The sequence below is a fragment of the Pleuronectes platessa genome, chromosome 17 (genome assembly GCF_947347685.1).
Source record: "Pleuronectes platessa chromosome 17, fPlePla1.1, whole genome shotgun sequence".
In the NCBI taxonomy this organism is placed as follows: domain Eukaryota; kingdom Metazoa; phylum Chordata; class Actinopteri; order Pleuronectiformes; family Pleuronectidae; genus Pleuronectes; species Pleuronectes platessa.
This window is the reverse complement of record NC_070642.1, coordinates 16,638,623-16,782,801: the sequence shown is the minus strand read 5'-3', so window position 1 is coordinate 16,782,801 and position 144,179 is coordinate 16,638,623. Positions and strand designations below refer to the sequence as shown.

Below are 144,179 nucleotides of genomic sequence, written 5' to 3'. Positions count from 1 at the left end.
GACCACCAACTGAGAGACGAGCAAGCAGGATTTAGAAAGAATAGGTCCTGTGTCGACCAGATTGCCACTCTTCGCATTATCATAGAGCAGTCACTAGAGTGGAACTCCCCACTCTATGTCAACTTTGTCGACTACGAGAAGGCATTCGACAGTGTACATAGAGAGACCGCATGGAAGTTATTGAGACACCATGGAGTGCCCACTAAGCTAGTGAACATCATTGAAAACAGCTATTCTGGAATGACCTGTAGAGTGATACATGATGGACAGCTCACGGAACAGTTCCAGATCAAGACTGGGGTCAGACAGGGTTGTCTTCTATCCCCATTCCTGTTTTTACTAGCCATTGACTGGATCATGAGAACAACAACAGAACAAAGGAAGAACGGAATCCGATGGACATTATGGACCCAACTGGATGACTTAGATTTCGCAGATGACCTGGCACTACTGTCACATAGCTACCACCAGATGCAAGACAAGATCAATACACTCGTAGAGACTTCCTCACAAGTAGGACTTAACATCCATGAGGGAAAAACTAAAAACATAAGGATAAATACAACTAGTACGGAACCGATCACCCTTGGTGACACCATGTTAGAAGAGGTAGAGTCCTTCACCTACTTGGGGAGTATCATCAGCAGTCAGGGTGGTACAGATGCAGATGTAAAAGCTAGGATAGGTAAGGCAAGGACATCATTTCTACTTCTCAAGAACATCTGGAACTCTAGAGAGATACGGGAAACGACTAAAATCAGAATCTTTAACTCCAACGTAAAATCCGTCCTGCTCTATGGGGCAGAGACATGGAGAATCAATAAGATCACAATAAATAAAGTGCAAACCTTCATAAACAAATGTCTCAGAAGAATCCTGAAAATCTACTGGCCAAACAAGGTCAGCAACAACGATCTGTGGACAAGAACAAAACAACCCCCAGCAGCAGACGAAATTGGACGAAGAAGATGGAGATGGATCGGGCACACATTACGCAAACCAGAGTCAAACACCACCAGACAGGCTCTGACCTGGAACCCTCAAGGAAAGAGAAGCAGAGGACGTCCTAAAAACACCTGGCGCCGGGACCTTCAGGCAGACACAAAGAGACTGGGAGGCACCTGGTCGCAGATAGAAAAGAACGCCAGCGACCGTGAACTCTGGAGGTCCCTTGTCGACGGCCTATACCCCAGCAGGGGTGCTACAGGCACTAACTAACTAACTAACCCCCTTAAATTAATTAATTGAATCTTGAAAGCCTTAAGAATGTTTCCTGTTTAGCAAAAGACCATCGTTGTTCTGTTGTTGTCACAGAACTGGATTTTCAAAGCTGTCAAGATAAAGGAGCAGATGAAGCTTCTTCCTCTCTCCGCTCAGTCGGGAGATTTGGAGCCTTGTTCATCAATCGCAGCGTCTACAATGGACTCGATTGGAGCTGTAAAAACAACACGGCCACGCCCTCTCACTGCCTCATCATCAGATCTGTATGAGCCAACAGTGTAAGATAAGAAGTCATAGTGGTTCGGTCAGCCAACAGTCCAACGCCACGGAAACAATTACCCATAATTCTAAATCCCATTTTTTTGTGGTATTTGGACATAATAGAACTGGTATTTACTTTTTTACACCTGACTCAAAAACAAGTTGGTAATATTCCCTGAGCAGCAGGAGCTTGAGTTTAAAGACTTCATGACATCAATATGAATCAAATTTCTAAAGCTCCCTGTCCCCGTATTGTGTCTGAATCCCCCCCCCCCCTTCTTCTCTAATAATACTGGAGGGTCATATTTCACATTGCAAACTTTGTACGTCCTCCGTTGTAACCCCAGCACTTAAATGGAGATAACAAAAGTCTCAGCACAATAAAGGAGATGAGTTTTGACTCCTTCACAGTGGCCTCTCACCTCCCCGCTGGACTCTCTTGGTTTATGCGGGACCCATTCATGTGCCAGAAGAATTATATAATAGCAAACCTCAGTGGGCCAAGGTTTTTCAGACTGAGTTCGGACTTGTTAACAACAACAAAACCCCAAAAAAGAGCCCCTGTTCTCTCGTCCAGATGCCATTAAAAGAACAGTGAGCTGAGAGCAAAACAGCAAGGTCTCAATCACTGCAGCCTGCCGGTTATGTCATCTTGGAGTTCAGTAAATATTATGTCTCTGGGCAAATGAGAATGCCCAGATCTGTTTGTTTTTTTTCGTCTTCATGGCGTTTGTGTTTGTTTGTGAAAAACTTGTTCAGGGGGATAGGCCATTTTCTCCATCTCTGCTGTTTACGACTCCTGTTTGTGAAGCCTTAAGTCATTCAAACTAATTCTAGGATATATCAAACTCCCACATTCAACCCTTCTCCGGCCAATAAGACTTCTCCTCAAATACGAATAATGTTTCTCATACACCTCTACAGAGCCGAAACCTTAGAATCGAATAATCTGAGAACCTTATAACCTCCTGCTCCATCGTGTTAAAATCAAGCAAACAGCTGAAGTTTGTTTTTCGCCGAGAAATATTTCTTAAAGAAATTGAACTGGTCCTTGTTTCTTCCAGATAGTTAAAAGAAAATATACAATAGAGAAAGAATATGAGCTTTGGAATGAACGCTATGGTTTGGTAATTTGCACTGACATTGTTATTACTTATTACCACATAAATTAAGTGTATCTTTAATTGACCATGGATGATTTTTTGTATATTTTTGGAGTCCATTCGTTAGAAGTGGAGCATCTCCAGTTGGCCTGCACAGACACGGCACCTGTGAACAACTCAACAGAAAGTAGAGTCAAATAAGGGGTCTTGAACAAATAAACACTAATTTCTCTTTTTGAATAAGCTGTGTGTGCCCCTTTAGATCATTTTAATACCAGCTAGTATTTCAAAAGCTTCTCTTATAAATATTTTTATTTGTACTGCTTTCATTGGCGAGATAAAAAGTTGAAATATATAAGGAAGAGAGCTAAAGGGATTTGTTTGCTGGATGTGTAGATGGGAAACATTCGCCATATTCATACAAACTTTATAAGATAATAACTTGGATTTATTGGGATTGAACAATATTTTAAGTTTACGACTTCCTGCAATGCCCCAGGTGGACAAAAAACAACCAATGCACCTTTAAGAAATGATTATATGATTATTGAACTTTATGTTTAAGTGTCAGACAAAACCTATTTTGCTACGATGTTCAGCATCATAACAGTGAAACAGGTAGAGGTAGATTCTTAGCTTTATTCTGAAGTGTGTGTGAGATTTTTGATGAAAGGCACTAAAGGAATTCACAGTCTTTAAAGTATTGTCTACCTAATATTCTCAATTTTGTTTCCTCTTTACTTTCACCGAAAACAAAAGAAGAATCACCCAATGAGTCAGTTGATTCATTGGGTGATTCACCTCTGCAGAATGAAGTCCTAACGTTTTCCAGCCCATTTCTATCAGGGAGAAACAAAAAAAGGCAGCTCGTGGAAAACCGTTACAGGACTGCATTCTTTCACAACCACCAGTGTCTTTTCTCCAAAGAGATCTTAATGTTCCTAAAATCAAGCAATTTTGTTCTAAATATACAAAATAGTAAATATAGAGAGATGAGCTCTTTCTTAATCAATTTGATAGGAGCAGCCTACTGGCACCGAGAGGCTAGTTTGAGAAGAAACTGAATTTATAATGTAGGATCCACGTGTGGAAAGTCAGCTGGGCCTGGGCTCAATCAAGAGAGTGTGGCCTTCTGCCCTTTTTTATAGCAAGGATCTGGAGTTTGCTCTGTGCACAGACCTTGACTGAAATCTACAAAGGACCTGACACACGCTGGAAAAGCGCTGACGTGCGGAGGTCTCAGTTCGGTGTCATGTCATGGATGGAAGTCACAGCGTTGGCTGAAAATAAGATTCATTTCAACGTCTTTGGACCAAATATAAAAAAAAGCTGTTGATATCGATTGCAGTCACTGTTTGCATCCTCCTGTCATCTGATGTCAACTGTTGGCGGCACTTCTTCATCAAAGCAGATGCAGCGAATCACAATCCAGTGCTACTTCCAGAATGAAAAATTAAAAAATGACAAATTTAGATTTGAATGGGAAGAGAAAACCATCAGTGATTTCGGCCTCATTCCATTCGTGTAGTATTCGCGAATATTTTACCTCCAGTGGCAAACCAAGGCCGACGTGTGTAGATCAACACAAACTCCTAAATGCCGATATAATGTGAATCTTATGGTAAATACCTTTTAAACTGACTAGCAAATAGGGTTTGTCAGTATCGACTTCCCTGGGATAACATAGTCATATTATTGTTATTTGCAGCAATCGGCTGGAGCCTTTATTCGAGGTGGAATGTGCTTCTCCGAGCTGCGTGCAGGAAAACGTTTGCAGGGATGACTTTGTTTTCTTTTTCACTTGTACAGATTTCAAGTATAACATTCATGTTTCTTCTGTCCTGGTTCCCGAAAGAAGTTGGATCAGTAAATCAGTTTGATTGACGCTCTGATCAAGAATTGGCAACTCTCAAAACCTCCGTGGTTACCCACAACACCCGGCTCACAGTCGATCTTCTGCAGAAACCCTCTTACAACACGGCATCAACATGTTCCTTCGGGGGAATGCACACTGTGGTTTAACTGGTGGAAGGTTGTTCAACTTCACTGGCACTGAGTTCAGAAGACAATGACAATACTGGGATGTGGTAAAAACTTGTTTTTCTCTCTGAATTGGGGTATATTGCATGTTTTGGGGTTGTGGAGAAGTTTTCAATTGTGGCCTAAAATCTTGACACTTTAAGTTGAATTTGAATTTAGCGCATTTTCATAAATCCTAAAACTCATCGAAATCTGATCAGGACACACACACACAATTACTTTCTCCTTTAACGTCTGCAGCAGATGTGCCAGCGTTCATGTGTTTCAACGTGTTAGTTTGTCCTCCTTTCTCTTCTGTTCACTTTTTCCTCTCTTTATTGTTACATTACATTAACCAGTTTCTATCTTTAGAACGTGTTCCCCGTGAATATCGTTACTCCGGGCTCGGGTCAACAGGCACCGCAGCCCCGCGGCCAAGGAAAATATTTTGGGGCAAAGGGAGGCTCATCACTCACTGAGCACACGAGGTCGGAGAAGCTTTCATCCGCACACAGCACACCTGGAAAACATGTCCGGTATATCTGACAATCTTCCACAAGGGTGTTGACAAATTGGTCTGCCATCGTTCCAAAAACAACCTCCTTCCCCCCCCCCCCCCCGCCTTGCATTTAATGTTTTTTAAATCTTGACAGCCACAGCACGTCGCAGCCAACCTCAACAAACTGTGCAAACTGTCTGTGCTCCTCAGATAAGGGCTCTGGAAGTCTGGCCTTTGATAATGAGCAGAGTTAAAGGAAGAAGTGCATCAGCTTTGCATGATGTTGTGGAATAAATGGAATACTTTCCCTCACTTGTACCCATAAAGTATCGCACTGATTTAAGAAAACTTTGAATTACAAACAAAGGTGGAACATCAGAAAAGTAGCCTGGATTGGATTTGAGATTCCATCTGATGGAAGGATGGATTAATGACAGTTTCTTGAATCTCTTGGGTCATAAAGCTTCTGTTCCTTTCTCTAAACAATGATGGTGTTAAAAAGATTAAGACTTTATGGTTTGCATGTGTTGGAAAGTTCTGGTTCTGCTGTTGGGCTTAAGGGAAAGACTTCTCAATTTCAAAATCTTAAAAATGATCAACAATAAGCTAACTAAACCTTTCCATTCACTCCATCGTATCCAAGAAATAATTTCCTACTGGTTTACTTTAGTGTTGACCCACTTTTGATTAAACTTTCTTTTCCTTTTCCTTTTGCAGATGGACCATAATTCATTTCCCAACACTATGAAATCTGAAAACCACAATTGGCTTTGAGAGTGAAAATTAAAATAAAAGGTCAAGTCCCTGTGAAAGATTTTATGGGACAACATAACAGCAAATTCTAACGAATCCCCCAGGATATTACATTTATATTTTGTTTCAAATTATCCAGAACAATTTTCATTGTAGACGTTTCCAAATTGAACACAATACCACTTTTACTTGGGTGTCAATAGTCAAACTAATGTAGCACTGTCAAAATAGTAAAAGTATTCATCATGAAGCTTAGGTGAAAGAAGATGAACAAAGATCAATGGTGAACTAAGTATAAATATTTAAGTATGGAACTGAAGTACCAAATTTGAGTTATTGAGTATTCTAACCACTATTTATACACTTTTGACTCCAAAGTATTATACCAAGTATACATGTCACTAATTCCTTTTACAAAATGTATGATTTCATAAAATAAAAACTCTTTGTTTCAAGTTAAATTACCTTATCATTCAAATTGCCTCAAATCAACCACCTACAAGAGTTAAAGCTGTTGGTAAACTAGAGTTTAAGAGGTATAAAGTTGGAAAACAAATAAATACTCAGGTAAATTACAAACATATTCCCAGCTTTCATAATTTGAGGTAAACCTTTATTACTTTATAGAGTACTTTGTTACTTTCAACCATTGATTTTAGATTAAAACCAATTATGGTATAAAAACCAAGCATTACAAATCCAGTTTGGATAATTATGGAGCAGGGTGTTAGCACTCTACACATGACTGATGGTTCTCTTTATATTTGCTAACATGCCTATTGCAAATGAACTCGTATCTTCTTGTTTTTTCCCCCTCTATTCTTCTCTTTCCACAATATTCCGTTTCTCATGCTTCATCAGATTCTAACAGTTGCTTTCCAACTGGCTCCAGCAAACTCTCTGATCCTCACATCTTCCATTAGGCTGATGAAGTAGGTCTGGATCTCGAGTGGAAGGGTTTAGCCGTAAAAAAAGAATGTATTCGAGAGAGAAGATGTTATGATTCATGTTTTGGGATTGTCGTGGTTTCCTTAGCACCTTTATTCAATCTCCCACAGTTCCTGAGCAAATATTTGGTCTTTTATTCTTTTGTACGTATACACAGAAAACTTACACAGTAACTCTTAATGAAATCTGGTGAATAACCCCCAAAAATCTGTATGCAGATTTAAGGACACATATAAACAAATCAAAAGTAGCTGTCAGAAGCCGTTACACTATGAAAGACAAATCTCATGATAGAAAATAAACAGACCTATACACACCTCAAGTGCCCAATCTTACAGTTTTCTTCGCAGCCTGTGCTTTGGTCCAATGTCCCTGCTTTGACCGTGTGTGCTTTACTGATGAGATAAATAACACTGGAGAAGGGCCTGTCTCTGGCAGAGTTGGGAATAGTACAAGGACACTTTAAGACAAGAGTTAAACTAAGCGAGAGCACACATGCTTCTTTTCCCCTCATATACAGACTGCTTTATATAAAAAAGTGCATTGTAACGATATACATTGAGTTGTTTAAAAAGTACTATATCCTCTTTCTGTGAAGCTGTAATAAACTTGTAGTGGTGTCTTTTTCGCGTGGCAGGCAAAAGTCTGTGTTTCCCGGGCAGGACCAGTGAAGGTGTGAGCCTGCAGCGGGATGCAGACCAGTTGCCCTTGATAGAAATGTCACCTCCTCCTCTTCCTCCTCCTGTGTTACCACTTCCCAGGGATGGGCACACCGCATTCATACCAACCCACGAACGGATGAGATGTACGTCTGCCAACGACCCCGAATGTGACGGGTTCCTGTCGGTACGCTCGATAAAAACCTAGAACGGAAAAAGAATAACGAATGTTGTTCATAGCCATGACACTGGTTTCCATCCAAATTTATATATTCAAATATTCTCCTTATGCACAGATATGCCCTGGGACCAATAATAGCCAGGAAGTAGCTGAATTATCATGAACATTTAGAAGTTACGGTATAATCAGAAAAATGTTGAGCACTAATGAGAAGCATGTGAGATTTAGACTAAAACATTCAGAAGCCAGGTTGATCCTTTTGCAAGAATTAATCTAATCATTATTCTGCATTGATACGATCGATCCAGCTGCTCCGCTACCGAGCCAGAGTCAGATCGAGGGGGATAAATAATAATATGAACAGATCAGGGCTGAGTATCAAAGCCACAAAAGGAGCCTCGTGTGTACGACCTGATGTTGTTTACCTTGTGCTGAGGGCAGATTATTTGAAAGGTAGGCCGGGCCTGTCCTTCCATCCCTGTAGGAGTCCACAAACTGGCAGTGGTCCTCTCCCTGTCCAAATGTGTCTCCTATACTGTAGAAAGGCTCTGCAGAGGGAGGAGAATGTGATTTTAAATCTCCACAAAAACAACCAATGCTCAGATGGAGGGAGACTGACAAACACGTTGTTACCTCGAAGACCGTCTCCCATGAAAATCTTGTATCTCAGTGAGTTACACAGAACCACGCCCACAAACTTCCTGTACCACGTCCGCTTGACGTACTGGCTGCCCTTACAGCTGCTGTGGGCCGAGTTGTATTTGAAGGTGAAGGGGATCCAGATTGGTTCTCCACCTGAGGAGCAGAATGCATCATCCACGTATGAATATCACCTTTACTTGTACGTTATGAGTTTTGACCTGGTGGTGAGTTCTGAGATGGTCTCGCCTGGGGGTCGCCAGCAGGCATGTGTTTCAGTTTATATCCGTAACCTTGATGTTATGATGATTTACACTGTTATAGGTTTATAGAGAACTGAATGTTTTAGGACCAAATCTCATTTTCGATTTGCAGATACTAAATGACTCGTCCAGACATTTTAACATCTGGAACCAGTCTGCTTACTGTTTCCAGAGTCTAAATAAAAACAGGCTCTTGTGTCCTACATATCTGAATAACTGGATTGAAATCCACATTTTTATTATAGTTATAGGTCAGTTTTTCCTCATTTCTATCTTCTCTCTCATTTTAATAGTTTCAAATTAGTTTTTTATATCATCTGATGTGTTTTTTTTATTTACAGTATTATGAAAGCATAATAATATATTACATTTTGTTTAGCGCTTCTATCAAAGTCTAAAAGAAACTTTACATATGATTTAAAAAACTGAATGCAGATGAAAGTGAACAACTATAAATATACAATACACATCATAATCACAAGTTGACATATAAGATACATGTCACTTTGAATGGCCTCTCAGTACAAAGACGCTGCAGGAAAGGAAGTTTGGATAAGTTTTGATTGCTCGATGGAGCCTTTCTGGTTGGAGTTTGCATCTTCTTCCCATATCTGAAGGTGCAAATGCAAAACCAATATCAGCTCAGGTCCAGCTCACCCATGACCCTCAAAGTAATAAGCGGTATGAACAACGGATGGATGGATATTACTTATTGATTAATATCCTCTGAATGTGTTTGTTAAGAATTAGAACCAAGCAATGTGCTGAGGGAGTAAACAAACTATGGAACCGTTTTACAATTTGAAGCATTTCTACGGCTACAGTGCAAACTTCATTCCTTAAAGTGAGTCTTCTGCCTTCTCCACAGCGTGTGTGGACAACATTTCTTTGGCCTTTCTGCGCAGTTATTTTTGTTTTTTTCAAAAGAGGAAAACCTACACTGGATGAAACGTCTCCATTACACTGACATTGGCACAAACATCGTCCTGGCCGAATCATCGGTCGAACTCTGTCTCAGTTATTGAGAGTGACGTCTAAATCCTTTCTGAGGAGTGTTACTGGGGGGGGGGGGGGGGGGGGGGGGGGGGGGGGGTGATAGAGAAGGAACATCCATACTGAATCAGATCCAGACGGGTTGTTTAACAGGATGATGTCTCTCTCCTTAAAACCCCGAGGGCAGCTTCACTCTGACTTACCAGGTGGCCTTTCGATGAGAAGAGGATCGTCTGAAAGAAAGAATGGGATCATTTCATCAGGGAGGACAAGCACACAGACAGCACTGTAACTTTAATGCATTCCCCTGATTATAGGACTGCGAAAACCATAACACACATAACGAATGCAGCGCACATCTGGAAGCATACTCCTACCTTGAGGATTTTCAGCATGGATATGTTGCATTGCAATAAAATAAATGTCACAGTGATATTTGCGTTTAAGCCTTTTCTTTGCAGGTGCTGATGGGATACACACCTGATTCAGTCACATAGGTGAGTGTTTCGCTGACTGGTCCCAAACCGAACACATTCTTGGCTTGCACTTTGAAGTAGTACCTGCATGGAAGCAAACCACAAAGGACTCAATGAGAGGTTCAGCAGTTCAGTTTTGTTGCAACTGGGCGAAGGTGAGGAAAAAGTTAATGGCTGTAGCAGATGAGCGGGCACGATCCAGTCAGGCTGATTTAAGAGTCGTCTATTTCATGTCTGCACAAATCCAGAGTGAGTGCAGCACAATGAAAAGGCTGTTTGGCTTTGGAGAGGGTGGTGAGTGGAGAAAGAGACAGTAGACGAGTGAAGAATAACAGATAGGAGAGGAAGGAAGGAAGGAAGGTAGGGGGAAAAAACGACGAAGAAAGAAAGAAAGAAAGAAAGAAAGGAGGAAACAGACAGACAAAGAGACAGATGTATTGATTTTACTGATTCCAAACTGGGAAAAAGGAAATTGAAAAGATTCAGACGAAGTAAATCACAGGAATTGATGCTGAAAGAGAGAAGATGGACAGATGAGAATGGAGGAGGTTGAAATATGCCGAGTTTTCCTATGGCTTGCAGTGAGCTCACTTTGTCTTCAGGTGGTGGATCGTTAAAAATCCTATCAGATGAAAACCCAACCCACCAGTGACAACTCTGAGAGGCCGCACACTTCTTTCCACTGATGACTGTTTCTGCGAGTGTGTGTCCACTCACGCTGCTTTGTGTGTGTGCTGTGTTTTCTTTCATTCTGCAAGGTCGCGCACAGTGAGTTCACGGCCTGTCGGTGAAAAACTTCCTCCACGTACGGCCACGAGGCCTGGAACCAATCACCACGGCCACGTGACAACAGCGACCAAAATATACATCAACAGAGCGAGCGAGGGAGAGAGAGAGAGAGGAGTGAGAGGAGTGAGAGCACAGCAGCTGCAGAGAGATGATGTAATGAAAGTTGAAATTGGAGAAGGTAGAAAAAGGGAAATTTGAGCCAGAATATGAAAGCAGTGGATAGACTTCATGAAGCCATGCTATAGGTATTTGAAACCCCTAATACAGAGATCTGTCAGCTTCATTCAGAGCATCGCTGCCGGGGCTTCTCATCACGTCAGAATCTGGATGTGGTAATCACACATCACGTAAGTCATATTCAGTCTGGCCACATTACTTTCTCCTCAGTCAGTATATGTGATAGTGGTGAACTTGTCGAGAGTCAATTATGGATAGTTTTGAAATTCATAAATCTGTTTTCTGAAATTATGTCTTGAAACGTCTAAATGATGTCAACACATGTTTTTGTCAAATGAAATCCCAAGAGAACGACTTCAAAATAAAGTAAGGTAACTCTCAACTGCTCACATTTAGAAGCCAGAACCATCAAGTGATTGGCATTTTCCCACTGAAAATAACTTAACAATTAATTGACTATCAACTAGAATTGTTCCCACTCAGATATCAGTTCCCTAAACATGCCTGATTTCTTTCATCAAGATCCATGAATTATTTTGTACCTAGATTACATGAACATTTCTCTAACGAATCAAAGACACTTTTGAAAATCGTGTTGTTCAAATGTTAAAGGAAATAAATAATTTTCATCCCTGAGCTTAACTTTATCATTCCATCAAGTTTCATGGAAAACCATACATTTGTTTTTTGTGATGCTACTAACAAACAAATAATAATGAAATGTTTAAAATCATGCACTGAGATAGACAGAGACTTTTTATATGGAGAGAGAGAGAGAGTGGGGAAGGCATGCACCAAAGTTCCCGGTCAGACCTTTGGGGTGACCTCTCCACCAGGTGAGGCACCTGAAAGCTAATCCTTCTCAGTTCAGGATCCAATTGTGGGATTTCTACTTTTGGGATCTGTCTTAACAGTAGATTTAAAGCAGGAAAACCTTTGGAGCTACATTTGATATTTATCCACGATCTGTAAATGTCCATACGTGTGTGTTTAGTGCGGTAGCTCAGTATTTCTGGCAGCCGGGAGGAGCCTGCAGCCCCATGGGAAATACCAACACTCGCCCATAAACCATCCTGGGATCAACATAACCACTGGAGACACACGATCCTGAATACAAGCTGGTTGTCAAGGAGGGAAGCCCTTGTTGCAGCCTTTTGGAAAACTTTACTCCTACTCCTACACACACACACACACCTGCTGCTGTTTGTGTTCAGCAGCAGGTGTGTGCTTGTGCGGCCACAGATGAGTCACCTGTCATAACACCTCGACAGATTCACACTTCCACCAGGTGAGAGGACACGTTCTGCTGCTGATGTTCTCTCACATCTGAGCCACTGGTTCTCCGTGTAAATCGAAAAGCTCTAGTTGGATCATTTGCGAAACAGAATAGATTTTTTAAAGACACATCTGGACTTGACAGACCTGTTGTTTGAAGCTGTGAAGGTTTCTATCTGGGACCTGACACAAACAATATGAAAATCGTGTTCTCAAAGACAACAGATTTTAAGTCTCCAGTGAGAACTTTGAGTGACTCTGTCAGTGAGTTTCAAAAACTGGAATAACATCTGCTAACAGCATCTTTCACACAAAAACACTAAATGCTCAGGGATCCCTTCTCTCGGGGCCCAAATACTAAGAGCTGTTTCCATGCATTTATTTTAAAAACCATCACCCGTGTCTCATAAGACATAGTTGTGAAAACACGCTCTAATATTGTTACTGTATTTATTATGAAGGGTCCGATAATGTGTGTAGCGTTTATGGTCCTCGGAATTTTCCAAGTCCCAGGAGTGCTTTTCAACATTCTGGTGCAGATTTAACTGTTTTTATTAACCTGTGTTTTGTTTGCTTAAACTGATTTACATCCCACAGAGTTTTTTTTTACTGATCTCACATTCAACAGTTGTTGTTTCACTGCCCATGATCTGATTAGTGTCCGTCTGGTTTGACGTCACATATTCGTGCACAATCATGGCACAGCACCAACAGACTTACGTGAACTTTGCTTATAAATACATTAAATTAAACACAAACATGTAGACAAGCTGTATATTATGTGGATTATTTGATGACAGGATAATGATATAAACACTCATTAGTAGAAATAAACAGTCGAAAAAGCCACAGCCAAGAATCTGCACCCGAGGCAGAAACCTGATAATAAATATTACGCACAGATCGGGGTAAAGAGATTCTTTGTTTGTAAAATAATTGTCTTTACTCCTGAAAGGATTGTGCGTGAGCATCATAGAATGTACATAAAGATGGACGACACGTTTACACTTCCTCCCACATTCTAGAAATTAGGCCAAGATATCCTGGATATAAACGCTGCCATCTTGCACTGATGACGTCTTTGGAGCAAGAGTCTTTGAAGTACTGATCAAAGCCAAAGCATTGAGGTCAATACAGCCGCTCAATGAATCGCGACTAAGTCTCCTCTGTCATCCGACATTTCCCCTTGATTTTATCAAATAACTAATTCAAATGAAACTTACGAGAAAAGTTTGGTAAGAATGACCTAAAATGACAAAAACTTACTCCAAGGAAAACGTATTTGACGTGTACTTTTTACTTTGGCCCATGTCCCATCCACTAATAAGGAGGTTTATTAATTATACTGCAGGTAGCCAACAGGTGGAGAGCAAGACGATTTGGTCTCACTTTTAGGGAGCAGTCATGTCCTCCATCTTTATAAACAGTCCGTGACATACAAACACAACAGCTGTTTGTCTTACCTTGAGTTGGGTTTGAGATTCTCCACAGGCAGGTGAGTCCCGCTGGAGGATCTAGAAGACCATCTATTGTTGAGCACATCATCATATGACGCACTGTGAACCATGTAGCCTGCAGGGAATGAAGAAGAAAGATATGAGCTCAGCACAGCAATGCCCGGAAGTTTTCAAGAAATGCAATTCAGTCAGACAACTCACGTTCGATCATGTAATATATTTATTACAACAGATTTAGTGTTTGGCGTCTAGGCTCCAACTTAATCACTCCCCCATATGATTACACAGGAATGATGGGAGTGATGAGCAAATACTTGTAACCCCCCGTTGGAGCCTACAGGTGGATGCTGGGGTGGTGGAGGGTTTGAAGCAACAGGTAGCAATACTGCAGCAGCAGTGCGAGCAAGAGGGGTTGATGGGAAATGTCTCTCTGGTTAAATAGACCACCTGATAAGGTGGGTGTGTATTATAGATGGTTGTGGAGATTTAGGTATGTCACATGATGTATGTCACATGATGTATGTAATATGATTGGCGCAGCGCAGCTCGAGTTGTCTGCCAGAACTAGCTCGCAGGCGTCGCCATATTTATTCCCTTTCTTGCACCCCTCCCATGTCTGTACAGTAAATATGAAGGTGCCGCTAGCAGCCAGTTAGCTTGGCAGGAACCTGGACATCAGCTGCCTTGATTGGCCCAACAGTCACCTTACCCTCCTATAATGCTCACAAGAGACACACTTGTGTATTTTGCTCTGTTTAATGAGTCAAAAAAACTAAGTTGAAGTGTAAAAACAACATGTTGTGGTTACGAAAATGATTTTGTGAGAGTTAGTGATTTCCCTGACAGATTTAACTCTGAGTAAGATATGCAGTTCTGGCTTCTTCTTCTCTGCAGCTCATGGCTCGGTTCCACCTGTCTGTCTGTTTTCTTCTTTTCCTCAGCCACTCAGACTAATCATCAGAATCAGGCGAGTAACCCTGAGGTCACGTAGCCCACGATCATTCACTATAAAACTTTAAAGACCAGCTCTGCTGCTCATCAAGCTACCAGCCCTTTCTACTGGACTCTCAACTTTGAGTTTCTATTTTTACTGGAGCCGCACCAAGACAGCTGGCTGCCGACAGGAGGAAAGGGAAATACTGGAAATTCTCGCTTCTTTTTCTTCTTATGTTTTTTTTATTTTTATTCCAGCTCTCATTTTACTCCATTAGATTGAGGTTTGATAGAGTGGTAGTGCCTTTGCCCTCTACATCTGTGCTCCCTCTTCCCCTTTAGGTAGAAATTCATTACATAACTCGCATAGAAGTTGGTCTTTTGAGCCAAAAGCAGCACTTACAATATATGAATAACTGGCCTTTTTTGCCCAAACACTTCAAGCTAAAGGTCCTGAATGCATTAAATAAAATGGAACCAGAGGTTTGTTTCCAGTAAAAAGAAAAAAAAATCACAAAAACCTTCCACATGCTAACAGCTGTTTCCATGAACTTGTTTTCAAAGCCGTGACCCATAACTTGTAAGACATGGTTGTGCAAATATTCCCTAATAACTTAAACAGTTCCTCGTGATTGGATATGCATGTGTGAACTGTACCTGCATGTGTGTGTGTGTGTCAGAAAAAACTTTATTTACACTACGTCTTGGCTGGATACACTGGATCCAGTCTTCTATCAAATCCCCAACACCACAACAACACTTAAAAATAAGTGGATTGTGATGTGTCGGATACAATATGGGAGAAAATAGGGATCAGGTGCCAAATGTCCAGACTTATTTGCTACATAACACAGAAAGTGTCATGATACTGTGCGAGCAGAGAGGAAACGCTGAGGGGAGCAAATGGAAAGAAACAGTGGAAGAAATCACCAGTGACAGTAGAGACCATCTATCTGTTTTACACATCAGAGGACGGACCGGCCCACAGCATGAACAGAAGCTTGTGATTTCCTGCCAATGAAAACATTCTGGGTCTGTAGCTGGCCAGACTTCTGCCCCGGTAGTCCATCATGTCTTATGCAGCGGGCTGATATCTTCAGTCTCTTCTCTGAGCCACTTTCAATGTCGGAGGGATTTGGGTTTTAACCGAGAAACAGTCTGACTCCATGTGTTCAGTACAGTCTGGTTTTTCACCCTTTTATCAACAATCCCCTGCTGGAGTCAGTTCTGACCAATATCTAAAATCAATAATCAACTAAAATGGAATTCACACATTTGACAAAGTGGAAGCAGAGAGTATTCCACATTCAAAACAGTTACAAATAATGGTTAAGTTGACTTTCGGGTTCGATGAAATATGGTGCATTGCATTATGGGATTGTTTGCAGAAAGCTTTGTTCATAACATGGACACTGCTATTTTCATTTCATTGGGAAAGTTGGCAGGGAATACATACTACTAGTACAACAACTATTATATATTTTTTAGATAATGTATCAATAACAATCGTGTGGAGTCACTGTTAAACGTAGATAGAGCTCAATATGGGACAAAGCCTTGGCTCCACAACAGCCCCACAGCTGGTTACCTCACAGTTTGGCCATCAGAGTTGACATGATGTTACAAAGTGCCTGACCTCACAGATATCGCCCTAATAAAACACCCAAAGTCTGAGTCGAAACCAAAAACTCAAACCTCTTGGGGATGTACAGAGGACCTCCTGCTGCAGACAAATAACAGCCTTCAATTCTTACCTGACACCATATCATTTTTCAGTGGGCGGGCCCAGTCCAGGATGATAAACGAATGGCAGCCCTCCATGGCGACCACGGTGAAGTTCTGGGGCTTGTTTTTGGGAGGCTGGTTCTGATTGGCTTGGACCCTGTCCCTCTTCATCAGGTCTTCCAGGACGTCCACCTGTAGAAACTCCAGAGCCTCCGTCAGGGAGCAGGGGGACGCTTGGTCCTTCCGGATGTAGTTCACATAGGGAGCTGATGGCAGGAGAAAGTCATTGAATTATTTTGGCGACATGATTTTCTGATGCATCCAATTTCAGATGTGCTCAAATAATTTTTTGGAAAAGGACAAACCTTGGTATGTCACAAAGAATTAAAGCAATACCGCTATCTGTTATACTTCCGGTCCTGTCAAGTCATTTTTAGATTATTTGTAGTTCCCGGGGAGTTATTTTTTTTAAAGCAGTCAAATATAAGGCTGGTCTCTCCTCCCTGTCTTTCCTTTGCCACCCCCCCCCCCCCCCCCCACTCCCCTCCGGCCCTTTTCCCTCATTTGTTTTCGGTGAGTCTTCACTAACACCAGCTGGACCTACAGCTGCGAAATACTTCAGATATCCCACAATTCCTTCACTCACTGGGATTTGGAAGGACCCGCTGGAGCCTGGATTTGCTCCCACCTCCCCAGATGATTGGCCCTCCACGCAGGCCAAGAGTCTAACGCGTGTCACGATCTACACATCGACACACAGTCTGCAAGGCTGTGCGGGTCACAGAATCCTATTATATGCAAATACGCGGCCATATGGATTATGTGTTACACAGTCATTGGATGAAATACAGGATCTGTCATAGTGGTGAGCAGATTTATACACAGGGCGCATGTAAGGATGTATTTCTGTACTGCATCCACAGTTCCAGGGTCTGTGCAGCCTCGTGCACGTGGAAGATCCAGATGTATCGCTTGGTTTGTGTGTTCATTTAGAAATGCTCAGAGCGCCTCCCCAAAGAGACACACTCTGTTCTTTCTGCTTGTTGACAGACACCTGGCTTGGTGAGCCTGACATGGATGAAATGTCACTTGGAAGCAGCATCAGGACAGTTTGCCTCATGTCGGCTCTAATAGCTGTCTTGTCAGGCATAAATAAGCATTTCCATTGGTCCAAATATCTTGGTAGACAGTTCATTATTTATTCAATGTGGCAAAGTCCATCCCTCTTGATCTTAATGTGAAGAAAATTCACACAACTGCTAATAATTATTAGATAATACAACTGGATTCATCCAAACCAAACAGATAAAGAGGCAAAAATATGCCGCTGCTAGACAGTTTATGCGGAGAATGTAGTTGGACTGAAGTGGACCTAAAATAGAATAAACTAATCCATAGGAAAGAGGATGTCTCCACATGAAGCCAGCAGTCTCCTCTGAACTTTTTATGATTTCCACTGCGTCTCGGCTCTTGTCTGTTTTTGTCTTGGAGCTTCGGGGAGAGTAATAGCTTTCAGATGTGCGTTTGAGAGGTGTGCAATGACGAGGAGGCCGCAGTTCATCAAGACGGATGTGTCCAGAGTAAGCCGTGATATTGTTCCACAGTTGCTCCTGGAGCAGATCACACCGATAGTTCTGACACTGTAGTGATAAAAGACCCAGCCATAAATATTATCTTCCCTTTTTACAAACGGTTTCTAGCCAAGATCAGTTTAAGTGATATTGACACGTTGAACTTAATCTTAAAATAAGTGATTGCTGAGCCATGACTCAAGTCACATTGTTAGGTTGGCAGCCGGCAACAGGGAACACACTGAAGCTAATGGCCCTTGATTCTGACAGGTGTTGTTTTACGATGATCCGTGCGGCTCTGAAGTAGATGCCTCGCTGCTATTCTAAATTAAAGGGGCTCTCCAACAATTTTATGTGTCAAAGGCAATTTACTCATCACAAGGAGTAATATACTTCCTGTGAAAACAATCGTGCAATTTCTTCTTTCTCTGGAGGAACTTTGAGAAAATTACTCAGGGGACATATTGGGCTTGACACCTTGGCTTGAGTATATACAATTTACAAATGGAGAGAGATGAGAGGGTCTAACCAAAGATGCTGCAATGATTTGCATTCTGGGAATTGTAGGATCAGGTGTTTTTGAGGCCAAAGATCAGAATGCCTGTGATTTCATGTCTTTGGGGATGGATATAAGTGCAATACTAAAGCACTACTTTAAAACACATTTATGAACTCTACAAAATTCAGTTGTAACAAGCCAATGTCCTCTCGCCTACTGCTGATGGATACACAGTGTCTTACTTACTGAGAGCACTGAAATGTCTATAATAATAAATGAATGTAACAAGCAACAATTTGTTATCGAAGCCATTTGCAGCAGTTACTATTTTTTATTATTGTTTTACTATTTTTAGGACTTAAATCATCGCCATTAAAAACAGAATTATTTAAAGGACCTTTGACTTTGTGTAGTTTTTTGAAGATGTTTGAGAGTCCCACAGATTCTGTTTTTATTCTGTCACGGAAATATTTTGGTCTGTTTGTGCAACCAGATGAGGGGATAAAGTATGAGAGGCCAAAGTAAACTTACAGGAACAGTAAAAATAAAGGAGGGGGCAGCTTGTCCTTAGTGAACTATATTCCTATACCCTTAATTGTATTTACAGCCATTAACCAAAAATTAATATATGGTTCTGTCATATATTTAAACAGAGTGATAGAAAACTAGCTTTCGAATGTTCTGCTGTTTGATAGTTTCCGATATGATAAGATGTAAAAGCGGCAAATAGCGAAAACGAAACATGCAGGAAAATGATTGTAGTTTTTTTTTTACTTGGCCGATTGTTTCTACAGCGTCTGACAGGGTCTTTTATTGTGAGGTATTGCCGAGAGAGCCAAGATAACCGCACAAATTTATCACCCCTCTACAAAACAAAACAGAACTTCCACTGACCTACCATTATTTACTGCACTGAGGCACCACATGCACACAAATGGGGAACCAGAAATAAATATGATACTCAGAAGTCACAGATGCATGTTCAATCAAGCTTCTTTCCTTTCTGATGCTATTTAAGACATACAGTATGCTGTTCATCTGGTCAGCAGCTTAAGATAATGTCTCTTTTCTTGTTAGTCTCTCTGACATCCGCAGCAGAGAAATGTTGGGTGAAGGATGTTTTTTCATGCGTATGGTGAAAGTAAAACTTATTGTATCCCTGAGGAGGGTAGGATAATTTATAAATAGATTCATCATGCACTATGGTAAGGGATATTAAAATAATCTGCTACTTCTCCGGAGAAATTAAAATCATTGCTTTTTATGTTTGTTGGGATTATCATTAAGAAGAGGTGCATCTAGCATAATGTGATTGTGATATTAAAGGAGACATACGAGTCTCATATTCAGGTTAATAATCTTGATTTGGGTTATTACTTGATTATTTGATGGGCTTTTTAACTTTACAGACTTTTAACTTACACATAAAAACTAGTTCACACTAGATCTAAGAGAAGAACTTATAAAAAAAATATAATATGTCTCCTTTAAATCCGAAATCTAAGGTAAGAGCTGCTTAGGAAACAAAGGTAAATTGCGGAAGAGATAATTTGAAGTTAGATGTGCGTAGACTCTCTGCATACCTGTGAATCGTTTCTTTCCACTAAGGTCGAACTCAGATGAAGGTCCATGGTTGGAGGGTCTGGTTTGAGGCTCGGCAGTCGACATCTCTGTGGTGGTGGTGGGATCGGTGGTGGTGGGCGGCGGCTGGGTGGTCTGCTCAAAAAACTCATCTAACAACAATACATGTATCAGTGAGATTTTGAGAAAAATGTATTTGTGTTATTTGTATCCTGAATCCATGAAATGCTGCTGTGTGTCTTGTTAATCCTTTGTGATCACTGTAATAAAAGCGTTAAACAAGATTATATTAAGTGTGGTCAGACATGTGAGCTCACTCTGGAAAGACCCAACACCCAAGGCTGTATTCTTATGTAATGGTCTGTTACCCATATTTTCCATGCGAGGGGGCCTTGAAGACAACGGCCATTTCACAAGTCTCCAAGGCTGACAAATGGGAAAGGATTCAGTGGGTGCAATTCAATTAGCTCCTTCCTCTTTCATCACTGTTTTTTTCCGTTCGTGCTCAATCGGACCTTGGCGTTACATCATGATCCACAAACATGCAACCAGCTCTGAGCCGTGGCAGGGAAATGCTAAGAAAAATATTGTGATGCTCAATGTGTATTTTCCAGCAGAACCCCCCAAAAAGAAAAAACATCACATGCACATGCAACACATTGAAATTGCAGTTTTCTATTCAGCTAGTATTTGAGCTCGGGTTCATCTATTACAGTACAAATGACTGTTAATAACAGAAAATACATTACATCAAATCGTAAGCCAGGGCATTCTCTTACACTTAGTAATGCAGTTCACATGCAGCTCGAGTCCACTTTTTTTGGGAATAAGACTGATTAAAAACAGCCAGAATGGAAAATATCCAAAATCCCAGCGATGAACCAGGACCAAACCCAAACAAAAACACAAGAGGAGGAACAACCACAGGCAGGGCAAAGAGGAAGAGACGAGAAGACCTGGCAAACAGATCCACTGAGGAATAAACAAGACGAAGACCAACAAACAATGAGCACACACAGAGGAGTTTAGTACATCCAGCTCAGTGGCGGTAGGTCGGTCCGAAGCCAAACTCAGCCAATACCTTTCTTAAGAGCTAAAGCATCAGGCATCACTGTAACCATGTAGTCCATTTCCAATCCTGAGGATTCCTCTGTCAGAGAAGCAGAACAAGCTGCAGCATCAATCTCACAAGGCTTTGTACACATTTCTGACATGTCAACATACATCCGCACATCCACAGACAAACCTGCTCAGACATATAGGTACAACCACTGATACATTTTTCAATTTTCAATGAAGCGTGGCTATATTTCAACTTCTTTCCAGTTTTACTTTCTAGTTTATACATGGTACTGTTACTAATAATGGATACTGGGTGCTATTCTTTTTAACTGTGTGCTGTGTGTCATCATGAAGAAAATATTGACATTATAATGAGAAGTATTTTGTGGGGCTTCATCCATCATTGTAAAGAGAATGATATCTCAGCAGCTGCATTAAGTTGGCTCTGTCTCCACAGTCTCCACAGAATTTTCATTTTTTAATAAGTAGGGGGCTTCATTACTGTATTAAAAATGTATATTTATATTCATCTTTTATGATTATATCTATAGCGTGTTGTGAATTTCAAGGGAAAGACTCACCTTCTGGATAACAGTCTAATATTCCTTCTTGGTCCATCAGTGGATACCCATTTTCATCCGTCTTAGCGAAGGTTCCTGGTGGACAGGTTGGGAATTTCACTGCGGTGGTAGACTCCTCTGTGGTCCATTCAGGGGTGGTGGGTTCAGGTGTGGTGGTAGGAGCCACGGTGGTGGTGGTGGTTTGGGGTTTGATCGGAGCCCTAGAGCGGGGTAGGTCCAAGCCAAGTAAAGGTTTCCCTCCGACCATGAGGAGCTTCTCCTTGGGGTTGATCACTGGCTGACTATCTCTGCCATGGCCGAACAGAGCCATGCCTTCATTGTTTAGCAGGGGACTGCCCATGTGGTCTGGTGGGCGGTGGACAGAAACAGAATATACATGACATTGTCTTAAACAGCAAGATAATATTGAGAATGGAAAAAAGGTTTACATTTTCACATTCAGTCTGTATACAGTATGTTTAAATATAGTGTAAGATTTAATGTATATTACCAAAAATTGTGCGTCCATCTTCGCCAAGGATGACTCTCTTAGGTTTGCCATCGGAGTTCTGGAGAACTCGTCCATCCTGGTTCATCAGAATCCCTCTCTCCAAGTCTACCACCTAGATAGAAAGAAAAATGTACCAAAACAATACAAAGAAAATGTGGACATGCCAGGGTATGTCCAAAGGTAAAGAAATGGCACCTCCAAAGGTTCGATAATCAACATGCTATAGAAGATGTATTTAAACAATAAAGCTTGAAACTAGCTATTTTGGTGCCAGATCATTTCTTGGCCAGGTGCACTTAATTCCTCTTTTCATCTAGCATCTTTCCAAAATGTACAGTATTTCATGCTGAAGCAAATTACGTAAAAAGAAGTTTAAAGATCATTATACACAGTTACCCATTTGCTTCCATCAGGTCCAGTGATAAACCTTTGACCAACGGCCTTACTGGTTCCATGAGATGAGGAGGAGGAATCTTTACTGTTAGTTGCTGTCAGGTTGGGTCGACCATTTTTACCTAAACAATTGTATGATTGAAGAAAAGTGAAATGCAGTATCTGAGTTACAGACCATCATTTTATATTCTTGCTCATAAAAAACATTGCATCATCTGTATAATGTAGTAGCTGGCAGCAATTCTCAATATCATGCACTGAAGCTATTGACTTTACCATTTCCATTGACAGCTCCTCCATTGATTGGTTTCCCTCTGATGATGGGATATCGAGACCTACCCCCTTGTCCCCTAAAGCTGTCCCTAGAGGAAGATGAAGATGATGAAGACGGCAGTGTGGACTGGGAGTTTCCTCCATTTATTCCCCCTGTGTTTGTCACAGCAGTACCAGTGCCAGCTTCACGATCTGAGGTCAACACTGGTGAATTTGATGAAGAAGATTTTGATGCTGAAGTATCCACCCTTGAGTTCTGTGCTGGTTGTGGTCTGAAGGGAAGTCTAGATCCACCAAACTGCCTGTTAGCCAACAGAGGGGAGCGTCCCCTCCCATTCATTCCTACACCAAGACGACGGTGAGTTGAAGTGGCTCCTAAAGACGTGCCTGTCCTGGACCTGGAAGAAGTGTCCGTTGTATCCACACTCTCATTGTCCTCTGTGTTTCTTTGAGGGTCTGCTGATGTTATAGCAGGAATCTTCTCGGCAGCTGTGGGGTCTGCAACTTCCTCATTTCTCCCACTGACTTCTCTACTTCCCTCATCCACATAGTCCTTATTATTATTGTCATAAGATGTTCCACTAAGTATAGGCTCAATTGTGTCTCCGTGTCCATCTAAAGAATGACGGGAATTTGAAGAAGAGGATGCTGAGGAAGAGGAGGATGAGGTAGTTGGGTTTTTCGTTTCACTAGCTCCAATATTTTTATCTGTCAGAGACGGCTTAGTCGAGCCCGCCACAACCCCATATTTAACTGAGTCATGAGTGAGAGGAGTCTTCAGATCTTCACTGGTCTCTTGAATTGTGGACACTCCTGCAGCACCCGAAGCAGCTGCTACCCGAGTGGGAGCCCCCCTCAAGATGGGTCTGCCAGCCCCTACAGAGGCTGAAGTCCGAGTCCAAGGGGTCCTACCATCCTGCCTCGAAGATGACACCCTTGTTCCTGAATTGAATCTTTCTGGATAACGACTTGCTAGCCAAGGGAATTTTTCGACCAAGGAGGAACTAATTCGGGTCCGAGAAACCACAGGTTTTTTATCAGTTCTCTCCTCCTCTGTTGGCTCCTCGTCTTTGGCTACTTCTGCATCTGTGTTTTCATTTCCCTCGCTGTATGTGTGTGAAGTCTGTGAATTGTGCGGGCTCTGAGAAGTTGCAGAGCTGTGAGATCCTCTGTGTGATGTTGACGGAGAAGAGCCTGATGTGGCTGCAGTCGACGGGTGCTGTGAGCTGCCATGTGTCCTGGACTGTGAGCTGCTCTGCGATTTGTCAGAGTGATTTGTTTCAGATGTTGTGTGACCGTTGGACGCCCTTCCTGAAGTTGGCTTCGATGTTGTTGGATTGAAAGTATGTAATGTTTCATGATTTTCAGTCTTTTCTTGTGTTGTTGCTGAAGTGCGTGTGTTTGATGTTGCTTGGGTTAGAGTTCTGCTTGGCAAATTTGACTGTGAGGTGATGGCAGGTTTGTAACCATTGGAAATTCGACTTGAATTCCCTCTAAACAAAATTCCAGGTTGTCTTCGTCCAAACCCAAAACTAGACCCACTGTGACGCCCTCTTCCTAAAGCTGTGGCCTCTGACTGCTGTGAACTATCCTCCTTTACAACCGGAGTGGAAGGTTTGTTATATGTCATACTGGTCTTATCGTAGGTGTCTTTACTCTTAGGGTACGTAGAAGCTACATAGTCCTTTCTACTGGCCGCTGACTCTTGATTATGTGAGGAAGAAGATGATGATGAGGTTGAGGGAAACGAAGATGAGGAGGCATCTGAGGAGGAGGAAGTTGAAGATGATGAAGAAGTAGATGAGGAGGAGGCCCCCTTGGATACTGGTCTGTCATGGACCCTTATCTTTATGGGCCTTCTGGGTTGTGTTTTGGGACGAGCAGTGGCCGATTTAGTTGGTGAGGGTCTAATAACTTTGAGGATGGGGGTCTCAGTAGTTGGCGGATCCTCATCATAGTCCACGTCAAACTCAGGCTCATAGGAAACATTGTTATCTGGCTCTTTTGTCTCCATGGTTGTCGTCTCCTCTACTGGAGATGGTGTTGTGGGTATTATCTCTTCTTCCTCCTCCCTATCTTGAGCCCTTCTATTGGAGGAACCTCTGTTTCCTGTGTTTCTCCTCGAGCCCCTCCCAGTGGACAAGATGCTGTGATAGGGGCGTGACTGGGAGAGCGGGTTTTTACGCCTGTTGACAGGTACAGCAGGTCGTGGTGGAGGAGTTGTTGTTGGTTCCTCTGGTGGAGATGTTGTTGTGGGTATTGTCTCTTCTTCCTCCTCTTCCTCCTCCCTATCTTGAGCCCTTTTTTTGGAGGAATCTCTGTTTCCTGTGTTCCTCACCGAGCCCCTCACAGTGGACAAGATGCTGTGATAAGAGCGTGACTGGGAGAGCGGGTGTTTACGCCTGTTGACAGGTGCAGCAGGTCGTGGTGGAGGGGTTGTTGTTGGCTCCTCTGGTGCCTCTGTTGACAAGAGGTCAGTTTCGTCATTGTCAGTATCCTGTTTGGAAGGAGTGTGGCTTGTTCTGGGGGTTTCTTTGGTTTTAGAGGATGATGAGGCCGTGCTGCTGGCTGACAGGGGACATAATTTAGAATGAATGAAGGATTAAACATTTTTTTAATGAAAACATGCTAGAAAAAAACTGAAAGAAAGGTGCTTACATCCTGGCATGGCAACACTGAAGGCCTTGCTCTGTGGTCCCTGCCCCCTCCTGTTGGTGGCCTTAATCTTGAAGATGTACCGGTCTCCCGGTTTGAGGCCATCAACGGTGGCTGTGCTGATGCTGCCGCGTAACGTCACACTCTTCATTCCAAATGGCTTCATAGCAGGTGCATACGACAGGATGTACTCTGTTGGGAGGCAAAGCAAAGAAAAGTTAAAAAACCTCAACAGCCCTTATTTTTCAAGAAGACCAGACAGCAAAAATAAAACATCAGTCCTTTCACAACATTCAACATTTGGGAGGACCAGGAGTCCACTTAAGTTTGTACTTCCATCAGTCATCATTCAGATTTCTAAAGGACTGTGCTGTGTGTTTGTACCACACATAAATAGATAGCATGCGTTCGCACTAGTGTTAGCGGCCTCTCATTCATCGGTCAAGTAGTACTGATGATAATTAACAGTCAAACCACAACAGAAAGTGAATGAAATGCTTAAATAAGACCACAAGTCAACCACCGGGGATCTTTATCTACTGATTTCTAAGAAAAAAAGACACTCATTTTAATTTGACTTTGATCCTCCTGGTCTCACCTCTTATCCTGCCATTGGATTCCTCAGGTGGATCCCATGTTGCTACGACAGCTGTTCCTTTCCCTCGTAGTGGCTTGACTTCAAAGTTCTCTGGTGGTCCAGATGGTGCTGGTGAGCGAGGAGAACACGAGTGAGTGGAAAGACACCAGTGAGGGGAGGAGCAGTGGGACAGAAACCAGAGGCAGCACAGAGGGAGCAGCGTGAGGAAATTGCTGCTTAAAGAATATAAAAACAGCAAGGCGATTTGTGTGCCAGGAGGCTTCAGCTGAGGAAAGTACTGCTGCCATACATTGCCAGGGATGCCCCCCCCCCCCCCCCTGAGATCATGTATAGAAATGCAGGAGCAGGGCCGAGCTGCAGAGACGGGCAGTAAAGTCAGAATTTCCAATGAACCACAGCTCAGGAGCTGCCTATGACACCGGCAGGCAAAGCTATGTGAAAATGGGATTATTAAAAGGTATTGAATGTGATGAATTGTCATAGGGAGAAATAAGTGGAAAACAGTGAACAGACACAGCTATGCAAAAATAAATCCTGTTCTGCAAGTATAATTGCTCGTTTCAAAGTCTATGGAAAAAGCAGGGATTTGGCTCTGTATAGCTGCGTCTATAAAAAGAAAGTCACTTTCCATCATCTGCATTTCTGTATAAGCATTTCTCATGTGGCAGCACCCACCTGACTCAGGAGTCCTCTGAAAGACTGAGACGCTCCACTTGCTATGATTTTCTCCTTGAGAGATTCTGACGGAGAACTCGTACATGCCGTCGGCGGACAGGGTTTCGACCATCATTCTCCTCTGGGTGCTCTCCTTGTACTCCCAGCGTGCCGACTCACCCTTCTCCCTGTATCTAATTGTGTAGGATCTGAGTTAAGACAGAAGGACAGGACGAGGGGTTAGGGTTCTCTCTTTGTCTTTGATGGTCTTTCTTTTTCTCTCTGTGCACTTGAACAGATCCCACCTGGATGCCCCGGGGGCGACTTTCCCCATCTCCACTGCAGGGTCAACCCAGGAGATGAGGACGGACTGAGGGGACATGACCCTGACACTTATGTCCCGGGCCTCGTACTCTGGTGGCTCTGTTCAACACACACACACAGAGACAAAACATTTTGAGCTTGGTTTTCTTAAAATACACCTCCTAAATGTTAGTTGTTATTTATTTTTTTAACAGACAGATGGATAGAAAAAAGCAAACATTCAATAATAATCTGCGAGTACCTGGTGTGGTTGTTTTGGTTGCGACTGCTCTGCCGGCGGATGCGCTTTGACCCAGGGCTTTCTGTGCCTGCATTGACACCACATGAACGGACTCAGATGCTATGAATGAAAAGGGATACCAGGCACGGCCAGGGTTTACACTATGGACACTAGAGATTATTTTTATTCTAAACACTATTTAGACATTTAGCTCAAAGTCATTTAAACATTTGACTGCAACCTAAAACCTAGTCCTTTAAATCTGAAAATAAGAGTGTGTGATGTGGTTCCGCTTACTTAGTTTGTGTGCGTTACGGTTCCTCTGATCCGACTGAGGCTTGGTGTGGTGTGGATATCTCCTCTGCAGCAGCGGGGTTCCTGGCACAGCTCTCTCAGGCTGCCTGGGACCCGAGGAGGACTGAGGTGCCCTCCTCTGTGTCCGGGTATTAGACAGGCCCGATGGATGAGCCGTCCTGTTCACCCTGGGGGCTCGCCTCACAGACGGCTGCTTTCTGGCTGGAGTGTGTGGAAACCTGAGTGGACCTGTCGGAGGATGATAACGGAGAGGGGAAATTCAAAGTGCAATTAAGTTCATAACCTGTCGCCTGTGTTGGATTTGCCTTTGGGGCCTCACTGAGACGTTTAAACTGCCATTGAGAATGAAATATTTTAACATCTCCACTCAAGACACATCTGCTTCATTTAACCATAAACACATATTTTTGTCATGGAACCGCACCACGTCTCCTGTGATCTAATCTAACTACTGGTGTCCTGCTTCCCATCTGAATCCCACCCTGGTGGTCACTCCGTCCTGGTTAACATCTCAGACACTGGCTCAGGCAGCCACAACAATCATCTGGTTGCAGTTCTGCTCAGTGATAGCACTGGCAATATAACAAAACCCCAAAAAAATCTCTTTCTTTCCTCTCCTCCCTCCATCCCTTCTTTCTCATAATCACTGTCAGATGAAAAAGAAATTGCCCTGTTTCCCATCAGGAGAGTTTCATGCAAAGCCGGGTCAGTTAGCTGATGTAACAAAATGGATTTGACAAAAAGCAACATTGTTATGTAGGGATTCTCCTTCGACAGGTAGACGAAGGCTAACTGATAATAGTTTTCCATGATAATTGACTTTAGACAAAATATCTGCCTAAGCAATAAATTAAAAAAGGAGATTTTTAGCCCTGAGAGGTCTCTATTATGAAACAATATTTATATAAAACAAAGGTTTGTGAAATATGAAATGGAGAAAAAAGCTCCCAGGAAGACAGAGTTGGTTTGTTTCTGAGACACTTAGAATGCTTTATTCATGTTTTTACAACTCACTCTTTATCCCCTGCTCTGTCCTGCCAGCACAGCTGGATCTTTATGATCATGAAAGCATTGACTGTTTGTTTGGTGATTCACCAACTCCCCTGTGAAACTTTCTTCTCCTCTCACCTTATTCTGTGTTCAAATCTTTATCTCTGCTTTGTGTCTGCACTCGTAGCATTTTGTGATTCTCAGGATTGAGAGGATTATTTTTCCATTCTGGTTGTTCCACTCCTGCCTTCATCCGTCTGCCAGCGTGATAACAGATACTTCAATGTGTATTTTAAAGGTGTAAAGAGTGGAAATTCAATATTAAGTTAATCAGAGTACTATAAATAAAGACTTGAGTCACTGTGCTGTGTTTTATCCATTCATCCTTCATCTACAACTGGATCCACTTAACCTGAAGACAAAAACAAATCTGATAACCTCTGTGAATAAATCATGTTTCTATGTGTATATATGTGGTAATGTAGCTGAAAGCACCGTTTTTGGGGAATTACCACACAATAAACACATGCTTTTGTCATGAGGGCACATTGTGTAATTATTTAGCAGCTTTCTGTGTCACAGCTTTTGTGTAATGTTTTGGTTACTGATTACTGGTAACTGTTAAAGATCTGATCCAATGATGTGTCATTCCACACCTGTTGGACCGTCTCTCCTCGTTCTAGCTCTAATCTCGAACAGAAACCGATCCATTTGGTTTGAATCTGCTGACTTCTCCTTTTCCCCCTATTTTCTGCTTCCTCTCTTTCTCTCTCTGGAAAACTGTCACAGTGCATAGTTTGGCCCCAGGTCATCTCGCCGCCCGCGGACCACTAAACCATTGACTGCACAGAGCTCTCACTGCCAGATCCTGTCTGTCTTTTCCTGGAAGCTCAATAGTCTGCAGTGCTGCGAGGCAGGTCTCCAGACAGAGGGACATACCACTGCTGCAGCAGGAGACCACCTCAGTGTATCAGGCTGATCCTCATACCCATACCTGAAGAATGTCAGGTATCACCAACCTCCAATCTAAACTCACGGATATGATTCGGTGAGCTCGGGCGTCACGGTGGATTACGTTGCTCAGTTTAGCCACAGTTTCCTTTAACAGCTACACAAACAGTGCTCAGTGTCTGAGCTTTCCTGGAGGCAGAAATAATGAAACAATTCCAAACTGGCAGAGACGTTTCGTTAACTCATGTCTAAGAAACAGCTCCAAGGAACACTAATGGAAATATCTTTGTCATTTGCTCAGTAGATTATCAACAAGTAGAGTATAACAAAATAACTTAAAATGTTTGGCAAATGAGCTAATGTTAGCTAAACAGGATAAATGTATCGGCTAATTTCCAAATAAACAGATAATGATGAAGGTAATTGAGTAGGGTATTTCCTTTCTTGTGTGCCTCTCTGCCTTAAAAAAGAACATAACAAATGTCATTTGAAGAGCTTCAATAAAGGTTATATGAATTTTACAGCTGTATTTTCAGTATTGATTGATGAGTTAAAAATGTAGTCCTCATAATGCATTAAAGATTAAGTCCGTAAATGTCCCAAAAGACGCATCACAAGTTCAGAGACCAAGCTGTTAGTTGTGTACGTCCATCTGTCTCCTACACAGGACAGGTTTATCCCTGAGGGCCTTGAGGTAACCGGAGTCCATCATAGTTGAGATGTGGGTACACCCTGGACGGGCCAGCAGTCAACCGCAGGGCTGACATGTGAGAACATACTGTTCATGCTCACATTCACACCTACAGGCAATTCAAAGTCGCCAATGATCCTAACCAGCATGGACTGAGGTGAATGAAGCATCTGGAGGAAACCCACTCAGAAACGGGGAGAGAACATAAAAACTCAACCCAGAAAGACCTCAACCGGGCGACAGGTTCAAACCCTGGAAAATTACTGATGACTCCACCGCTGTGCCGTAATATTATATCTATCCAGCAGGCTAAAATCCACATGTCTTAAATCTGACGTTGCAATGATTATTAAACATTAATCTCAATACTTGCACATCTGAAAATTTGAAAGATATCTAATGTTTAACATTTTGCTTGAGAATAACTGATTATTCATTATAATAAATATAAAAGTACAGAGTTAAGTTAAGACTAAGGTATGGATGGTGATGCAATCATGTTGTAATCAATTCTATACATCTGTCTACAAAGTAATTTCCTTTAATTTTACAGTCTGCTGAAAATGGTGACAGGCTAATAAGTGATAATTAATGGCGTGGACACCACTGAAGCAGATAACTTTAAAATAGACGTTAAATTTGGATCAACTGTGAGAAAAACATACCTGGTTAAACAGATGGAAAACTATGAGTCACATAAAAGTGAGTGTTCTGTTCCCTTCTTATCTATAGGGACAAAACAAGTGAGGGAATGATGCAAAAGGAGACTGTCGCCCCGAGACACTGCACCGTTAATCATCACCGCGTCAGATCCAGCGGCTTCTTTAATATCCACAATGACGGTAGATCATTTCAACGAAACAGCTTTTCATGGATTTAACCAGGTGGGTTTTTACATGAATGGATGTGAACTGAGACCACTCCCATGTACTGTTGGTGAAGGTGTTTTTGGCTTCAGGTTTACCTGCTGATGAGTTGTTGACAGGTGCACCGCCCAACACAGCAAAGCCATCCAGGTTAACCCATTCAGGGTCTGAAAAAAGACACAGAATTTCTTGTGAAATGGTGGAAACGATAATAAGCAGAAAATAAATTATTTGAATTTATTTCGAATGTTCGAGGGTGAAGTTCATATTCCAACTATAACGACCTGCTCAAATTTAAAACATACAGCCTAGAAGTGCATCAGTGTGTTTGAAAGTAGCTTGAATCGGGATCCAGCAGGGGGCACTCACTATCAGCTCTAACCTCTGTGTGCCCTCTTGACCGATCAGTAAAGTAAGAGTAGAATTCAGGCAATTTCAGCGTTAATGTGTCCAGCGGTCCGCTGAGGTCCACTATAATCCGTGGGGACGTAAATGTCCCCATCCACCAATCTGCAGGCTCAACTGTCCCCTCAAGTGAGGCAGCAGAGGGGGGGCCACAGACGAGTGGATCAACTGCGTCTCACTGGGAGGGCCTAATGTCAAATTAGTTCAAACTCGATTTTAGGAACGAAACATCAGCCCTAGAAGAAGGTTGACCTCTTCCCTCAGCTCCCCTCTCTCCATCTCACTCCCCGTTGCTCCATACGAGTCCTCTCTCCGTCTCTGCTGCTCCAACAGCGGCTGGCCAGTCACTTTAATGATGTGGAGGCAAACAGCGCTGTGTTATTTATGACGACTGACGCTGCTCTCATGCTGCTGAGGGAACAACAAACGATCTGCAAGGAATTTCTGGAGCGGCAACACTGGAGATGCAAGTCGGTGGGGCCAGAGATTTATGGCAAAGTGAACCAGAGCTGGAGAGACCACAAGGGCCACCGCTACGAACTATGGGCAGCACACAGAGAGCCCCACACTCACATAAAACTGTATTTTTGAACACAATACAAGACAGTGCATGACTTCATCACTTGGCACCACCCTGTCCTTTGCCACAACCACCACCAAACACACACACATGCACACGCACACACAAATATGTCAAGTGACCACAACACAGGAAGCTAGGTTATAGGAGCTGGGCTGGGTTCAGATGTGGAAAAGAAGGGTTGGCTGCAGACTCCGAGCTGCTGATGAAGATGCCAAGTTCAGAGGAAAAGGGAATAATGACAAAAGCAGGCCTCACTGTGTCATGTGTAGAGAAACATAAGAACCTGTTAAGTTTTTACAAGGCGGGATTAGAAATGACCATAGACGCTGTTAAGATCTAAAAATAATATTCTCCTCTGACGCCTAAAACAACCTCTGGTCACATACACACCACAACCCCCAGTGCTTTCTGCCTTTCTCTCTTGGCTGCTGGCAAACTTGGATGACAAAACATTCGATGATGAGAACAAACCTATTGATGATAATCTTGCACATGTGTGTCAATAGACTTCATCTCCTGGCATCTTTGCTGTGGAATCCGCTTTGCTCATCCGCTCTTGATCTATGGCACTTGTTTTGAGAAAGTTCAGAACTCCAGAATAGGAGAACTCACCCTTGCAAGTTAAGCCAAAACTCTTTATCTCGCTCTTGGACCATGTATTTTCTTAAGGTCCAACTTTACTTCGATTTGTTTGTCACATCAGAGTTTCACACCATCTCATATCACTTTTACACCAAGTATATCCAGGTTTTTTAAATGCCAGAAAAACCTGATAAGAAAGGCGATTGACTCCTTACCGATGCCAGTAGGGATTTTCCGTGTTTCTGTTTTACCCGCCGTTGCGTCATGAACAGGAAAACTGAGGCATATCCTCACCTCTCTGTCTTGCCAAATGAACCCATTCACCAGTGTGTATTTTTGTTTCCATCACTGCCCATTGGAGCAGCTGATAAAAACCTGCAGAGCCATTTGACCCGGGAGTGAAAGACGTTTGAATCCATTCCCATCGAAGACAAAAGCCAGATGTAAGCAGGTGTTAGTTGGGTTTTTTGACCAGTGGAAAAAGGCTCTTCACATCCCCGTGTTGCTCTGTTGAACCTTTTCTCTCTTTCTGTCTTACCTACATCCTCCAGTAGATGAGAGCGACTGTCCTTGCCCGCTTTAGCGAAGCGGTGAGACCTCGTGGGTTTGTTGGAGCTGATCACGAAGCGGTCTACAGGTCTTCCGTCCAGATGGATAGAAGGTTCCCAGCTTTCCCTCAGGACCTTGTCCACAGAGGTCTGTTTCCCATTCTGTGTACGCAGGGGCTTCTCTGCTGCAAAACAAAGGACATCTGGATTAATTTAGTCTTTATTAAGTTGATCTAAACAGTCATCATTTTGCACTGTTCCTCACAGTAAATAATAAGGTTGTGCCAGTAAGTAGTCCCACTGTTTGAGCTCTGGACGTGCTGTTAATACCTCTATTTCAGCGCCACCATGACAATTTCCTATGTGTTTGATATACATTGCATTTAAAGAAACTTGGATTCTGACAAAGCACAAAAACCAATGTGTAACGCGGCCCTGAAAAATAGAAACTAATTTGATAAATTTGATAAATAAATTAAGATTTGGTTGTCCTCTGAAACCTCAGGAAAATGATGAAATGATAAAAAGATGTACTCAAAATAGCAACAACAAAAAAAGAAAAAAGTACCACTGTCTTTTGGAAAGCAACCTTATCTTTGTCCTTCTTTCTTTGCATGCAAGCACAATGCATCAGAGCCAATTTTCCAACAGGCCGACATTACGACCAGATAATAAAAAGAAGCATTGAGGGTGATATTAACACATCGACATAAAATATGAATTTGGCTTGAATGAATGGAAAATATCCAAAAAGGCCCCAGTGCACATGTGGGAAATAATAAACAAGCACTTGATATATTCGCCTTCGCAGATTTGATTCGTCATGAACAAAATAATGGCTTTGTATCAGAGAGCTTGATCAGATGCTGATGCTGTACTACAATCCTCAGTTACCATAAAGAAAAATAAACTTGTACCATAATCTGAGCCTTGTAATGTGGGACCCGCCGTGACGTCACCCCCTGACTTGTGAGATGCTGTTTTTAAGCATCTAGTGATAATTTACAAGATGAACATCGTGCTGAATTGAAAAGGTCTCGAAAATTTGAGATTTAGACCATAAACTGCTATTTTCCTTCTTAAACCTGACCGAGCCAAAGAGGGAATGAACCCAGGCCTTTCCAAATATGATTTTTGTGTCCAAATTAACCCCAATTACAGGCAGGCACAGCGTAAAAAGTCAAAGACGTAGCCCCGGTTTTTCTTTGGTATTATTTAAACCGGCTTTAACAACACTTTTTCAAGAAAGACTGAGTGAGAGAAAAAAAACATCTCAAATGTTTGTAACCTTTGGCTAATTAGAGACAACATCCAGCACTTAAACAAATGTAGTTTAAGGTTTATTATCATGTTAATCATTCATTGCTGTCACATAACTGTCAGCATCATCTGTCCATCTCATAAACAGCTGCTTTTCTTGTTGCTCTGTGCTCCCCGAAGGTTTACAGCGGCAGTTTTGCTTTTGCATTCGGCACAAAATCACTTTATCACTCTGAATTCTTGGGGTCTCCAGGTGTACTCCCAGCTGTTCCTGCACTTTCATTTTCTCACATTTGCAAACAACTCCTGACACTCGGGTTCCTCGTGGCTGCAGTGCACGGATGGTAACAGCTCATCTGAAGCCCGAAGTGTTGCCTCTGCTTCTCTTAAAGTTTTTGGTATGTGCTGAGAGACTGTCTCCTCCTTGTTTCTGCTGACTGTTGAGAGCACCACTCTGGCTGCAGGCCTCATATCACACCGGGCCTGGCTCCACAAGGGAGTGTTTTCTCAGTTTTATAGAAATAATAATTCCTTTTCTTTTATTTCCTCATTAACTCGGGGTTCCCGTGGAGCCCGTTTTATCAGCTGTCCGTGGCCGACTCCATTGAACCAAGTCTGGAAACACTTCAATCACTCGCACCCTGTTTCCAATAAGCCCGTGTATTACGTAGCAAGGGATCCAGATATCACTCTGTAATTTGGCCCCTTTGGAAAATGTATGATCCAAAAAAGCAGAGCAGATATTTCTGATTAAACCGAGCCTCCTTTGAGTCACAACAGATGCGTGATTACCATCCAAGAATAAACAGTTTGGGAAGCAGTTAAGCAACTGAGTGGATGTAACATCCTAATCCTAAAGAGGGAGGCTTGGTTTCAGGGCGTCACCAGGGGAGACCGGAGCAACACTTTCTGTGCTGTGTTCGTGAATCTAAAACACAGACAGTATGTGATTGAGTTAGACAGTGGAAAGTATTAAGTATGTGAAGAATGAAAGCAAGGCCTGAGGTTCCCTGAATTCAAAGACATAATGACGGCATAATGATTGTCAACAATGAAGCTAGTTTTGTGCGTCATATATCCTCTTTGAAAGATATCCAGCCCATATGCTCACTGAAAGGCCGACCGACAGACACACACGTGTATGTGCATGTGTATATGTGTTTGGTATAAAAAGCATATGCAGGTGAGCCCCGAGGTCAAAGGAACTCCTGTAAAAGTGTTTGAGAAAACACACGTGCACCTGCAATGTGCTCCTCTTTTACAAGCGCACCCTATTCACAGACGCTGACCCTCCGTTCACCCGTGAGGAGTTTGCCTTTAACCCCTAATAACTGTCATTTTCAAAGTCCCATCAATAACCAGATCACTGTGTGTGTGTGTGTGTGTGTGTGTGTGTGTGTGTGTGTGTGTGTGTGTGTAGGGAGAGGAGCTTCTTCAGATGTGAGACGATGCAGTGTTGAGCTTAGATCATCAGATCTGTGAAACCAGATCAAAGCGTCTTTTCCTTCCAACTGCAAGTGACACAAAAGTTTCCCCTTTGCAATTTTTTACATATTTTTTACATATTTTTTACTTGCTGCAGCCAAAACAAGGATAAGGTATCAGAGATGTCTGTGCAGGGCTTCATTGCTTGGCCTTCTAGAACTGTCTAACTATTTATCACCATGTCCATGGTCTCTTAAAACTCAAAGTTCAGTCTGTATGTGGTGAGACTGAGCTGTATTTTCAGATTTTAGAATTCAAACCATCATTAAAAATGTTCCCCGTCACCACAGGTCAGCAATGCGGAGAGTTTTGGTTTTGTTTGTCCGGTGGCTGAGTCACCAGTCTGCAATTCCCTCTGCCAAAATAACATGTGGAATAGAAGATGTGCCACGGTCCTCACAGCGCTAAAAGAATTACAGCAACAGCAAAGTGTGCGTGTCCAGATACAATCTTCCTGTTAGTCTGGATAATCCACAGAACACACTGTCAAAAATGTTTGTCATCATTTGAGTAAATAGCCCATGTATAAATTGTTGACAGTCATGAGTATCTGGAAAACTTATTTTTGAAATTAAATTTATTGAGATGAGAGTTTAGTGTTGTTATGAGCTCCACAAACAATTTTCCATTCTGCAACATTAGTTTGGGTGGAGGCAAAAACCGAACAGACGCAATAAACCAGGGCAAATAAATCTTCCTGTATCTGCATGGCAGGATAACTCAAGTTAGATGAGCAGATCAATATCACTCTTACATTTTTTCCATTTTCATCAAATATAAAAACTCACCCCAGGAGATATTTAGCTTTGCGATAACAGGACACAGGGGGACATTCCTCCGGTTATCACAGTGTATCTTGTTTGTTTTGCATTATTGAACTTTGGAGGTGGAGGTCCTCAGATGTGTTTGCAGTCTTTATGCTAAGCTAAGCTAACCATCTCCTGGTTGTAGCTTTGGTAAACAGACATGAGAGTTTTCCCATCTAATTAAGTGTGTGTGTGTGTGTGTGTGTGTGTGTGTGTGTGTGTGTGTGTGTGTGCGTGTGTTTGTGTATGTGTGTGTGTGTGTGTGTAGGCTACAACATTCTTTGTCATACCTGTGTCTTAAACTCCTCTCCCCTCTGACCTTCAGTAACCTCTGCCCTGATCCACTCTGTCATAGAGACCAGACTGGGGCCATGAGCATACCTCGCTGTTACCCTCCTCACACCAGCACGTCAATCACCAGGCTGTCTGATTACATGTTGCTCTCATTGCATTAATGATACTGCTACAAACACGCATGGGTTTCCAGTGGTGGTGGCCACCAGCTCACGTGCCCCATGATTCTAACATCCTCACACGCCGACTTCTCCTGTGCTGCTGTGACAAGTGCGTTCACAGCCCAGGCGCTGCTTGTTTAAACAACTGGAACAGCATCAAGAAATGACATCATGACACGAGACATGCCATCGCCGTCAGGTCTGACAGGCAGCCAAGTTGCAGGTGGGTGGAGGAACTGGGTCAAGCTCTGCCGGGTGATGAAGCACACCTGGCGTTGTGGAATATATTAGAAATATCACACACAAGCTGCCTGTGCATCTCTGTAACTCCTGTGTTTCCCAAGGCAAAAAGAAAATGCGAAAGAAGATATGAAATTCCTGATTCTGAGAACTTTCTCCGAGGTCTGCCTTGAGTTGTTCTTGCAGAATTCCAGCTTGTTAAGTGGGGCAGGAAAAATTAAATTCCACTGGCCTGCAAGGACATGATTCCCTCTTTCCCCCCCCAACTCTCTAACCCAATTACTACCTCACTTTCCAGGAGCTGACGGACTGTGGCTGCACGGCAGACGTTGGCATTGTGTACGTTGCCAACACACAGTGGGTTTCTGTTTTCATTTAGTGTCCAGATCCTCCCACGAGCCCAATTTCACCCCCGGTTCTGAAATATTTGAGAGTGACAAGCTGATGGCATGTGAGCGGAGAAAGTTAATGAGTAACACTCTCCCCTCTCTAAACTGCTGCTGTCAGAATGCCTGAGAGGATGCCGTTCACTTCCAAATGGCTCAGCAGCGCGGCAGCAGTGAAATGCAGCCGTGGAAAGCAGCTCCCAGGTGAGAATGTAAAGACTTTCAAGACAAAAAAAAATGTCAGGGGCTGCTCTGTAAATACTTCCTAAAATGAGGAGGAAAAAGAATCCCAGAGGAAAGGACCCAAAACAAATAGCAGCTGCCTAAATTCAGAGAAAGCAATGACCTCATACACTAAGTGCTTGCAGTTGAGTCATATAGAAACTTATAGCTCAACAGACACAATAAGTGGAGTGAGCAAGTCCCTCCCAACCCTAAAAAAGAGAAAGGCATTTCAACTGAGCCTGAAGGCTTTCGTTTACTCCCCCCCGAGACTCCACAGGCTTTACCGCACTTTTGTTATTTGGGATATTTTTTGCTGTCTGGAGTTTGTGGACGTCTCTCCCCTGAAAATTGATTTTACAAACATTACTTGAGAATCTTTAAAACATGTGTGCAGCTGTGGTTTGCAAGAACTCTCTGCTTGTCCAAAACTAAAAAAATGCTATTTGACTAATCCCTGGTTCTGACATGCAGAATTCTCTGATGAGCTGAGACCAGCAGGTTGCATTTTTGTGTGGGTTTAAAGTATTTTAGAGTCACTTTGATTAATTTATGAGGCAGAATTCACCCATTCCTGACTGTACTACCTGGCGGCTGATCTGGCATTCAAAGCATGCAGCAGAAAAACAGCCCAGAGGAAGTTTGACAGACAGAAAAACTTGAAACTCCTCCACTTCTATTCTCCCATGAAACTGAACTCTAGACGCAGATCATTTATCAGACCCTGATTAGTCACCAATTGGCAAGAAAGCCCTCAACGAAGATTTTTCTTTTTGCACAATATCTCCTGATGTTGCCTGAAGATTATCACCATTAGTAACTGTAGGATTACTCTACTGGATGTGGTGAGGACTCCCTAAACAAACCAGCATCATATTTTCAACCAACACACGCACATCACTGTCAAAAGTCCATAATTCTGTGTAATGGATCACTTAAACCATACATTTGCAAATAATGAAGCAAACACTCTAATTCTAATGCAATCTAAATGGCACAAGTGATCTACCAATCTGCAATTGGAGGATTTGAACATTTCTTACTCTCACACGAAATGAAATCGGTGCTCACGTGCGCACATAGCCAGTCATTGAGTCTTCTTTCCTTACCTAGAATAACAGTTGTGGCATTCTGCAAAATCACATTTACCATTTCACGCAGATATAAATACACAGTCTACAGCAATATACTGATCACAGCGTGCAGCTGTCTCGTCAATCTAACCGGCTCCAAGAGGTGAAAGCAAACAATGGCCCAGCAGTTCTTGAAAGAAAAAAAAAGTGCAAACCGACCATGCACCTGCTCATGCAAACACTCAAATAAGTGGTTAATACCTGTCCATCCGCATCCCGGTGCGCAAAACGTGACGAATAGAGTCAAGAGCGTCCTGCTTGCGCCTAAAGCCATAGTGAGTGTGGCGCGCCTGTGCTGCGGAGCGACGCACCAGCTGGATGCAGAGGGCTGGGACGCACCGGCCCTGCCCTGCCTCCCCTCCCCTCTGCCTCCGATGGGACAGCCGATCGCACTGCATGCAACTGTCTGGATGGAAAAACTTGAAAACAAAACACCAAACACAACACAGATCAAAACTGAATGCGGAGTTGGACAGAGAACAAACTTTAAACTGCCAAACAAAGTGTGTATGTGATAAGAATCAGAGGTTGACGTGATTTTATCTTGTTGAAATGTTTATTTTTTTATTGCAATATCTATATAAATGTGTTTGTTTATTTCTTAACAACAGCTTACTTAGACTGTTAATCGTGCTTGGAGGTTTCCACATTCATTTTGGATTTAGAAAATTAGTAAAAACCACAAAAAGAATAACAACCCTGACACAATGTCTCCCTCTTCAGGAAGGGGCACTGACCTCATGAGACCTGACAGCAGGTGGAGGCTGAGAAATACGACTGGAGATCACTGACAGATTCATTCAGGTATACCGTGTTGTCTTTGAATGCTCCTCCTTTGTATATTAAATTCATATTATATCAATTCCTGCATGTAATTTTTTTTTTTATTCTAGACATCCCCCTCTGTGAAAGCATTTATGACCCGACTGTCTGTCCAGTCTTATCCTTGCAGACCTTATTAAACATTTCCATGACACCATCCCTGCAGCAGGTGTGAGAGAGCAGCGCTGTGGGCCAAGACTCCAACAAATGATCTAATCTGCAGAGATACAAGTTCACATTTTCCAAATAAGCCATTTGACCACTAGATGGAGCAACAAGCCACCGATTTAAATATTCCATACAGTTTTTTGTATAGTGTATATGTTGTATACAATAAATCAAGCTGTGGTTTTCAGTAGAAAAAACAAGATACTTTGTTAAATATTTATGTGAAAAGGGTTGGTATTAAATTATGTAGTTCATCGGTCTTCTGGCTATTATTCTTATGATACAGTATGTTTTTTAATTGCTTGTGTTCGAGGAGGGCTGGAAGAAAATAAACATGATGTATGATGTACAATCACACACAGACTCACATTGGACAACTTTACAGCACTTTTTTCAAATGTGAACTCATAAGTTTTTACTGTTTTCTCCTTGTATTTTCCCGTTAAATCTCTTGACCCTCAAAAAAATCCCATAATACCAGCAGCAATGTGACATAGCTGTTGCATTCCTTTAGCCGAGAGTCTTCAAAGCTCACGGGTTATGAATAATCTTCTCATTCAAGCTGGCAGAATTGGATCATATATACAGCATGCGGGTGATAAACAAGATATGATGTACAATGTGAAAAAGGTTTGAGAATGTTTATAATTCTGGACATATTGGCTGAACATATTGATGGATTATCTAATGTATATATCGATTTGTGCCTGAATGGGCTCCAGAAGAGACAAGTTTGTCTGAAGGTGATTTTACTACAGATCAACATCGCCCTCTGTTGGTTTGGCCCTGTACCTGCAGTGGGAAAGGATTTCAGTCCGCACCTGTTCACGACTGAACTTATGAATGACTGAGGCAAGAAAGAAATAGTGAAATGGTAAATTCAGGGTTTGATATAGTGACCAGGTTTTCAAACACAGGGACTGCACTTTGTTATAAGTACTTACATTCTCAGCACAAGACAATCATAATGTAAATCATTGATCCTGTCCTGGCTCGCTCCCCAATGACATCAGGACAGAAGACAGTCTATACATCTTCCGCCGCAAACTAAGAACACACCTCTTCCGACTATACCTTGAATAACATTTTAAACTAACAATTAAGGAGCACTTAAATGGCACTTACTTTTGGTACTTTGTAGTTTGGCTTTTTTGAAGAAATTGTATTTTCCTGATTCTTGTTGTTCTGGGTTTGTACCCTCATGGTTGAAGGCACTTATCGTAAGTCGCTGGATAAAAGCATCAGCTAATTGAGATGTAATGTAATTGATAGAGATCGAATTCCATGATAACCTGTAATGTTTGTCTTGCCCTTTGTGGAAATCATTATCTGTACCAAGTCAATACACGTTTCCTTGGCCATCTTCATTGCCCCCAGGGGCCCATAAAGTGACAGGGGGTTGTTTTTATATGGTCTCTGTCCATAAAACCTCAACTCCATAAACTCCTTACTGATGCTGATTGAGCCTCCAACAGCCTCTCACTCCCTCCTCCTCTATTAAACAGATGCACAAGCACATGGAGGCATGGACAAAGACACAAGTGCACGCACACACACACACACACACACACACAGACACACACTGCAGCATCTTCCTGAGAGTGTATGAGTCAGCAAAAAGTGTTTCAAACTAAAAGAAAATTTGCCAAGCAGATGGTTGTCTCTTTCACCGCCTGCAGACCTGCCACTCACACACACACACCGAAAACACACACTGAACACACACACAAACAAAAACACACACACACACACACACACACACACACACACACACACACACACACACACACACACACACACACACACACACACACACACAATTTATAGGCTTAATTTCTTATGTCAGTTGAGGCTTCCCCGGCAGCTTTCATATTCGAAGCTGACAATTTCTCTGGGCGAGTGGAGGAACAGAAACAAAGTAATTACTAGTCAAAAACAGAACATGGAATATTCCAGTCAACAAAAGAATAGAGTTGCCCTAGATCTTCTATACGGTTGAATTTGAACTCAGTGCATCCAATTACATTTTTCCATAGACTGTAACCGCCTCTGCCTTAACTCCAGTGACACAGTTGCTGAATACGCATGTCAAAGTGTCAGGCTGATGTTCTATACGTGGTCACACAGTGAGTGGACACTTTTTGGAGCAGATGATCAAGCTCCTTCCTGACAGTCAGTGAACGTGTGTTAGCAGATCTGCACAGTAAGCTGTGCTAATTGTCTGACTGTGTCACTGCTGGTAAGCGCTGAGGACCGGAAGCATCGCAGAGCTGTCAAGAGGGAAGAGGGAGTCCTGGAAATACACAAAAACATCTGATTATGATTCAAGTCATTGTCATTGGAGATGACAGGTACATGGACTCTGTTGTTGGCCAGTTAACAGGTAAAATATGCTGTGGTTTTTGCTGTTTGTTACCAGAGCAGAAAGAAGGATCAGCACCTGACGTGTACCACATCTGACCTCAGCCATCCTCACCAATAACAATCCATCCATCCAGTATCCTCGGAGAGCTGCTGGAGGCTGGAGGCCTGGTGAGCCCACAGTTCACCTGCATATTACATGTCCCAGCGAAAACCCACACATGAGGAGAACATGCAAACTCCACACAGAAAGACCCCAGCTTGGGGGATTCAAACCACAAATCGTCTTGCAATGAGGCAACAGTGGTACCCATTCACTGAGCTGTCATCACCAATAACTACCTAAAAATAATAAAATCCAATCTAATAGCCTGTTAAAAACAAGTCATCATTTAGCAATTCTAGAGGAGACTTCAAATTGGACAGGAAAAAAAATCGGTATTTAGTAATTAACTGAATTTTTTAATTTTTGCCTGTTTTTATTCTACTTCCTACTTTTTGACTATCCGCTGCTGTAAAAGTAAACCTAAAAAAAAGAGACAGTTATCTGACCTTATCTAAGTTATTAATATGTAAATCTCTGTTCTTTAATTTACTCAAGTAAACTGTATATATTTTACACATTAATTGAATAAGAGGCTTCTTGCAATTAAGATAAAGGACATGCATGAAGCTGGAAACGAGCACATGGCTGTATAGTGCATAATTGAGCTGGGGGGGGGGGGGGGGGGGGGGGGAGAGCAGTCAGCGAGTTCCCCTCATATCAGATATGTAGTGAAAATTAGAGCATCCCCCCCCGCCCTTCCTGCACAACCAGCAGAGTAAACCCAGTGCCAGCGAGGAGATGCGCGACAGACCCATGAGCAGGACGCGCTGAGCAGGAGGAAACGTGAAGCCCGCAGATGAATCCTCGCTGATGAACTGTATTACTGTAAGGTAACACGTGAGCCGTGTTTTACATGCTGTCCGCACGGAAAAAGGATTATTTGGCTCCAGCGAATCCAGACACGAGGAGAGGCTGACCTGAACAGAACCACTGGGCACAGATTGCGCGTCTCAAGTTTGATCTGCGCGAAGGGGAGTCGCTCTCCTGCCACTGTGGACTAATGATGGCGCTAATGGTTCACCTGAGAACGGTCGATCACCTGCGGGGAAAAGGGGACCGGGTCGCCAAAGTTACGTTCAGAGGTAGGACATCACACTGAAGCCCTGATTTGAATCATGTGACGGCAGGATGAGGGGAGATCATCAGCGGACCTGGCTGCGTAAAAAGTTCGGGGGAACCCCTCTTCAATCCCCGGAGACGCGTTTAAAGCTGCGTTTACTTTTTTACTCATAAAGCGATAAGGGCAAGAGGCCAAAATGTTACAGTGGACAATAAGCTGATAGCAATGATTATTGAAGAGTACGTTAGAGGTAGGGATTTGTGTGTGTGTGTGTGTGTGTGTGTGTGTGTGTGTGTGTGTGTGTGTGGAGGGTGTGTGTGTGTGTGTGTATTTTCTTTGTTACACCCTAAGGGTAACTGCCCGTCCGTTACTTCTTTAGCGTTGTACAGATCCTACAGGGTCATCATTAGAACTCCTGTCCTGCTCCTCAGAGGAAACAGGAATCACCGTGGGACTGCAGGGACCAGTTGAAACGAATGCAGAACATTCATTCATTGACAGCCTTTATTTCATTGTGTGTGTGTATGTGTGTGTGTGTGTGTGTGTGTGTGTGTGTGTGTGAGAGAGAGAAAGAGAGAGAGAGAGAGAGAGAGAGAGAGAGAGAGAGAGAGAGAGAGGAAGGGAGGTGTGTGTGTTTCAGCACCTTGGAGAGCGATGACAGGTGCTTCATCCCGACTGATCTCGGATCAGACTCCTGTTCTCAGACAGCAGCATTATGTAGGATGTTACAAGACCACTATCACCTCCCCCCCTTCTTCCTCTGCTCTACGGGTGTGAGTGTCTAAGAGCTCTCTGGGTAAACGATGGCTTTCACTGGTGTGCTCTGTGCTGCAGTGATCTCACCAGGGTCTTGATCTTACAAGAAGCAAGTCGAGGATTCCACCGTCTCCCCACGGTCCGACTGTCAGGAGCCTCGCTGTAGTTCACCTGCTAATAAATTCAAAAAGCTTCTGTGAGAATTCATGTTCATGCGCGCCCTTTCTTCTTACCCCAATGTCTGCACTGCACAATCCAGATTCAGTTTCTGCACAGTTTAACACACAAGTGCATTTCCCTGGTGTGCACTCATGCCATGTTCATTCGATTTTCTTTCAAAAAGAAAAGACAGTAGCGTTAATTAGATTTCAGAAAAACCAAAGAAGAACATTTGCCAAGATGTAGTTATGAGAGAAATTGTGAAGGAATTAAGTTTCTTCTGGAGATTGTCGATGTCTTAAGCTAAAGTATTTTTTTTAATTAGTATCAGCGAGACGAGGCTGGCGAGCCGTAAAGAAAGTTAACAGTTGTATTGCCATCATCGAATCGGAACTTTTATAATCCCCCCACGTCGCAGTGGTCACATACCATTAGTCTTCACTTTGCTCTTTTACAGAGAGATTCTGCACCTTCCTCATGTTGTTGCCTATTTGGCTTCCTAACTCATCCTTGGATCCCATGCACTGCAATAGAGAAAATTAGTTTCAGTATTATAACATAAACTGTTGTGGATTTAGATGATGATCTGACTTTAATCCATGTGCTGTCATCCTGGGTTACAGGGGCCTAAAAATAACACAATGCATACTGCGGGGAAAATGTAGAAATCAAGGAAATGGACTTAAATTATATAAAAAATGCCAAACTACTAATTACCATAAAAGATCTGTTAACATATTTTAGATGCAGTTTAAAAACCTAACGAAGACCTATTGTCACAGTAAAGGATTCATATTTCTGTTAATAATGACAATACTAAACAAACACAGCACCTCCAGACAGGGCCTCACATTTAGACAGCACACAACCATTGTTTGTTTATTCAGGCATCAGCTGCAGAGACACCAACCTCAGTGTTAATGGTTCCTCATTAACCGGGTCACAGGATCTGAAGGGGATCACACAATCTGCTGTAACACCGGCCACTCGGGGGACAGGGGGCTGTGAACCAGGCATCGATCATCCCTCTTAAATTATTAATATGGGGAAGTTGTAAGCAAGCCGCGGCTAATAGCTGCTAATTCACACATCCAGCAGGGAGGGAGGAACATTAAGATTCACGTGGAGTAAGTAAATACAACATTTACTGTGTGTGTTTGTGTGAAGTTTTTTAACTGCTACGTTCACCCTGTTAGCTTGATGATGCTAGGCTAGTAGCAGGTGGAGCTAATCATCCACATTCTCACAAAGCTTCACAGATAATTTACCATATTAGCAAAAAAAACACTTACCGGGGTTCCTTACATCCAATACTGGATAAAAAAACGATATTTAACCTTATTCCCTAATTGCACCTCCCTGTCATTTCCAGCAGTTGGTGTTGTAGTGTTTTATGTTACCTTTCATAGTTTGTTACCCTCAAAGGAATCACAGCAAGGTTTTCATCGTTCAACTTATTTGTTTGTTTAGTTGTTCACATTTTCCCATACATACTTTATCACAAGTTTGATTTAAAAAAGTAAAGCATTGATAAGTTTAATTTAGTCAGAGTTGGGGGGGGTTACAAACTGTGTAGCACCCGTGTAGAAATACACCCACAGCAATGGAGCGTGCGTTTAATCTCTTCCAGGGTTTAACATGGTCAGTTAATGGAGATGATATTTCCCTGTAGGTCACCATCACTATGAGCCTCCACCTTCACACAGTCATGTAATACGCCCTCTTTGAATTTAACCTTGTTGTAGAGATTTTGATCCATTTCCTTGTGTTCTTGTTTCCTCCAGTTGTTTCCCTCCCTCAGGCCAAACCACATTTCATGAAGTTTTTTCGTTGTCTGGAAAGTAACAGCTTCTTTTTCTTGTCTTCCAGACTCCAAACTTTAATGTGTAGGTTACCTCCAATAAAACAATATTATCAAAGTGCTTCTTTAGTTACTGGAGATTTTAAGTAAGGTTAAATACAAAAAAAGAGACCACTTTTTCCGAGTGCTTAGATGTAAAGTGTGCGTTTTGTTTTGATATTTGTGTCTCGTTAGATAACAGCTATAACAGAGAGTAACAGGAAAGGTGGGCGTATGAGGACATTTGAACTGCGATTAACCCTATCGTATATCGATTTACCGGAACGCCCACTTTACTACATAAATGAAAATATATAATTTTCCATGTAAGTGGTTGGAGTAGAGTGATGACCTAATCCAGATCCATGATGGATCCTCTTGCATCTGATGCATGAGAGAAACTTAATTTTGTTTTTCTTTCCACATCCTTTTCTATTCCTTTACATATTTTTTCCATTTTTTCTCATTTAGTATTCAATATATGTCATAATAATTTTAAATAGATTGTTAGGAAGGTCCTCTATTCACTGTAGTTCATCAGTTTTTGTGATCCCTGCAGTGAGTGGAGCTTCCTGAGTGCTTTCAGCTTAAATAACTTCCTGTCTGAAGAGGAAGAGGTCTGCCAGGAAGCCCCCCCCCCCCATCCTCCCACCACCAGCACCACCTCCACTGCCACCACTGGCATGTCAAATCTAAAATGACCTGTAGAAGGACGGGTGGGAGATGTTATTTAAGACTGACTCCGTATGTTATTATGTTTGACAGGAAATGAGACATAACGGTGTCTAACGTTGCTCGTAATCCAAAATCAAACGATTAATGTCAAAGCCATAAATCAGTGCGTTGACTGCGTTCCAGATGTAATATAAAGAAAAAGCAATAAAGGCAGAAGTTTTTGCCCCCTCAACCCAGTTGGTTATTATCTGATACTGGAGAAGCTGGATAACGCAGGTCATGTTCAAATGTGAGGAGTCAGAACATTGATTACATGACAAGTCTTTGATGAATCCTCGCTGTCATCTGTAGCTCTCTCCAGCTCCTGGTGTTCAAAGGCGGCTGTGGCCTGCGGGATTTAATCAGTCACACTGTATGTTAGAATTAAATGAGAAATTAAGGGATAATTTCCACTTTGGTGCCTGTGTCAGAATCACTTTTTAAGATATTCAACTGCAGCTGGCCAGATTAGCCATCCCTCTCTCTGCCACTTATCAGCCCTCTTCACTCTCTTGACATCCACACTGCTGGACAGTTTGTTGGTTATCTTTTAAACTCTGTATCCCACATTTTTTTTGTTTTAGCGGGAAATAGAGCTTTTCACAATCTATTGTATTCTGCAGACATATTTTTTTAATTTTCTCCCCTTTCCCGAGGTGCTTTTGTCTCTGTTCTTGTGCTGGAACACACATTGACTGTGGCGTTCACTTAAATCGTGGTATGGAAGAGCCATAACGAGGCAGAAAGAGTGACTCTGATTATCGCCTGAACATTAATGCAGATTAAAATAATGCAATCCACCCTTATGCTTCTTCCTAGCTCCGGGTAAGGCTGGAGAAAAGCTGCGGAAGGCCACTCTGTGTTAGTTTGAGTCCTTTGTAGTGTTCAAGGTTTTCTTCTCCTTTCATCTTTTCCTTTGAATCCTTTAGTTTCTTCCACCACAGGTTGGTTCTTTCTCTTCGCGCTCTTTCACTTTGGTCCTCACTGATTCCAGCAAGGACAAAAGCTAACCTGATTAGCAGGATGATGTTGTTTTACTTTGGCGTGGAGCATCTTACATAAGCTTCACATGATCTACTTTCTGAGCCCACATCTCTTGTTAGATGAAAACACTGCTTTGACGGCGATGCCTCTGTTTTGAATAATGTAGGAGGAACTTTTCACTCCCTCCCTCTCCGACATTTAAGTGGTGCTTATTTAAAAATGAATATTCCAAAGGATGTGGGTTTTATACTGTTGCAGAGGGTGGGACAGAGATTACAACCTAGAGTCACAATAGGCACAATTGTAAGAAGAGAATTAAACTGATTCGGTTGCACGAAGCTTTACGTATTTTCAGTAAAGCCCGAACCGATATGGATTTTTGGGGGCTGATGCCGATTGCAATATTAGGGAGTAAAATATTTCCCTGAACAGATTTATTGATAGTTTATGTATAATTTACAGACCAGCCAATATATTGTTATGGCTCAGATTTTCAGTTTTAACCTTTGTGTGTTTGTGTGCCTTTTTCTTTATTTGCTATGTCAATGAGAGATAACATTCAGCACAGCTACTAATTAAAATATGAATAATAATAGCCAGGCACAAGCTATTTATTCCCATTCAAACACATTACATCCCAACTGACAGCGGCTGCAATTAACTCTGTATGGCTCTGTGTTTGTGTGTGTATTTAATGTGTGTATGTACTATATGTGTGTGTGTGTAAACGATAGTCCGTAACACATCAGCTGTCCACATGCATACAAACAGACATTAACACCCACACGAAGCCTCGCCGCAGATACACAAGGCAAATACACAAAGCAGTATGGCACCATTCATGAGCATCACAAAGCCACCAGGTGAGGACAGGCTGCAGCACACGAGTGCTCAGGTTACTGGGCAGTGAATGGCGCTGTGTATAACCTTGAATACACACTGCACACACACATGATTTTATTTCGCAGATGTCAAAAGAGATAATCGGGAATAAGTCCAGTTTCTTTTCTGTTTCTTTGACTCTGCTGAAGTCTCCTCTCTCCGTTTGTTGCTCGGTTTCTGCTCCGTCGCGTTGTGAGTCATATCGTAGCCATTTACTGTAACTGTGTGCATTTCTTCTCTGTCTCCTGTGGCTCCACACAGCCGCTCGCGTTTGTGTGTCTCCCAGGTGTTTAAGTCATTAATCTGTCGATCCACTTGGCTCTATGTGACAAATGTACTCAACATAAGTTTCATTTTAAGCTTTGTCTCTCAGAGAATTGACACAAAGGTCCGACGTTCACAATCCTAACTTTTTACTATGTTTTAAAGATTTCATTTCAATAGAAAACACAAGTGTTCAAAGGAGACAAGAACAGAAACAATCAAATATGAAATAAAAAATGATTGATATTATGTCCCTCCAAAGTTTTTTTATGTGAAAATTTACCCTGATTATTATTAAAGTCTCCATATTGGTCAAATAAATGTACTAAAGTAAAAAGTGGGGGAATAAACAACACAACAATTATAAAATCAAGTTAAGAAAATTGTAATTGAGTACTGCACTTAAGTAAATGTACGGCACTTTGTTACTTTCTCCAAATGGGTGTTGTCTCATGCTACATGTTCACCCTGTAAACTTGAAATCACAATCATCACAACACCATCATTGAACCATTTAACTGTTTTTAACCTCCTGTTACTCTAGGTCTGCCCTTCTACAGTCGCGTGGCAGAGAACTGTGAGGAGGTGGCCCACTTCAATGAGGTTAGTATCTTTATTTCCTGTCCTTCACCAACCCAACCGGATAATGACCAATCACAAATGATCTCTTAACTCGATAGAAGCGACAACATTCCCGGCCTAGCTGCAATTTACTGGCACTGATTCGACAGGCTGCAGGTTTTGTTCGTGAGCGGAGGCAGAAAGTTAGTTATTACTGGACGTGCTGTAGATATCAAAGTCATGTTTTGACTTTGATCATACAGTAATAGCGCACTTACATGTGATCACATATTGAAACATACAGAAGACGATTTAATTTAAGAGATTCTGAGATGAGTGATCTAGATTTAAAATATGCATTCACTCACGTTCAAATCCTCTGTAGGAGCACATTGAGAAACCCCATGAAGAGAATAACTCAGCCTGATTGTAAGACCACAGTGCTGACCGGCCCAACTCTCTCACCTTATCTCCTCATTACTTCTCTTATCCAAATCCTGTGCTTCTTGCCTGCAAGTGCCTGATGTCCTGCCAAGTGTCTCCTAATGGCTCTCTGCAGTTCACTGAGGTCCTATCAGGGTGTGAGAGGCGAGGCGGAGGTAGTCACCCGTGCATGACCCTGAACACTTGCTCTGGGCGTAAATAAACGAGACACTCTACTACTGCTGCAGTGAGAACGAGCTGAGTCCTCATTCATAACTGTAGCCTAAGTGCAAAACGTGGCCTGCAATGGATGTGTAGAGAAGGATTTATAATTCAAATATGTACCTGCACGGAAATCCTGACCTTATTTCTATGAACACTTTCGAGAGAAGGGTGATGCAGGTGAGGAAAATAAACCTCTGCCTCGCCTCTCAGACCCTGATAGGACACCAGTGAACAGATGTGAGCCAATAGGAGGCACTTGGCCGAATAATAGTCATTTGCAAGTGACCATTATATGAAAAGTATGAGGAGATGAAACGTGCTTTATGACACTATTAAGCATGTATAATATACTGTATTTGGATAAAAATATAATATACCAGGGTTAGGGTTAGGGTTAATCCAAGCTATAGAATAGAATAGCCTATCTTTGGATTTAGTCAATATGTGGAGTTAGAAACTTTGACGTCCTCATTCATCAAGTACAATGATAGTTTATATATAGTTTTTGTCTGTAGAGCCTGCTGCAGTGAACACGATTGTGCTGTCGGCTGGAGACTCCCCAGTGGCTGCCTCACACTCTTGTTGGATGAGGTGAATGGAGAAGGGAATCTTCAGCACCTGCATGTGGATCGTGCCCATGAGCAAAGTGCAGAAACCTTGATTTAGCCTTTGAGACCGAAAAATGTATTAGTTCTTAGTTGTTGCGATGATTAATCACAGTCGGTCTGCAGCCGCATTTCAGTGCGTCAGTATTCAGGAGGTGCTCTTTATTGACCATTTACAGTTGAGCTTGTACAGGGCAGGATACGTGTCTGATTTCAAGGTAAACAGTGATTTATGAAGGGAACATTGTCTATAGGAGTGTGCGTGTGTGTGCACATTTTTTTTTTTTTTTTAATCTGATTATTTTTCTGTGCAGGCCGTTGTGTATGTGTGTACAGTTTTCATATATGGATTTATGCATTGTTTTATAAATCAGGCCCCTGGTCCCCTCAATAGCTCTTCTGCACCAGAGCTCATTTTAACTTGAAAAAGAAAGTTTTGTGCATATTGAACTCTTTAGCATTTCAATTTAATTGAATATTCTGAGCCACAGCACAGACCTGAGTATTCTTTTCTAAACCTGAAAGGAATGCGGTCGAGCCGCTGGCTGGTCAGACTCTTTTCACTGTGGCTTGCAGCAAGAGGCTGGGAAATGTTCCCAATGGGATTCCAGCAGGCTCCTGTCACACTGAGAAACCAGCATTATGTTGGATTCAAAGGCAAAGAGTCGTCTGAGGGAACAGAGAGAGGGGAGGAACAAGACAGAGATGAGGGCTGAGGGATCAAGAGAGAGGTGCCACAAGAAATCCTCACAGGGCGGAAGCAAAAGAAAGAGAACAGAGGTAGAGGAGAATGAAATGAAATGAGGAAAAAACAAAAGAGAAAGCGCCTCAAACACACGTTACCTTCCTCGGGGGAAGTTTTCTTTTTGTTCTTTTAGCAGCTTGCTTTTTTGCAGGGAAAACATTTTTCCCTTTGATGGATTCACGGGCAGAGAGCTGCTTCCTTTACTGATAACAAGGGCTTTTGTTTTCAGTCTAATCAGTCTAAATGACGGTACACTATAGCCCCCCCAATACACACACGCACACACACACACACACACACACACACACACACACACACTTGCATGCTCACTTGAGTTTGGTGGAATGTAAGACAGAAAAGTCGACAAAAGGGATACATTTGTCACAAATATTTACAATGGTGGATCATATTATCCCTGCGGCCCGGCTACAGTAACTGGTAAAGAAGTGAGTTGTGGGCACTGATGTGTGATCTCCTCCGACAGCCTCACCCGATGCTCCTGTAGTGCCGGGGAGGTCATTAGCATCACTCAGCCTCAATAAACTGTCCGGGCTTCCCCCGGGACGACTTGTGCTTCCACTTGTCCCTCAGTCCGTGTGTGGGTGTGCTGCTTTCAGCCGTTGCCAAAGCGTACATGCATGCCCTGTTTTCCTAGCCGCTCCCCCCACCACCCCATACACTGGAGCAATTCCTCATCACATCCTCCTCATCTGACAGCTTCATCCTCAGCCCTGGAACTTCTGCACGGCTCAGTAAGCGCGGTCTAGCCCCTGGATTCGAGCGCCATTAGCATAGAGTTGTGTGTCTTGTTGCTTTATGCATGGACTGGCAGGACGCCTTTGAACTAGTCTGCGGATAGACTGGATGGAGAATCTGTATTCATTATTCATCCCGTGGTGCGACTTGGCTTTTAGCTGCAGTACACCAGGGCTTCCCCCTCACTAGTTAGACACAACTGGAGCAAAGAGCAGGAAGCTCTGTGGCCACAGGGTTCACTGAGTAAGGGCCTGCGGATATGGCAATGATACATGTTTGTGTGTCCACATCAAAATGTGTGGTTAGCAGAGTTAGATTGTGAATGTGTGATTGTTTGCTTTACAAAACAGGGTATCAAGAGATTTGAACTATGCAGCACGAGGCAAAGGGAATTACTATTCAAACATAATGAGCACAGGAATATTCCTTCTCCAGCTGCTACAGGGGGGAGTCGTGTGATTATGCAACACTCTGGAGGTCCCATAACTTTTTCATGTCGTTGTGTACACACTGCGATGGTGCGACAAATGGTGGCAGTGTTATGTTTAATGGATGAATGCTGCCCCAAGACATTCCAGACACTGTATATCGTGCTCCGATTGCTTTAAGCTTTTCTTTCCACTAGGACTTGAAACAAACAGCTACTTTATTCCTGATATCTCTTTATATTATTATAGTTTTACGATTTAATTTAATAATTTCATGTTGTGGTACATATTATATCATTTTATGAAGATGTTTATAGCTGTGTGGAGCGCCATAAAGTCTATCTTGTCCCGCAGGGTTGCGGTATGTGCATGTTTTTTTATTAGCTAATTATGATAACATGACTGCTATGGACTGATCTCATGCTAACACTGGCAGCTTGCACGCTGCAGATTTGGTGAAATGCATCCCTGATTAGTTTTAGTAGTCATGTAGCGGATTCTATGAGTCCTCCATACAATTTTAGAATATAGGACAAGATGCTCAATGTCCCTTGTGCCTTTTAAGGTCCTCTGAACAATTTAAGTTACCATCTACCAGTAGTGACATGTCTTCAGTTGTGTAGATAATCTGTGCGTGCTCTCCCTGAATCAGATTTGTTTTCTAAAAAGATGCAACAAAAAACCTTCCACTGTTTGAATGTGTCACACCTGAGTTCAGTGATCTGGCTTTTTGTTGTGTATTGATAATCTCTGAGCGCAACACTCTCCTCTGTCAGTTCTGTTAACTCACATGATGTTCTTTGTGTTTCCGTAAGCCATATTTAATATTTTCATTAACTCCACCTACACCTGTCTTTGCTTCCTTGGCTGTAATGGGTCCAATATTTATGAACCTATACCATATAGCCTGGAGTTTACATCCTCATCCTGTCTGTGGTTTGGGAAACCAAAGCCTGAAATCACTGAACTTTTCTGTCCATGACCTTAACCAAGTGCTGTTAGTAAGTAAACAAGCAGTTGTTGTTATACTGCAAAACTGAAAACAATCATTAAATACATCACCAGTGAACATTTCAATGACACCTTCAGTATCATAGTTTTAGCTGCTTGTTAAATATGCTAGTGTCCATGCAGGGTTTCTTCCACAGAACTTCCCAGAATTCCTCAGTAATCAGATATGGGAAGTTCGTGTGCTTGAATAAAGGCGTATCTGTTTAAATGTGCGTCTCAGCCAGTAGCTGGATTCCTGTAATCCACCTGAGAATAAAAGACTTGTATTGCATCATAGGCTGATCAGCTTCTGGAGGTTATATTTCAGCCACTACTTCACTGATCACCTGACAAGCAGTAGGTAGAAGAGGACCAGCGGGCGCCTCAGGACTCAAACATGGTGCTGGTGCTTAAAACTTTATGAACTTCACCAGTTGTTAAGTCTCAGTGCTGCTCCAGGGAGGTGCTTTACCCTTTCTGAGCACACTGAATAAAAGATGATCAGAGCAGTTTGTTCTTCTCTTCGAGTCGGAGGGACACAGAGAGCAAAAACTTGGGCAAACAGGAATTACAGTATCCAAACTTACTGGATAGAATCTAAGATTGTGGCCTTTGATTTCCGTGCTGTTTACAGATTCATCGTGTGGATTTAGAAAAAAACACAGTGGATTTGTACAAGCATGCTTAAGCACAACAAAAATATCCTGTTGTACTTTTTAAACTTTGAAATTGAGAGCTCGTAGGAAAATAACATAGATAAGTTCCCATTTCTCCTTGGCTGTGTCTGTGTGCCCATGTGCATCAGCTTGTATCTCCTCTGCTTTACTGCACCCCCCTCAGGAGTGACAAGATGCCTCAGTGAACACAAGAAATTGAAAAAATCTATGCCCCAAAAAAAGAATAGGGCACTAGAAATAGGACAGTTGAGAAATAATACATTAATTTAGCTACACTTTCTACATCTGAGCGTTTTCAAATTCCCAGCTACGCCTGAATGAATTTCTGTCTCAGAGCTTCCAACCTAGAAACTAGCAAGGATAAAACCAAATAGAGAAAAGAGAATGGTCCCTATAGATGGGACCAGTGGATGTTTGATTTGCATATAATTGCATGATTCCAGAGAGCAGCAGGTGAAATACGTTTAGCTGTTGTCTTTCGGGTAAACTATCCTGTGGAGCTTTGATAGGAATGCAGTGCTGTTAACTATTTGGAGCTACAGTACATTTCCAGCTTTCTGTTGCAGCAGCTCTGCTCTAACCATCACCGTACATTTTAGTAGTTTTTATTTTAACGCTACAAATGTATTTTTAATTAAAAACAATTCATTTCAACTCAGGGCTATTGTTTCACCTCCTGAAGCACAACATATTTGGATAAATAGCCACCAGGTTAACAGAAGCTTGAGTCTAATACGGGGAAGAAACAAGAAGAAGAAAGTGCCGAAGAATCTCAGCAGGTTTTTAATTGAAGGGTGAGGCCCCTAAACCTGATCAGCATGTTGTTCATTATCTCTGCACCATCTGGACTTCCACAGAAGGACCTGGGGAGCTAATTGCCGTTTTCGTAGAGTCCAGCTTGTAACAAAATGACGTTTGTTTGAATTGAGTGGATAAAGATTGTCCTCCCTGCACTATACCACTCAAGTTCAAGAGAAATGGCCGCTCGTCCTACAAATTCAATTACCCACTTTGGTGTAACAGACTTTTGGAGAATCGTAATTTTGTAATCGTAATCACTGTTAACAATAGTTGTTTGTAATGGCATTAATGCAGCAATAATACCTGTCACAGCAAGTTTGTAGCACGCAAAGTATTGTGAAATATTCTGATTGGATTCGTGCCGCTGTGTCGACATCCGTGACATTTAATCTGACACTGAACCTAAATCAGATTGAGGTGAATGGGGAAACCGGAGAGAGAGTGTCATATGAGAAACAGAGCGGGGGAGGAAAATAGGGATTGACGGTCAAATAGGAAAAATTGTATTGAGGCTTGGTCAGTAGTGGTGGTGGTGGTGTGTGTGTGTGTGTGGGGGGGGGGGGGGGGTATTCGTTGGCAGCATTGTCAGCAAATTTGACAAGATTGAGTTTCTTCTCCAGAGACGCCGTTTCATCTCGACCGGCTGATGACACGTTCAGTTTCAAAATGAGGTGATCTTTGACCTGATCACGTGATTTCAATTAATCTCAAAGGGAACACGAATGCCTGCAGGATTTCACAGCAGTCCATCCTATGTATTGCTAAGAAATCTAACACCTAATACAGCTAAAGTCACATGGTCACAGGATCACCGAAGTCATTAGCATTATCTACCCTCTGGGGACCATGAATGTCTGGATACAACTGTGCAATTTCAGCAACGTATTTGATCAATTTACAGATTCAAATGGTCCCTTGAGGTACAAACTGGGATTAGACTGGAACAACATGGTTTTATGTTGAATACTGTAGATTCAAGGATGATTATGAATTACAAAGTGATCTAAAGGAAGGCATAACGCAGACAGCATATGATATTCAAAAGGACAGCTTGTGCTCAGCATAAGTGTGCATGCAAACGTTAGGCCATGGAGTGGTGATAGATATTAAAACACAGTGTATAGATGTTCAGATTCGCCTAAAGGTTCCTCCTCAAGCTTCAGAGGTATGGCGAGAACTGTAATGTAAAATAAGATGTGGAAGCGAATCACAATGACATGACAGTTGCGTAACTTGAAAGACATTCATAGCAAGACATTCTTTCTTTTAAAGAAACACATTGATAAAAAGTAAAGTCTGGTAACTGTACGTAGGCGAGTCAAGTTCCATCATTAAATAATTTAGCGTTGAGGGGGTGGAGTGCCTCTTGTGTTGCAAATGACAGAAAAAACTCCTTTTATACAGTCTTGAATATGTGGAGTTGACTGGCAGAGCCTGCTACTGGAAAGGTTGCTCCTGCTGCCTCTCTTTCTCCGGTCTACCCATCTCTCTTTAATCTGTGCAGAATGCATCTCAACCTCCAGAGTCCAGAGGTGCAAAGGGCTGCAGAGTCACAAGATCACAGAAAGCCTGGAAACTCACAGCACACAGGACTTACTTCAAATATAGGATAGGTTGCTCACAAGCCTTGGAACATATTCTTCATAATTAACGATAGAAGTGATTTCATCCTCTGTGTCCATGGCAACAGTTATGAGATATGAAAAAAGGGAGCGCGGGGGGGGGGGGGGGGGGGGTGATGGTTAGGGGGGGAGGGATGAGGGCTGACCGGTCATGCATCTGCTCACCACAATGCTACAGCGTGGGATCACAGCAGTAAGAGCTGCTTTTGAGTCGAGCATTTAGCCCGTCTGATTGGCCGCCGTGGCCTCAGAGCTTCAGGTCAGCAGGATTATACCTGTCACTTTTAATGAGAGGCCTCACTCCGCCAATTAGGCTGTGTATCATCCAGTACAGAGGGTTATCAGGGGGATCTGGAAGTAATAATGGGTCTTCTTCAGATAAGCTCAGAAATAGAGAGGAGGATATAAAAAAAGGACCAGCAGTGTTATCTGCAGCAGTGATTGCCTTTCAGATTGCCTTCACACACTCTGTGATACAGTTTCATAAACAGAGTTAGACTTAATGTTGGAGAGGGCACATTGCAGAAGTTTTACATCAGTCCATGTTCTAAGCTCAGTGGCGGCTCGACATCTTCAAGCCCGAGCTGCACAGTACAGAAGAGAAAAGGAACATGGCGTGACTTCAGAGGGAAGAAACAACAGCGACATTCACTGAAGGGCTGAAAAACTGTGTTAAGTGTCAAAATAAGCAGAGCTGAGTTTGCTCTTAGCAGGCAAACAGCATGACAACATAATTTTTTTAATGCAAAGGCTTTGAGTTAAACCCCCGCACTGTCAGTTGATATCTTTTGACACGCAAAGGTCATGTGTCTCTGACTGTGGAGCGAACTTTGTGATTAGACTCCTGAAGAATTATCACAGCTACAAACTGCTGCTTCGTACTGTAGTGTGAGCAAAACGTGAGCAATCCACTCTGTGCGCCACATTGTCAATTATATAATTAAAGGCAAAGCAACAAACAGATCCAACTCTTAAATGACTTCATAATTGATTTAAAACGTTTTGGGGAATTTATACCTGCCCCCCCCTGGTGAATACACACCCAGTAAAGTTTATATACAAGAAACCTGTCCATCACATGCGCGATGACCTTTGTGATGAAAAGTGTATTTCATCTGTTGTTTAAAGGTCATAGCAGAGTCTAGAAAATGGTCAACCACCTCTGGGTTTTTCATTCTATTGGCAGCTCAGTTCATCTCAACAGAAAAAAAAGTTATTATCATTCGTCACGAGCAGCCTCGGAGCCTCCTGGAAAATATATCTGTCCGTCCATGATGCTCAACTGACAGGAAATATAGTCATCCCATAAAGGTTCTTATTAAGGTCAACATGAAAGCACCACAAACACAATGAATCCCAGTAAATGTGCGTGCGTCTGTTCAGCAAGCCGACAAAGCATCGCTCTGTGCATCTGAGTAAAATGTTAACGTTGTGCTGCTCAGAGACGACAGATTAAAAATACATACTTGGTTAAATTACAGTCATCACCTCATTGTGTAATCTATCTTTTATGTCTGTACCTGAAATAAATAAACAGCTGAGTAAAAGAAAATTGGGGATGAGTGAGCAGGCAAACTATCAAAATGAAAAGAAAAGTCAACCTGTTCTGTGCAAATTTGCAGCCTAATGTTGCATCACCCCATCTGAAAATGCTTTCTGCTGAGAAATATGGCTCCTTTTTTAAAATGCAGTGGTCGATAATGCAATCTTATCAAATCTTTGTACCTATTAAAGGTTTTGCAGCTCATGCACACAACACCTTTTCCACCTGAATGGATTTTCTGCTCTCGTTTTATTTTCGGCCCTGTGTGGGAATTTTTAACCACTGTAATACTCGTGTGTCCGTCCTGCTGGCTGAGAACGTGTGAGGGGAAATTACCCGCTCACTCCTTCATGTTTGGTATTCCTGTTTGTGTGTAACACTAGAGATAAGAAGTCTGGACATAAAAGCTGAGAATGAAGCTTAACAAAGCCCTGAGACATAAAGGGATTAACATGGCTACTAGTAGAAGTTATAATTAAGTATTAAAGTGTGTGTAGAAAAGAGAAACGAGGACACACTGCAGTGGTTTCATTACTCTGGGGAAGTCGATGCGGTCGCCCAGCGTCCCTGGTGTTAGATCAACAAAACATAATCACGTTTGCCGTTTGGGGTCTTTACCCATTAAGCTCCAGTGTATGTCATTCACTTGCTTGTGTTTATATTAGCCGTAATTTCCTCCTTTAGCCGTTTGTGTGCGCCGACATCCGCGGAACATTAATGCCACGCTGGGGCCTTTCCTCTCTCTCGGCTCCTCAAACTCACTGGAGGACATTAAGTCCTAAATGAGAAGCGGAGCTGCTGTCGGAGACATAATCTCAGACACCAAAGATCACTCTGAGGACGTGTGCATGCTCAATGTTGTGGGAAAAATAGCTAAGAAGGAGGTAGCTGCATTGGTCAGGCCTGGATGAAGATTGGGAATAGAAACCACAGCTTGCAGGGCCTTGGGGCAAAAAGCACAAACTGATAGGTGAATGCAACACACACACACACACACACACACACACACACACACACACACACACACACACACACACACACACACACACGTCCACAGATCTCTGACAGCAGCTCTACCAGTAGCAGGTGGGAACCCCGGGATTCGGTAATGGGAAGGTAGTGATGGATCATTTGCTTGACAGCTGGCAGTATTTTCCAGGAGGAGAGGCCCATGTCAGCAGGGAGTGAATGAGTTTTAAATTACCTGCGCTGCCTCTATCCCTCATGTATCCCCTGCATCTTCATATGGTCATTTAACACTGAGGGGAACATCGCCTAACACATTCATCACAACATTTGCAATGAAATGTTTTTGCTTCTTTACTTCGGTTTTCAGCCTTGTCATAGTTAATCCTCATGAGAGATCTGAATCATAATTTAGTTTCGGATTTTACAAGGAAACTTGTAAATATGATGTGCTGTTATGGTTTTAACACATCTATCGTAACTTAATTTTCTCATAGATATTAACTACATCATGTTTTTTCTGATTTGAATACATCTCAGTCATATTCCTGAGGCAGCCCTTAAAGGCAGAGCTATTAATTTAAATTACATTCATTCATGTTATGAATAATTCTGTCGACCAACGCTAAGTCAGCAGAAACAAACCTAAAGGGAGGTCCTTGCAAACTTGAGTTTTATTTCAACTTTTTAAGAGGGTGAAGAGGGTGGTTTATGCTTGTCTCCATTTAAATGTATAATATTCATATTGGAATAATATACTTTGAATTCAGTTTGGTCTATAAATAATAGCACAAACAACTTGGGATGAATCCAAAGAAACGGTGCAGGCTGATGCTTTAAATCAAATCCTGTTTGCTGTTTAAAAGTAATCAATGTCAATGAAGAGCAAAATGTAAATGAATGATTCATATTTTATATCAGATTTGACCTTTAATTTAGACTGGCAATATGGTTCACATTTTAATATGGACATTTCTATTTGTATTCCCCGTATCAGAAATGCTAATATTTGTTCCTTTCTCCCGATCCTTTATTTCAATTACATTGATATCCTTTTATTTGGCCACATTATTTGTGTGTTTTTTTTTTTTTTTAATCTACTGTACTGTGAATTTCACTCAAGGACGAAATCACTGAAGGTTTACAATTCTGCAATCTATGTTTCACAATTCATTTCTTGAAATCGTTCAAATGTAAAGCCACTTCATAGCTTCAGATCAACAAGTCGGATCCTGTCGTTTGTTACTGAATGTAGATTTAAAAAAGGAAACTTTGAAACTACCTCTTTGATTTAGTTTTTCTAAATTAGAATCGTTTATGACTCTATTGCCTTGTTTGTTGTTATTAGCTGTGTGTTTCATTCTTCATGTCCTTTCTATTCTCACGCCAGTTTTTTAGTTTGATGCATAAAGACAAATCTCAATGAATGATGTAGTGTTATGTGGTAATAATGTCAGCTAAAAATACAAATTCTTATCATTTGAATTTACGTGGTCGCAGCTCATCTACTTAATCTGCAGATTTAATATCTGGAAGTGACTGGAGGGTTCATATAATTTATAGTTGACAGACCCACTATGCACTTAGCATTGTTGGAAGAAAACATGAAAGCACCATACTGTGTGTCTGATGTGCCTGATAAAGTCAATTAGTCATTAGACATCACTGATGTTTTTTTTTGCTGAAAATGAATTGGCAAAAACTAATTAAAACAACGCGTTCATAGTTTTTTGACTTTTCCAGTCAAAGCTACGTGAAATCTATTAATATTTCAGAACTAATTAAAATGAAAATGCCAAAGGAGAGTCTTCCCTCTGAGCTTCTTCCATATTCCACCATTACCATAAAATGTTGCATAGCAAGCTGTTCCTCCTTGTTTCACCCAGTAGCAAATAAGCTGATCCTTATTCTAAGTCAGTGATATTCAGCCTGCAGGTGTTAAGGGTAATAAATAAAAGGCAGTAGGGGGGTAGGGTTGGTTTTGAACTCAGTGGCAAGTCAGGGGAGCAGATGTTTGCTGACAGGAGGACTTGAATCTAGTCCTGGGGTCAGGAATGGGATGATACTCTGTAAATACCCTTATATCCCTTTAAATTGAGAATTAGAGAGTCAGGACATATTGGCTCAGTGCATATTAGTTTGGAGCAAAGGCCTCACATGTTAGAAGTGTAGCGGTAGCTCCAATTCTCCCCTGTGAGGATTGATTTCTGTTGTGCTGTGTGCAGGGACTGTGGCTAATGTTAAGCCCGCTGTAGGTGGTCATGGTGAATATCACTGAGCTCCAGGCTGAGTTATCTGTTAAACCACAAATTCTCGAAATACAGAAAGCGTGGTGTAAAGTTATGTCTTTGCAGTTGTTTAAAGGTGACAGAGTTCTGAGAGAAGTGTGAATCCTGTGGCTTTTTGCAATGAGTGAGATGCACTGTATTGAGTAATCTACAAAGTGTTTCAAGCAACCTGCATGACCAGATTTATTTTTAACAAACTGATATGAAAGTGGTCAATGTTCACATCTCATCGTCTCTATTCATATTTTTTATTCAACATTAAATATGTTTTGGTTTTAGACATGTTGCTGGACTATAGAAACACGTATGCTCATTAATGTTATAGCTTCCGCCTACTTCCTATATGTTCTTAAGCCTTTCGTCTTTTTCCAGACATTTCGATGGCCCATTGCCAGCAAGCTGGATGGAAACGAGATGCTGGAGATCCAAGTGTACAACTACAGCAAAGTCTTCTCCAACAGGTGAGGCGTCCACCCGTCCCCAGCCCGTGTTCAGACCACATTTAGCACACCAGACAGGATTTCATGGTAAACTGTTTGTGGATTCACTAACCTTCCTGTCACAGCCTCTGACCAATTCAGTCAGAATGACACACAGCATGTGTTTCTTACTGAAAGCAGAATAAGCCTCATATTCCCTGACAGCGTGTTCTAAATCGACTCAATTGTGTGTGTAACAGACTGCAAACCGCAGAGCTACGGTCACCAATGAGTTTCACATCAGGGAGGGGGTGGAGGTAATGTAACAGCTTTAGATCCTCAGTAATGGTGCACATTCATCACTCCACACTCTGCAAGCCATCCCATCATGAAAACACAGCTTGTTGTCGTGGATGAGGCAACTGGGATCTCTTGTTAAACATGTCTCTTGCTTCAATTATCTTCAACGTGTGTGAGAGTGTGATTGTACTGTATGTGTGTTTGATATAATCCTGGCTTGAAAATAATTTACACAATTCACCTAAAATAATGAATATTTAGCTTTTTACCTTTAATAGTGTATATAATGTACTGTTTATAAAGAAGGATGACACGTCTTCACTTCCTCCAATTAAATGAAGCTAAAATAAAGTAGCGAGTCAGTCTTAGCTGTAAGTAATGGCGATTAACCTATTCTTTAATTGCATTAAACAACTAAACCAAACTTATCGGAAAAAATATCACTCAAACTACCTAAAGCAATAGAAACATATATCTGAGAAACATTTATTTGATGTGAACTTTTGACTTTTGAAGTTTGGTGCCGTTCCCCTCCCCTTTTCATGAACGATACTGCAGCCAGCCACCAGGGGGCCACCAAGATGATTTGGCTTCACTTTTGGGGGGGTTGTCATATCATCAATCTTTATATTCAACTCTATGGTTTTTAATGAGGGTGAATTTCACTCATGAGCCATGATCTGTTCTCTTGAGCGATGCTCTGACTCTGCTCTCAAACCTAATCCAGTGATCCTACTACTTCAAAGACATAATTTGTGTCAAGGCATTATATGGAAACTTTCTAGTTAATAAGTTTCCATCGCTTCCTCCTCCACCACTTTCTTGTTATCCTTCATCTCCGTTTCCCCTTGAGGTGCATTCTGCAGCGCAGCTCCTCTGGCTGATGTTTCCAGATCAGAAGAGACATCGGTTGATTGGGCCGGGAATTGTGTCTGTCTCCTGTGTCCGACACAAATCCAATTAGGTCGTCGACATGACCAGACTGAGGACAAATTAAAAATCCCACGCAGTCATTAGAACTTGCTTTGCCTATGTGTGTATGTACGTGGTAATTTATGAGTGCGCAACACTGTCGTCGTATTTTATCCTACACCTTATCAAGTCTGCCTCATGTGTTCGTAGTTGTTGTGTGTGGGTACTGTAGGGGGGGATGCCCCGTTTCTCATCCACTTGCAGTGAGAACTCAGAGCTAACAGTGTGTGGCAGGTGTGCAGGCAGATGTTGTATCAGCTCTACATCTTGGCAGCCTCTGAACTGTCACCGTGATTTATCCGGAGCCACTGTGTGGGAGTGGGAAACAGAAGCAGCATGAGAATTCCTACCAGGGGCAGAAAGTTCAAGAAGAGAAATTCTCAGTTTGATCAACCTGACAATGAGACCGAGCTGGCACTTCTCTTTGTGAACCTTTGCCTTAGATGGAATATTTGCATTCACATTTTGAATCAAGCCTACAAAGCTCGGGTTGGCCTGGTAGTTAACCAGTCATCATAAAATGCATCAATAGGCAAACAGCGACCTATTAATACACGATTTAAACATCTATAAAATATGTTTTTTAATGTGTTATAATATGTTTAATGTTCCAATTTATATCATCTGCGATTAGGAAACTTTTTCATCCACCCGCTGCTTTTTATAAATGTGTATTCTAACGTGTGCAGACACACACCAACTCTTGCATGCATGGACACTCTAACACAATCCAACACACATATAAGTGGTTAAATAATTCAAGGTGAGTCATAGCTGGTGTTGTTCTCACACCTGCTCCATATCTCCACCGGCTGCATCTTTACCAGGGGTAAGTTATCTGCTTCATCACTTTAGGGAGAACACACAGTGAGGTCAGTGTGTCACTCCCTCCAACCACAAGCGCGATCACATTACCACAAATCAAAGAGAAGCAGCGATGCGTGATGGTATCTTGAGCTGCAGCGGTATATACATCATGTTTTATGATTCGTTTTCCTCCGTGGCTTCGAGGTCATTCAGACCTAGTCCTCAGGGGTCAGGGACTCCGGGCGAGGAGGAGGAGGAATAGTACAAACTGTATTATGAATAGTAAGGATGTTGTGTTTTCATCTCAGTCTGCTTGTATAGTTGGTTGGTCATCTGTATTACCCAAAAAACAGATTACCATGAAACTTGGTGGAAGGATGGAACAATGGGGTGGATCCAGGGATTTTTTGTTGTTGTTGTGTTTGAAAGAGAGAAAATAAACACAAGTGCTGATTGTGGCTGCTTGGCAGAGGTTTCTCCCCTGCTAATCAAAGGCCAAACACACACACACATGTTAGCTGTAACATTTCCATTTCACACTGTCCGTCCAGCTGAGTCACCGGCAGCTGAGCTGGATTAATGCGACCTCGACAACAACTCTGTTTGACTTTTATGTTTCCGCCGCGCTCACCTTCTCTCCAGTTCGGCTCTGCCAGCGATTTCATCAGTCACATCTCGATTGTCAAAAGATACCCGGGGCCTCGCAAATAACACAAATTGAAAGGGAAGGGATCTCTGAATAATGGAGCAGATGAAAGTAAATTGTTTGCAGAACTACAATCAATAATGAATGCCACCTTTTGAAGTGCTAAAAAGTGAGCCAGAACATGATAGGCTCTGCTCAGCTCAATTATTCAACACTTGTACACAGGTTACAATGGCTGAAAGGAAATGACCGCCCCTTTGGTTCTCTTGGCAGCGCTTGACCTAATGATCACCACAGTGTGGTGGAGGAAAGAGAGAGGATTCTGCTGTGGTTTTGTAACGTCAGGGCAAAAGTCTTTGCTCATCTTCAAAGAAAAAGGTTCTCTGCACAGAAACATTTATAACCTTGCCGACTTTCTTCTCTAATCACGTTAACGCCTTCAAAGTTGAGTGTGGAGATATTCAGCGGCGAACTCGGCAGATATGCACCTACACAGAGAAAGAGCTTTTCATATTCTTGAAGTCTGAATTCATCTCATTATAAAGTTTTGAAGCTCTACTGGCAAATGTAGCCTCACTTCCTACTGTAGCTTGAATAGTAGTTTAGGCGAGGACAGGTATAAAGACGGAGATTAATCACGCAAGAGAGGAAGAATAATAGCAGCTGATAAACGGGGACCACTCTTTATTTGCTCAGTGATAAGATGCCACGTGCTTCATTTTTTTGTATTCTTTAATAAGACAGTATGGTATGTTTTTGTTATCCTGAGGTGTGTGTGTGTGTCTGTGTGTGTGTGCGTGTGCGTGTGTGTGTGTGTGTGTTTGTTTACTGTGCTCATTCACTCATGATGTCAACTTCTATAGTCCTGCTGGGACGCTCACATCATTAGCCACGATCGCTGTGTATTTTCTTTGTGTGTGTGTGTGTGTGTGTGTGCGTCCGCCTGTGTTAAAGCTATTGATCGTATGCCCATATTTCATGATATTATCTCTCCCTGCGGACTCATATCCAGCCTGGTGATTGTGTGTCTGCTCTATCTAATGACTCTCTTGTTGTGCCACATGTGTTTTAATGCACCTTGTGTTACATATACGCTGACATCTAAAACACAGCTGTATTTACAGTGTTTGTTAACGTGTGTGTGACCCTCCCAGTATTAATTACATATGATGGAGGCTGGCCTACATGTTCTTTGTGTGTGACAGATTGCTCTGAGAACAACAAACTGTTTTGGGGGAAACTCTTTCAATTATTCACCAGCTCTAATTGCCTGGCTGAATGGGGATTGTACTGGGTTTCTTCCCACCGCTAAGCTCCTATGAGGGATCCCTGGGCAGCATAGCAGCATAGCAATGAACCCTGTGTTTTGTATTTATGATTTGGGTATTTTTCTGTTGTGTTTGGTCAAGCCTATTTTTTTTGTATTTTTTTCAAAAGTATTAAAGAAAGGGACTAGATTTAATTTTCTTCTTCACACATTCTTAGTGGAGATTGTTTCTGGCCTTGTCCACTTCTTTTGACGTTGCAAAGGATTCTGCCGTTGCTGCCAGTTTTACCTCCGTCAAGGACGTTATTTTTTCAATGCCGTTTGTTTGCCTTTAAGCAGGATTACACAAAAAGAACTGAACTGATTTTCGTTCTTTTTACTTAGATTGTTTGGACAATTTGGTCTTTATGGGCAGAACAGAGTTAAGCGTGGGCGAGGCACACAGCTAATTGGGTTGGAGCTGAAACTATTGCCACTGCAGGACTCAAACCTCTGAATGCTGGGATTTTATTGGATCTTGGTGGAAGGGGTGGAGCTGAGGAAGAATCCATTGACTATTGTACCTTTATTTTATTTTTTTATGAATTTCCCCAACAAATAATGCAGAGAATGAGAATAAACAAAATCTTTTGGATTTCTAATATCTATGATCTGGTGAAATTTGGTACAGATACGGATAATAAGCTCGGTGTATCTAGTCTCAATGCCTGTATATGCAATATCATGATAAAGTGCCAGTCAGCCTTGGCAGAGGTTTGCCCTGTGCCCATGTGCTTTCTGTTCCTAATACCATGTTCATGTAATATGTTATTTTGTGTAGAGATTGGAAAGATGTTCATGGCTTGCTTAGTTCACATAATACTACATGCTGAAGTTTGCTTGAAGGTCAACACTGAGCCTCTGCAGCCTTCGGATTAACTTTTAAATGAGGACAAACTGAGTAAACTTTACTTTTTCTTTGCAAATTCCAAGTAACTGCCAACTTTGCCAAAACAAAAGCAAGGACTGATTCTTCACTAAGTGTTCTGGGTGGATGAATGGTGCATTTGTCTTCATTTAATTAGTAACTTGTCCTTAAGGGCTTTGATAAGAGCTTAAGATAAGTGGCTGGAAGTTTCGATCTAGTGCTGCAATGTATTGAAAGCTTTTGCTGTGTCACAGTAGAAGTTATTTAGTCCTTGATATTTTGTGGGTATGCCAGATATTTTAAATGTATTTTTAATGGTGCTACTTGTGTTACCTACTGAGACACGGCAGATTACAACTACAGACAGGGCAGGAAGATCATTATCAGTGGGATCAATGTTGGGAGCGGTTGCCTCTGTTCTTATCGAGCAGTAATATAGAGCTCCCCTTGTCTTTTTACTGTGGAGGACGTCAGCATTTCTAGCCATGCAGCACAAGGTCTGCAAAACAAATTCAACAACTAGTAGAAGCTCATTGGGCATATATAACAAACCAGTAGAGGCAGGCATCTGCATCATCCCCCAGAAATCCATAGTGGTCGGGCTCTAGTCTTAAATGTTTCATGAGGATTCCTCACTTCTATAAATGAATGGATGGGGGTTCTCTTTGCTGAAGTAGGGGATTGATGGAGGTGAGGTGTGAAATACAGTAGTGAGAGTATAGCGACGATGGCAGTTTGGCACTCTCTCAGTAGTTTCATGTCCATCAGCACCCACTCTCCTGGACTCTTATCTCTGACACACACTCAGCTACTCACCGTGAAGCACAGAGAGCAGACGCTATTGGGGAATGCAAAAAAAAGTTCTGTTTGTCAGTTTTCAGTAGCGTAACAAGAGAAACACTATATTCAATACCAGTGTGATAATTTAGACTTTAGATTTTTGCAGGTAAACAGATGATCAACAGAGGAGGAACAAAGAACAAAAAAAACATAACGCCACACAGTGATTGATTTATTTTAACGAAGTGTGTTTTTTCCCTCTCGATGTTTTCCCACAGACTGGTGGGGACTTTCTGCATGGTGCTTCAGAAGGTGGCTGAAGAGGGACACCTGGAGCTGACTGACACACTCATCGATGATAACAACACATCCATAAAGGTGAGGCTCAACACTGTGGGTGCCATCCGGATATTAATAAAGCTTATGGGGAGTGTTGTGCAATAGTAGTAGTAGATTTGACGTTGGCTAATTATTAATAATCATGAGAAATGATTATTAAAGTAGAAATTATTTGTTAAAAATAATTAAAAATTATAAAGCTGGTAATTAAGAATAGTAAAATAATTAATTAGAAATGATACGGTTATCAATTAATAATGGTTAAATAATTAATGAAAACAATAAAATTATCAATTAAGAATGAAACAATCTGTAATTAATGCTTATCGTAGCGGGGCACCACCCTGGTTACAGGGACCAACTAGTCAAACTATAGTTATCAGTCTCAAGTGATAAATGTTATATTAATAATCTCAATATTTAATATTAATGATTATATAATAAACAATGAAGGGTTTTAAGTTCGAGCACAGGCTATAGTAATCCAGCTGTATTCACATACACATGTACAAATAATCACAGAAATACAAATACTTTAATTACAAAAGTATTTATTAAAAAGGGGAAATAAAGTTAATGTTATTTCAATGATTCTTCATTTAACAAAACCAATATTTCAAAGATGGCAACAGCAGCAGCAGCACTTATCACAATGGTCACACAGGTAATACTGGGTATCTACTGGTGTGTGTGTGTGGTCGTGTGTGTCTGCCTGTCTGTGTCTCTATGTGTGTGTGTGTGGGTGTGTGTGTCTAAAGAGAAAGGGGAGTGGCTATGGCGTAATGACGAGATCACGTGGTGACGAAGTCTGGCCAGGATCAAGATGTTACGTTCACGTACTTTCAAGATGGAGGTTTATGAATGAAGCCACGTTGCGAAAAGCAAAATGGCTGCCGGTCACTGAACTTAACAAAGGGGGTCTTTAGACAAAGGGATTTCTTATCTCCTGGTTCTGGCGCCGAATGGCGTCGAGATGTATTAAGGCTCCTTAAATCTAGAATTTTCTATGCCACATGAAATATGTAAGTGTAGGTCGGGACGTGTGTAAAAACAGGTTTAGGAGAAAAGAGAGAGAGAGGGAGAGATAGAGAGATCAGGAAAGCTCACAAAACATCGTCAGAGACAAACTTCCGGCGAAGCGGGCAGTCCAGTTACATGAGATGTATCTTTTAACAGATGTGAATCTCCGCACAATATCTCTGACGGTAACACTTTAAAAAGGGAAGTGCCGGCTTATTACGCGCGCTTCTCAGAACATAGTAAACAAAGGAACCGGATGTGACGTCTCCAGTTCGCCACGCGTTACACGGCTAAAAACAGATCAGCGATCTACAAACAAACACACTCAAATAAACATGACACGCTAAGTATTTAAACTAGTCTCTGCCCAGACAATAAAGCCTCTTACTGTGACCTTCGCGGTGTTGCTTGCGCGTAGCCCGGATTTTCCAGAAGTCCAGTGAATCTCGTGGTTAACCTCAGGATGCATGCTCGAACGGCGAATTCCTGGAAAACAAATGAGTGAAGTCCTGGCCTCTTAAGCGGGGCTCCGCTGGGTCTCGTGGTTGCAACGGAGGTCAGCGCTGGGCCGAATAGAGCGAACTTCTCTTGCTCTTGGAACGGAATTCTGCCTCGTCTCTTCTGCAGGGATGATCAGCTGTGGCGCAGCTGTTGTGGGGATCGTGAAAAAGAAAGTCTGTGATCTCGGCCGGCGAGTGGACTTCCTTTGGCGATCTCTTTCAAGTTAAAATAACAAAAAGTCCTATCAAAATAAAACGTCGACTGAATAAAGAAATAAAAGAAAATGGAATTAAAACAAACGTCTGTAATTGCTCCCTAAAATTACCTCCAGATCAACTAACTGGAAAGGTCAGCTCTATCTCCAGGGAATCGGGAATGGGCAGCGATTATTGATGAGCAGCCCCTCTTATTAACCTGTGGAGGCCCAGCCTCCTTGAGGTGTGGTCCTGGGATGATGCTGGCTTTAAGCCAATTGAGTTTCAGAGGTCAGATCAGAGTGGGAACGGCCAGGAGCAGAGCAGGGGTTTCTGGGGAAACCCCAGGAATGAAGTTACTACCAGAGGAGATGCTATCTCCATGCTTGATCTTAGCTGGAAACTTTAGAGCTGGTTTCATCTTGGCTCACAGGCCTTACTTTTACGACTCATTGTGTGGGTCCCACCACATGGCCAGTTCAGCAGGGACTCTTGCCCAACAGGAGCTTGCTCATATCACTGCATCCCTCAGTGGAAATTGTGTACAGAGGAATTGCCACCATGGATTTTTTCTGTTGAATCGATGTAAATACTATCAGGTGTCAAATAAAGTAAGCCCAAGCTTGATATGTAGGACTGTACTGGTACAAAGAGTTCCCTACATGATCATTGTGGCCAAAGGAATTCACTAGAACAAAATAATCATGATAGCTATTTACATTTTGAAAAAAACATTAGGCCATAAGTCAGATTCAACATTACATTTGTTAGGTTTTTATCTCTTCAAGTGTAAACAAGATGGTTACTGTGTCCCGGTTGAACAAAACTTAAATCTTTTCCGAGGATCTGGATTATTTACACGATTCATTAACATCATCATTTTACTTTGGGATTTAGTGTTCAGGTACTTTATAAAGCGTGTTGTTCTAGCCCCAAGTGGCCATGTGAATAATTGGGTCAGGTTTGATAAACCCGTCAGTAAAAACTAAATCTCTGTAAAATTTTAATGGAGATATCCACATTTTTCAAGGATTCCCAACATGTCAAGATGTATTTGGTGAAACTATCTATAAATTATTCACACTTTGAATACTGGTTGGAAAAGGGCCCCAAGAAACACGTGGAATATGGAGTGTTTGCAATGTTTCACTCAGTGTAAATGTCAAATAGTTTCAATGATAAAGGTAAAGCAAGCTGCCACAGACAGGAAGGAATAAGAGGAGGGTTTTCCTTCAAACCGTAACACAACTTAAAAGAGGTTAGTCTAAACAACAGTGTGTTGACTTAAAATTAAACAACTTACATAAGTGGGGCTAAACTGATCTTTTTTTGACAGTACAATGCATTCACAAGAAAACAGGAGACATTGACAGAAGAGATCAATCTTTCATTACACCTGCAGTAGTGGCAATAGAGAGAGAAGTAGCAGCCGCCATCAGGGCTATAAAAGCACCACCATTAAAGACAAGGACCTGATGGAAATACAACATCAGCATATTGAGATACTCCCCATGAACATTACTCCACAAATTCTCTATTAATTGTATATTGTGTTTAGAACAGCTGAAGATGAGTGCGAGGATGATTTTGCTGGTGAATTAATAATGTGAGAGTGAATATGGATGTGGAAATGAGACGATAGGATGTGTGCAGGACAAATTAACCACGTTGGAGAGATGTGTTAGTGGAGCTGGTAGTGCTGATGTGATGTTTCTGATATGATGCCACGCAGCATGGGAGTGCTCAAACACACACACACACACACACACTGGAACATACACTGTCATAGTGCTTTTGCATGAGGACACATCAAAGCAAACACAAAAGCGAATTTCAGTACTGTACAGCCCTGCAGCAAGAAACTCGGAGAAAGACTTTTACTTACAACTCTGCACTGGTATGGTTGCCATAACAACACATCTAGCTCCTGGCGGATTACTGGGATTGTCTTGCGAGGGTGAAAAGAGAGCGGGGACAAGGAGACAGACGGAGGAGGAGAGGGGGAGCAGGAGCCCCGGGTATATTAACTCACATCCGTCTTAGTCAGTGGAATAAATTGGCCTTTTCATAATAAAGATCAGGCCGTTGTCAGGAGGATAGTACGAGTCCAGGCTCTCCTCAAGGCACCGAAGACCAACTCCATTGTCACCAATGTCTCTGGCCAACATTTAACAAACAGTTACTGTCAATCCAAAATCCCCAAAGTAAATACCAGGCAGAGGAGATGATAAACAGGCCTGTTAAAGTTTGTTATTGAGAGTTTTCCAAACACAATTAAATAGACTGGTATAGACGTGCCACTCAAGCCTGAGGGTGTTGGCTGGTCTGTAATCTCACCGGACTCTTGCAGCATAAATTTGGTTTGGCAGCAGGTGCAGAGTTATACTATAAGTAAAAGGTAAAAAACAAAAATAAATAATAAATATAAAAATGTGAATATTCACAGTAATGCACAGTAATGTAGCATGATGTCTTTTTTATAGCGTATTAATAATAAATGGGACAGTTTTTTCATGTAGCACTTTAAGTGAGTCTGTAGCAGCTGTCGTGGTACTGTACTGAGATGTCCATTAACCAGAAAGTGCCTACATGCCTTTGGGCTAGATACTAAAACGAATTGCATTGATGACATGTGCATGATGTGTAATAAGAAGAGCATTTAGTAGAGCTCTATAAACGTGTGTGTGAATTGATGACTTGTAACGTGAGGCACTAGCGCTCGATAGATAGGGTCCACCAATCACAATGGTGCTTGGACTTAAACGCCATCATCCGCACAACGTTGTTTGCATTTCCTAATCAGCGCTAAACATGGCTGAGGTCGATGGGAGTTTCATTGGTTTGGCAAGAATTTTATCATAAACCAAATAACGAATTAATTAATCAAGTTACTTTGAATTATCAATTTTGCCCTGCAGATGGCGCTTCATGAAAATATGTAAGAACTGCAAGTTATGCTGAGGGAAACATGAATGCACTGAATTTGAATTCAAAATCCATCCAAGAATCACAAGGTCAAAGTCCTCGTGGCACCGGAGCAGAAGTTGGCAAATCACATAAATCAATCTAGATAATTTTCTACACTCCATAAACTTGCTGATTAAAATCGAATGCCAATCCATCAAATAGTCGTTTCAACAGACTTGTGGTGTGGTAATAAGAAGATAATATTTAAAATATGAACAGGCGATTTTAATGAATATATTTGTAGAATATATTCTGAGTTGCTCATCCTGTATTATAACAGGTCATAGATTTGCTAGTTGTAGATACTGACACTGATAACACTGTCATACAAACAAACAAGCCTTTTAATTTAGTGTCAGGATCGTTTCTTGTGGCGCCTGCGAAAGTGAAAGTGTGTTGTCGACTGATAATATCAACTAAAGCTGTTCCTCCCTCTTCACTTCAGACCAGTGTTACTATAGAGATCAGATACCAGTCGATGGACGGCACAGTGGGAATGTGGAGCGACGGGGAGTTCCTGGATGTGCCGGACGACCGGGAGGGGATGTTTACATTTGAAACCGACAGCTTGCTATCCGGACGGAGCCACGGGTCAGGGACGTCCCCTGGTCGGACCTTACAGGGATCCATACCGACCTTCAGAAAGTGAGTCAAACACGGAAATAACCTCCCAGTGAATCAGGCTGTGAAATGTTTTATCTTTTGCTGGTTTACGTTCATTTTATGCTATCATGATTTTTAAAAATTTAGTTTTCATAAAGACGTCATAAAGAGTACTTAGGCAGACTTGGGTGAGAAAACCACTTGACGAGGTGGGGGGTTGACAGATGGATTCAATGTTCGTACATTGATGAGGCCTCATGCTGATGTAACATCTGTTATTGTTATAAAGGGGCAAAGCACAGACCCAACAATAAACCCACTTGTCAGACAATAGTGTGATGCATATAGCAGCACAGAGAAGAGCTGATATTGACTTGTAAATTCATTGGCCGTACAGGACGCGATCATGACGGTGCACAGAGCTCATAGCAAATAAACATTTTAATCTACGAGTCTATGATGAGGATATGGTCAATGGTGCAAACATGTAATGAAATTATAGTTTGGAGAATGGCGAGCCTTAGATCTAAATTTCTATTTGTTCTCATAATTTTCTCAAAAGGCAGATTATGAGCTAAACTGAACAGGGGAACAGAAATGATCCACGTGTTTGAGCTGAGCTGATTCTCATTTTCATCATTCATGTCATGGCAACTGCGAAAGAGACAATAATGTAGTGAATTGAGCTCCAGCCTCTTTTCCACTTGAGCTTAATCAGCTTTTAAATGAGGAAAATTAAAATCCTGGTGACTAAGGTTGCATGTTGTGATTCGCACAGTATAGAGAATATTAATACAGTTGGTAGTTCATGGAAATAGACGAGCAGACCCAGGCTGAACTAGGTTATAGATTTAGTATTAATACTGTGAGACTGTCTGCCCTGCAGGATGCTCTGTTCCTCCTCTCTGCGTCGGCACTTGCTCTTTCTCTGTGGTTGCTTGTGGTGCTTTTGTTGAATAGTGTGTGAAATAATCTGTGGGTTGTATCGATTTCCACTGAGACTATCTGCACGGCCAGAGCTCTAAACCCATCATTGCACTGCATGTTGAATAGCAGAGCGAACAACTCTGTGTGTGTGCAGCTGTGTTGTGTTGTGTTCATGTTTTTTCTTTTTGCTCGTCGACTCTGAAAGCCAAATTTCACCGTCTTACTCGGCATGAAGCTGTTCAGGGTCGGCTGATAAGAGACTCAAAGCTGCCGGAGGAAATCAAAAAGTTGACTCACTCTAGTTTCAGAACATCCCTCTGGTGTTGTATAACACGCACAGTATTCGGGTTGGTCGAAAAAGAAAAGGAAAGTTTTGCCGTCAAAAGAAACTGTGTTCAACGTGCAACAGATTAGATTGTTAATTTTCCTAATCATCCTTTTCCAGGTGAATGAGTTTCTCTCCTTGCTGCATGATGAGGGCATCTCTCGTCTAGTTACCTTGGAAGCACAAAGGTGTCAGTCAGACTTTGTAAGGAGAACCCCAGGGCTTTTGTCTAAGCGGGGGGGGGGGGGGTACAAATGAGCTGTGAAAAAAAGGGCCAACAATTTAAAGCCAAGCCAGCAAATCCAGCTCTAATCCACCTCTCACCGGTCGTCGTTCTCCAGACTGACAGGCCGCTGGAAGGATTCTTATTGGCCTCGCCACTTTTCATCCAAACCTTTTATATCCTGAAATTACCAGCGTCTCAGTTTATCTCTGGTTGAGAGGTTTCCAGAATGAAACACTAACCGTTTTTCATTACCACCGGAATTCTGCTGCTTTCGATCATTGTCCTCCGGTAATGAAGCAAGAATGTACAGGAGATAAAAACCTGGCATGACTTCTCTTTTTCCTCTCGGGAAGATGAGGAGGAGGAGAATGTGATTTGCAGTTTCCATTGCCTTTTACTTTACTAAAGAAAGTGATTTCTAGAAGCTTTAGCCAGAGCTCGCTAAAGTGTGTCAAGAAGATATCAAGGAATACCTACAAGTAGAATGTTAACTTGTACATATGCAAGACTTTAGTTTTAAAGAATGGTACTACGTAAAAATCTTTTAATTTAACTGTGACTGCACATTAACGGCTATTTAAAGCTATGTTCTATCTGTATTTGTATTCGTTGTAGTTATGACAAGTCAAGTTCTAGGGCTTTCATCACTTCCAGTTATATAACAGCTAGACTATGTTATATAAGTTGGTCTTTTTTGAATCCACGGGTATGAGATTGGAACTTGGTTTTGACAGTTCAGCAAAGTCCAGGCATCGGTCTCGGGAAAGAAAGATTTGTGTAGTAACATTGCTAATTACAGCCTCACTGTCAAATTAGAAAAATCGAATGTATGCCTAGAGTCCCTGTCACTTAGCATTATAATCATAGACCTTCAAAAATGTCGCCATCAGGGGCTGGAAGTCTTTAAACTTCATTCTAAGATACTTCAGAAGCAGCAAACTCTAACTGCTTCATTAATAATACACATTGTTGTGAGTCTACACATGAGCACAGAGGGGAAGAACAAACAGGAGAACCGTGTCTACTCGGCTCTGCTTAGCTCCACCGCCTTTTTGTCTATTTCTGTTGTGTCAGCTGAAGCACAAAGGTCATGTGTGCTGCTTACAGAAGAGTCTGTACATCCAATTTAATTATAACAGCACAATATGACTACGGTGGAGTGTAGGTGGCTTGTTGGGGCGTAGCGGTTCCTCCTCGTCCACTTAATTGAGAGAAATTAAAGTAGAACTCCACCATCGCACTTCCACCACCTCTCCCTCCCTCCCTGTACTGCACAATGATTTATGGCAGAGCACATCAAATATTTCGAGCTTTGTGCGACACCACAATGAGCTGGCTTTGCAGGGATTTTGGAAGAGAATGGATTTTAGGCTCCAGTTGTCATTTCATCTGTGGACATGACAAAAAACTGGGATGAAAAGGGAGTCCACAGATCTGATTGTCACACTGGTGCAGAGGCTAACAAGACACGATCTATTCCCACTGAAACAGCTCGTACGTTAATCGACACAGCCCCAGTGGAACACAGTAAACAGTCATTGGGATTATTCAAACAATTACAAAATGCACGATTAACTTGCAAATTGTCAAAACACTCTAAGGAGACTATTCAGCTTAAGCTCTTTCTTTTGCAGCATAATTGACTGATTCTGTGATTCATTTACCGTCGGAGAAAACTGCAGTGTTTTCAGGGACAGCTCTGGAATTGCATATTGTGTTGTGTAGTCTTTCATCTTCATCTCAGTGTGTCTGCTCACTGCGGCACTGACTCCCTGTGGAAACCACAACAATAGATATCAGCTAATAATGAGAGCATGCCATGCATTGACCGTATCGATGTTGATCTTAGATTTACTTTTGTTCCTATTGCTTGTATTTGCAGAGATTGGTAAATGCCTTATCAACACGGGTGTTATGTTCCCTGACTGGACTTTCCATAACGAGTAATGCTAATATATTTCTTAGTGAATGTGCTCTCATGTGGCAGTCTCTCTTTTGACTGTGTCCAGTGAGTGCAGGGAAGGCAGTCATATGTTCAGGCCACCAATCAGCAGCCAGCAACCTGATGAGCTGTACATGTGCCAAAACAACCAATCCCTGATGCCCATTGTTTGGGTAAACCAACCTGTTTGAAATATAATGCTGTCTCAGGTGGCTATGGTTTCTGGAGTGCAAACCTAAACCTAAATCTGCACAGTGAGTAAATGGTACACAGGGGACGAGCCTGTCATTAACAGGGATTCATTCATTTAATTAGAGCAAGTTAAAACACTGTTATTGCTGTACAGGACCTTTGAGAGAGGTTTTTATACCTTAAAGATAAGACTGTGTTTCTTAGCTTGAACTCTATAAGCTATATACACTTAAGTGCTGCTTTATTATTGAAGTCAAATAGAATCACAAGCTGTCTCCCGATGCAGTGTAATACTGAATTATTGTGCACTGTAGCAAACTGTCAGCATTCAAATTTACAATCCCTGTCAGCAGATAAAAAATCTTCAGATCAGTGAATCGAGACATTGCTGACACACAGCAATAAAAGTTAAGGCTTCACAGGTTCCGTTTGGAGCTCGGGGATACGGGCCATAAAATAAAAAATCTGTATCTTCAGAGTTTAATTTTGATGCCTCTGTGCCAGTGGCAGCAGAAGCCGGAGGCAGGAGATTTCCAGATTGTCCACGTTCATCCATCTGTCCACCTGTCCCATTCTCCAGAATACAACCCTGTAAGGAAAGGATTTCTTGAGGGGTATTTTACCGTAAGAACCCTGAGATGGATTAAGGTTCACTTGAATTCAAAGAACTGATTTGATTTTGGTGGTCAGAGGTCATCTAAGGTTTTAGGAACTTGATATGTGAGGAATTCCGAGAGGGAATTTGATCACATCTGGAACAAACACTATTTCTCAAGGATAGTTAGAATTTGATGGTAAAAGGTCAAATTCACTGTAACTTTACAAAATTCAAAAATTGATAGGCGTACTATTATGTAATACACTGAATTTCATTAAATTCCTTCTGACGGCTAATTTTACGCAGCCTTATACAAATAATAAATGTAAATCTGGCAATAAATCTGTCTGTTTCAAACGACGTACCCATCAAAGCCCACATACTACCATGTGTCCTTTATGTTGGCGTGATTGCAAAGCAATACCTCCACTAGAGGACAGTGCATAGTCACGTGTTTCTGAGAACAACAGAGGAGGTGGTGACAAATTACTCTTTGTCCATGTGCCTGGGAGAAGTATATATAATGTAGATGTAGTTTTTGTAGTTTATAAACAACTCGCAAAGTTTTCCCTCAATTAGCTTTGACATCGTTGAAATTCTTACTCCTGACCTATGATCATCCAATTGATTTGTTGGCTTTCAGGGGATGAGTACGGCCAGAAGGCTTTGTCCTCATCCGTATACATATCTAAGATTGAGCACAAATGAGCCCGATGGCTTCACTAAACATGTACAACTTTGGCAGTAATTGTAATTTAACTATACAATATTGCGAGTCACTTCCCATTCTTTATGCTTAGTTTTATATTCTGCTTGTTTCCTTCTGCTGAGACCGATACTAGAGTGAAGCGCTTGCCTCTGAATCATTCTGTTCTCGTGTAGATGTGTTGTCTCCGGGGACGGCTCTGTGTGTTTCGCTCCGCTGTTTTGTTTCACTGTGGTTTGTCGTGGTTCTTGTTCTCACCTTATGAGATAGAATGGTGTCTAATGTGAACACTTTGTATCCCTTATTGGAAACATGCCTCTTGGGGTAAATACCAATTTCTTGTATCACCTGCGTGCTTGACCCAGATAGGAGTTGTAAACATGTGCTGTTCTCCTTTGTGGCGATAACTTGAATTATTACATAAAAGGGAACGTCCTTGGAATCCCTCAGACTTTTTTCTGTTCCGGTCTGGTTGATGCAATAACAGAGTAAAAAATGCAAGAGTGCCACTTGGAGTGGATATCAAATATTAAGTGATGTATATTCTTACCTGGTTGTGGTGTCATGTACATTCTCACTATCCTTCCCTCTTGTTCATTTTCTCCTCCATAGCTCTTTTCTTTAATATTGTGGAAGTAGATTTATTCTATATGCTGGATAAAAGCACACACACACACACACACAGACGCACACGCACAAATAAATAAATGCGTGATAAGTCCCAAAGGAAAAAAAAACTATTTTTGTTTGCTGTATGCAGGACGTGAATAGTTCAAAGCACTTTTTCGAGGGGTCATTAAACTTGCATTAGCTTCTATCTATGTGAAGCTAATGAGGGTTCAGTTTGAGGGAACACTCACGAGATCACAAGCAAAGAATGTCAAATACTGAGTTCAGTGGCGACACAAAAATCACACGAAAAGACGTTCGTATCGCAGAGATGAATAATATCGATGTTCTGTTTCATCTTCTACAGTCAAAGTGGAAAGTTGGAGAAGACGACAGAAAGAAATGGAGTTTTTGTGTAGGAGAGAGAGACAGATCGAGGACTGCATAGCGCTCAATAAGGTTTTTGGATGGAGAGCTCTGGGTTTGCTATTCGGCCCCTAACCGTGTTATCAGGTGGGGCTGATCTTTGTCTGGCTCCAGTTCAGGGGATCCTGGGAGCACTGGAATAAGTGCATCCAACCCATGTGTCAGAAAGGGAGAGCGATGGAGAGAGAGAGCAGGTGTGTGCAGTATACTGTATCTCATCCAGCCTCATTCTCCAGAGCCCTTAGAGCAGAACGTACAGTACATGTCAATGAATTATTGAGTGCTGATGGGTTTTTTAACATCTTCCCTTTATTTATTTATTTTGATCTCAATGGGGGATGGGAGTTTTTTTTTCTTAACAGTGGTCGAGAGTCCAACATGAAGAAATAGCATGCATATGAGTAAAGTAAGAAAACATCAATAGTTGATTTATAGCTGATAAAACTAAGACTGTGTTCAAATCCCTGTTTTATGGAGGAGATGGAAATCAAGCTGCCAGGATCCAACGAATAACCCTGGAAATAAATCTGCTTTCGAAGATCAATGACCTCATTCATCTTCGTTGCAATGTAATTTAGCAGTTTATTCATGTATTATTGATTCTCTCACAATCACCCACAGACACACAATACAGTTCCTTCTCACAACACATGTGCACATGTGTGCTGCAAAGATATGCAATAGCTGTGCTTGACATACAAGAGTGATCATATTTCTTAATCTAATTTCTAGAGAAATAGCCTCTTCTACCTGTGGTTCATTGTGAATTTGCCCTATTTCTGTAATTGGAGACAACATGTGAACCATCTTTTCCTTTTAACTGACATCTTTGATGGTTTCATCATTAGCAGGAGGGAAGTTTCAAGGTTAAGCTGATTTCGAAACTCTTGCCTCCTGTTGGGAGGTTAGTATCTGATGTTTGTCCTTGTGTTCATCTTTAAAGGGAAGAAAGGGAGACAGAAAGAATGTGAAATATTTAGCAGCTCAGTTTTTTTCCTAGGATTTTCAAGTGTCGCTCTTTTCTTCTGGTTATTCATGACTGCTTGTGCACAGAGGATATCTGTGCTCACCTACTCCAACTGCTGATATATGTTTCCGAGGTGTGTTGCCTGTCTTCTTCACAATAATCACAGTATCAGTGACATGTTTACTGACAAGTAACCTGATCTGTCTCAGAAGACTGGAGGGCTGAAGATGTTGTGCCTCAAAAACTTTAGAGAAGGAAAGTTGAGCGTAGTTGACGGCACGGTGGTTAAGTGGTTTGTACTGGCGCCTCACAGTAAGAAGGTTCTTGGTTCCAATCTCTGTTTGGCCAGGGGGCTTTAAGTGTGGAGTTTGCATGTTCTCCCAGTATCTGATTGGGTTTTCTCCATTTTCTTTCAGTTTCCTTTCACCATCCCATTAGATGCAGACTGGCTTTGGGTTAATTGGATTCTCTAAATTGATTGTAGGCTTGAGGGGTTGTTTATCTTTTTATGTTGACCCGTGTAACAGTGGGCGAGAGGCCAATAAATGGGAAGCAGTATAGATAACAGATAGATTGAAGAGTTTCCTCTTTGTTATCTAACAATATTCAAGCACAATGTTATAGAAAGTTCATATCAGTCTCTTTTAAACTCTTAAAATCGGTTTAGTTTTTGGTGGTGGTGTATAGAGCCCCACCCACTCCATCTTTCTCCTCTTCCTCCACCTCTCTGTGTATCTCCAACCATCTACATCCACCTCATTCTCGCTCTCCCTTCCCTCCTCTCTCCTTTATCATCCACTCACCTGTACCAGCTGTTATCAGCCTGGTTGGTTTGTTGCTACACCTGACGGGGGAGGAATGTGGAAATACAGTTCAAAATAGGAAGAGGCTATAGCGGCAGATTTTTATCGATCCGACAACCCTGTGGAATTGGGTAGGATCAGTGGAGTCTTTCATGTGGTATGTATGAAAAACACATTTTACACATGTGTGAGTTTGATTTGGTGCCTTGTTGGGAACTTACAAGGAGGCAATAGGTCGGATTACTGGACCATCTCATTTTGCTGTTGCAGTAACCAGGGCTATTGATTCTTTTTTTTTCCTACTCATACAATTTTTCATGTAGTCATGTATAAAAGGGGGGAAAGGACCTCCACCGTCAAAGATGATGTTTCAAATTGATATATTAACATCAACTTTCTATTAGTTAAAGAACTGATTATCCGCTCATTTTTTTCAGCACTACAATGAAAACATGTTGCCTTCAAAGATTTTTTCTGCAGTTTTCTAGTGAAACCGTGTTCTTGGACACAGTGGAGACAGGAAATCCATGGAGTGTATCCATAAGTATAAATGGCCTAGATTTGATTTGACTGGAAAAGCTTTTCACCTCTTCACTGATGAGTGATTCCTAAGTCCCCTCTTGACTTTATTCCCATTCTCTGGCCTCCAGGCTTTTACTTTTAAGTCATGCTCGGCACTCGCCAGTGAACCTATGAAGTTGTCATAGATTTCTGTAAAACCATCCTCTCCTCCATATTCCATAAAATGAAGTTTGACTGTAGCTCTGGAATAAAGTTGGACTGATGAAAGCAGACACTGAACTTGACTCTGAAGGATCGCTCGAGGAAAACAAAAGGAAAACCTTTCATTAATTTCCTGACATGCATCCGCAGCAAATTGGACGGCCGCACTCATTTTCAATTATTAAGGCCCCTCATTTGTCGTCCCACCGCTGACATCACAAGCTCTTTGTCTTTGTGGTGATATGTGATCCAGATGATGTCGATGTGGAGACACCGGATACTTTTGTGAATGAGAGTCTGGAGAATTGGTGTTGATAAGGCGGGGGGGATTAAATCCCCTGGAATTAAATGTCTAGCCAGGCCACAAAGATGTCTGTGATATATGGACATTACATGTGGGGTTGGGTTGCATGTTGATTATGTCCCCATGTGGGCAGTGGAGTTTTCACTCAAGTGAAGTTCAGCACTTGTTAATGTGAATCCCTTTCCTCTGAGTGTCTGATCTTATCGATGGAGAGTGAACTCGATGAGACACATGTTTGGAGTTGATTCATCTGAAGATGGATCAAAGGTGAATCAGACACAAGTTCACTTTCATTTTATCAATTCCTCTTCCTCTCTCCTCCTCCTCCTCCTCCTCCTCCTCCTCTCTTATCTGCTGTCCCTCTCTCCCGCACCAGAGCCGGGAGGGGAGTTTTCTCAGCCATGAAGCTCGGCAAGATGAAAAGCTCTAAAGACGATCACAAGAGAGGAGGTAAAACCACACACAACACAAGACACATTCAACCTGAAATATACCATTTGATTATTTTGTTGATTTACTTTTGTTTTTTTTATTTTGCAAGTTAACTCTAGGGAAAAGAGTGAAAATATATCCAGAAACCTATTTATCAAGCTTTTATAAAACATATCAAGATTCTGTTGGATAACAACTTGATTTGACTTTGTCCAGATGAGCCGGCAGTCCTGGAAATGGATGACCTGGACAGGAAGGCGATCCGTCTTGCTGGAACACTTGACCCAGACACCATCTCCCTGGCCTCTGTCACCGCCGTCACCACCAACGTCTCAAATAAGAGGTGTGATGCCACCGCACAACACGAATCAGAGAGCACATTGCCTCCATTTGACATAAATGTATTCATTTTAACCTTTTGCCTTTTGAGAAGATGGAAAGATGACAGTTCTCATAGCTCAAGATTCAAACCTAACACAGAGCTTGTGCCCCTGTGCTCACTCATTGTCCATTGTTATCTCTCAGTGCCCTGTAGAAAAATTATTAATTTAGTTTTTCTTCAGGTCAAAGCCAGATATAAAGATGGAACCGGGCTCTGGACGACCAGTGGATTATCAGGTGTGTGTGTGTGTCTCTGTTTCCTAGTCTTTGTCTGTGAATGCATAAGCCCTTTGTATTCCTTTGTTCCTGTATATATGCACATATATGCATGTTTTGGGGGGTTTGATATATTGGTAGTTATGATGTATCACAGGTATAATATAAGGAAAGGGTAAAAGACGAAGTGTGGTTTCTTAGTAAGAAAAAAAAACGTACATTTTAAGCAGAGCCGGATAAATGTATCATTGAGACAATGTGTAATTACATTATTCTCCATTTTGCTGAGAGAAGATTGATGCTACACTTAAATTTCTGTCTGACACCCTGAGCTGGAGCCTGGAGGTGATGAGCATAGATTATCATAAAGACTGGAGGCTGAAGGAAACAGCTAGCCACCTTTTTTTTTTTTCATCTTCAAATAATCCTCCACCCTGCACCTCTAATTTACTAATTAACATACTGGATCTCATAATCTCACTGTTTCTCGGCAAACTGCAGAGAGGTGGCACATATGTACAGTACAGATGGAGAAACTGTTGCTTGGTAACAAATGCAGCTCATAACCCCCTGAAGACCTCATTTCATAATTTTACATTTGTATATGTATTAATGAGATAGAGTATCTCAACTTGTAACAGACAAGCTGGCCCATTCCCCCTGCTGTCACTCTTTATGCTAAACTAAGATAAACTAATTTTCTCTAGGGCTCTTGCATCAAATTTACAGAATTGTTACATGTCTATTGTTTTTTAACCAGACTATTGTCTTAATTGGAGTCATATCAGAATATTGGTGTCCATGTAAATGTGACTAGTAACATTTAAACTCTGCACAAAAAACAAAGTGTAAAATGACAAATTGCTGTTTAACTGCAGGATTATTTCCAAATATGTGTCACATCTATAGATAAGTACACACATATGCCTTTGTCCTGCCTTACAATAAGAGCAGTTGTGAATACCGCATTAACTTTATTTTACGACAACATCAGTAAGAAGAAGGAACAGAATAATTGTGGGCCCAGTGTAGCATCCTCCTGTGCCTGCGCTCATGGCCTATTTTCATGGCCTATTTAACTTTAACACATCCATACACTTATAAACCAGTCAAGTGGAGCCTTGTTGTAGTTGTAAGTTGCAGACTCATCCTTTCTTGCTTGTGTTTCTCTCTGTTCCTATTAAAAATCAAAAAGACTAATTAAACCTGTGGGATTTTGCTTTAATCTGAAAACTTTCTCAGAGTCGGAGTAAAAATCACAGGCTGAAATAGCCCTAACCCTAAAGCCCTCTCTACCTGGAATCAGCATCATTAGAGTCTGTGAAAGATCAATTTGAATCGTTTGACTCTGAGTTGTTGAACTGAACAGGGTAAATGATGAGTGATTCAAAGTTTGCCGCTGGTGGACTCACTCTTGGAGGAAGGTCGGTTGGTTTTAGACCGAACGTGCTGATCTCTCCCTTCAGATCAGCATCACGGTGATCGAGGCCCGGCAGCTGATAGGCCTCAACATGGACCCTGTGGTGTGTGTGGAGATCGGAGAAGACAAGAAGTACACATCCATGAAGGAGTCCACCAACTGCCCATACTACAACGAGGTGAGGAAATCCACTCTGCAAGAAAGCGAAGACTTAATAATTCACGCGATAACAACTAGCTTCCTTTGCTATACCTCTGAATTCCGGCATCACTTTTCTTCGTATTGTGTTTCTCTCGTTGGTTTAACTAATGCCATTTTTCACATAAATCATTTTTTTGATTTGTTGTTGAAACAGAAATGATTAAAGTGAAAATAATGGAAACGTCAGAGGTAAAATAAAATCCACAGTGCGTAGAATCCCAAAATCTCTTCACTAGAGAGTTCTTGCCCTCACATGACGTGTTCCTGGACAGCAGAGGAATCGCTCTTGTTAGCCAATGGAAGTGAGAATCACGCAGAACTCACAGCCTCAGCTCTGTGTCCTGCTGGGACAGTGAAGGTTTGTCTCCCATCGATTTGTTCTGTTGGTTTGAAAGTCCCCCGCGGCTCGGGAAACCTGGAGACCAGATTGATTGAGATAATTGTTCTTCAAGCTCTCCCTCCTCGCACTGAGGCACAGCAGTTGGTTCCTTAGAAGTATGATCTCATTTCACTTGTTTTTATTTGGGTTTGGGGGACAACGTTTTGGTGCAGTGGATTCTTACACGTGGCTATGAATTTGTGAGATCAGGGTCTGGTTTTTACAAATATAATATTCCTACAAAAGCACAAGTGAGGCCCTCCCTTCACCACTTCTTTTCACATGTCTCTGGTTCAGCTTTCATTTCGATTTACAGTTGTCAAAAATGTGTATTGCAATATTCAAAGACCCAGTCAAATGAAGGGATTTACTGATCATGTGTTATTGTGCCTTCTCCTAGATAATTGAATAACAAATCATGATCTTAAGTTTATTTTTTGTAAATTTTCTTGTATGACTGTATATCATGTTGAAGGGGAGTTGCGTTCATATGTTAAATAGCACATAGAGTAACACGTGCTGAACAGAGATATAGTGCTAACTGATCTTGTGGCGCCAGTAGGAGTTCACGCTGTGTCCGTGGAGCTCACTTCTAGCCCGTAGCTCTGTCCTGACCGAGGTGCACTGCAGCTGCATTATGAAACATTAACTACTGCAAAGGCCTGAAAAGACTATGATGCAGACGTGTGAAATAGACATTTATTTGAATTCTCTCATCTCCACTTCTAAAGGATTGAAACCTTGAGGGGGCTGGAGTTAAAGTATTTATTTTTTAAACTTCACTTCTCTGCTCGGGTCTTCACATGTTGACCTTTTCTGCGGATCATCAAAAAAAAACTCTCACTGCCCTACAAAAGGCAGCAGTCCTCCAGTGAGGCTGATAGGTTTGGATGTTTAAGATCACATTTCTGTTTGTTTCATCAGATCCTCAGGTGAACTCTGCGTTGGTTGTTTTCTGAGCCTCAAGTTTATCCAGAAACATTTGTTTTGGTTACATTTTACTCCCAGAACCAAACCAAATGAAGAGTGTGTTTTCTCATGGAAGAACCACTGAAAACATTTTAAAAGTCAACAAATGTTCTCTGTCTTCTGCAGTATTTTGTCTTTGACTTCCACGTCCCTCCCGATGTCATGTTCGACAAGATCATCAAGCTCTCAGTGAGTACTGTGCTACTTCAGTTTCTATTGCAGAGCAGTTTGCTGCAGAAATATAGCTGAAATCAATACTAACTTTAATACCTAGTAAAACGGGGAAGAGTAGATATCACAGTCCTTTTTATGGGACGTAAACCCATAAAAAGATATTGCTGGTTATTGCAGTAATGAAGTTAAATGATATACCCAGAGAGTCACTCATGTTAAATGTATTATGTTGAAGATATCATGCAGCCCCCTGTTTACCATTATGTAAATAGCCAGCTGCACTCAGAGGTTGATGAATGATTTATGATGATTTATGATGATGTGCTTCAATACAATGATCCAGAGTTGGAGCCTTGTGCTAATGCTTTATCCTAAATTCTGTTTAATTAGGTGATTCACTCCAAAAACCTCCTCCGGAGTGGGACCTTGGTGGGAACATTTAAGATGGATGTTGGGACTGTTTACTTCCAGCCTGGTACAAACTGTAGCTCTGATGATAGTGACTGCTGATAGCATGGGTTTGGGCGTGTGTCATTTGTCTTGTTTGTTTTCACATTGATATTAAAGTTTGATTTTAGTTTGTTGAAAACTGACAACAAAATTTCTTTTGATTTTTTGGGGGGGATTTATTGACATCTATCCCAGAACACCAGTTCTACCACAAGTGGGCCATCCTGTCTGACCCTGATGACATCACAGCTGGATGTAAAGGATATGTAAAGTGTGACATCGCCGTGGTCGGAAAGGGCGACAACATCAAGACCCCACACAAGGCCAACGAGACCGATGAAGACGATGTGGAGGGGTAACGAGCTGTTGATGATCAAATTGGATTGATTTGGAAAAAGACAGTGTATCAGTTATAAAAATAAAAATAATAATATAGAATAAACTTAATCAATAAACCCACAGTCTCGTCTCACACTGAGAGGTTGCTGTTGTTTGTCTTCCAGACACCTCCTGCTCCCAGAGGGCATCCCAGCAGAGAGGCAGTGGGCGAGGTTCTACGTGAAGATCTACCGGGCAGAGGGACTCCCGAAAATGAACACCAACATAATGGCGAATGTGAAAAAGGCCTTCATCGGAGAGAACAGAGATCTGGTGGACCCCTACGTTCAAGTGCAGTTCGCTGGGCAGAAAGTAATTCCCCTCCACATCCTGCTCTCCTCCATCCGGGTTCTCTGGGTCCAATGCAGTGTGTCCGCTGTGACCATTTTGTGTGTGTTTGTGTGTGGAGGAGCGTGTGTGAGCACTTTGAGTTCAGTGCGTCCCTCCATGTTTCTCCAGGGGAAGACGTCTGTCCAGAAGAGCAGCTATGAACCGATCTGGAATGAGCAGGTCGTCTTCACTGAGCTCTTCCCTCCGCTCTGCAAACGCCTGAAGGTCCAGATCCGAGACTCCGATAAGGTCAACGACGTTGCCATAGGAACTCATTTTATTGACCTGCGCAAGATATCGAATGAAGGCGATAAAGGTGAGTGAAACAAACACACACGTCAGCACTTTGTCTCACTAACATTGAGTAGCTGTCAGGTTCATAAATTAGTCAGGACTTAAGTAGATAATGTGTCTAGTAATTAGCAGAGCTAAATTGTGAATCAAGCCACGGACCTTTGGCTAATGGCTGTATGAATTTATTGGACGACATTCAAATTGTCTTCTAGTCAATACATACATTTGCATAAATTAAACCAAACCACATGAATACTTGAGAGGGAATTTATTTATATCACATTTGCGTTTCTGGTAATTTTCCATGAGTTTTATTTCATGCCGTTTTTAAGTAAAACCTTCAGAAAATATAACACAGTCATGGAAATGCCTGAAATAAGGATCAATAGTTCAATCGGAACAATTGATTTAAGAATGACAACTTTGCTGTTAAAATGTGGTTGAAAGAAATTACTTCCTCTCTACTTGGTAAACACTTATTTTTGAAAAAAGGACAAGATTTGGTAGCCAGTTTTTAATCCTCTGGATGTAAATATTGACTCAAAACCTTGAGAGGAAGGATTGTGATTGCCATCGGCAAATATATAAATGATTTTTCTGCTGCCTGGCTTTTTATCTGTTTGTCTGGGTGGGAGTGGAAGTGTTGGATGGTGGACGTAAGTCAAAGTTAAAATATATTGTAGAATGTCACATCATCTCCTTCTTCTCCGTTTGCCGTCTCCAGGGTTCCTGCCCACCATGGGCCCGGCCTGGGTCAACATGTACGGCTCCACCCGTCAGTACACTCTGATGGACGAGCACCAGGACCTGAATGAGGGACTTGGAGAAGGCGTTTCCTTTAGAGCCCGTCTTCTGCTCTCCATCGCCGTGGAGATCCTGGACACCACCTCCCCTGAGATCCTCAGCTCCACTGAGGTTCAGGTGGAGACTGTGTCCAACATCTCAGAAGTGAGAAGACCTGACCATTAAAACGGCAAAGGCATTACTCTCATGCAATGGAATAACTCACTGTCAAAGAAAAGCTGTTATCTCAACCTGTGATCCATAAGAACACAGAGTTGATGACCTCCTCTGACTTCCTGACCTTAACAGTAAACATTGTATTGACACGTGTGTAGTTAACTCCTCACCAGGGAAATCAGAAACATCAGATGTGATGATTCAGGGCTTAAAAGCTACTCAACCTTATGTCTATTAGGCTGTAAATGTTCCCCCTGGGGTCAGTCGTTAGTGCCAGCATGAGTGTGTGCAAGTTGTAAAGTAGAGTTGATGTTTTTATAGGGGGGGGTGGGGAGGGCCAGATTACTAATTAAAAATAATAACAAGCAAAGACATGTTGTAAATTAACACATTTACTTTGTCTCTTCTCTACATAAATAACTTGAGTTTGCTTTTATTAATTAATTGTCACACTACGTGAAACGCCTGTGCATAAAGTGCATTTGTCCTCCTAATTTCTAAGAGCAGGAGATTATGTTAATAACTGAGTTCAGAGTTATAAAAGAAAGAAAAAGATATTGTCATAACAAGATTGCAATGTTTTATGTGGTCGGCGTTTGGAAAACATATTTCCCCCAGCTGGTTCCTGACTCTTCTGGCCTTGTCCTATAGTTAAACACATTCATGATGATATATTTACTTGAATATCACTCAGTAGAATGCATATTACATATAAATACCCTAGTGACGGATTTTTATTTGGATCTGCTCTAAATTGCCCACGCTTTTAAATATCAGTCAAAATCTATTCATCAAATCCTTGATCCTCCCCTGATCCAAATTTTAATGAGTTCTTCCCTGACCCTTAAGGTTTCCTCCACCAAGTGTCCTGATCATTTCAGAAGTTTTTCAGGGGTAAAAACGAAGCATTCCCAGTGGAGATAATAGTTTGCATGGTTATAGCTAAAATGGTTAATTTGAGGAAATGGAAATCTACTCCCTTCATTGTTGAAAAAGTGTCTCAATGATGTGGTTTCCTGTGTCTATTTGGAGGAGATTAGTGTAATTGCTCCTCACCTGACTCACACTGTAAATGAACAGTGACTCAGCTGCAAATAAGGCCAATTCCCTAATAAATCCTTACACACGTGTTCAGCCTGTGTGGACATTTCTGCATGTACGACACGTAAAGCATCGGAGCCAGGCGTGTGCCGGTGTAACGGTCAAACAAACTGAATGAGTAAAAATATGTTGGGTGATAGTGCACTTGCAAATGTATAGAATAAGTAGGTCAGTAATTCAGAGATGACACTAGTGGGGTTTAAGTGTATACATTGGATAATAAAAAGCAGCTCAACAGACAGTAATCGCTCCACAGACAGAGACAATAAAAACGCACTCTGCTTCAATAAAATGTTCCCCTATATGTTTATTGCTGTTCTTCTCTCTCCATCAGAGCGCCACAGGGAAAATAGAGGAGTTCTTCCTCTTCGGCTCCTTCCTGGAAGCCACCATGATCGACAGGAAGATTGGTGACAAAACGATACGTTTTGAAATCACGATAGGTAAATATAAAACCTTCTTATTATTGACCGTGAGTATAACAGAGTGATCTGACAGCTCACACCTTGATGATGCTCTGCCCTGTTACAGGTAACTATGGCAACCAGATAGATGGTGTAAGCAAGCCCTCGTCAGCGAAGAAGAAGAAGAAGAAAGATGCAGAGAACGAGGAGGAGGAGAGTGAGCTCATTCACAACTCGAGCGAGGACGAGGCGGACGAGGACGGAGACATGGTCTCAGTGTCCTCCACTCCACTCATGAGGCCCGTCATTACAGACAGGTCAGAGGTCAGACGTCACAGGGGCGAGACAAAGGATGCTCTAAACTTAGTGTTTTGGATTTGTTAAATGCTTTACAATTATCAGAAATTAAACAATTACCAACAGCCAGGGGCAGAGTCCTGGCTGTAATGTGATATATTGAGAAAGAAGTTGCACAATCCAACCCACATTCTACTTATATCTTTACAGAAATTACTTTCATCTTCCCTACTTTGAAAAGAAGCCTTGTGTCTACATCAAGAGCTGGTGGCAGGACCAACGGAGACGACTCTACAACTCCAACATGATGGACAAGATCGCTGACAAGCTGGTCAGTGTATAAGTCTGATGTGCTGTAGCATCAACACAAAAGTTGATGATAGACGTATTAAGATGTATAACATTTAAATAATCAAGTAAAGCCGAAGTATTTTAAAGTTGTGCTTATATTTGAGTTGTTCTCAGCTCCAGTGTTTGTGTGTCCTTGCAGGAGGAGGGTTTGAATGATGTTCAGGAGGTCATTAAGACGGAGAAGGCCTTTCCAGAGCGCAGACTCAGGGGGGTGCTGGAGGAGCTCAGCGTTGGCTGCAGGCAAGCTGCATAATAATATTCAAGAGTCATGATCCTGTATCAAAACTGACACTGGGACTCTGGGACTCTGTGCCCAGCACCGATACATAGAGCTTCTCCTTACAGGGAAATTTGTATAGCTACTCAAATAGTGTGGGCACTTAATAACCAGCAATGCAAGAGTGTGAGCTGCCCTCTGCACTTTTCATCAACCCCCCCCCCCCCCCCCCCAGAAACTACTGAAGACAGCAGCGTTCTGCACAGAGGTATCTCTAAATGGTAAAATGGTAAATGGTTTTGTATCTATATAGCGCTTTTCTAGTCTTAATGACCACTCAAAGCGCTTTACAGTACAGTTTTACATTCACACACACATTCATACAGTGCATCTATTAACAGCACTTTGTTGTTCTAAAACCAAGTCATTATGGTTGTCATGGTGGAAGGCATCAGCAGTGTCCTCATTGTTTTTTTCTCCCTCTCGTCTTGTGCTTTTAGTTCTTTATTCACTGCTAATTTGTTGCTTTACAGATCACAGAAGAAGAATATTTATAGAATCTATTCACAAATCATGCTCGCCTCTTATGTTCTGTATTTTCTGGTCATCTCCAGTCGCTTTGTGATTCTGGCTAACAAGGACCTGAACCAGGCAGGCAGAACCAAACTGGATCGAGAGCGGCTCAAGTCCTGCATGAGGGAAATGGTGGGATTTACTTTTTCTTACATAAATAAGAAAATATTTAGTGTGATCAAAAGACCCTGAATACCACTGTACTAAAGGATGACAGGAGAGACTGAAAATGTTAGTATATATTTGTATTCATATGATTCGTTGGAATAGATTTGCAAAGCCATCTCATTGTCATTCAAATGAGCAGGGATCTAATGATGACTGAGACAGAGAAGGTTAGTAGGTTAGAAGGATCATGTGAAAAATATCTAATGTTTGAACAGTTTTAGCAAAGACGTCAAATACAAAGAAAAAGTAAAGATGGACTAATATTCCAGACTAACCTGTGCAGGTAAACTATAAGTGTAAGAGTCTCCATTAAATAGGAATTAGTATCTAGCATTGTGTTTGAAGATAAAAGCTTCAGTTTGGTTTTAAAAGCATTTTTTCATATTTTGAAAATCAAAGCACTTGTAATTACAGTATGTAATGTATGTAATCCTCTTCATCACTGATCTCCCCTCCTGCAGGACAGCATGGGTCAGCAGGCCAAGCAGATTCGGACTCAGGTGAAGAAGAACACGGTCAGAGACAAACTCAAGCTGGCGCAGAACTTCCTGCAGAAGCTCCGTTTCCTCGCGGACGAGGTGCAGATCTAATTTTGTCTTACTCTGCTTCTACAGAATTAAAAACTGTACACTCAACATGTTGGTGCCACAACAGCTGGGGAAAGACACTGGGGTTAAAAAAAAGCTATTCTGCATATTTATCTCCTCCAGCCTCAGCACAGCACACCAGATGTTTTCGTCTGGATGATGTGTAACAACAAGCGCATCGCTTACGCCCGGATTCCCTCCAAAGACATCCTGTACTCCATGGTGGATGAGGAAACTGGTAAAGACTGTGGTAAAGTCAAAGCCGTCTTCCTAAAGGTATCATCAGCTCTCCCCTGCTCCTCTCTCACTCAACCTCTATTAGCTCAGCACTTTGAAAAACACACTTTACTAAATGTGAATCGCCTGAAAGAGACTCATTATTCTCTTTGGCAGAAAAACTTGAACCGTGTATGATGAAGTTAGACTTTGCTACGTGATGCACATGGAGATAGTCAGTAGTGAAGAGTCATGATACAAGATTACTATTGAAGAGTGTTTATAATGTATAGACTTGTAAATGTATGACAGCTGCCTGGGGAGGAGGTTGAAAATCAATGGTAATATTTATATGTATGGATCGGGCCTTGTTGTAGCTTTGTCTCCAGGGTTTAATGATTGACTTGTGGTGATAAAACTGAAGAGAGGATGTAATTCTGCAGTAATTTTTTTGCCAACCATGGATTTCTTCCGCTGCAAGAATCTCTTTATATTAGAATGACAGTAGAGTGCATACCTCCAGAAGGGCCCCCATAAATTATATCAAGCTGCACCAAATTACACTTCCATAGATATAAGTCTCCTTAATATGTCTTTTTAACTATCCATGTGTCTGAAATGTTAACGGAAGTGAGGGGAAAAAATCCTGATCCACCTCAAAATTCTGTCCTGGCCCATGTCCCATTCTTCCACCACAATTTAAACAAAATGGGTTCAGTAGTTTTTGCATATCGTAACCTCCTTGGCGCCCATGTCTCCCCTGTGTCCTCAGCTGCCTGGTAAGAAGGGCTTTGGTCCTGCAGGATGGACCGTTCAAGCTAAGCTGGAGTTGTATCTATGGCTGGGCCTCAACAAGCAGAGGAAGGACTTCCTCAGCGGTTTGCCCAACGGGTTTGAAGAGATTCAAGCTGCCAATATGGGCCCCAGTCTTCAGCCTGTCCCTCCTGTCAGCCTCGTCTACAACAGTAAGTACAGTCAACACAGGGAAGGACTTAATGAGACATCTCACGACCTCTTTGTAGCTGACACAAAATTTAGTTTCCTGCACTGCAGCACAAAGTTTTGCTTTGACTTTTACTTCAATGTTTTTTGCATGAATTTCCCTCTATTTCATCAGATCTTCTTTCTTTACCATCAAATATAAACTCTAAAATCAATCAGAAGCAGAGCAAACAAACTCACTCAAGACTTTTGACTTCAATCGATTGCTTTTACTTTGTTGTTCACTTCAATATGAGAGTCGTCTCAGAGGGCATTGATTGTAAGGTTGTGTGTGTGTGTGTGTGTGTGTGTGTGTGTGTGTGTGTGTCCAACAGTGAAGCAGGTGTTCCAGCTGCGAGCACACATGTACCAGGCCCGCAGTCTGTTTGCCGCTGACAGCAGTGGCCTTTCAGATCCCTTCGCTCGGGTCTTCTTCTCAACACACAGCCAGGTCACCGAGGTAAGAGCATGACCGTGTGAGTGCGTTTCCATTTTGTGTGCTCGTATGACAAACAGTGAAAGTGTGTTATGAGTTTGTGCGAACTGTATTGACGTGTGTGCTCTGCAGGTCCTGAGTGAGACCCTTTGTCCCACGTGGGACCAGCTGCTGGTGTTTGACGATGTGGAGTTGTTCGGGGAGGCCAGCGAGCTGAGGGACGACCCGCCCATCATTGTCATTGAGATCTTTGACCAGGACACTGTGGTAGGGGCTTGAAGCTGCGTCGATGAACCGCTGCAACATAGAGAAACTGCTTTTTAAGCTCATGAAACTAAAACTGCTCTGCTTCTCCATCCCTCATGTTCTGTCCATCTCTGTCTCGCTCATCCACCGTGTCCCTCACATTAACGCTGACCTCGCTCCTGCTGGCCTAATAGAGTGTGAAGCCATTTGCAATTTAAAGCCTGCGGGAATTACAAATTCGAATAGAAACTGGTGGCGGTTGCTGCATGACTTTTTGGGTTCATACAGCTGCTAATGAACTCTGGGAAAGTTTAGGAAAAACCTGCATGCACTTTCTCCATTTTTAGCTTTTACTATTTATAATAATAGTTTCCTCTTTAGCAGCTGCAGCCGTAACAGTGGTGCAGTGCAGATACTTGCATGAAACATATAAATGTCTCTGTTTAACTCCTCTTTTTTTTATTCCATTCACTGTTATGTTCACCCAATGAATTGGTTAGTTTGACACTGAGATTCGATTTTTCTGACTCACAATCATAATTTGTTAAACTGCACTTCGACCACTCTGACCAATACTGACACCAAGTGGCCACTGTGCGCCCGGCACCTCGAGCACTCATGTCTAACTCCCTTCCCTTGTGCCCCCTGACTGTCTCGACTGCTCCCCCTGTCACGATGTGGTGTTCAGGGCAAGGCAGAGTTCATAGGTCGGACGTTTGCGAAGCCCACCATCAAGATGTGTGACGAGTACTACGGCCCGCCGAGGTTCCCGCCGCAGCTGGAGTACTACCAGGTTTACAGAGGGAACTGCACCGCGGGGGAGCTGCTGGCTGCCTTCGAACTGCTGCAGGTACAGTAAGAAAGAACTCAGAGGGCTTTTCCTTAAGAGATTGCATTTCACTACTTCATAGAAAGGTAGATAAACAATGGGGCATCTTTTTCATAATGATGTGTAGCATGCAACAAAACTAAACTGGGCCTTCCTTGCTTTGTCTTGCAATCTTTTTCTCTCCATTTATAACTTATTTCTCGCTCTTTGCCGTTTCCAGGTTGCCATCCTCCTCTTCACTTGATCTTTATTCTCACTCTACATTCCCTAAATCCCCCTCATCCCTTTCCATCCACTAACATACTACTTTCACCTTTACAATTTCCCTCCTGTGCCTCCTCCTGCTGCCTACAGATTCCTTTCGATGCGGAGGAGATCAGGCGAGCTCTCATCGCTGTCCATAACTTTGCTGTGCCTCAAATAAAGGTGCTTTTTGCATTCTCTCTTTTCATCCCATCATATCTTTGGCTACTGTGTCGCAAGTGTTTGTACTGCAGTCTTTAGTCTCTCTTATTTCTAACTCGGAAATGAACTTGTACTCTCTCTGCACCTCTTCAGAGTTGTCACATTGAGCAATGACAAAATTAACACAAATTATTAGGACTGTGGGGAGGATATTTGGTACGGTGCACATACCACAGTGCACCATACAAACATACACGTCACAATAAATGTCTCTTCTATCTGCTGCAACCCGGTGCCTGGTTTATATCCCCCTCACTCTTTCTGATACAGATCGGTCGAGGAGGCAGAGCTGACCTCCCTCCCCTTGAGGGCCCAACAGACTCAGAGCATGGGCCCATTCTTCCTGTGCCATTGGGCATCAGACCCATCTTGAGCCGCTACCGCATTGAAGTGAGAAATGAATCCACCAACTCTTCAGTTTTTATCTCTGAAGATGATCTTTCATCACCGCTGGACTCCTGTTTTGTTCTGTCGTTCAGGTTTTGTTCTGGGGGTTAAGGGACCTTAAGAGGATTAACTTGGCCCTGGTGGATCGGCCTCGTGTGGATATAGAATGTGCAGGTAGAGGTGTTCAATCTGCCCTGATCCAGAACTACAAGAAAAACCCCAACTTCAGCACTTTGGTCAAATGGTTTGAGGTGGTGAGTAACTTTCATGTTTAGATTATCGAAAAGTTTGATTTTAGATTTGCATCCACCTCCATGAAACTCGACTTGAAATTCATAAGGTTATCTTAACTTTACTCGGAAAGTTATGACATCTTAGCGGTTACTGTCTTCGTCCCTCAGGACCTTCCGGAGAATGAGCTCCTGCACCCCCCTCTCAACATCCGGGTGGTGGACTGTCGAGCGTTTGGCCGATACATCCTGGTGGGCTCGCACGCTGTCAGCAGCCTGAGACGCTTCATCTACAGCGCCCCGGACAAGAGCTCCAACAACTGGGCCACTGCAGGTGCTGACATTCAACCGAAACAATATGAGTTAGCCAGGAGAATCGTTTGTTGTTCTCACAGCTGGAGTTTCCCTTTTCCTCCTGAACAAACACATTGAATATTTAGTAATAACTTTCTTTGTTTCTTATGCCAGATGAAAAACAAGCATTTACTAAATGAATTTTACAGATTTTATAGACATTGCCAAAAGTTACTTTACCTTTAGGGTTTGGGTTCAACTAACACTTACAGTATCTTTATTTAATACTTTTTCACTGTTGTTTAAGTCTTTGCCATTTGACGATTGGCTATTTATTTGATCAATGCATTAAGCAATTTCTCTTCTTTTATGTTGTTGAGTTCAACTTCCTAATCTTAAAATAGTACAGTTTGTGAATAGAGGAATTTTTAGATTTTGCTTTAACCTTTTTTGAAATGCCAGTTGCACCAGGCTCCAGAAAGGTTTCGACAGTCACAGGATCCTGTTTGTCCAGGAAGGTTAAAACAAACTTTTAAGAATCACATTTAAATCCTTCTGATCCAGTTCCCTGCTCGCTTAAGAATGGACTTTCATTCTTTGTTAACTTTGCTGATTTCTCTGCTTGCTTTTTTCACTTCTTCCTGCCTCTCTCCATCTCCATCTTCTCTTGCATGTCCTTGGCTCTGCCCTCTGCTGCTTCCACCTGTTGCCGTCTCTGCCCTGCGGCCTCACCTCCAGCTAAGCTAATGAACGGCTACATGGTCCTTGCAAATGGCGGCTCGCAGCCTTGCTCCTCACCCAGCGTTTCCTCCCGCACCTTCTCTCGCCCCGCAGGTGACATGATGGTCAACATGGACGGGGAACCTATGGGCAGAAACACAGTCGTCAAGTTGGACGCCGTAAGCTCATCTTTTAGATCATGTATAGCAAAGCACTGCCTGTTCATTTCTATAATAACCTGTGTGTTTATATGTAAATGTTGGAAGTTGTAGCACTGCTTTATGTCCAGTCCTCTTTACGTGTGCTACTCCTACCTGCATCGTCCATCGTGTGTTTTAACCTGCGTGTTGTTTTAATGTAATGTCCCCTATCATAGACGTCTGATGCTGTCGTAAAAGTTGACATGGTGAGTAATCGCTGCTATAGAAATTTGGCAATGTGCCCTCTGATGGATCAGTGTGAACAACACTTGAGTGTTTTTTAACAGGCTGAGGAGGAGATCGACAAAGACAAGAAGAAGAAGAAGAAGAAAAAGAAGGGAGGAGTCGAGGAAGAGGAAGAGACGGATGAGAGCGTGCTGGACTGGTGGTCCAAATATTTTGCCTCGATAGAGACGCTGAAGGAGGTGCGTCTGCTCTCGTCTGATCTCACGGGATTGACCTCGCCCTTGAGGTTATTTCACAGTTTAACCTTTTTATTCTCGCTTGGTTTTTCCAGACCCTCAGAGCTCAGGAGGCGGCTCAGGCCGAGGCGGAGGAGAGAGAGGACCTGGAGATAGCAGCAGAGGGGGCAGGTACTGAACTCCAGTGAATCAAACAGGCCGTCCGACAGTGTGCCTCTATGTCTGCTGCTTTGATGTCTGTTACAGGGATATGTGGCCAGTATTGGATGTTAAACTGGGATTCAGCACGTGAACATAATCAAGAATTATATGAATAGTTATTCTTATTGTTGTTATGTCTTTTGAGTTGACAATATTAGTTGTTAAACTTATGTCGATCAAACAAATTGTGACAGTGCGGGAAATCTTGCAGGGTGGAGGAGGGTAGGAATCTTTTTCTGGAGATGGACGATTTCAGCAGAAGAATTTATTCTCAATATCAGATGCATCAGTGAAAAGAAAGGGTTAGGGTTAGGTACAGATGTATTTCTACCACCAAGTCTGAGCTGTCCTTGGCTGTTCATGGTGCATGGAACAAAATGGGGATTTCAGACGTGGCTCTTTGTGAGATCTGGCAAACAGCACGCAGAGGCTTCGTATGTGCTTCCTGTTCTTCGTCTCCTTCCTCCCATAAGTCCATCTTCTATTCACACTTTGGACTTTGGACTATGACACTATCACTTTCATGACCATCTCCTCATTAGCATCACCTCCCAGCTCTGCATTCCACATGAAAGTTGGCTGACACAGAATCCCTGAATTAATCTTCTGCACTAACATGACTTTTATTACTAGAAAGCATCAATAATTCACAGTTGGACGTCAATTATAAAACTTCTTTGAAGGCGCTACTCTCTAAACTGTAGCATAGACTGCGAGAAATTGAGAAGATGGTCGACATTAGTTTGTGGTCGGATGTCATCTCGGTGACAATATTTGTCAGATGCAGTGATGGTTTATTGAAACATTTCACATGTTTAAGAGAGATTCAACGAGAATTTCAATCAAGTTTTTTGGTTCGTTTTTTTTTCTGACTTAATCTCCAAAATGATATCCAGGAGGCTGTAACCCCCCTGACCAACCAGTCAGCTTTCATGTTAAGTGACGTGTGTAGTGGCGTGTGTAGTGACGTGTGCGACCCTGCCGCCATTCCTCATGACTCCAACCTTACTCTGTCCACGTCCATCCCCACTCACCCACCCATCCAATCAGAAATCAAACCCGATGACCCTCTTCTGAAAGGCTCCAAGACAAAAGAGAAGAGCAAAGACAAGAGGAGCTCCAGGGACAAGAAGAAGAGTCAGGCCGCGGACGGGCCCGAGAAACGACCAGTGAAAGCGAGAGTGGACGAGCTGATGGCGAGTGTCTTTCTCTCAAACCTCACATACTTCACTCTTACCAGCACACGCAGACACATTCACACGCTCTATGTGCTTGATGTCCCTTGCAGGTTTACAACAAGGAGCTGGAGAGCGAGTACAGCAACTTTGAAGACTGGCTTCACACCTTCAACCTGTACAGAGGCAAAGCAGGGGATGACGACGAGCAAGCTCTGGACGACGACAGGATTGTGGGCAGATTCAAGGTGAGGGAACAGTAAGAAGATAAAGAAGGTCTCAAACCGACAGACTGGGGAGAAGTTATAATCTCAGTCTGTTGTTTTTCACCGACCCAGGGATCCCTGTGTATGTACAAGCTGCCTCTGTCGGAGGAGATCACCAGAGAGGCAGGGTATGATCCTAACATGGGAATGTTCCAGAGCATTCCACATAACGATCCAATCAACGTGCTCGTCCGCGTCTACGTGGTCAGGGTGAGTTTCCGTGTATCAATATTTAGTAGTTAAATTAAAATAGGTATATACATCATCATTTAGAGAATCAGGTAAATATTCTCTCTTTTAAGTTTTTTGGTTTAATCCTGTTTTTCTCCTCAGGCTACAGATCTTCATCCTGCTGATATCAATGGGAAGGCTGATCCGTACGTTGCCATTAAACTGGGCAAGTCAGAGGTCAAAGACAAAGAGAACTACATCTCCAAACAGCTCAATCCCGTGTTCGGCAAGTGAGTGGACAAAACGCTATTTCTCTCTCTCTGTGTTGTTTAGTGCTGTCATTCCTGTGCAGCAGTGTTTTGAAACCAGAATCTGATTCCTTCATGTTTGAATTCTCCTCTCACTTTGTTCATCCGTCACTCCTTCCATGTATCCCTGTTCAGATCATTTGACATCGAGGCCACCTTCCCCATGGAGTCCATGCTGACGGTGTCTGTGTACGACTGGGACCTGGTCGGCACCGACGACCTGATCGGAGAGACGAGAATCGACCTGGAGAATCGTTTCTACAGCAAATACAGAGCCACCTGCGGCATTTCCTCCAACTTCTCTCTGTGAGCATCAGTGTGTCTTATGTCTTTTAAAGGGCTCATAATTCAACACACAGCAAATACAAAGATAAGAAATAAAAGCAAATCATAGGAGAAAAGAAATCACATTTTACACATTTTCTTTAGTTTCTTGGAAGTTTAAGGGTAAAAATTCGTAACACTTTTCTTAGCATTTTGTAAAATCATGATGTGGACAGTTGTGTGGCAGTTTCCTGTGAACAAGACTTGAGATTGTCCTTGGATTATTATGGATATTAGAATAACATTTATTTTCTGACCTCTGAGACTCAGTAACATCCTTGTTATGTATTGATTTAAGCCACGGATACAACGTGTGGCGGGACCCTCTGAAGCCCAGTCAGATCCTGGCCAAGCTCTGTAAGGACGGCAAGATCGATGGACCTCATTACGGACCTGGAGGCAAAGTCAAGGTGGCGAGTCGAATATTCACGGGACCAACGGAGATAGAAAATGAGAATGGTACGGCTGCATACATTATACAGAAAAATATCACTGTTTCACTCTCAAATTAATGATGTACCGGTGTGACCAAGAATTATTTGTAGTCTCTGAATTCAGAGTGTGTTTCCAATTTGTACATTTCATATATTCTTGGTAAGTTTTCTCCCTAGATCTTCCATTCCAGTATTCGATGTTTTGATTTCTGTTTCTGTCCTTCCTCCTCCTCCTCCTCCTCCATCCCATTGGTATCGATCCCTCAGGTTTGAAGAAGCAGACCGAGGAGCATTTGGCCCTGACAGTGCTGAACCACTGGGAGGAGATCCCGAGAGTGGGCTGCAAACTCGTCCCCGAGCACGTGGAGACCAGACCCCTGCTGAACCCGGACAAGCCCGGCATCGAACAGGTAGGCAAGGAGCACGCTGGTCGTAAAAAAGATTTAAGCGACGATTATCCCCTTGTGGACGAATGTCGCGAATTCGCCTCAAACCCCATTCCGGTCTTAATGCCGCCGAGGTGACGATTGTGCCTGATGTTGCAAATACTACACATACCAAGGAAGGTTTTGGAAGCACTCGGCCGCCATCTAGTGGTCGGAGTGGGAAATATATACAAGCCCCTTGGGACTGTGCAGCAAAGTTATTTTGAGGTATTAAGCTGTATTTGAAATACTGTGATGATGGAACAGCAATGATTGTGCAGAAACATATGTTGTTATAAAATTTCAAGGAAAAGCAGCATCACTCTACATACCAGAGACTGGAAAATGTGTTCAATTAAGGTTATGCCCCATTATGCCTAATGTCGCTAATTTACCTCATACCTTAATTTCATATCTATTGTATTTGATATATTGAAATTAACAATCTCCCATTAATTAAGCATCTGTAAGACAGCCAAAAACACAAATAATATTTTTTTTATATAATTGGAAATTAATTCAGGCATTAAGGGGTTAAACTGTGTGGTTTTCTGTGTGTTTCTACAGGGCCGTATTGAGATGTGGGTCGACATGTTTCCTATGGACATGCCGGCTCCTGGACCTGCGATTGACATCGCTCCACGGAAACCAAAGAGGTACAGCTGAAGCAAATGTCCGGAGCAAATCAGTGTTCTGATAATGAGAAAAGCACAAATCAGTGCATTTTAAATGAGAAATCTATTAACTACGCTGCAAAGTGTGTACATTTCTGTAGTTTTTCCAACAGAAATTGTAGTTTTATCCCCAGGTTGAATTATGGTGAGTCTGTTTGACGAGTCAGCTCTTTTCATTTACTGTCAAACATACAGTTAGTCCAATTATATATGTGTGTATGTGTCCTTCCTCCCCCCCTTACCAGATATGAGCTCAGGGTGATTATTTGGAATACAGACGAAGTAATACTGGAGGACGATGATTACTTCACTGGGGAAAAGTCCAGTGACATATTTGTCCGGGGGTAGGTACAGCGGGTCGCGGCAGCCAGGCCTCGTCCCGCGGGTGTGAGCTGTGTGTGGATTTTTTTTTGTTGCTGTTAACCATCTTTTTTGTTTGTTTTCCATTTTTTCTGTGTGCGTGTTTGTGGTGTGTCCTCGTCTGTCTGTGTCTGTCGTCCTCTCTCTCTCCTCTGGTCAATGCTCTGCTGGTGTCCAGCTTTGAGCTCCGTCTTGTTATTTGGAACACTGATGACGTAGTTCTAGAGGACGACTCTTTCATGACAGGAGAGAAGATGTCTGACATCTATGTCAGGGGGTAAACACACGATCCCATCGCATGGCTCGTATTACTACCTCCCTTCTCCCCCCCTCCCCTGAAGCCCTTCAATCATTTCTTTATAATCTTTTCCCCTGGTTTATTTGTCACATCGCACGCTACCTGGCTTGTCTCACACCCTCTAATCAGCACGCTGTAATCTAATGACGAATGGAAAATTTGCACAGTAAGGACCAAACCACATAAACCACACATTTTAAGAACTCTGACTAACAAGTCTGATCTAATCAAATCACCAAAACTAGAATGGAACTCAGTAGAGCTCACACCAAGGCCCAACATGTCCCCTAAATCAAACTGCATCAAATTCCACACACTTAAAGATAAGAAGATTGTTTTCATCAAGATCCATGAATCATTCCCAAGAACTTTAGTGAAAATGGCAAAAAATGCATACATAACATAGTTTCACCTTTAAAAATAGATAAGGTGAAAATCTTAACACATCCAGCAGATACAGAGAAATATCAGCGTTTTAAAATCAGAAGATTTTAAATATCTTAAAAGGGGCTACAAAGATCCATGAAGGAAAGGGAAACTGAGTCTGTGGGTTCATCTCTACGAACATCACGGGTTCACATCACAATTAGTCTTATAATCCACTGTTGATGTAAAAAAGATCACGTGTAATACCACATTTAATAAATTATATATCCGCCAAGGCCCAACACTCAACACATTTCATCAGGATCCAATAATGTGGAAATACACCCTACTTCACGATGTTAAAGAAAGTGAGAGAAAGAAATCCGGAAACAAAACGAACACACTCTCCTTGTGGTTTGGTCCTGTACTGCAGTTGCTACCAGACAAATACCTCAAAAAACAGATGTTTTGTCAGATGTTGTAAAATAAAGAAAACAGATTGCATGGAAGAACTCTGAACGACATGCATGCCTGTATGACAGAGCTCCAGTGTTTTGAGCCACACTGTCATTCTGCAGCCTGGGTATGTCATTATTATTTGAAGGTAATGATGACGTTGGTATATTTCCTCGGGGCCACTTCACTCCTGCATCTCGTAACCAGACTCACTGATTCCCTCAGCTCACGTGGTGTCACCTGTGGATGTGACAGTGTCAGTGAAAGTGTCCTCGCTGCAGCCTAAAGTCTGCCAGGGCATCTCAGTTTCCAAACCATGGCACATTCTTTCACATTTTTCCAGTATTAATTTCAGGCTGATGATTATCTTTAGTCGGTTTTGACGATTTGAGAACTGAGGGTGCAGCTCTCCTCCTGCTCCTCACCAGCCTCACACCACTGCTGATGAAGGAGCTCCAGTGGAACCAACCTTGTAGCCTTTTATCGGATCAATTGCGCTAATAACATTTCTGCAAGCTCTGTGTGTGCATGGCTTAAAAAAAATCATGTGACGCTCCAACATCTAATCAGATTTGATGTCTTGTTCAAGTTCATTTATCGTAACATCACACCCACACACAATTATTAATCTGATTCGCTGTCGGAAAGTCACATGATGTGTTTTGATTTTGACCTTTTAGCATCATCTCTCTTGTTCTATTAAATTAACCAAATTAATACACAGCAACTGACAGACCAGTGCAATGTCCTACATATCAGACCTTATAAGTGCATGACTGAAGATTTGAATCTATCCACTCATTTGAACCAAAGTTCTGCTCTGACCTCTGTGACTCGGTGACCCGCAGGTGGCTGAAGGGGCAGCAGGAGGACAAGCAGGACACAGACGTGCACTACCACTCGCTGACCGGCGAGGGCAACTTCAACTGGCGCTTCGTCTACCCCTTCGATTACCTCATGGCTGAGGAGAAGATCGTCATCTCCAAGAAGGAGTCCATGTTCTCCTGGGACGAGACCGAATACAAGATCCCTCCTCGCCTCACGCTGCAGGTGTGGGACGCCGACCACTTCTCTGCAGACGACTTCCTGGGTGAGGACTGATGGGAGCAGTCGCACCTCCTCTGTCTTCTACTGCTTGTTGTCAGCAGAGTTTTCCATCTGCTGAACTATAGAGAAAGTAGCATCGCTCTTACTGACTGCTTCATTCATCACCACTCTCCAGGTGCCATTGAGCTGGACCTGAACCGGTTCCCCCGCGGCGCCAAGACGGCCAAGCAGTGCTCGCTGGACATGATCCGAAATGAGCAGGAGCTTCCCACCATCTCCATCTTCAAACAGAAGAGAGTGAAAGGCTGGTGGCCGTTCGTGGCCCGTGATGAGAACGATGAGATGGAGCTGACGGTGTGTACTGAGATAATTATAAACGCTTATGAATCTCTGTAAAAAAAAACACCAGTTGAAAAAGGCACTGAAGGGAGAAAAAGATGAAGTAAAATCAGCTGAATCAAGAAGAAGGTAGGTAAAAAAGGAGTCAACGAGATCATGATACACAAAATACACGATTTAAAGCACCGAGCCAAATTCTTTCTGTTACTTCAAATAATGTTTATTCTTTTCATTCTTTTCCTTTAAAATACTGAAAACTTCTAGCTTTCTATCAAAATCCTTCAAATGAAAACTTTGTAAAGTAAAATTTTTAGTTTAACTACAAACTATAACTTCACAGAAAGACCTTAAAGCAACAACTTTCCCTCAAAGCAACAGCTTTAAAATTGTTTTTTATGTTACGCTGACTTGTAACGGACAGAACGGTTCCTCTTTCATTCCCACCCTGGTGACACTGGGTGAGAGAAACCTGTGATTAACGCCATCTCTGTCGTTTCAGGGTAAAGTTGAAGCCGAGCTTCACCTGGTGACTGCGGAAGAAGCAGAGAAAAGTCCTGTGGGACTCGGCCGAAATGAGCCGGATCCACTGGAGAAACCAAAGTAAGATACCGACGCATATTTGATGAAAAAAACTACACATTTAGAATCAGTCTGTCACAAACACTCATACGACTGTGGGGTTGTGTGGATCAGAATCAGGCACAGACATTAAGACTTGAATCATTCGTACAGTGCAAAAAGCAGTGTTATCAAAAACAGTCCTGACTCGATGCAGTTTGATTTGGTCCCGTTTGCCCGCGACACTTCTTTCTGCTCTGTCAAACAGTCAGTGTTACACTTTCACTCGTTCTCCTCCGACCATCTCTTCAACTGTCTCCCTCTGTCTCCCCTCCTCCTCTCTGTGTGACTCCTCCTCCTTGTCGGCCCCTTTCTCCCCTTTTTTTGCCCCCACTACCTGCGTTCCTCTCCTCCTGCGCTCCCTCCTTTGGGAATAAGCCGCCCGGACACCAGTCTAATGTGGTTTCTGACTCCCCTGAAGTCCATTCGTTACTTCCTCTGGCACAACTACCGCTGGCTGATCCTCAAGGCCCTGGGGCTGATGCTGCTGCTGCTCTTGCTGGCCCTCTTCCTCTACTCTGTCCCCGGCTACCTGGTGAAGAAGATGCTGGGGGCCTGACGCGCTGGTAGCCTCCGCCCCCTCCTCGCTCTCTCTGCTTTTCTATTTGACCCCCCGCCTCCTGGATTCTCCAGTCCCACCTTTGTCTCCTTCTCCTCTGTGCCTACAAAATATCTCTCTCTCTCTCTCTCTCTCTCTCTCTCTCTCTCTCTCTTTGTATTATGTCTTTCTTCTCTCTCCTCCGCTGTCGTAGCAGTAGAATCGTCTCCTCTGTGTCGTGTCTTGCAGATGTCATTCACCACAAAGTGCCATCACACATCCCATAAGTGATCAACCTTACAGACCCTCCTTACAGTTAAAATCCTACAGGAGCATGAACAGGTTATATTTCATATTTTAAATATGATTATAACCAGAATAGCATTTTGGGAATAATATTTCCCAATAATTTCTTGACGTTTTCTTGGAAAGACTCTTCTAATTTGTCTCTAAACATAGGAAAGATAGTTAAAGAAATTCAGATAAAAGATAAAATAGATCACTGGATTTAAACCCCAGTGAATAGTGAACACTTATAAATTAATAATGTATTCCTTTTTTATCTGATTTATTGTTTTGTTTGGAGACATATTCATCTCAGCCCATCTGTATGGAAATTTACCAGATTATACGATTCTTTCCAGGACACATTTTAAGAGATTAATGGGAAATAAACTGGACCCACAAAATGAACCAAAACATTTGTTGTGTTATTGACAATGAAATGTTCAATTCCCTCGAGGCATGGGAACTGTTTGGAGCTGCTGGTCGATCACTCATCCATTTGATCAACACTCTCATTGTGCACTTGTTTCTAATGTGAAGCTTCTCCTCTGTGATGTGATCACCGCGTCCTCGGGAAACGTGAGCATGTGGTGTTCAAGCTGACTCACAACTGCAACGTGGCGTGCCAACCACTAATATGAGCTTTCTCTCTCTCTCTCTCCCTCTCTCTTTTACTCATCCCATTCCTCTCTCCCTGTACTCCACCCCCCACCCCCTGCACCACGCCTGCACCACATTGGCCACTCTCCTCCTCTTTAACCTCCACCAAACCCTCCCCCCCTTCCCTCCAGCCGCCCAGACACCACCTTCCTGTGGTTCCTGAGCCCGCTGAAAGCCATCCGCTACCTGGTGTGCAACCGCTACAAGTGGCTGATCATCAAGATCGTGCTGGCCCTGCTGCTGCTCATCATGCTGGGCCTCTTCCTCTACAGCATGCCGGGCTACCTTGTCAAGAAGCTGCTGGGGGCGTGAGAGGGCTGCTGGGAGGACAGGGAGGGCGGGTGGCGGGCCGGATGGGGCGAGGAATGAGGGTGGTGGTGGTGGTGGGTGGGGGGGGCACAGAGGGAGTACGAGGAGCTTCTCTCAGTCTCAGAAAAAAAGGCACTCTGGTCGTCCTGTCTATTATTTGCTCCTCTGATCCACTCTGAAGACTACGCCCCCTCCTGGACGTCACGAGAAGCGCTCACACTCTCACCATTTCGGCGGCGGCATAACGCTTCAGCATCTCCACCTCCATCTTTGAACTGACCACGGCGCAGTCACATGACACAAATTAACCCCTGATCTGACCAGAAACTTCCTGTTTTCAACGTCACCTGACAAAGAATGTTCCTTTATCTATTTATACAGCTTTCAATTTAGTTATTTACCTATTTATTTATTAAGCTGAATCCGAGTGTTGGGTTCGTGGTCAGGCAAATGCATGGACGTACATTACAAGTGATGCTGTAACATCTCCCATTACCGCTCCAGTTTCGGCTATTGATATAGGTTAATAGGGAACAAGTATTTATTGTTAACACTTTGCTTTGAGTGCCAGTATTTAGTCTTTATGAGAACTATATAAACATTTGATAAACAGTTTACACGTTATAATGTAGTTTAAGTTAAAAATGTACATTTCTCTTGTAAAGACATATTTTATCTGTTTTATTATGTCGTCAACGTCCACTCATGTTTGCACACAAACACTTAAATCTACATTATACTGTTATAGACTAATAATGTTTAGATTAAACTTATAAATGCTAAATGTGGGCGCTGAAACAAAGTCTTGATGTTTTTTTTTAAAACTATAATAATAGCTCTTGCAGTCTTTGCACACTTCAAAAATAATAATGAAGAAACACAAAATAAAGATGTCTATTTTCCTAATGAAGTTCAACGAGACACGGAACAAGATGAAAAACTAATAACGAAGCGATGAGTGAGCTTTCTACCTGGTTTAGTTCAACTGTTGATATTGAAGCACTTGCATCAAAGCAATTAAGCAAACTTTGGTCGAACGGCTTTTGCAAATAATTTGAAGAACAATTTCTTTAATTCCATTTAACACGTGGACTGTACAAGCAGAGTTCAGCCGATTCTCCCAGAATGCCCTGTGCTTTGTAATATAAAAATCCTCACAGGACAATCCGACAAATTTAAAGCAAATCAAATGCAACAAATACTTCGGGGTTTCTACCTAAATGTAGAAGTACACTGTTTGTCGACGTGCATGCATCATTGTTATAACCGACCAGAGGTCATGTGTGTTGCAATGGCTCGTCACTCCAGCCTGACACAAACCAATCACCACCTCTACTGTGTAACAAACTTCAGATAAGGTAAAGATGGAAATATGATCAAAGTGCACTTGAGTGGGAAAGTGGCTCAGGGTTGACTCTGGAAACTCCGGCCCTGTCTACGTGTGAGATGATATTGTTTGCAGTGTCTGTTAATCCCATTTAAAAATGTTTTGCCTGTGCTTGACTTCGTTTGTTTTGCAGTCTCTGTTTGTGATTCTGTGTTCCACCGATACAGAGTAATCGGTTGCACTAAACTTGCCTGTTTTTACGATGAATTTTGTGTAATGTATGATATAGCTGTTCAAAGGTGTGCGTAATTTATTTTTTGTCTGTTTTAACATTTGAAATAAACTGGATTCCAAGGACAACTGGTTTGAGAAAAAGTTTTTCATATTTGACACTTCAAATGACAGTTTCGCTGCTTTCAACAGCATGTTCTTTTGTTTTTTTCATCTTAATTAATCATCATTTGACGTTTCAACATCTGTCAGTATTTTATTTCACCCATTTCCCCTATTTCAGTGTCCTTTCTAGATTTCATTGATTCGTGTGTTCTCTGGTCGTGTTTGGATTTGCCGCTTCATGTCTTTGAGTCTCTGTGCAGTCGTCCCAGTGGCAGCGTGGTGTGGCTGCTGAGTCCCATGAGAAGTGTGTTCATCGTGGTGTGGAGGAGCTGCAGGCTGCCCTGTGTGGGGCTCCTGGCCGCCCTGCTGGCTCTGCTCTGCTTCTCTCTGCCCTCGGAGCTCACAAACTCTTCAACGCTGCTGGATGACACTGTCCTGACACACACACACACACACACACACACACAATTGGTCGCTGTATGTTTCTGTACTAATTCATTCGCTTTGTCTCACAGGATTTCTTATATGCAACACAATTTATACTCCAGGGCTGCAAGCACAACAATATTTAATAGGAGTTTTTTCTTCTTTATTTTAAACATACTCTTTTTACAAATACTGATGAGTTCATGCACATGTTCATAGAAACTCCTGGTGAACCTGCATTTCTGACCTACAAGAGAATACAATGCAATCAGATGGATGATGCTTCAAAGGTCTACTTCAAAGGATATTTAAAATCTTTCAATCTGTTGATTATTTTTTCAATCAATTATTGGGTCTTTTAATATAAGAAATATAAATATATAAAAATGACGATAACAGGGTCCTAGCTTTCAGTTGATGTTTTCTTATCGTTTGTTTTGGTCACAAACCAGAAGATTTAATCAGCTTGTATCATCAAATCAGACCTAAACAGTTTGGATGTTATTATGATTGATGTTCTGTTGATCAGCTAATCAATTAATGAAATCCTGTCAGCTTCAAAACATACTGTCATGACAGGAAACTGCACTGTTACCTACATTACATTACACTACACTGCTGTTATGGGCTTCTTTACTGTTACGCTGGAAGGTTGTGAATCTTTGCCCTCATTGTGTATCTAAAAAACAAAAACACACACGTACTCATAAGCTGAGGGATTGTTGCAGCAGCAGCCGCAGCTCCGTGTTCTCCTGCTCCAGACTCTCTTTCTCAATGTCAAGCTCAGAAATCTCCGTGAGGACCACCCTGGATGGACGGATGAAGAACAAAAAGTCTGAGCACTGATTGAGGTTTGTCTTCTGCCTGCCTGTGTGTGTGTGTGTGTGTGTGTGTGTGTGTGTGTGAGAGAGAGAGAGAGAGAGAGAGTGTGTGTGTTACTCACAGATGCTGCTGTAGCGACTCCTCTGCCGCCTCCCAGAGTCTGACTTTGTCCTCAGTGATGATGTTGCTCAAACTTTCCCAGTAAACTCTGTCCGCTGAACTGTCCCTGAGTTCTGTTTGCAGAACACTGGACTGTGATTGGTCTGAGTTCTCCCTTGGAACACACAGGGAATCGTCACATATTAATAAACAACCGTCTTAACTATGAATCAAACACACAGTCTGGATAACAACCATAGTGTTGTCTCTATTTGCTTGAAGACGCAGAGTTATTCAATGCTCATAAAGAAGTGGTGTGTGTGTGTGTGTGTCTGTGTGTGTGTGTGTGTGTTTGTGTGTGTGTGTGTCTGTGTGTGTAGTACCTGGATCCCTTGTGCTGCTGGAGGAAACCTTTAAGAGCTATCAGGACTTGGTTAGGATTGATGATGAGCGCCTCCTCCTGGTCACTGGAAGCACTCAGCTCACCACTAACATCCTGCAGGCACGAAGGACACAAATTGTAACTGTTAAATAGATTTTTTCAGACTCAACACCATTGTTTGGACAAGCACCTCCTCAATGGAATCGATCGGCTGCACCGCTCACCTCGCTCTGCTCCTGTCTGTACTTTAAGAGGAAATGAGCCAACTTGGGGAAATCCTTATCAGCGAGGCCCAAGGCCTGAAAGAGAGAAACAACATGTCAGGTCGTTCAGGATTTCACCCCCCCCCGTGTCCAGGGGACGTGCTGATGGCGAGTTCATGTGGGGGGTCAGCAGAAAGATAACTGGACATGGACTCACATAGAGGGAGGAGCCCAACTTCATAGCCATCTGTACGTCCTCCTCCAGGGGACTCAGCAGCATCAGGAGACTCTCCTGAATCAGACCCTGGCACAGGAGGAAGAGAAACTTGTGGTTGTGATGTTGTACTTTCATATTATTGTCAAGAGTGAGATTGGAAGATTAAAACCACTCACTCTTTTTTTTTTACATTCCAGTTCTGATCTCATTTAACTGACGGACAGAAAGTAGATGAGCGGATTTCCCAAAATGTCCAATTATTTGTTGAATATAATTTTAGCTTACAACAGACCAATCCTCTCCTGTTATCGCTCACCGTTGCATCACACAGCAGGTGGCTCACTGCCACCAGCGTCTCCTCCTCCAGCCCTGCATCGCTCCCTTCCTGGTCCCCGGCCGTGGTCTCAGCCTCCGAGCTCGCCCCGTCCGATGTGTCCTCCGCCCCCCCGCTGCACTGTAAGGCCTGCTGGGTTTGAGCCAGCTGGGGGTGCAGGTCTGTGTTGGTTTGTTGCTTAGGCCGGATGGACCCGGGGAGCTCTCTGAAGGGCAACACAGGTTGATCCCAGGCTAGGCCCAGATGCTTCACACAGATCTCCGAATCGATGGCCAAAGCCTTTTCCACTAGTAGGGTCACCTCCGCTTCAACCATGCGCCACATCTCCTTAAACCTCCCGGCATCAGCGACTGCAAAGTGTCTGTGTGAGAGGTGGAGGTGGAGAGAAAAGTTTCAGGTAAAAGAGAAGCAGGCGATCGTACCACATGTCGACGTTCCAGGATGATTCAGACTCACTTGATTTTCTTCTGCACTCGTTCGTGCTGCTCGAGGATGCGCTTGTAGTCTTTTTTCAAATGATGGCTTGTGTCACGTAAGTACTTCGCCTGATTCGAGAACTTGGTGACCAGTTTTTTTATCTCCATCTGCAGACTGATACACAAAGCCGTCAATAGAAACCCAGAGGGAATCGAATCTTAACTTAAACTGTTACCTCAGCCATGGAGCTTCTGTTTGTTTGTTTGTTTTTTTGATGTTTGTTAAAACTATAAAAATTCCACCGTAGATCTGGACAAAGGGGCAGATCTACAACTTTTCTTGTCAACATTGAGAGATATGGCATGTTTTTAAGATTTTAACATATGTATGAATGTGTAACTTGGTGCAGCTTGATGAGGACTGTTGGGCCTTGGCGGATGTATGCGTTCAACGTGTGTGCGTGTATTTGTGTGAGAACATCTGCTTTACCTGCTGATCCTTTCATACATCTGGCTCAGGTTGAAATTGTGTACATCTACGTTATTCTTTTGCTTTATTTGTTGGAGATTCATGAGCATGGTGGAGGCCTTCATCTTCTGATTCTCTACATCCAGAGCCTGCAGAGCCATGAATGGGACGCGAGGGGAAACAGTTAATGGTGAAACATTTCAAAGTGAAATCAGAGGCACTACCACTGCTGCATTTTCAATTTAAAGGAGGGAGGGATAGGTGACTTCACCACTAGATGTCCCTACATTTTCCACACTGAACCTTTAAGACACTTGGGTCCATCTTGATGTTTGTGCAAACCTGAAAATTAGCATCCTGCTCTATCTTGATGATGCTCTCCTTGTCCATATTGTCCAACATCAGATGGTGAATTTTGGTTTCATACTCTCCCACTTTCTCCTTCCTCTGCTCCAGCCTCTCAAGCTGAAACAGGTTAGTTTCCATTAGATACAAAATTGAGATTTGTAAGACATAAGATATGCTGTGTGTGTGTGTGTGTGTGTGTGTTTGAGTGTGTGAGTGTGTGTGCGTGTGCGTGTGCATGTGCGTGTGTGTTATCCTGACCTCTTGGTCCCAGAGTTCCTTCATGTGGTTTTCCCACTCAGACTTGTCTTTTGTGACTAAAACTTCAATTTCCTGCAGACAAAATCTCTGTCGACAACAACAACAAAAACAACAGTTAGAAAGTCTAGTTACACTTGCATGGTAACCCAATAACACAAAGCTGATGGGACTGACATTAGTTTTGCAGGTATTCGATCACGAAGGATAATTAAATATCTGTAGTGGTGATGGTGAGTTAAGGGATCTGTAAAGCGATAGCGATTCATCCTGAGGGGAACATGAGAGCCTGACAGATTTCATGCGAAGGCAATCAATATCGCCGAGACATTTTTAGTGTGGTGCTAGAGGAAAACTTGATGGATCACTGGAACCAGATCTGGTCCTTTACCTCAACCCCGGACATCTCCTCCCTGTAGGCTTCGGTCAGGGTTTTGATCTGGTCCTCCATCCTCTCCTTCATCAGGTCCAGCTCCTCTGCCATTCTCCTCAAGTCCTTCACAAAGCGATCGTCTGAAACCTTCAGCTCCTGTTCAGGTGACATATGGAAAGTGGTCAGGTTCAAAGAGGGCAAACAACACCAGAACGTACGACTCCTTCATATTTTTATGGACAGACAGACAGAGTTACCTTTTGCAGGTCGTTTATGAGTTTATCCTTGTCTTCTAATACAAGAGTGCATATATTCTGCTGGGTGTTCAGAGCTTCCTGCAGCTCCTGTGGGATCACCTTCTCCTTCATTGACGACAACGCTTCAAAAATCTCCTCAGCTTTATTCTGACTGGACCTCGCATTATCTTCCAGCAACTCCAGTCTGAGCCAGGAAGAAAAAACCCAGTAAATCGTTGAGATATTGATTTAAAGGGGCAGTGTGTAGACTTTAGGAAAACTCACCGTCCTCTTCAAAACGTGAGAGAGAGACTGTGGTAGCCTTTATTTTTCATAAAAACTCAAAAGTTGTTTAGTTTGTCCAGTCTAGGCTACTGTTAAAAAACATGGCAGCCTCCATAGAGAGGACCCAATCCAGATGTAAATATAACGTATTTGAATATAAAGGGCCCATTCCAGGTTTAACTTCTGCCTATACCACTTTCACCTGAATCTTACACACTGGACCTTTAAGACATTAAACGTAAAATCTTCCCGGAGAAATTACCTCCTTTGGCGAGCTTCTTGCAGCTCCTTCCTTCTCGTTGACTCTCTGGCATCAGCAGCAGTTTGGATGTTGGTCACTGCTGCTGTTAAATCTCTCTGCATGCTGATCATCCTCTGAGTACTCATCTACCAAACAGAAAAAAGAGGGCCATTTCTATTCGAGCTGTGGCAAAGCTGATTCCTCTAAATGCGAGTGCAAGTCAGCAAAAAACTACAGGTGCCTTTATTGCGATGTGCCTTTGATGTAAAACTGTTTATATGCTGCTTGCCTGTGATGAAATCAGCAACATAAACAAACAGATCAATTATTCTTGTTGCACAGAACAGTAACACGCAGGTAAACATTCATAAGCTACGTATAAGTCTCAGAGAATAATTCGTAAACAGCTGTCAGTTGCCCCCAAGCAGCAGAGTCAACTGACAGCTGACTCAAATCGTGGCAGCTGAAGGTTCAAAATGCTAACTGGCTGTTTTTAAACATAGATTTAAAAAAAAAAAATAGATAAAAACCGCAAGGGAATTCATTTGTATGCATCCATTCAACTGGTAAGTGCTCCTTTAAGTATTCTGTGTTCAATATTTTGCTCTGCTGACCAAAAAAATGTCACACACATTATTGTAATCATACAAGAGCACTCAGAAACATCAACTCCAAATATCATGCATAGGTTTTAAAACACAATATCTCCAACCAACCAACACAAGAAAAAGGAACTGGGGTGAAAACAAAAGCTCCTTGGTGGAGGTAATGACGTCTGAGCCACGCTCGTACACTGTTGAGCAGTTTTAATCAATACAATCTCAATTGATTTCATCATGGTCACACAGTAAAAAGTGCAACGTTAGTAATACTTGCCTCTGAAATTGAGGAATTCATTGTTTTGGAGCTGGAAGCTTCGTCCATCTTTGATATGAGGCCTGAGCCCTGAACGCAGCAGTTTGTGTGTTTACGTGTTGCTCTGGCGACACATGTAAATGAGGGACGAGTGCTGCCTTCAATTGCAGCTCGGAAATTCCACAGTCATTGCAGTAAAAAAACGACTTGTCATGATCAAAGACTTTAAAACTACAAAATATGTACTTTACAACAGCAGCTATGGTTTGGATGTTATGTTCTAAATCCCGAATACCATCTATTTGTTTACTTTACTACGATAAAAACAAATATAGGGAATGAGACACAGGGGGGGAATATCTTAAAACTATATATTTAAACTATATGTCATTGTGATCAGTTTTAACACATTATTATCATTATTATTTATGGTTTTTATTCAGCATAAAAATAGGTGCGGAGAAACCGTAGGGATAGACCAAGGCAGGGCAGAGGGGCTGATATCACAGTGTATTATCATAGCCTGGTGCTGACATCTAGTGGCAACTATGAATGTCTCGAACCCTCTGGGTAACTGTTACAGGGTTTCGAGTTACAAGTTTTGCAAATAAAATCCATTATTCACATATGATGATAAAAAAAGGCAAAAATATACAAACACCTGATACCACTACCATTACCATTACTTTTACTGCTGCTACTTCTCACTACTACTACGACTACTACTAAAACATTATAATAATATCTCTTATTATAATGGTTATTATTATATGTCTGTGAAGATTCTCAGTCAGTTAATGAAATCGTGTACAACTTTTTTATACTTAATTTTTTATATATATATATATATATATATATATATATATATTTATTTATTTATTTGGAAATTAATCCGTTGCCATGACAACAAAAACAATCAGTTTTACTTTAGAGCCAAAAGATGGTGACATGTTTCTGAACTGTCTCTTAATGTAATTTTCAGTCACTGACTTTAGGTGGCACTACTGCCTCGTTATCAGAACACTGCCCTGGTTCCACCGACTTAACGTCAGTGAAATGTGGCATTTCAGAGCCGTTTTAAACACGTGCAGATTTATGTATGTGCTGATCAAAAGCAGAAATCTAAGGACCCACGTGCACAGAAGCTGGACTTTGTTATTCAAGCACGCTCTTCAAAACAAATGATAAATGTCTTCTCAAGCTGATGGCAAGACAGGCACACAAACAAACCCACACATGGGTCAGATGTTCCTGCCCTGAAGAGTGCCCCCCCACTCACACACCTTTCCGGCCTGTTGTGAGCCTCAATCCCGGCCTCATGCCCCCAGGGAGGGGGGGGGGGGGGGGGGGGGGCACGTCGCTCTTTTGGCCTCAAGTGGCCTCGGGATGCAAGTCAGGCAGCGAAGGTTTCTGACATATGATCCAGCATCTGTGATGTCACCAACAGCTGACTTGTCATAAGACCTTTGTGAGAGGGGGGAAGTGGAGGGATGAATGAGGAGAGGGCCTTATTTGCTACAGAGCCATAGCTGGAACGCTGAGTGCTTCTGCATCAAGCTGCCCAGATTACAAACTGAATGACTGCCATTAGAGAGTGATTCTATAATCTATCATAATACCATAAGCCAGGGATTGACAGACTTTGACCCCACTCACAGGTGTATAATAAGCCCCATTCACTCTGCATATGCTCTGTGCAAGAGGGTGCATGCGTGTGTGTGTGTGTGTGTGTGTGTGTGTGTGTGTGTGTGTGTGTGTGTGTGTGTGTGTATGTGTGTATGTGTGTCTGCTAATTCCCGGGGGCATATGTTTACTCCTCGTTCAACAAAGCATCACATTCATCGCTCCGGGGTTGAGAGGTGCAGAATCTAAGCCTGACCTTCAGCCAGTTAACTAACTGACAGCTTAGAGTGTTGCTGGTGTTGCTTGTGGGGGGTTGCGTAACAACTTTAAGTCCTAACTAACAGTTTCTTAATATTGCCACAGCCAAAGAGATATTAGCCGCTTGGTATCTGGGGGGAGATGCACTACGAGGGGAATACAGAGGAGCGGAGGAGGAGCGCAGAGGGCAGCAGGGAAATTCAAAGGCATTCAGGCGGCAGGAAGGCCGTGACCTTGTCAAAGAACAGCAAAACAGTCATTTAACAAGAATGAGTTTTCACTAAATGAAAAACGGAAGGGCAGATTCAGAAACAACATCAAGAGCCTCCCCCCTACTCCTCCATCAAAATGAAATGTACCGAACTCAAGGTAACAAGTGCAGGGACAAGTGTGTTTTGCCGTCTGCTGGACCATTTATTGCCAACAGGCCTTCTTTTTTTTTTTGTTCCAACATATTACCTCTAACTCCTCTGCTGCACGATTATTTGCCAAACACAGATGCAGATATGCAGAGAGACAAAGACCATTGCAGGGCGGGTGGGATGGAAAAAAAACTCCATTCATATGTTGCTTAAACGCTGTAGCACATAAAATGATCTGAAGGCCACTTATCGGCTTTCAATCCTCATTTCTTCATCACAGAAGGTCAGAGGAAAAGGTTTGTATCATGATTTGAACCCTGCAAACATCAACAAGCCTCGGTTCAGCCTCATGCTGCAACATTCCTGCCTTATTCCCTCCTGAGCTCTATAGAAGTCAACCAACAAGTTCACACATTATAACGACCCAGAGCTCAGGGGAAAAGAATGAAGGATTGAGTCAGGTTGAGGTCTGGATTGGTGTTCAGTTTTTTGATGAACGATGATTTGGTAGCCACAGTGAGTTTATCAAACAGCTGCTCTGAGGTTTACAGGCGAATCGTTGATCACTGTTCTTTCTTTCTAGGAATTAATGAATATAAAGTCATAGTTTTCTGGCATGGCCTCCTGCAGAAGCCACAAAAATCTCAACCCCCAGTTCTGTATTAAGAACCTTCATGGCACATGATAGAATTCACGTGTTTATTTTATACAAATTGACTAATGTTGAAAATCGGTTTTTGCATTTTACTTCAGTGAATGTAAATTAACACAGATATTTGCTAATATATGAGGGGATTAAATGGGAAAGTACACGTAATTAAATCTACTTAGAGTAAAGTACTGATCAGATAATCAAGTAGAGTAATGAAGTAAATGTACTTTGTTACATCCCACCACTGTCTGTGTTTGATGCACTATACCTCGAAACGCTTTCTTTGTTGGTCGATGTCAACAATTATGGAAAAGCTTGATTTCACTTCTATTATGGAGTCACAGTCTGTCACTGTCCGTTCTCATGACTCCATCATTGTTTTCAAACAGAAACTTAAACAGTCTTTAACACTTCAATGGGCGAGCAGTCGAGATCCGGTTATGAGTCAATTTAAAAGTCTTATTAAATTCTTCCACATAAACTGTCACAGAATTACTCTCTCGGTGGTTTTCATCAAAGCTCTTTGTGAATGGATTAGGTGCACAATCATTTTGGAGGGCATTGGGCCACGATTACTGGTGGATTGTATTATTTCTTTTTCAGTGAGACGGTAAATCAGCCTCCATTAATGCAGTTTATCATAAACTGATGTGACAAAACACACACTGACTGAAATGTAGCCCGTATACGATTACTGTTAGCTCTGTTGTTCAAGTGTTGCACACTCAACATCTTATTTAAGCAAACAAAGCGCGTCTCATCCTCCGTCTCTCTTTTCCACACGGAGGATAAAGACCCCAAAACATTCTGATAACCACCTCTGTCTCCCAAGGTGAAGTATGAGGGAGCAAATATTTGTAAATTCAGCCCGAGAACACTTGAACATCCCAAAAATACTGTGTTGTTTTTTCCAGCTGTGGGTCAACAACTTCAGGTCAAAGACACAAATCCCTGGTGGGCTACCTTCAGCACAAGGTTCTATCAGGCTCCAAGAATATTTATCCAAAGATGTGAATGTGTCCTGCAATTTATGAGCTATGTGCCAAAGGGTTACAAAATAAGGTCTAGGTAGGTAGGTATAGGTAAGTAGGAAGGTAGGTAGACAGGAAGGTTGGTAGGTATGTAGGTAGGAAGGTAGGTAGGTAGGTAGGTGGGTAGGAAGGTAAGTAGGTAGGTAGGTAGTCAGGAAGATAGGTAGGTAGGTAGGTAGGTAGGTAGGTAGGTAAGTAGGAAGGTAGGTAGGTAGGTAGGTAGGTAGGTAGGTAGGTAGGTAGGTAGTTAGGTAGGTAAGTAGGAAGGTAGGTAGGTAAGTAGGTAGGTAGGTAGGTAGGTAGGTAGGTAGGAATGTAGGAAGGTAGGTAGGAAGGCAGTTAGGTAGGTAGGTAGGTAGGTAGTCAGGTAGGTAGGTAGGTAGGTAGGTAGGTAGGTAGGTAGGTAGGTAGGTAGGTAAGTAGGAAGGTAGGTAGGTAGGTAAGTAGGAAGGTAGGTAGGTAAGTAGGTAAGTAGGTAGGTAGGTAGGTAAGTAGGTAAGTAGGTAGGTAGGTAGGTAGTTAGGTAGGTAGGTAGGTAGGTAGGTAGGAATGTAGGTAGGTAAATAGGAAGGCAGTTAGATAGGTAGGTAGGTAGGTAGGTAGGTAGGTAGGTAGGTAGTCAGGAAGGTAGGTAGGTAGGTAGGTAGGTAGGTAGGTAGGTAGGTAGGTTGGTTGGTAAGTAGGAAGGTAGGTAGGTAGGTAGTCAGTCAGGAAGGTAGGTATCTAGGTAGGTAGGTAGTTATTCAGGAAGGTAGGGAGGTAGGTAGGTAAGTTGGAAGGTAAGTAGGTGGTTAGGAAGGTAGGTAGGTAGCGAGGTAGGTCCATCTCTCTTTTCCACAAGGAGGATAAAGACCCCAAAACATTCTGATAACCACCTCTGTCTCCCAAGGTGAAGTATGAGGGAGCAAAGATTTGTAAATTCAGCCCGTGAACACTCGAACATCCCAAAAATACTGTGTTGTTTTTTCCAGCTGTGGGTCAACAACTTCAGGTCAAAGACACAAATCCCTAGTGGGCTACCTTCAGCACAAGGTTCTATCAGGCTCCAAGAATATTTATCCAAAGATGTGAATGTGTCCTGCAATTTATGAGCTATGTGCCAAAGGGTTACAAAATAAGGTCTAGGTAGGTAAGTATAGGTAAGTAGGAAGGTAGGTAGACAGGAAGGTTGGTAGGTATGTAGGTAGGAAGGTAAGTAGGAAGGTAGGTAGGTAGGTAGGTAGGTAGGAAGGTAGGTAGGTAGGGAAGTAGGAAGGTAGGTAGGTAAGTAGGTAGGTAGGTAGGTAGGTAGGTAGGTAGGTAGGAAGGAAGGCAGTTAGGTAGGTAGTCAGGAAGGTAGGTAGGTAGGTAGGTAGGTAGGTAGGTAGGTAGGTAGGTAGGTAGGTAGGTAGGTAGGTAAGTAGGAAGGTAGGTAGGTAGGTAGTCAGTCAGGAAGGTAGGTAGGTATCTAGGTAGGTAGGTAGGTAGTCAGGAAGGTGGGGAGGTAGGTAGGTAAGTTGGAAGGTAAGTAGGTGGTTAGGAAGGTAGGTAGGTAGGGAGGTAGGTCCGTCTCTCTTTTCCACAAGGAGGATAAAGACCCCAAAACATTCTGATAACCACCTCTGTCTCCCAAGGTGAAGTATGAGGGAGCAAAGATTTGTAAATTCAGCCCGTGAACACTCGAACATCCCAAAAATACTGTGTTGTTTTTTCCAGCTGTGGGTCAACAACTTCAGGTCAAAGACACAAATCCCTAGTGGACTACCTTCAGCACAAGGTTCTATCAGGCTCCAAGAATATTTATCCAAAGATGTGAATGTGTCCTGCAATTTATGAGCTATGTGCCAAAGGGTTACAAAATAAGGTCTAGGTAGGTAGGTATAGGTAAGTAGGAAGGTAGGTAGACAGGAAGGTTGGTAGGTATGTAGGTAGGAAGGTAAGTAGGAAGGTAGGTAGGTAGGTAGGTAGGAAGGTAGGTAGGTAGGGAAGTAGGAAGGTAGGTAGGTAAGTAGGTAGGTAGGTAGGTAGGTAGGTAGGTAGGTAGGTAGATAGGTAGGAAGGCAGTTAGGTAGGTAGGAAGGTAGGAAGGTAGGTAGGTAGGTAGGTAGGTAGGTAGGTAGGTAGGTAGGAAGGAAGGTAGTCAGGAAGGTAGGTAGGTAGGTAGGTATGTAGGTAGGTAAGTAGGAAGGTAGGTAGGTAGGTAGTCAGTCAGGAAGGTAGGTATCTAGGTAGGTAGGTAGTTGGTCAGGAAGGTAGGGAGGTAGGTAGGTAAGTTGGAAGGTAAGTAGGTGGTTAGGAAGGTAGGTAGGTAGGTAGGGAGGTAGGTAGGTAAGTTGGAAGGTAAGTTGGTGGTTAGGAAGGTAGGTAGGTAGGGAGGTAGGTAGGCAGAGATTTTAATTTATATTTCACTATTAACTACATCCACTGATTCCTGTACAAGTACCCTACAGCTTTTACACCAGCCTTCTCCATCAAGTGGAGGCCTTCAGTTCATTATCGCCAGGACTTTTCCTTCCTTTCTTGACTTTCAGCCTCGCTTAAGGACCCGGTGTGCCTCAGGAAAGCAACAAGGCTTAACGGGAATCAGAGCCATCATTCCTGAGCTCCGGGCCGGGCCTCGTCGCACACGAGAGCCGCCCAACACACTTCCACTGTGTCAGAGCGCAAACGACGAAAAGCCTGTGTCTTTAGCCGCTCCGCTGGCCGCAACCGGATCATATGACACGGCAGATCCGTAAATGCTCTTAGACCTGCTGATGGCTGCGCTCCATAAGACCAAAAAGCCAAAGGAGTTTAACGGATGTGTTGCTGCGATTATTCGGCCAAGTATCCTTATCCCACATTTAGATTAGCTCCTAATGACGGAGGAAAAGCCTCGGTTGCAAGAAACACAAGGCCACGTAACCTGAGAACAAGGGCCAGGCCTGTGTGAGGAAACAGCTTTCACCAGCTCGCACACTGCAGCGTGGACTCATTAGTCATCATGTACCTGCAGCCTCACTTACACTGCTGCTGCTGGGTCCTCATGGCGGTGGACACAACAGTTGTTCCTTTAAGTATCCTAAAGCTACAACAATAGGGTATGTAACACACATGCATAAAAGAGAGTTATCAGCAGATTGAACCTAAAAGATCGCAAGTATCATCATATGATGGTGAGTGAATATACACTCTAATAATCCTACATTATTGTTCCAGATGCAACTAGAAGGGTATTCAGTAGAGTACATATCTGCCCAGGCCCAACTGTCCCCTTCTGAAACCACATTTAAAATCACACACACTCATAAATATCATCTGCAGCAATCGTGAAAATGCTGAAAAATACTCTGTCTCCCAATGTTAAACAAAGTGTGTGTGTGTGTGTGTGTGGGGGGGGGGGGGTCCTGTTTTCCTAACCCATACAAAATCCTTTCATCAAATTCTGTGGTAATGCATACAGTCGTTTTTGTGCAATCTTTTTTTTAACAAACAAACAAAAGAACATGAAATCATAAACTCTTGGTGTAGGTAAGTAGAATGGCCCTATAGAGCACATAACCCCATCAAGGCCCAACAGTCAAATTCGGGTAAACCTCGAGTAAAACACTCTATAGCGCAATGTTTAAAATGCTGTTAAAAAAACAAACAAGCCAACCGACAAAACAAAAAGGAACAGGGGTGAAAACATAAGCTCCTTGGTGGAGGTAATAACATGTAAGCAGCATCTTAAAGTGGAAGCTTGACATAGAGTTCATACACTGTTTAATTGTGTTAGTCAATAAAATCTCTAGCGATTATAATCAAATGTGTTTGGAGGAACTTATTTATCTGAAAAGCCGAGAGTAGCTCTATCAATAATGTCATGAAGTAAAAAGTGCAATACTACTTGCCATATAAGCAAATAATAATGTACTTGAGTAAATATACTTAATTACTCTCCATGACTGATAATCAGCAGCGCACAGGTTCTGGTTAAATCACAGCACATGCAACTGTTAATGCTTATGACATACAAATATTTGGGCAAATGCATTTACAATAAGGGTTTCTTCACAGCCAATGCATTTTTTTTTAATAGGCACACTCATCAACTCAACACTCGTATCTCAACATATCTCATAGCAGAGACTCTGCTGCCATGTGCAGTCACAAACCCTTAACAAATTAAGTTAAACATCAGTGGGAAATGACAACAAAGCACATTAAAAGCTTTATGAAACCACCAAAAAACCACGCTGCCCGGAAAACAGGTAACATCCCAGTCAGAGTGCTCTTACATTATGTGCGCTACGTCTTTATTTACCCCCCCCCCATCCACCCTCCCGGCTCATGTGCACCCCTCTTCTTACGGCAGATACATGTCACCGCTAATGGACATCAAGTGCTTCCTTTTCACCGCTCTCTTCTGGACATATATTAGTGACAGAAAAACCCATTTCTCAACCAAACCCATAAATAGAGCACGTGCACACATTAGCTCAACACACACACACACACACACACACACACACACACACACACACACACACACACACACACACACACACACACACACACACACACACACACACACACACACACACACACACACACACACACACACACACACACACACACACACACACACACACACACACACACACACACACACAGTTCAGGCCGCTCACTTTCTCACAACATCTTTCTGACAGCACATTCTGCTCATGGAAATGCAAAAATACAAGTTTAAACGTGACAAACTTCACAAAACAAAGCTGATTATTAACTCTGGCATTAAGAGGCAGACTCGGACACAGCGTGTGGACGGTTTCTAAATTTTTGTCATCTTATTTATATCTGAGAAAATGCGCATGTTTCTGTTTTTTTGCTTTCCAACATAATCTAATACATATGAAGTCAATAGTTTAGTCCATTTCGTGCAATAAAATAAATCCAGTGCATTTCACTTGTAAGTTTTGGTATCACAGCCCCCCCCCCCCCCCGCCCCCCGAAGACAACAGGAAAGCTGCGGTCGAGGGCTCTGCGTCCGTCGAGCCTCAAGCACGAGAAGTCAAATCTCCTCCTGGGAGTGTAGCTCTTGATAAAAGGAATGCTGTCAATCATCTCAGGGCATCTCTCCTGCTCAGCTGCTCAGCTCTGCTTGTCCTGAATGTTCATCAAGCTGGAGTACGACTTCGCTCTTTTGGCTGTAAAGAGAAAACTCACATTAGTATCAACGTCTTCGGCAGAAATGATCTCAAGTGCCATTTGTGGAGTTTATATTTATTTTGAGATAGTGTAGTTAATAGTGTTTAAACTAGAGCCTGATTAATATGGAGTTTCTGGGGTGGATCCCAATACTGATATTTGTGAGAAAGAAATATACAGGTTGATATATATATTGTCATTAAACCCTTATGATAAAGGAATGAAAATGAGTCTATAAACAACTATAAATCAAAATAAAACACTAATACAATCCCATATGTAGATATTGAATAAGCAAATTGATAAAAGTGTATTTATGTGAAATAAAAGTTGTAATAAAAGGTGAATATCGGCACACATTTACGCCGATACCGACATGCCTGTTAAAGACAAATTTGATAAATTAAGATAAGTGTGTCATGCTCTAAAACTAAAAAAGTGTTTGATAAAACAAGCAATCGGGGGTCTTTCACTATTTGAGTGTAAATCTGTACGAGTGGGTTCTTGCACGAGGCTCAGTGTGTACTTGACCATCCCGAGCCGTTTGGTTGTGCACTCAGCAGTAACCCTCTCCACCCGCGGCATAAAAAAAGATCTCTGATCCTTCAAGGCACCAGCCATCCACCAGCAGAGAAAATAACACTGCAGCCTCGTCTGTGGTCCAGAGGTCTGCAGGGACTTTTCTTTAGAGCCACCTCACACAACCCCACCTCCTTCCTCCTCCATCGCGGCCCAACTCCAGTATCGCAGTCGGGCAATCCCCCACCCCCACCCCCACGAAAGACCTCGAACTCTTGAAAACCCCGTCAAAAAATCTCCCTGCGTGTGACAATGGGCGAATTAAGCTGGTTACTCACGGTGTATGAGCTTGCGTTTCTTTTGTTCCGAGTGAAGGAAGCTGCTCAAGTAGAAGATGATGGGCAGAAATAGCATGAAGCAGGACACAGCGATGACAGGCACCGTCTCCTCGCGGGGCAAGGAACAATTGAAATTCTTACTCCACAGTTTGCGTGTCCCATTCATCTGAAAAGAGGCAGAGTGCCAAACGCAACATAAACTTCATTTCTGGTGACTGCAATTACACGACTGTGTTACTATTAATTCTACACTCTGGGGTCTCTGTTCCCAAATGTTTACTGGATCCAGGGGCATGTGGTTTAGGGGGTTTACTGCTGGATCCTCTTATTGACAAGTTTTCTTTACTTCTTTGGTGATTCCGTGTTAATGGTCAAATTTCCGAGTAAGATAAATAAAGATCTTCCACCTTCTTCATGCATCAGTAAAATAAAAATCATTAAGACATTGTAAAAGTAAACTAAAGCAAGAAAGACTAAATCTTATAAGTTTGGTAAAAAACAATCTTTAGCAACTTAAGTAGAAAAAACAAGATTTACAAATGCGTACAATGATTTGTGATTAATAAACACACAAATACCAGGCAATTTGTGCACTTGTGAAAAAGTTTTAAAATGCACTCAGCGCACAAACCGAATATATATTGATATTTTACGCACAGATTTTTTACTCGAACCTGACAGATGTCATCATGTTCACTTTAAATAGCTTCCTGTGTATTTGGGACATTGTTTGTGTTTATTTACAGGTTGTTAAATGCGTGAGCAAGGATCGCCTGGTACGCACGGATCAGCTTAGACGTGCGTGTGGACTTTTGAAACTCTGCATGCTATGTTTTCGTGGGAAAATTGGGACATCTGGGCTTTAGTTGAATTGTACACATTTGTAAATCTTATTTCCCATTTTCTCTCCAGTCTCCTTCCGTGTTTACAGATTCCTCTAGGGGGTGCAGCTTCCTCTCTTCCCATCTCAAGGAGCAAAATCTCTGCAACATACCGCGTCTTCTATGTCGATACACAGAGTCAGATTCTTCTCCATTCCGCTGTAGAGCTCGTTCATGGCCACGTATGTGTTCTTACAGTTTGTGCACAGCTCTGTGTGATTCCCCTGTGAAGACACATGGAGAAAAGGTCCTTGTGGTTAACTCCTGAACATGAGCTCACAACCCACACAGGCCGATCCTATGCACCTAATGTGGGACCTACCTGTTGATACTTCTGAAAACAGGCGTTAGTCTGGTTGAGGATTGCCATGAAGTACAGCGTGTCATTCGTCAGGCTCTGGAATCCTGCAGTGATACAGCCTGCACAACAGGAAATACACACCATCAGCAGTTTGGTCTATTTATTCAATGAATGTGTGAAAATGAAATCAGATCCATGGTTGCGTCGTCTGGAGCTTCTGCATGCAGCAAAATGGGGACAAAGATACAAACTACAGCTAAAACAATCAGAAGATGAATCTAGATCTAAATTTAGAAAGTTATTTATTTGGGAATTTTTAAATGTTCGTGTTTCTCAATTTTGAGGATCCATTGATTTTCTTTGTCTTACGTCATAGCAATCAGTATGTTATGGGGTGATGAAGTAATGGCAAGATAAAATTAGCTACTCAATGGTATCACCTTGCACTAACATAAGATTTCGTGGGCATTTTTCCTTATTTTGTGAATTTTTTTTGACTTAGCGAATAAATGCTGAATATAAAAAATAAAGAAAACAATCACAAGGGTAATCGTTACTAAGAAATGATTTCTTGCGGCCCTGAGACAAACCAAATATACTTAGTAACACGTGTTATCTCTGCAACATTCAGCAGCGTGTCCACGCTCACTCTGATTAAACCCTCACTGAATGCTGCCTCTACTTAACCCTGCACTCTGACCTCTGTGGTCAAATGCATACCTAATGTGTGTGTGAGTCAGGGGTTCAAGAAGAGGGACAAGTCCCGCATGACACACATAAAGTACAAAAACTGACATTAACAGATACAAAAATGCCTAAAAAAAAGAGCTTAAACTTACGCTCGCAGCTGGATTCACCCCACAGGTCCTTCAGGTTGCTGTAGAGCTGATAAACCAGCATCAGCCGGTCACTGCGCAGAAGAGTGTCGCCGCAGCTCTCGTTACCAGGACCCATCTGAGGCCGGGACACACAACCACAACTCAATCACCTTCATCTATCTTAAGCAGAGGTTAGGTTATAAATGTGCTATTACCATTTACATTTTATATATTTCATCAAAGAACACAATTATAAATTAGTTTGGTTGTCAACCCGCCAACAAACCAAACAAAGAAGAAGAAAGGTTCACAGTGTACGATTTAGGGGAAAGGAATGTATTGGCAGAAATTCTATATAATTATCCTGGTGGTGTTTTCTCTAGTGTGTTTCATTTCAATTGTACGAGTTGTTGTGTTCTTTGTCGTAGAATGGACCATTTATGTCTAAGTACTTTATATTAACATCAGGAGCGCGTCCTCTATATGGAGGCAGCCATGTTTTTACAGTAGCCCAGACTGGACAAACAAACCAAGTTTTGAGGCTCTCTGTCTTGTTTGGAAGCGGAGGGGAGGTGAGGGGTGTTCAGCTGCAACATGCAACTTTAGATAAGATAAGATAAACCTTTCTAAGTCCCACGATGGGGAAATTTGCTACAGCAGAATATTGATATCCTAGCGGACATTTAGGCTAAAACATGGTTTCAATTAAACCGTTTCTAGTCGAATTCGAGTGTCTGGGTTTACAGAAAACTTGGACGACACCACAGGGGCAGTTTGGAGGGATTGTATGTTTTTTACGTTTGTAGAATCTGTCGCCATTTAGTTGAATTGTATTGGTGTACCCCTGAACCCCCCCCCCGATCGCCATAGTGGTGAGTAGTAGTGAGTGATTTATCATATTTGGGTGAACTATCCCTTTAAGTGTAAGGAATATTCAAAATATAGACAAATAAGGATGGAATACAAACTAATATATAAAGTTTAAAAACTAGAACAAATTTGTATAACTTCACCGCTAGGTGTCGCTAAACTCTACACACTGAGCCTTTAATGGACTGTCATCACTGGTGGAAAACACCGTTTACAGGAAGTCACAGGAAAAGTCACGTTTCCTCATCATCAGTCAGAACTCGTGACTGGTGAGACATCAGCGAGGCCTGTTGTAAACCACGCACACACAAACACACACACGAACCTGGTTCGAGGAGATGTTGTTGTAGATTTCCCTCAGGCTGCCATAGCTGGAGTAACAGTTCTGACACACTCGGACGGGTCGAGACGCCGGAACCAGGCAGTTCACGTAGGTGTCGTAGCGCCGGCCGAAGATGAGCAGCATCTCGCTGCAGTAGGCGCTGATCTCCAGGTCCTCCGGGAACGACGCGAGCAGACCCAGGGAGCCCGGCGCACCGGGCTTGAACACCGGGGAGCTGTGGAGGGCGGGTCGGTCCGCTGGTTCCACGGCGGTGAGGTTCACTGTGTCCCCGAACACGAGGGAGTGGACGTGTAACAGCAGCAGAACACAAAACGAGCAGCTTCTGTAAAGCGACATGTCTGAAAACACATCTGATCCTCTTCTCTAAACAAGGCGCCACTTCCTGGTTCGGTCCCAGCGAGATCATGTGACTGCGCGGAGTCTCGCGAGATCTCACTACGGGAATCAGAGCAATGGAAGTCAGAGCACTATACTATACTATACTATACTATACTATACTATACTATACTATATGTAGTAGCGTATTTCATATACACTTGCTTTACTCTTATTTTAGGAGCCTGTTTAAACAGACTGCATTTGTACTATCTCTCTTAATGTATTGGTTTGACTTTTGCCCCTTTTACTGGGAAACATACATCATCATCATCATCTTCATCATCATCATCATGTTGCCTAAACGTTAATAACCCTTATGAAATAATATTTGAGTGGCTGAGTTATCTCAACTTCCCGCAGAATCAAATCACGACTATATATTAATAGGTTTAAGGAAAATAAATGTTAACCCTCACTAACTGCTCAAATTCACAGAAATCAATCAGTCACTTATCTCACTCTAGGACTATACTCTTACAATAACAAATAAGCTTTAATATTTAATATATTCTACTGATTACTTTGACTATAACATGGTGTTTTAAGTCCCTCTCCAAGGAAAGTCTTTATATAAGATAAATATCATAAGATAATGCCGATCTATCTATCTATACGATAATAATGATAATAACATATATCAGCTTTTTGCCTTTATATTCTGTAAACCAGGTGGACATACAGCGGCACAGAGGGTTTAGGTTGTAATCATTTCTTCTTTCTGGGAGCCACATTTGAAAAATAATAAAGGAATGGGGGGGGGAACATCTGAACAATTAGGTGAACTTTGGTCAGACGAAGAAGAGTTAATGAGCGGCTGCTGGTGCCATGTGCACTGAGAGCAGCATTAACGGCCACAATCCATATTTAGCCCGGCGCTCGGGCTGTGTGCACGGATCAGAATAGGCCTCTAATGCCGTGCACATTCTCCCCCGCTCATTTTCATTAGGCCCTGATGACTGCGTAATTGATGCGGCCTGCGAGTTATCAAGAGCCACTAATTTCACATTAACGACCATTGACTGCAGCCGCTTGATTCGAGGGGGTTTCTGACAATATTCACAATCAGGACCGGAGCCCAGATCATTTACCTTGACTCTGTGATTATTTCCCTGCACGTGAGCAGAGAACGCACAGTGCAAAACTGTCTGATGTCAAAATCCCTGTAAATATAAAGATGAGGAGACTAAGAGGAGCACACACACACACACACACACACACAATGTAAATAGCATCAAATTATTCTTGTCTTTTGTCATATGATTGTAATAATATACTATAGATAGATAGATAGATAGATAGATAGAAGGATAGATAGATAGATAGATAGATAGATAGATAGATAGATAGATAGATAGATAGATAGATAGATAGATAGATAGATGGATAGATGGATAGATAGATAAATAGATAGATAGATAGATAGATAGATGGATAGATGGATAGATGGATGGATGGATGGATGGATGGATGGATAGATAGATAGATAGATAACACAAACTATTTATTGACGTTTGTAATAAACTTGTAAATAAATATGATGTATAAATATGTTACTATCATTGTTTTGTATGCGTCATAAAACCTATAGTCCCGTAGGTGAGTCTCAGTCTGCACTGATCACATTATTCATAGAGCTTTAGATGTCTTTTCCTCTGCCAGGCTAATCAGCATCAGAGCAGCACTGGGCTCAGTGAAATCGGCATATCATTACCAGCCTGTTTGAGATGACCGTTATTGTCAGATGGCAGAAAAATGCCTTCATTAGCATGTGATGGATGGAGAAAACCAAGGGGACAAAAAAAAATCACTAATTAGGCCCATAAATTAAACGATGGTGGAGATGAGAGCTCTTCAGGAGTGATGATGGCAAGACTCAGTCCGAGGATCCACTCATGATTTGGAGCACGATATGTATGAAGAAGACAGGAAGCATTAGCTTTTACATCTGATGATCTGGGATTAAGAAGACCAAAGATTAAAAAGGCCTACTTCGGTAAAAATACATAAGAGATACTTCCCCCAGCCCCAACAGCCCCCTTATGAAACCACATTGAATTGACTTACACCAGGTTTTGATCTGAACCAAATTGCATAAATATCAGTCGGGTAAACTTGTTCATCAAGATCCATGAATTGAATGTTAAAAATCACCCTATTTCTTAATGTTAAAGAAAGCGAAATATAAATCCTGGATCCGCACCAGCATTTTGTGGTCATGCTCCACCCCCTCCACACAATTGAATGGCAATCTGTGAAGTACTTTTTGTGTAATCCTACCGATAAGAAAAACATATGCAGGCAAAGACAAATTCTCCTTTCCAGAGATAATTTGCAACAAAATGCGTGTCTGTCAATCTCAAGATGTATAAAATACACAGAAGTGGCCTATTATCGACTAATTCAGGATTAGACTTTTAATGTAATGTATGATGTGTCTTTGTGTGAGCACAGTGTAAAAATCCAGTTGCAGCATATTGAGGTGAAGCTAGTTCAAACTACTTGTTTAAACTACTACAATTACTTAGACTGGGTGTAGTGAATTCAGTCGGTCCCATTAGAAACAATTTGAAGAAAACCATCTGGATCATTAAGAGCTGGAACTTCTAATAAGTCACAGATTGGTTAAACATTACAAGGGTTTCAGTTGATTCATAGATCAACTGAGTAGCTGTGCAATAAAAGCTAGGCTATAGTATTTCTTCAGAGGCCAGAACATTGAAGCACAAGGACCTAAAAAATATATTTAGGTGCACAACCTCATTGTCTGAAGTTTTAGCTCCGCACATGTGAGCTGTGCTATCTTAAGATCTGGCATCTGAGAGGTCGAGGTGTGATCGGCCCATGTGTCCTCTCCTTGTGAGTGTCTCAGAAGAGAGAAATCACAAAGGGGTTAACTCAAACCAGTTCAGTCTTAAACTTGGCTCTTGGCGTGGGGAGAGAAAATAGCTGTAAAGTTATGCAGAAGTTATTCTTCATCCTTCGGGCCGTCCCTAATCCACCAAAAACCTCATTCTTTCATCGGAGAACTGTGCCTCCTTTCTTGTTCCCCCCTCTCTATACAACATAAAGTCAGACTGCATTTAATGGTTATGTCGGGATGGGAGAGGGGCTTTCTTCTTCCCCCTTTCTCCAGAATATTGCCCTTTTCGTCGTGTGAGTCTCTCAACCCGCGGGGACCCCCATATTCTTCCCTCCAGCGTCTGACTCGAATCACAAACTAACCCCGATTTTCACAACTTCGCTGGGAATCGCGGGGAGTGATAATAGAGATTTCGCTTTCATTTTATACGCTTGACTTGGTTATTGTTGCTTTTCTCCTCTCCCGTGATTCTCCCCTTTTCCAGGGATTAGCCCTGACTTCGCCCGCTATACTGGCCACCGAAGGGCCCCTGAGCCCCGGAATGACAATTGACGCAGATCAAGGCAAGCCTATTCTGCGCCTTTTGAAAGAAAGGGACAGAACTGAGCCGGGTTTAAATGAAGGGCTTTTAATGGGAGCATCGGACGGTCCCCACTGATTAGTCGCTAACATTTCAGATTTCAGGTTGTAGGTTTTTTGTTGGATATAAAAATGTCATATATATTTTTTAAATAAGACAAGATGGTGAATACCCATTTTATGTTTAATGGTCGTCCAAACTAGATTAATGACAAATTGCAAACCAGCAGCAGATGTTTATGATCCCCCTGTGGAATTTAGGGACACATCATCAATTGTGAACCCGTCAGAGTTAGCTATCTATATGGTTTTAACACTGGCTTTGTACATTTCTATCGTTGGAATTTATTCTGAGTGAAGTGTTTTGCCTTCCCGGCTTTAGGTTTGTCTTTCTCTAAATTCTATTTTACATCCTCAGTCATGGATGTGCACAGCAGGGCTAAAGTTTCCTGGCCAACTACCTGTTTGCTCTCTTTGCCTGATTTGTGCCTCTGGAGAAAATATGTATTATTGTTATTGTAGCTGCATAAATAAGTGCTAAAGTTTGACCAATTAAAATTGCGATGTCGTCCATTTATTACAGATTTTTTTTTTTTTTTAAAGGAAGCAAAGCGAAGCCTTAAACCCCATATCATGTGACACTTTTTTTGCTTTACATGGTGTATGCAATTTAGTTTTCTATATTGTGGTTTCCAATCCAGACACAGAATCATATCGCTGCTTGACCAGTTTACAGGAAACTCGTTGTACTTTGATCTGCTTGTTTGATGGCATCTACAATTTGGAGTCAAAGACAGGTTCAATTGATCAATCATGACATTATAGATTCCCTCTATAAATGATTTAAAATCCAGTGCAACCCCAGTCTGGCCAATCAGGAGTCCTGGCCTCTCTCGGCATCACACAGCTGCAGCCTCCATCTTGAAGGGATGGTTTCCCACAGGTTAAACCGATGAAGATACAGTGCCTTGCATAAGTATTCACCCCCTTTGGACTTTTCTACATTTTGTCATGGTATAACCACAGATTAAAATTAATTTCATCGTGAGTTTATGTAATGGACCAACACAAAATAGTGCATCATTTGGAAGTGGGGGGAAATATTACATGGATTTCACAATTATTTACAAATAAAAATCTGAAAAGTGTTGAGTGCATATGTATTCACCCCCTTTACTGTGAAACCCCTAACAAAGATCTGGTGCGACCAATTGCATTCACAAGTCACATTTGCAAGTCACATAATTAGTAAATAGGGTCCACCTGTCTGCAATTTAATCTCAGTATAAATACACCTGTTCTGTGACGGACTCAGAGTTTGTTGGAGATCATTACTGAACAAACAGCATCATGAAGACCAAGGAGCTCACCAAACAGGTCAGGGATAAAGTTGTGGAGAAATATGAAGCAGGGTTAGGTTATAAAAAAATATCCAGAGCTTTGAACATCTCTCTGAGCACCATAAAATCCATCATAAGAAAATGGAAAGAATATGGCACAACCGCAAACCTACCAAGAGGAGGCCGTCCGCCCAAACTGAAGAGTCGGACAAGGAGAAAATTAATCAGAGAAGCAACCAGGAGGCCCATGGTTACTCTGGAGGAGTTGCAGAGATCCACAGCTGAGGTGGGAGAATCTGTCCACAGGACAACTATTAGTCGTCTACTTCACAAATCTGGCCTTTATGGAAGAGTGGCAAGAAGAAAGCCATTGTTGAAAGGGATCCATAAAAAATCCTGTTTGGAGTTTGCCAGAAGCCATGTGGGAGACACAGCAAACATGTGGAAGAAGGTGCTCTGGTCAGATGAGACCAAAATTGAACTTTTTGGCCTCAATGCAAAATGCTATGTGTGGCGAAAACCCAACACTGCCCATCACCCTGAGCCCACCATCCCAACAGTGAAACATGGTGGTGGTAGCATCATGCTGTGGGGATGCTTCTCTTCAGCAGGTACAGGGAAACTGGTCAGAATAGAGGGAAAGATGGATGGAGCCAAATACAGGGAAATCCTTGAAGAAAATCTGATGCAGTCTGCAAAAGACTTGAGACTGGGGCAGAGGTTCATCTTCCAGCAGGACAATGACCCTAAACATACAGCCAGAGCTACAAAGGAATGGTTTGGATTAAAGAATGTTAATGTCTTAAAATGGCCCAGTCAAAGCCCAGACCTCAATCCAATAGAGAATCTATGGCAAGACTTGAAGATTGCGGTTCACAGACGGTCTCCATCCAATCTGACTGAGCTTCATCTTTTTTGCCAAGAAGAATGGACAAACCTTTCCATCTCTAGATGTGCAAAGCTGGTAGAGACATACCCCAAAAGACTTGCAGCTGTAATTGCAGTGAAAGGGGGTTCTACCAAGTATTGACACAGGGGGGTGAATACTTATGCACCCAACAGATGTCAACTTTTTTGTTCTCATTATTGTTTGTGTCACAATAAAATTTATTTTGCACCTCCAAAGTACTATGCATGTTTTGTTGATCAAACGGGAAAAAGTTTATTTAAGTCTATTTGAATTCCAGTTAGTAACAGTACATAATGGGAAAAAGTCCAAGGGGGGTGAATACTTATGCAAGGCACTGTAAATGCACATGTAGATCACTAGGACTGCATGAGGAAGATGATGGTTGGAGTAGAACTGGAGAAGATGGTCGAAGCTGCTGATCATGTCAAGAGTGACAAGTGGACAGTGATGATAAGTATGATACGTCTTAAAATGATGATGATGAAGATGAAGAAAATGATGACAATGATTATCCGGATATTATGTTGAGAATCACAGTGATGGTGGCTAGAGCAGAGATGCAGAGATGATGAAGACATTGATAGTGTGATGGCAGTGTTGATGCTGATGATGAGGAAGATCAGGAAAATACAGTAGAGAAATCAGGGCACAGCAGATCTGACCATAGAGTTGCAGATGAAAGGGACAGAGTAGATACAGTTTATTTGAAATATAGACGTAGACTCAGAGGTATGCCCGACAAATAGTTATTCGAAGATTTGCGTTTAAAAATATTCTACTTTTTACGCTGCATCTGGACGGATGTATCTTCTTTTCAGGTTTGGATACACAAAATTTCCTAAAGGTGAACTCAGTGGTTTCCAACTAGATAACACAAAAACAACACAACAGATTTCCATGAAACCTCTGGATAGTATGCAGTGTGTGTCACGGAAGGAGTCATTCAAAGGTGGAGATCCAGGACAATTTGTTAACTCTCTTTAACATTGCAATCTAGGGCCAAGAATTCAGGCATATTTAGGAAAACTGATTTTCTATGAGTGTGTGTGATTTGGATTTAAGGTGTTTGCCCTTGGTGAAAAGTTAAAAGTTAAAAAGTAATTATATAATGTTTGGAAATCAGCTCTAATGCAGCTTTTAAGGGTAAATGCTGCAAACACATTGATGCATTAAAATTAACTATCACAAAAGTTAACAGTGTGTAAGTCACAGGAGCAGGTTAGCTATAAGCACTTTTAGTTTTGATACTGAAAATATATTAACCTCTATTGCTACTGGTTTGTTACCTAAGTGGGATCTTGAATGCAGGTTTTTCTACATGAATTAAGTTGCATTATGTCGCATGATATTCTGAGTTTAGAAAAATGTGAGCAAGGAACAGCATGGATGTGCTGACAGCGAGTCTATCGGCTCTACAGGTGTCACCGTCTCAGCGCCGCAACAGTTTGACACAGTCTGACCGTGCGGATCTGCTCATCACTGGCACGTCACACAAGAGAGAGTTTCATGTATTTGCCACGTCTCCCTCAATCAGGCATCTCCGCAGCACTGTGAGAAGTTAATCTGTGTTGATGGTGTGTTGTGCACTCTTCCGTGGGCCGGTTAGGCTGGGATCTCTCCTGGAAAGACTGGTCTGTGCTCATATAGAGGGGGGATAATTACCAAACACGCAGCCGACAGCAGCGACACAAAAGCCGCTTTGACTTCCTCACTGCTGGTCGCCTCCAGGGGATGGTCCTGCTCCCTGATCACCCTGCTCGCCCAGACTCACTTCTCATCACTCCTGAGAGGCAGAGACGTCTTGTTCCATAACAAGACACGAAACTGACTTCTTTCAGCTCCAGTGAACTGGACATAAACCCAGTCTGACAACCTCCAGTGCCCAAACAGAACAGAGAGGGGACGGGTGGGCTGGTGCAGGGGACAGGAGAGGGGTGGGGGCAGCACTCTCTAAATAAAGTTGTTATTCACTCGAGTCTTGCAGATGCAAGACTCGAGTGAAGAAACTCCAGCAGAAGTTGACTTGCATAGTTCCCCAACAATAAACTGTGGAGTCCAACATGTGCATCTGTCGGTTTCAAACCACTTTCATCAACTTTTTTATCTTTTCCCATGAGTAAAGTTGATGATCCCTGGAACCCCCCCCCCCCCCCCCCCCCCCCGCCCCCCCCCAAGCACTCACTGTGTTACAGCAATGAAAGCACGATGTGCTGTAATGTAATGGGCCGGGAGTGATTGTTTCTGACAAGCAACAAAACACGTCGTCCCTCCCCTCAAATTAGTCCCCCACTGAGGGGGGATGGGGGGGTTCATGCCCCAGTAGATGCATGGACAGAGCAGCGTGACAGCACAGAGCAGGAACATGCATGTGATTCTCAGCATCTGGACGTAGAGGTGTGGGTTTTCTTTGCTGCTTCCAGTGGTTTAGTGGTTTTTTTGTGACTTTGTGATTAATGTAAAATAAACCACAAGCTCTGAAATCAAAGTCCAGTTCATTTATGCTTTCCACTTCCGAGGACTTGTGTGATGGTATGTTGGCCTATGACATGAATGAATGACAGAAAGAGGGATATTTTAAAGAACTTCTTTACTAAGAAACATTATTATTCACCCAATGTAATATGATGCAGCATTAAAGTCTTACTGAGTCACAGAAGGTAAAGGTTTACATTTTCTTCTTTCTTATTATTTTGAGGATATTGAAATAGTAGTGGAGTTGACGAGAAAGACTCACTATTTAAATGTTCACTTAACTTTTAAACTGTACACAGATTATACACATGGATTATCTATAGGAACTGTAGTAGTTATAGTTGTGTACTAGTTTAGTACTTCTAGTTAAAAATAAAGTTGTTGAAAAACTTCGAAATATACTCTGGAATTTGGGATTTTTTGTTTCCCTACAAAGTTAAAGGTTTTGTATTATTATACATATTTAATAAAAATGTGTTAAAAAACGTTATTATAAAAGTTCAATTAACATGCATTTTTGCTACATTAAATAATATTTCACAAACAGGATTATTTACTTCAGAATATAATGTTCAACGATTCTTCTTCTTCTCTCTAATTTAATTGTTGCTTCACTGCCTTTTGTGGCCTGTTATCTCCACAAACTGTTGAAATCCTTCACTGCCTCAGCAGCCGGGAGAAATGTGTGCACGACGTCACTCGAGTGCTCTCAGAGTGCACGTGCTTGCTCGTGCACGGTCGGGAGATACAGCGTAAAATATGCAACAAAACAATGGTCTTTGGCACCGCTGCTGGACACGGGTCTGCTCCACCCGGTACCTCTGACAGTGTGTGAACAGAACCGCTGATCTCAGACCCACATGTGGAAAAGTACACAACCATTTTTGCATGTTGTTACAGAGAGTTAAGTAGATGTTGGTTAGTGTCATTAAAATGAAATTCGTAAAGAAATGAATTGGATTTTAAAGATTAGCTGTTGGATTAACAACGCAGTTTGAAAACTAGTAATTCTCAGGTTAAATTGATCTTTTGACTTATTTCTTAAATAAGTAAATACAACATATCTTTTTTATTTTCCTAATTGCTTTAAAAGTCAATTGTGGTTTAGAATAGAGAAGATTTGGGGGTAAAAAGTTACAGAGCATGTTTGTGAAAGCAACATTTCAGCTCCTTGTGATCCAACGATATTTATTCATAGTGGGCTTTAGAAATAATGGGCGGTTAGACCGGGAAGAAAAAGGCAGTTAGCTGGTCAGTTAGCGAGGGGTTAGCCTTAAAAGCGAGCCCTGATTTGTGAACGAGCGAGTAGGAGGAGTCGTGGAGGTCTTGGCGTTCAGGAAAGCCTCTCCTGGGCCGAGAAGAAAAGGATTTGGCCCGGTTGCAGGCAGCGATGTTAACTTTGAGTGGCCCCTGTGGCTCAAGCTCAGCACCCCCCCCCCTCTCTCCTCCTCCTCCCTCCCTCTTACTTCCCAAGCCCCCAGGTTGCCTTTGCATGACATCATCCCCAAACTATGCCCCCCATACCCATGTGAATCTAAGCTGTCACAATCGGCAGCCACCCCCCCACCATTAAACTGTACCGCGCCGCAAACCCATACGTTTCTTTTCTCCCCCCCCCCTTGCTTCTCCTCACTCCCTCTCTTCTTCTACCACCAATCTCCTCCCTTCTTCTTCTTTTTTAACCCCCAGAAAGCCATTGTTTGAGTCAGGGCTTGATCAAAAAACTGTTGCCCGCCAACCACAGGGCTTTCTGTAAATTCAATAAGGCCACCTTAAAGATTTTCCTAATTAATGGATGACATCTTTGGCTGGAGGAGAGGCGAGGCATTCTGCTCCAGCTCGCTCTTTGTTCGCCTCCTAATTAACTTTCCTAGGTCACTCAGGTCCCCGCAACCTGAGAGTGAAGAGCCCCCATTGAGGAGGGAGTTGTAAACTTACTTTTTTTGCCTCGGCACTTAAAAGGGGAAAGCAACTATAGGGAACAGAAAATATCCTATTTAAGTCCTTTGTGAGTGAACTGCTTGCACATGTTCCAATAAAGGAAGTCTTCTAAATAAGCTGCCATGTTGCTCTCCGCTCCCCCCTTTTCTCCCTTATCCCACCTCTTTCACTCCCAGCTCCACAGAAAAGGTTATGAATGATAGCTCTGGGTTGAGGGGGGGTAGGAGGGGCTAAAGGACAGCATCTGGGCATTGTGGAGTCGTGGAGCATCTGAAACTTTGAGGGAATTTGAGGATGGGAAAGCGTTGAGCTGAGCTGGGTGGTGGTGGGGTGGACGATGGAGAGAAATGTGGTGAATATGAGGAAAAGAAAAAAATAAGTGCCTCCTTGCCCTCGTCATTGTTTGGGTGTTTCTAAAAGACCCCATGTCTCCCAGCTGCTTTCATCACTCCTCATCTTCATCTTTCAAAGGCAAAAAAAACAAGTCCCATAGAAACACAACTACGTTTGAAAGGCCCTCAAACAACAACCTCACACAATCTGCCGTGTGCCTTTGTTTAGTCATAACTGGACGGATAGAGTCATGTATTTCATTATGAACAAGTAAGGACCCAATTAAATTGTTTTATTGTTACTGTTTGTAGATGCAGTCATAAGAACAGTGTTGATATTCATAATAATAATTAATAATTTGTATTGTGCAGTAGCACGATCGAAGCAACAAATCTTTCAATCACTTTAATTTGTTGTGTCACGATTGACTAAAAACATATTTTGATGCATTTTAGTGCAAAACAAGCAAATTATGTGAGTGAATGTTCACTTCTAAATAAATCAATGATACCGAGGACACACTCTGAGTTCCCTCTGTGCATGAAATACATTTAAAAAAAATTAAAAAAATAACTTAGATTAAGAGATACCCTTCAATGGGATATGATACAATAGGATAGACTAAGACGAGATATGTGAAGATGCGCTGGAATGCGATTCATTCTTTAAAAATCCAACATTGGAAACATTTGCCAGTAAAAAAGAAAGAGAAAAGTTGATAAAAAAAGACAACAGGCCGGCACTAGTGAGACGCCATCTTGTAAAAACAAATCAGTTTATGTTCTGAATCATCCTTGAACTATTAATCTAAACGTGTCTCATTTCAATATCCACGTATTCCACAGCGTTCCTCTCGAGTGCACGGTGCTACATCGTAAAGCTAGATCAATAAATCAGCCAGGCCATTATACTTTAGGGAATTTTCAGGCTTTACTATATATACAAAGAACTAACATCAACACACTCGGCGACAAATGACACATTCTCATCAATATTCCCATCATGTCACCTGACACACACTTATACACTGACCTAGATCTCCTCTCCAAAGAGCCTCATCCTGCACATTATAGCCCAGCCTGAATACAGACGAGGTCACATGCCCTGATTCTATCAATGCATCACCAGTCCCCTGTGTGTGTGTATGTCTGCGTGTGTGTGTGTGTGTGGGTGTGTATGTGTGTGTGGGTGTGTATTAAGAGCTGTGAGGTGAGTGTGAGGGTCTTGATGACAGCTCCTGTGCACCGGGGTCCCCGTGGGTTAATGACGAGGGGAAACGGTGACCCCCAGACCGTGACCGTTGAACCTGACCTGCGGAGCCGGCGGGACGGGATCAGGAGAAGCGGGGCGGAAGCGAGACTGACTGCTGAACAGAGCTAGATAAACAGCAGAATGACTGTCAGAGTGACTCCAGGTGAACTGGGGCTGTGAAAGGAGCCGATGACAGCCATTCTGTGCTTAATCTGTCTGACGACCGCAACCACGCTCACACTGCTGCGGCTGCTTTTTAAACACACTCATTTAGACACTGTGTGTGTGAGAGAATGCCACGTAGCCCATACAGTACGTGGAAGTTTGGCTTTTTTGTGCCACTGCTGGGCAGCAGAAAACCCCCACACTGTGAAAAACTTGTGTGTTGCTAAAGCTGCTTCACTTTTGTGCCGAATGATGCAGAGGTGATCATACATTTAAAACCATAGTTTTGAATCCAGCCATGGTTCATGCTGCAACTTATACGAGTGGATACAAGACGTGGAAACTCAAAACCTTTGATTACAGTTATAACACAATCTAAATGGGAAGGACATAGACATTCAGGGGCAACTCTCAATATAACATAGTCTAATTTATTGAGTTGGGTACAAATATCCATAACTAATGAAATGTTAAATCACCAGACACCAGCTTAGTGAAAACAAGCACAAATTGAACTTCTCATCACGATGACGATGCCTCAGAGCAGAGAGCAGTTAACTACAAACATCTGCCTCGTAAACAAAAGATAAAGTTGAAAAAGCATTAATGCAATGTTAAGTTATTATACAGCTTCTCAAACGCAACATCAGGAGACCACATTAGTGGGTTTACAAACATTTTATTTTCATATCTTAATTTATTTTTAAATTGAAATGCCTATCAGTCACAATTTTGAAACCAGTTTCATACTAACATTAATATCTAAGGTGAGTGAGAGTCTGTCTTCTAATTTCTAACAGTTCTAATTGTACATTTTACATGTATCATGTATTATGTGTGCTGATAAAGAAACGTATTCAAATTAAAATGTAATTACCGTTGTCAAATTCAGAGTGATTGACTAACTTCTACAACCTATCCTCTGTTTATTTAGGTTGTGATCATTAACGTTTTCATAAAATATTATAATGACCCTTTGATTTGATTTGTGTGAATCTTAAAAAACAAATTAAAAGTTCAACCTAAACTCCTGAAGGTAAATCCAGTGTTGGTCAACGTCATATTTATTATGTTACAGAGCATCTGACTTCATTACATATATTTGCATGTGTTTGATCGCAGTCACCTCTGCGTGACTTAAACCAGTTTTTTCAACTCTGTTGCAAATCCTGGCACTTTCACACACCACAGGCCGAGTATAAAACGAACTGTAGATACATTGATCACATGGCGGCCTCCTTGGCTCTCACATGTTTGTCTTTGCAGTGTGAACAGACTAAGCCCCTCTACTCAGCTGTCATAATTTGTTAACGAGTCTTTTCAGGGAGGGGGAATAAGAAAAAGAGAAGACAGGGGGAGAAAAAAGAAAAGAAGGCTCTTCACGAGTGACTGAAAGCAGAGATCCATCCAGAGAGGGAACCCAGGGGCGACATCAGACCGATTTCAGACCAGCCCGTGATGGCATCTCTGTATATTTTAATATTAATGACCCCGGCCGCAAAGCCGCCTCTAAGCCTCCAACAGGTGCCCCTGCCCCACTCGAGTCTGAAAACCCGGGATCATTCAACATCCCACTATCCACCACAACCAGCGGGCAATAAAGACTGCAAATGAAGAGGATGAAGGCCGAGAGGAGGGAAAAAAAGACATAAAGAGGAGAAGGGGAGTTAGAGAGTCAGCCATCTCTCGCAAATACGTTTTTGAGTCACTTTCCCCAGCTGAAACACGGGTCGATATTCCCCCCCTCCCTTGAGAAAGAGATTGACTTTTGTTTGGAGTTTGTGAGAAGTGGGAATCAGAAGCGGGACAATGGGACTCCCCACGGTGAGAGGCTGAGAGGAGCCATCTCAAATCAGTCAGCCAGGGGACTGACTAATCCGTCCATTGTCCCTCCCCAGCCACCGGCCGCACATCAACACATTCGCCCCCCATTGTCCCCCACCCTCATGCAGCGGGATTTGCTCTCCCCAACAGCCAGTTTTGTCCACGGCAGTTCGAGCGGAAGTTTCTCACTGACAATTTGCCCCAAATAGATTTGTCAGAGCGTCCAACTGCACCGCACCGACTTGTGGGTTTCTGGGTTTGGGTCTGGGTCTCTGTCTTCCTTTTTGCTGTGCATGTGGAGGTGTGCACGCGGGTTAGATCTAGATTACACACCAGTGGAGGACCATCGGGAGTACAGTCATTTGAGTGGAGGTCCTGAGGGAATTGGACTTCAAGAGAAATCAAGCCAGAGAGCAGGGATTTACTGTAACTAACATTATGTCTGTGTTGCTTGATAAATGAAGTTCTGCTCCAACACATCCAGGGTGAAGCTGACTGGGACCAATAAAGCTGCCAGTGTGAAAAACAATAGCCCCCACCTGTTGAGTGACGTTGTCTTATGACACAACAGATACACTCGTTATACTTGAGTAGAATTATGACACAATAATATACATTGATTGAGACGTTTTTAAATGGATTTGTCATATTGGGTGAAACTAAAATAAATGTTCTTCACTAAAACTACGGTGCTGTGAGAAAAAAAGTGACATCATCCTAATGTGCACTTGTCCTTAATAGAATAAGTTCACACAAAGCAAAACTAAATCAATTGCAAATAAATAAATGTGAAAATTATTTAAACTGTTGTTTTACTTAAGTAGCTGAAGTGTCCTCATAAATTTTAAATTACAGGCTGTAATTGTAGAGCAAAAACATATGAATTCATCTAAATTCGGCATATTTGATATTTCTGCATGTTCACTCCATGGTAAGGGTTTATAAGATGTTATTAATGCCATTAATACTTGTTATTAAGTCATTTACAGGTATGTCTTAGATCAGTTATAGGTCAATGAGGACTCTTAGCTCTCAAGACTGAATTTATTCGTGTTATAACTTCTTCAGATTTTCTTCAAGTTTTGCTGAAGTCAAATTGTCAAGGATCCTGCTGGAGGATAAACACCCACTGGGGGATTTCTTTGAACAACCTGGCAACCCAGTCAATGAGGCATTAGTGAGATGATTAACTATTAATGCAGCCGTTGAAAACAATTTACAAAAAAGGATATATTAGAAAGTGGTGTTGATATTTCAGTTTACAAGTTAAAGAACAAACACAATGCTGCATCCTGATTTGGCTTAATTCCCGTGTCTGTGTGATTGTCAGGATCAGAGCAATTAGCGGATTAGAATCAGTCACAGTTTGAGATGCTGGGATTAGATTGTAAAATAAAGATGAAAAGGATAAACGCAATCACAAGATCACTGTAAGATTTATACTAAACATTGATTTCTTAAGTAAATCAAGACTTTTTAGACCCTTTCAAATCCAAACAAACACGTAGCCAGGTGACCTCCATATGTTTACTGACTTCTGGTCCAGAACTGTCCTTGGTGCTGAAACCAGGCTCCATATTTTACTCTTATTTTAAAAAGTGTAATCACATTTAACACTAATGAGTATTAATATGATCGCAGAGAGGCCTGTTGACATGTTGAAGAAGTTTCCTGTGTCAGTTTGAATCCCTACACTCAGCACACTGTAGTGACTGTATCTCTCACCATTGCATTACAGTGGAGACGATCATCTGCAGTGGGGCTGTAAAATGACTAACAATGATCTCCCTGGTCATTTTAAAGAGGGTGGGCCTTTAGTCTGCTTGATTATTTGCTCCCCATTATTTGCTCTCTGGAGCTTAGTGACTTCTCCCGAAAGCCAATTGCTTTCCGCCTGGTTGGATATAGAGGCCTGCTCAACAAGTGACAACAGTGCGTAAAAAAGATGGTTCAGCTATGGCGCACGGGCAGGCGATGATTACCCACAGCA

General features: G+C 42.2%; 4 protein-coding genes across 4 annotated transcripts; 1 reads left to right on the top strand and 3 right to left on the bottom strand.

Annotated features, from left to right (window-relative positions):
* Positions 1 to 6,668: 6,668 nt before the first annotated feature.
* fndc1 (fibronectin type III domain containing 1) lies at positions 6,669 to 39,464 on the bottom strand. The gene is made up of 23 exons (XM_053445293.1): positions 39,392 to 39,464; positions 33,194 to 33,388; positions 31,184 to 31,252; positions 27,570 to 27,815; positions 27,294 to 27,392; positions 27,034 to 27,151; positions 26,750 to 26,937; positions 26,075 to 26,182; positions 25,480 to 25,668; positions 25,086 to 25,389; positions 22,825 to 24,872; positions 22,552 to 22,670; positions 22,156 to 22,267; positions 21,666 to 22,010; positions 21,104 to 21,172; positions 20,025 to 20,174; positions 16,401 to 16,637; positions 13,720 to 13,828; positions 10,020 to 10,099; positions 9,743 to 9,772; positions 8,278 to 8,439; positions 8,070 to 8,192; positions 6,669 to 7,667 (listed from the first exon to the last, which is right to left on the bottom strand). The coding sequence occupies exons 1-23, from the start codon at positions 39,462 to 39,464 to the stop codon at positions 7,552 to 7,554; spliced, it is 5,289 nt and encodes a 1,762-aa protein (XP_053301268.1). The 3' UTR covers positions 6,669 to 7,551.
* A 3,946-nt stretch (positions 39,465 to 43,410) lies between these two features.
* otofa (otoferlin a) lies at positions 43,411 to 107,379 on the top strand. Its single transcript, XM_053445545.1, has 46 exons — positions 43,411 to 43,729; positions 49,851 to 49,909; positions 62,309 to 62,397; positions 68,313 to 68,412; positions 73,501 to 73,700; positions 82,783 to 82,856; positions 83,055 to 83,181; positions 83,402 to 83,456; positions 84,902 to 85,033; positions 86,531 to 86,593; positions 86,969 to 87,053; positions 87,224 to 87,383; positions 87,532 to 87,718; positions 87,866 to 88,052; positions 88,755 to 88,978; positions 90,426 to 90,534; positions 90,623 to 90,812; positions 91,003 to 91,123; positions 91,283 to 91,383; positions 91,975 to 92,065; positions 92,563 to 92,679; positions 92,812 to 92,964; positions 93,677 to 93,869; positions 94,221 to 94,345; positions 94,454 to 94,588; positions 95,256 to 95,417; positions 96,132 to 96,251; positions 96,341 to 96,502; positions 96,650 to 96,812; positions 97,607 to 97,671; positions 97,869 to 97,898; positions 97,986 to 98,117; positions 98,210 to 98,285; positions 99,366 to 99,511; positions 99,604 to 99,738; positions 99,829 to 99,966; positions 100,090 to 100,217; positions 100,371 to 100,541; positions 100,858 to 101,018; positions 101,261 to 101,403; positions 101,986 to 102,074; positions 102,338 to 102,436; positions 104,421 to 104,662; positions 104,795 to 104,973; positions 105,458 to 105,558; positions 107,191 to 107,379. The coding sequence occupies exons 1-46, from the start codon at positions 43,648 to 43,650 to the stop codon at positions 107,369 to 107,371; spliced, it is 5,982 nt and encodes a 1,993-aa protein (XP_053301520.1). The 5' UTR covers positions 43,411 to 43,647; the 3' UTR covers positions 107,372 to 107,379.
* Positions 107,380 to 109,521: 2,142 nt separating this feature from the next.
* drc1 (dynein regulatory complex subunit 1 homolog (Chlamydomonas)) lies at positions 109,522 to 115,112 on the bottom strand. The gene is made up of 14 exons (XM_053445895.1): positions 115,014 to 115,112; positions 114,159 to 114,283; positions 113,633 to 113,816; positions 113,394 to 113,531; positions 113,006 to 113,092; positions 112,742 to 112,864; positions 112,421 to 112,548; positions 111,971 to 112,105; positions 111,497 to 111,875; positions 111,181 to 111,267; positions 110,985 to 111,059; positions 110,762 to 110,874; positions 110,401 to 110,553; positions 109,522 to 110,264 (listed from the first exon to the last, which is right to left on the bottom strand). The coding sequence occupies exons 1-14, from the start codon at positions 115,059 to 115,061 to the stop codon at positions 110,162 to 110,164; spliced, it is 1,878 nt and encodes a 625-aa protein (XP_053301870.1). The 5' UTR covers positions 115,062 to 115,112; the 3' UTR covers positions 109,522 to 110,161.
* An 8,726-nt stretch (positions 115,113 to 123,838) lies between these two features.
* On the bottom strand, positions 123,839 to 128,540 carry ostm1 (osteoclastogenesis associated transmembrane protein 1). Its single transcript, XM_053445544.1, has 6 exons — positions 128,119 to 128,540; positions 126,945 to 127,059; positions 126,127 to 126,224; positions 125,918 to 126,028; positions 124,924 to 125,089; positions 123,839 to 124,065 (listed from the first exon to the last, which is right to left on the bottom strand). Exons 1-6 carry the CDS (start codon positions 128,470 to 128,472, stop codon positions 124,010 to 124,012), a joined length of 900 nt encoding a protein of 299 aa, XP_053301519.1. The 5' UTR covers positions 128,473 to 128,540; the 3' UTR covers positions 123,839 to 124,009.
* Positions 128,541 to 144,179: the final 15,639 nt, after the last annotated feature.

Bases quoted from the DNA above. Each gene is read 5' to 3' on its own strand.
- drc1 (XM_053445895.1), bottom strand. From the start codon at position 115,061: ATGGACGAAGCTTCCAGCTCCAAAACAATGAATTCCTCAATTTCAGAG. The intron at 114,284-115,013 runs GCAAGTATTACT...TCTGTTTGGTAG, and splicing joins TGAATTCCTCAATTTCAGAG to ATGAGTACTCAGAGGATGAT. The intron at 110,554-110,761 runs GTACTACACACA...GTGTGTTCCAAG, and splicing joins CAGCAGCACAAGGGATCCAG to GGAGAACTCAGACCAATCAC.
- fndc1 (XM_053445293.1), bottom strand. From the start codon at position 39,464: ATGGCTTTAGGCGCAAGCAGGACGCTCTTGACTCTATTCGTCACGTTT. The intron at 27,393-27,569 runs GTAAGCGGAACC...TTTCATTCATAG, and splicing joins CCGTAACGCACACAAACTAA to CATCTGAGTCCGTTCATGTG. The intron at 20,175-21,103 runs GTATTGGCTGAG...TATTGTTGTTAG, and splicing joins TGCTTTAGCTCTTAAGAAAG to ATGAGTTTTTTGAGCAGACC.
- ostm1 (XM_053445544.1), bottom strand. From the start codon at position 128,472: ATGTCGCTTTACAGAAGCTGCTCGTTTTGTGTTCTGCTGCTGTTACAC. The intron at 126,029-126,126 runs GTAGGTCCCACA...GTGTCTTCACAG, and splicing joins GTTTTCAGAAGTATCAACAG to GGGAATCACACAGAGCTGTG. The intron at 125,090-125,917 runs GTATGTTGCAGA...GCCTCTTTTCAG, and splicing joins GTATCGACATAGAAGACGCG to ATGAATGGGACACGCAAACT.
- otofa (XM_053445545.1), top strand. From the start codon at position 43,648: ATGATGGCGCTAATGGTTCACCTGAGAACGGTCGATCACCTGCGGGGA. The intron at 96,503-96,649 runs GTGAGTAACTTT...TTCGTCCCTCAG, and splicing joins TGGTCAAATGGTTTGAGGTG to GACCTTCCGGAGAATGAGCT. The intron at 97,672-97,868 runs GTAAGCTCATCT...CCCCTATCATAG, and splicing joins CAGTCGTCAAGTTGGACGCC to ACGTCTGATGCTGTCGTAAA.